Here is a 144,179-nt window from a genome sequence, read left to right on the forward strand (position 1 = left end):
TCTTGCCCAGAGCATCTAGATAAGCTAATATTCTTTGGATCATACTTTGGAAAATACAGCTTCAGTGCCATTCCCATCCAATTTATAAATGATACAATTATGTTTCTTATGAACATTGTCCCAAAGTTTCTGGTCAATGCATAAAGAAAATTAAAAGTAATGAAATGATCGCAATGACGTCATTGTATGTATTTATTTTAAAAGCCTCTAGTGGATTAGCTATAAAACTTTTAGAATTAATGAGAAAGTTCAGTAAAGCGGTTAAATAAAAATTCAATCTACTTCTATAACAGTAAAAACCAGTTGGAACATATGATCTATGGAAATTTCCTTCAATAATGACAACATAAATATACTGAATGTATAAAAATAAATATATTTAAATAATGGGACATGACTAGAAGTAATAGAAATAATGTCATTTGGGCTCCAGAATGTATTAAAATGTAATATATGAAATGAAATATAATATAGAATATTTTAAGCTTTAGAATTCTATTCTGAGAAGGAACAGATTTTCAATAGTTGAAAAGTTAGAATTTTTACTTATAAATTCCTCTTAGACTGATATTGTACAGTACAATTATGCGCATGTTATATATTCTAGATATAAAGCTATTATTACTCAACACAGGCTATAGCTTCTACATATAAAACATATGCCTATGGCCATTATTAGAAATGTTCTATTGAATAGCTAAGAGATTACAGACAAAAAATATTTTTGCGTGTGGTCTTTCAACAACTTTGTAAAGCACATATATATTTAATACATACACAAGTAAGATATTGCAAAACACAGGAAAATAATTCTAATGAAAACTCGAGAATTAATTACAAAATAAAAACATGAGTATGAGAAAAGTTAAGCAAACACTTAAATGATTATATGACAGGTAAAGCATTTTACCCATCTACCATACAATCATTTAAACATTACATAATCTAAGGAATATATTTTTATTTATAGCATAAAAATTTGTATGTTTAAAAGTTAAAAAATGTAAAAGAAAAAAATGTTGCAATATGTATATTTAAAAATATACTGGTCTACATTTGTATTATGAAAATAATATGAAAAAGTTTAGAATTTCCATTCAAAGAAGAAAGAATATAAATGACTAATTAATAGTAGGAATAAATTCTCAATCTCACTGGAAGACAGAAATGCAAAGACCACAAGAAATACAATGAGATCCATTTTTTCATATCCAATTGACTTCAGTTCAAAATAATCATGATCATCAAGGCTGGCTGGGCCAGAGGAATAGCCACTGGTGGGAGTGTAAATTACTACATGGAACTGGAGGGCAAGTTAGCAATGTGAATCAAGTGCATACAGCAGAGTGTATGCACTTTGATAAAGATATTCCCCTTTTAGGAATTTTTGATGAAGCAATATGGGCAAATGTATCTAAGCAGTGATATTTTTCCTTTTGTGCCAATACTTTGGCAAAGCATTGGAAATATTTCAATATATGTTTAAAAAGAAAAAAATATTAAACAATGACTGAAATATGCAGTACATCCATTTCAGCGATAGTATTTTAACCTCTTAAAATATTATAAAATAATATATATACATAAATAGAAAATGAAAAAATATCTAATAGCAGAGTTCCAAGATATATGTGTGTGTGTGTGTGAGTGTGTGTGTATGGAAGCCCTGGTACCATCATAATTAAACATTGGACTGATAATTTCAAGGCCAGCCATTTGAAACCACGGGCTTCTTCACAGAGAACGACCAAGCTTTTCGCTTCCATAAAGAGTTCGTCTTGGAAACCCATGGGGGCAGTTCTACACTGCTCTATAGGGTTACACCAAGTCTAAATCTGAGAATACACACACAGACACACACACATTTTCACATACATATATATATGTAGCCAGAATGCCTCAGGCATTCCAACATTTTCATCAGAAGGACTGGTCCCTAGAAAAGGACATCGTGATAGAGGGTCAGTGAAAGGATTAAGACCCTCAGAAAATTGGGTTGACACAGTGGCTTCGACGGTGGGCTCAATCTTCGGAAACCGTCTGAGGACAGAACACAGCCAGGCAGTTGGCTCCTGCTGGACCGAGGGTCCGCCTGAGTCGGAATTGAAGCGGATCACCTCTACCGACAAAAATGTGGCTGTAAACCACATAGATGTAGCTCCTCACAGTGTTACAAGCAAGAGGTCCTGATGCATGTTCTTAAGTCTTTGAAGAAAGATCTTTTGTCTCCCAGCTACTGTTGGCCTCGAGAGTTACTTTAGCTGTTAGTCATCTCCTCCCAGCCATCTTTCCTCTAGTTGGTCCTCCTGCTTCTCTACATTTTTATAGACACTCCTCAGAGTCGATTAGGATCTACACTGCTCCGCTATATCCTTACTTTAGATCACGTGAACAATTCCAAAAGGCCCTTTTCCAACTGAGGAGAATCATCAAGTAATTTTTCGTCAAATGTTTTTTGACATAGGAAGATGAAAGAAATCTGTGAGAAGGTACAACAAACAGATCGGGGCACAGAGAAAAGGAAAACAGGCCACACAGCCAGATTTAAAGCTATTTTAATGCTGTTTATATTTTCTATAATTTTCAAGTTTTATAGACCGAGTGCGTAATCATTTGATAATCAGGAAAATAAATATTCTTTTTAAATATAGAAGCGCGTTTGTGTGTAATCATGCCTAAAGGATTTAGAAACCCAACAATTTAGAAAACAATTCCTTCGACGCTACATTGTCCTTTCCATCATTAGCACATCCTAACAATAGAAGGACAGACTGGTTTAAACATTTTTTTAAAGACCAAAATATTTATATCTATTCAAAAAAAAACCCCACAAACAGAAAATAGACTACTGGCAAACAATGCAAAATCTAAACGACGAACAAAAGGAGAATCTCATTGCATATGAGTTTGCCTGGAAAAAGCAGACATGCAATCAGCTTTTATATAAAATCTTTAACTGCCTTAATGATTCAGACACCCCTCAGAAATCTAGTGTTGAATTTGGGAATTATTGTACAAATGGAAGCTTTGAGTTTTGTCAATCTGAATGTAAAATGTCGTCTTCATTAGCATCACCTACAGACATGTCGTTTACCCCTGCCAAGGCTGGTAATGAGATGCTAAATACTGATTGAGAAATGTGATTGATGTCTTTTTTGCTGTTTTAATCCAAAACTGGTTCAAGCCAGCCAAATCAATATGTAAGCCTCTTTTCATATTTTAGCAACTTCTCTCTTATATGTCTTACAAGTGTAAGATGTTTTCACAATAGAGCATTAGGTTTCACAGAAACAAAAGAGCCAAGAACTTGGCAAATTCCATAAGGCTCACTGTCTTGTTGCTTAAACATGCTCTTGATTTATTTGCATTGCAGTAACTAAGCTCTTCTTTACCCATAACCTTAATTACCACAATCATTCATTCTACAACGGTTCTTATTTCTTTGACTACTCCCCTTCCAGACTCCAATTTGTAATGTTGTCAGCATGGGCATTCATTATCTGCCATTCTGCACCCTGACAAAGGGGATTTCTCTCTTCAAGCTCCGCTCTCCACACATTTCTAAGTCTCTAGGCACTCTTTCTGACAATATATTGTGGCACTCCTGTCTTTATGAGATGGTTAGCATCCATATGAAAAAGAAAATCATTTTCTATGAAAAATAGTGAAGTCAAAGATATTCTTTTTATGATGTGATATAGATTTCCTACTAAAATATACAATACTCTTTTATTTCAAAAATTTTATTATGATGGTTCAGAAGAAAGATGCCTTGATGGCTACATATTGAGCGCCTCACCCCTGATGTGAATATTTATTGTACCTATACATTTTATTATTAATTGGCTATCTTTACACTGATGCTTTTAAACCAAGGGTGGTGGCTAGCGCTATGTGTGCACTGGGCTAGGCTTTGGTTCTCCATGGTTTGACAGGTACTGCCTAGTTACACACCCACTTTGTGTTCTGTTGTGAGATTTCTTGGGTGTGGGGCCTGAGACTCTGATACAAATGGATGTCCTAGCAAAAACTTTCTCTCTGATGATCCTGTACATTTTGTCATAGATTGACCTTCAGTTCTTTGAACTTGAGACGTCTTCAGTGTGCTGCCTGACCTGCACATATTTCATTCATCGGCCTTTGCAACTACGTGAGACAGTCATAACCTTGACCCGGTGAGAAGCCTTCCGCTTGCTGCCTGACCCATTGATTTGGGACTTGTGAGTTTCCACATTGCATGCACCATTTCCTTGAACGAAATCTGGCTTTATAAACCTATGGATGTGTGCAAACTTAACTTGTCTTGGATCCTTTATAAAACCCAGACTAGGGCACCCCACCACTCATTTTAAAATCCAAGTCATCTTGACTCATCCCTAACGAAATTATGCACATTTCCTCTGGGACGGACTACCCCAGTTCCACCAGAATCTGTCCTTTTCTGTCCTGATAAAGTGGCTAGCCTTCCCTGAAGCATCTCAATGCCATGAACTCGTTGCCTCCTATCAACTCTCATCTGTGAATCTTCTTTCTTTCCTTCTAAAATATACATCTGATCCTATCAGATCTACATGAAAATTCTCTTACTGGCTCTTCACATTTATTAGGGCAAACCTAACTGCATTGAAAAATTTAAAAAAATGTCAATAGCATAGCAAAATAAAAGTTTGTCACTTGTTTATCATTTTAATATATATCTGGTCAGGAGGGTAAGGGACTCAATTGGGTGTGACCCATAATCCTGCTGTTCACATTCCGTTACAGAACACTAGTTACCGCATGGAGTCCCTGTGTGGTACAAAAAGTCTACACATTTGGCTGCTATCCTAAAGTTGGAAAAGGGAATATACCTAGAGGTGCTTGTTTCTTAGCATCAATCTATATTATGGAAAGCAAAGGAGAAAAGATAGAATCCATTGCTGTGGAAGTGATTCTGAGTCGATATGCCCCCGTGTTTCCAAAGCTGTAATATTTACAGAATCTGACGGCCATCTTTTGAGAAGTAACTGTTGAGGTTGATTCACCATTTCCATTCATAGTGGATCTCTTAACCACTGTGCCATTTGGACTCCATTATGGAAAATTAAAACCAAACTCACTGCCATCTAGCCAATTCTGACCTACACCAACCTTATGGGGCAGGACAGAACTTCCCCTGTGGGTTTCAGAGATGAGAATTCTTTCTGGAAAGAGACAGCCTGATCTTTGGAGTGGCTAGTGGTTTTGAACTGCTGACCTCTTGGTTAGCAGTGCAGCGTGTAACCACTACAATGCCAGGACCCATCCATATTATGGAAGGGGCCCCTAATGTTGGATTTCTCGGGCATGTTTCCATTACAAATTTCTTAATCTGGAATGTGAGGTCAAGATCCAGAATTGCACCCACATTCCCCCCTATTTCCCCATTGCAGAACAATTCTCTGGGGGGTCCTATTAATAGTACAGGTCCAGGATGTCAGCCCTGTCCCTATATGTCTGCAGAAGCTTTTCCCCGAATTCCAAGCCAGAAATAAGACCTCTTCAAACCGACCCTAAATAACATTATTGTATAAGTAAAATAGGTGAAAAAACAATAAATTAGCATCACAGTGAAACACCTTCATGAACAGGTAGTGCAATGGCTTTTTAATGTTTAGGTTATTGAAGAAAGTTTCTTGTTACATACAAACTTTAAAAAAAGAAGAAGAAAGAAATCAAACCGTTACTTTTGGATCTGACTCCTGGCAATCGTATAGGGAGTAGAACTTCCCTATGCGATTTTATTGTCTATAATATTCATGGAGCAGATCTTTGTCTGTCAACGCTGTTGAGTGGTTTTGAACCACCAGCCTTTCAGTGAGCCCTCACTTACGAACGAATAGCACTAGGCAAAAGTCAGTGCATTTGAACACGGAATTTGGAGTTAGCAGCCTGATATTTAACTCACTGTGCCACGCAGCCTCCTTTTGTCCCCATAGAGAAACTTAATATCTAAGATTTAGGAAACTAATCTAGGAAAAGGATAAGGAGCAAAGATGCCATGCTTCAAAGCACTAGAAAGATCTAACAGAGAACATTTCAAACATACGTTTCCTGAATCTCAGCCTTAAAGGACTTAAGGAACAGAGGGAACATAGAGAGCTGTGCTTTAGAAATCATAGCTACTGTGCTGAATAAAACTATGGAAAGTCCCTGGGTGGAATTAAGAGTGTGTCCAGGATTACATAACTGTCTAGGAAGTATCTGGGTGTTAAAATAAAATTCAACATGAAAATCATTTTAAGGTTTTTTCAAATATTTGGAGTGAGCTTATAACAATTTTCAAAAGTATTAGTAATGTGAAAGAATTTGTCCTGAATGTCTTCAGCTAAGGGGCACTTATAGAGTTGAAGGAACGGCTTCATTACATACAATGCATAATGAGCTTCAGTGTTCTACACTGGCAGCATCTGTAAGATAAATTTCCCCTCGTTTAAACAGCTTTCCCTGTAGAAAACATGATGTCTTTGCTTCAATAGTCATCGATGATTGAAGCTTCAAAGGCAAAAATAGACTTTCCTTCAGGACCTTCAACTAATTATCAAACACTGAAGATTACAAAGGGAAATGCTCCTTCCTTTTTCAGACAATCACTGAAATTCATATCCCTGATTTCTAATTAATGTATTCAAGATCTGAATCCAATTCTCACGCATTGTAAGAGTCCCTCATTTTATCTAATGCCCTCTAAGCCCAGGCCCTCTTAAATCCTACAAATGTAATCTCTTTTATTAACCCTATCATGTAGATTCAATTGTTGGTGTCATTTATTGATGCCATTCTGGAAGTGTGTGTTCAGCATGAGAAGTAGATTTCTATTATAATTAACACTTTGAGCTCCACAAAGCCATGGCACATGCAGGATCTAGAAGCAGCACCGTTGTATTGCTATTGATTTCCCTGGAAAGCTGACACCGAGATGGGGCTTAACATGCAGAAAGTTTCTGAGGTGCTCCTCAGTGACACAACTGTGGAAGGGAAAGGAAAGGCACAGGATTAAGTCGAGAGAGAAGGAGTAGCAAGACAGTGCCAATGGATTTCGGAGAGCAACGCGCAGGAAGTTCAACAGGTTTCCACTTAAGAGTGAGACAGTTGGGTCTTTGGGACTTTGAGTAGTGATTGATGCACGCTGACAGAGGAAGGGGCCACGACTTGGTATGAGGCTGGTCTCTGCACTGAGGGAGTACCCTGAGTGGACTGGAAGGGGAGGCTTCAGCAGGCAGCAGATTCAGGCTTGCATTTCTGAAAGTAATATGGGCAGCGGGTCACAGCTTCTACCACAGGGCTCTGAGTACATGTGGGTACAGCAGTGAGGGCAACTTGACAGCCACACAAGGTAAGCTGGTAAGAAGCAGTGGACATTTGTGTTAAAAGCAGTCATTGGTATCAAGTAACCACTGGGAGACTGGAATCTTGGGCACTGCAATTGCATATTTGTCCTTCTGGTTCCTCACTTGGAAAGTTGTAATAATAATGCTTTACTCACATTGTTACCAGAAACATGATTGACACCCTTCCCTTGGTCAAATGAGCTTTTTCTTTTCTTGATTTCAATTATTTAGGGGGAAGGAGAGGACATTCTCCCAATCAATAACAGGGCTCCCAGCAAGGTAGCTCTATCTCAACCTGGTATTGACAATCCATTACTAAGGATTTTTATCGATTTTTTTATGAATTGTTATGAGTAACTCACTGATTTCACACTAATGTCACGCTTTTAGGTTGACACACACTGGTCCTACCAACTTCTGTGCCAACAGAGCGAAGAGGCTCCTCTATAGTGGCAATCAAGCGGGTACTATATCTGCCAGTCGAAAGAGCCAACGTCACCCATTTTAATAGCATTTTTATCTCATTGTTCTTCATCAGGCTGCTCCTCAATTAAGGAAGAAGAACCATACTTGGACATTCTTTCCCTGGTTCAAATGTGGGAAATCAGTATGGTGGTCTGACTAAATGAAGTCCCACTTCATAAAAGTTGTGACTTCACAGCACCCTGTGCTACTTGATATTCAAATCCAAGGACCATGACAATTATATTTTCTTATACAAATAAAATAAAATTAGAGAAATGGATCTGAAACCCATACTTGTATAAATTTGCACGCAAAAAGTCATTTTCCACATAAAGTGACTGTGAAGGGAACCACTGTTGGAATGTAAGCATTGTATCATTAAAAGTGTACTGTGAATGACCTTAAGAATAATAAAAAATCACTTTATACTCTGGATTCCATTAACAATAACTGCTCCGTTACACTGTTGCACTTTTACTAATCCATTAAGCTGATGTTTTAAAATTACGTATAAGGAAATGTTGGTATGGGATATAATAAAATACCATATTGTAGCTATAACGTGTTGGATTTTAATTACTATTCTTATAAAATATGAATTAACATGGTGGCAATTCACTTGAAATCTAATTAACTTGCCTTAGTTATCTTGCTCAATACCTGCAATACGCAAGTAATCTTTACACAGTTAACACATTAATAAGAATATGATCATGCATTTTCACCAATTTAATTTCTATTTAATTACCTTACTAAATGTGGTTTGTCTCCCAACAAAGTATCCCTTTTGCAAAGAGGATCTGTAATAGTTACTTGATCATGCATCTTAAACACAACCCGTGTCTTATTAATTCTGAGTAACTTATTAAACGCATCTGTGCTTAATGTCCGATACCCCAATTTTCTGCTATTCTGCACCAGTTGCTCGAGCTGCTTCCCAGACTGCTTTAATAAGTGAAATAAATAAGGCACAGAGTCCCAACTGATCCATGTCCATGGCATCTGCCCTACTAAATAGGAGGGGCTTCCCAAAGAGCATGGAACATGGTATTCAAATGGTAGTGGACATTTTCCACTAACTTTTTCAAGCCCCACCTCCCATCCACATATGCCAACATGGAGCAAAAGACAGGAACAAGGTACCCAGGTCAGCTAATAGGTAATGCCTAGAAGATTATTTCTTCAAATCGACACGACAGCCTTCTTTTAACACTGATGGAATGCCAGGTTGTAGTGTTTTTATGAAAAGTAGTTTATATTCCCTTACTAATTTAACATCCCACATACTCTCCCCACCCCACCAACCCCGCTGCTATCCAAAGTTGAGACTGTAAATCTTTGTGGGAGAAGCTAACTTAATGTTTCTCCACATGGAGTGCCTGGTTGGTCTGATGAGCTGACCTCGGGGTTAGCACCCCAATGCCTATCAGAGCACTACCATGGCTGCTTCTTCTTAATACTAAGAGAGCGACATCATGTGGCTGTATTTTTGTGTGCATTTGGTGGTTCAAATAGGCACAAATCCTTTTGGCTGCTAACATAGTTTGATTCCACTTAGACGTATCTTGGAAGAAAGGCCTGGCAATACTTCTAAAGAAAAACCAGCCTTTGAAGATCACATGGGACATAGTACTACTCTGATATGCATGGGGTCAACTCAAAAGCAACTGGTTTTTACAGAGAGAATTTTTACAGAGAATTTGCAATATACTGTGCTTCTGTTAGCTTCCCACTGACTCTTAAGGCTGGCACGGGTTTAGGAGCCTGTCATTCTTCGTGTGGATGTCACGTGTCTTAGAAGTTGTCAATATCCCTGTCATAAATTCCACGAACTTTTCAAGCCCTTGAGATCAACTTGCACGTGACAGTGATGGGGAGAGCTCACAGAAAGACAATAGGAGATTTTCTGAAGAATTAATCTGTACATGTGATTTTTAGCTTTTATCTTGGGAGATTTCTAACTCTATTTTCTGTGTCTGAGTTTCTCGAATTGTATGCTCTGAGCATCTACTCAAAGGAAGCCTGCTGGTGCTCCACATTGAACCTGAAATGCTCTCAATATATATACTGTTCTATGGCCTCGTGGACTTAGCTGGAATGTCCCTAGTGTTACAGGTAGGCCCTTTTACTATTAGACGTTCACTGCATTCTCTAGAATGGAAAAAATAAGTAAGAAATGCAGGCGTGACTTTCCATCTATTCAAATCCATTTTGTCTTGGAGATATTTCGTAGAATTTAAAAAAGAAAAAATTAACTAATTTAATATGTTCTTTTTTGTGGATCTCAGACTATTATAAAATTAATACCATATTATAACTCAATAGCACTTCTTTTTCAAGTTGAAAGGGCCCATAATATAGACTCTCCAGAGAGAATAAAACTAGACATCAAGAAGTCATCTAGCACTACCCATAGTAATTAGAAAAATTCATGGATTATAGTACCATGGAAAAAAGTAGGTGACGATGTTGGCATTTTTTAATTCACAGAGTCTTAAGTCTCTGCACAGATTCCTTACCAGCTATAAGTCTTCTGAGATCAACAGTATCCTTCAAAGAGAGAACCCATTGCCTAGGAGATGACTCGCATCATGGGAAACATATGTTACAGAGCAGAATTGCTGCATATGGCTTTTCTTGTTGTAATCTTCACAGAGCAGATCGCCAGGCCTTTTTATCTCCCATGTTGCTGGGTTGGTAAAAACAGTCACTCTTAATGTCCATGGTCAAGTGCCAAGGAGGCCTGGCGGTGTAGTGGTCACGCATTGGGCTGCTAGCCACAGAGTCAGCAGTTCCAAGTGATCAGCCGATCCATGCAAGAAAGACAAGGCTTTCTACTCCCACATGAGTTCCCATCTCAGAAATGCTCAGGGTAGCTCTGCCTTGTTCTGTGAGGTCACTATGAGTTGGAATTGACTCATGGCAGTGAGTCAAGTGCCAAGCACTTGTGCCACCACAGTACTGTTTTAATCAGATGTGCACCAGGATCTCCCTTTACAGACGAGTAAACCAAAACCCAATGAGATGAAATTATTTGCCCACGTTTCCCTGCATGGACCCCTAAGTCAATATACAAACCCAGCGCCAATGAGTGGGTGTCAACCCTTGACAATCCTGTCAGTCAGAGGAGAACTGCTCCGTACTGTTTGGGAGACTGGACAGAATCTTCACGGAAGCATCTTTCTCCCTACTAGTGGCTGGCGGGATTGAACCACCAGTGCTTGGCCATGGCAGCACCAGGATTCCTTCCTTGACCGATCCACCCCAAACTCAGGATTATCACGCAGATTTCACCACACAGGAGCAGGCAAACTCATCTTGACAGACAGCTCACAGATCTGTGCTACTCACGTGTCATGCGGGTGCTTTTGGGAAAACAAATGTCCAAAAGGTTTCTCAGAGTTGGTAATGATTTTTTTTAAATGATGAAAAACGGTTCATTGTAATAAAATTTTGAAACATACAAAACTAAGAGTGTGTTCATAGAATTCCATTAGGGCAAATAATACTCTCTCCCTTCCCTCAAATATTTGTGGTGTTTAAAAATTTTTTTTTCATTAATTTGTATCACAGCATTCTCATTATGAATGTGACCACATTTACTTTTCCTTCGTTTTCAGCTAAAGGCTTTGGGTGATGCTGGACTTGATAACATGCGTTTCGTGGAGCAGGCCACCAAACCCACCAAATGTTCCACCCCATTTCTCAGTCCTTTCCAGGGAGGTGGGGTCCGATGACTACCACTGGCTAATTGGCTCAGAACAGAACACACAATAGCCACTGCGCATGCTCCAGCTCTTGTCTTATCTCCCGCAGGAACCAACAAGGGCATGGGCTCCGGGTGGTGCAGCTTTGAGTCGGCAGCGCCTCCAGTTGAGTCGCCCGTATTAGAAGTGCCTGAGTGAGAACGTTAGTTCTGGAGAGTCACTTAAATCTTGAGGCTACATTGATGTACTCATAGCATCATACTCTACCTACCTGGAAAAATACAATGGTGATTGCTCATGTTAAATTAATGGACTTGTGACTGGGTTTCACAATTTCTTCTTCCATGGTGTGACTCTGTAAAGTATACTCTTGCATAAAGCTTTGTGGGCCAGATATTAATGATCCATAAGTTTCTTAATGGAAACTCATGGGTCTTCCCCAGAAGCACCATGTTCTGTTTTAAGACTTATTTCTGAAAGAAATGATTCTAAGTGACCTCTATGGCGAATTTGAATAATAGTGTCAATTCTCAAGGTGGGAACCACAGGATTCAAAAGGAAAACATCATAAAGCAAATATTGCTAGAGCTTGAGGGATTATTTTTTATTTTTATTAAAATATGTTCGCCTCCAGTGTTGTCGTTTTTAAGCCCAGCTTAATTTCTTTTAAGTCCTGGGCCTCTGGGCCAGTACTTATTTACATGCTAATTACCAGCTAAAGGCATTTTATGCTGATCCAAGGTCTTTAACCAATTAATGGACCGGGAAAAACGATCTTTCCTTAGAGGAGAATTGCTTACTTTCATCATCATTACCACCGAACTGCCTGCATCGTACCCCTTGCCTCACACTTCAGGCTCTTTCCAGGACGTGTAAGTAGAAAATTAAGTGACTATGGGTGGATGCCACTGAAGATCTCATCACTTATATCTATAGTTAGGAAACAGGCCGAGCATTGTAGATATGTAACCGATGCTAAATGGGCACAAGGGAAGCCTGCTTGTCATGCCAACATCTCCTTCGATGGGGTTCTAGTCTCCCCAGGTACTTAGAGCAGAGATCAGGCACTTTCTAACCCCTGATGATGCAATTACTCGTGGAGAATTGAGAGACATGGCAGAAAAAAATGCTTTAGAGATTGTAGTAGAAGCCGGGGGGAAAGAACATTCGAAATGGATGTCTAACAAAGGATGGATGCTTGACACGTAGTCCGTAGCTGCTTAGGCGCTTGTGACTTGCCCATGAGTCCATTTCTACACACGGCGCATGCGTGTGGGCAGAGGAGAACTGCTTCAAAGGCGACCCCTGGACCCCTCTTCTGAGATGCCTGCCGGGGTTTGAGCTGTCAGCCTTTCAGCTAGTAGTTGAGCATTTCACCGGGATTTGCTGTTTCGGCAGTGAATGTGGGTATATGGTTTACGATTGTATGAGTGTTCCACATAATAACGTGAGTTTGTTGAAGCTTGAAGCAGGGGTTAGTAGCTGTTTCAATAAAGAATATAGAAACAACGCACAAATACCCCATGTGGACCATTGCTTAACCTTGACTTTACAATGCTCTCTGATCGCAAGGCGACTCACATCACCTGACTACAGTCAGAGGGATTCACTGGAGACTTAATCTCTGTATGGGTCCTGCAAATGGGTTTTGCGTTTCCACTGTCAATGCAAAGCCTCTGCAAACCAGGTGTTCACAATGTAAGTTCTGGTACCATTCCCTCCTCTAGATTTGGATTATATCATTTACAATTTATGGATCACACAAGCGGGTGAGCTTCTTTCACGTGGGCTGAGTTGCTGTCTCACTCAGAGGGCTGCTTGTTTGAAGATAAACCTTTAGGAGCCCAGAGGCTATTCTGTCTGGGAGCCACTGGTGGCTATAATTGTGAAGTACAGAAGAGAAACATTCTATGAAGTTTGTTCAATTAAATGAGTGACTTTATTTGTGATCACAAGGTAGATAACAATAAGACATTTTCATTTGTCGTTTATCCTGCTACAGTATATCAGGAAGATCTAATAGCATCATCTTATTGCCAAAATTTTTATTTGGCATTTTATTTGAATAAAATAGCTCTTATTACAAAGTTTACTGGGGTAGCTACATTGTGAAAAACTTGGTCCAGAACTTAAATAAATTAGAATGGGTTAAAAATGGCTTAATGTTATCCTTGATCAGTAATGTCTATGATCGTCAAAGTTTTCCAACGTGGGGCAGGTGCTTTTGTAAATTTGTAAGGCAAATGGCAATTAAGGTAGGTAGTATTATCAAACAAAAATTGTACACTCTCCATTTTTCCTTTTGTTTCTCCTGGTACACTTAGTTACTACCCTAGAAAATCTTTTACTGTTGACCGGTAACTGACATTCCTTTAAAATGGATATCGCTTTGAAAATGTCCAGATTTCTTACAGAGGAAACAAATGCTGGTGTCCAGGGGTGGGTTACCTCTAGGACCTCCCTGCTGATTGTTTTCTGTAGTAGGTTTCCATTTGTAATTGCAGTCTCACACATTTCTTTTGTCTGGCTTTAGTTTGTTTTTGTTTTTTTCTTTTTTAGTGAGTGAGTGAGTCAGTGAGAGAGTGAGTCAATGAGGGAGTGAGAGTGAGTGAGTGAGAGAGTGAGTGAGTGAGAGAGTGAGTGAGTGAGTGAGTGAGTGAGAGAGTGAGAGAGAGAGAGTGAGTGAGAGAGTGTGTGAGAGAGTGAGAGAGTGAGTGAGTGAGTGAGAGAGTGAATGAGTGAGTGAGAGTGAATGAGAGAGTGAGTGAGTGAGAGAGTGTGTGAGAGAGTGAGAGAGTGAGTGAGTGAGTCAGTGAGTGAGTTAGTGAGAGAGTGAGTGAGTGAGAGTGAGTGAGTCAATGAGTGAGTCAGTGAGTGAGTGAGTGAGTGAGAGAGTGAGTGAGTGAGAGTGAGTGAGAGAGTGTGTGAGAGAGTGAGTGAGTGAGTGAGTCAGTGAGTCAGTGAGTCAGTGAGTGAGTGAGAGAGTGAGTGAATGAGAGAGTCTGGCTTTAGTTTTTGTACTAAAATTTGAGCTAATTTCTGGGCAAAGGTGTTTATTTCTGGCTTGGAGATATTTTTGCCACTGTAGGCAATATTGTTTAACAGACGCTTATTTGCTATTAACAAACATGGAATTAAAGGATATGCTGCTCTGGATTCTGTGAGTTGAGGACTGGCATGTCATAGATAGCCCTTAAACACACACACACACACACACACACACACACACACACACACAGACCCACTGCCATCTCCTTGATTCCAACTCATACCCAGTACAGTTAAATCCATTCTAAAATATAGAAACCCCATAGAGGCTTGGAGGCTGAACTAGTTACAAGGACAAATTGTCTCGGGTTTCTCCCACAGAGCAGCTGGTGGGTTTGGACCACTCACCTTGCGGTTGCCAGTTCAATGTTACATGACTGTGCCAGCAGGACTTCACCCTCTATTGAATTTCTGAGACTGCAAACACAGAGATGCCTCAGAATAATGGTTGACTTCTGAAAAATCAGCCATTTCAAAACTCTGCGACATACAGTTCTCCTTGGATACAGACTTTCCATGACTGTGAATTGAGTGTGGAGAAAGTGATTATTCTAGCTGTGGGACTTCATATTTTGGAGTATATTTAAACACACACACACCCATACAAATCATCAAGCACTCTTCCTCGGTTGGCAATTTTTAAGAACCCTCTCTGTAAAATCCTTCAACAAACGTTGTTGGTGGCCTCGTGAGTGACATAAACGCTGGGCTTCTCACCACAAACAAGGCCCACAGCTTGGACTTGCCAGTGGGGAAGAGGGAGCTTTCTGCTCCCATAAGATGTACAGCCTTGAGGTTGTTCTAGGTTTTCATGGTTTTTGCTTTCTTTTTGATGGATATTTTCCCCTGACTTAGTTTGTTGTCATTGTTAGGTTTGTGACGGTGGTTGTTTATTTGCATGTTTTGCTGCATTTGAAATCTAGGATAGGTAGATCTATAGAGACAATAACAGGATTAATGGCTTCTTGGGAGGATGGCAGGGAAGGCGGAAGGAAAATGAAGATTGATTGTGGTAATGACTGTAACTCTTCTTGATATGATTGAACTATTGAATTGTATGATATGTGGGTTATGTGCCAATTAAACTACTAAAAAACAAAACAACTTATGGACTACCACATTACTGATGTTGACTGGTCTGACTGACTGAACCAATTGAGAATCACATACACCTGCAAATTGTAGTTGAAAATTTTACAGTACACTTTAAAAGAAGAAAACAGAAAATAACTCAACCCAATTATTTCATATTTTCTAATGAAATACTTAGAAATTAATTGTACCAGTGTCTTCAATTTTCTCTCTTAAAAACCTCAACAGTTTTTTCTCCATTAAAAAATCCAAAAGGCTCAAGATACATGTTCAATTCATCTTATAATCATATAAGTAATTCCTAGATTATCCAACCCCCAATATCCACTTACTTCATTCTAATGTAAACTCTGAGGTGATTAACTTAATAGTGGTTGACTTAAGCAGTGCATTTTGCAGTATACCAGTAAATCCACACAACCAATACTAAGTCACATGGATTGGAATGACCAAGATTTGACCAAGTATCCACCTACTTTTCCCAGATTTCACATGCAGATTTGAAATTTTTACAACTTACTCAAGAATTTACATTATTATAATATGTGAACAATACACAGATCTCTTCCAATATTCTATTAAATAGCCATATCTATCAACATTTAGTTACAAAAGTATTCATCGCCAAAAGGTCACTAAAACTTCAAAGAAGTGTTATAATTAGCCCAAACATTCCTCTAAACACTCCAGACTTGTCCTTTCAGCAAAAAAAGAAAAAGAAAAAGAATTCACTATGAATTCCAAAGAAAGTAAATTCTGGAAGATTCTGGAAATACAGAGGTGTTCCCACTTAAAATATAATAAATAAATAGATAGATAGGTCACAAATACCCATAGTTTATTATAGCATTATAATAGTTTATTATAGCATTCAATTAGACTTTATTGCAAAGAGCTACCCCACCCTGCCACCGAGTGTCTGCTGCAACTGCTAAACTAGCTGAAACCATGGCAGAGCTAGTTCAGGGATATTTCCTTGAGATTTATGTACCTCATGTGGTGTTAGCTAAAACCTACGATCAAGGAATTGATGGAATAACAATTGAAATGTGTCAACTAGCTGATGAAACACTTATTTGACTATGCCAGGAAATTTGAAAGGCATCTAATTAGCCTGCTGACATGAAGAGATCCATATTTATATCCTCTCCAAAGAAAGGTGACAACAGAATGCTCAAATTATAGAACAATGTCACTGATAATACATACATTAATAATAGTTTGGTGATCCTCTCACTGAGCATATTCAAAAATGTATGCTGAACAAATAATAAGATAATCTAGACTGTATGAAAAAGAATGCAGCATCTGGATTGGAGGAAGTCTTATTAACATCCTATGATATGCAGATGACACAACCTTGCTTGCTGAAAGTGAGGAGAACTCAAAGTACTTGCTGATGAAGATCAAGGATTGCAGCCTTCAGTGTGGATGACAACTCAATGTAAAGAGAAGACTAAAATTCTCACAAATGGACCAATAGGTGACATCCTGAGAAATGGAGAAAAGCCTGACGTTGTCTAGAATTTTATTTTGCTTGGATCCACAATCGATGCTCATGGAAGCAGCAGTCAAGAAATCAAAAGACATATTTCATTAGTTAAATCTGCTGCAATAGACCTTTTAGAGTACTGAAAATCAAGGATGTTATTTTGAAAACAATGTATGGCTGACCCAAGCCATGGTATTTTCAATTGTCACATATGCATGTGGATGGTGGATGCTCGATTAGGAAGACAGAAGTAGAATGGAAACATTTGGATTGCGGTGCTGGTGAAGAATATTGAAAGTCCCAAGGACCACAAAAAAGACAGATAAAACTTCTTGAAGTACAGTCAGAATGTTCCTTAGAGGTAAGGATGGAGGAACTTTGTGGACTTTTCAGAAGAGACTAGACCCTGCAGGTGGACATCATGCTTCTTAAAGTGGAGGGGGAGAGAAAAATATGAATTCCAAAAGCAAGATGTATTGACCCACTGGCTGGAACAATGAGTTTAGGAATAGGAAAACTTTTAAGGATGGTGCAGGACCGGGCCTTGTGCAAAGGTTTGCTAAGGGTTAGAACGGACTCAACGGCACCTAAGAACAACAATAAATAGTGATAGATAAACCGACTCACTTAGGGTATTTTGTTATGGCCACACTAGACAGCTAAGACCCTCAGATTTGTACCACGTATTTAGTCCCAGTCACTGAAAATGTGTTAGGTACTTTAATGAAATTGAAACCTCTGCAGTCTCATTCATTACCTAGCTTAAGTCCTTCCCTAAACCATTGAACTTTTTGTGGGAGACGAGCCCAGCTCCTTCTGAATCTGAGAGCCCATATCTAGCAAAGTAGCAGAACCAGTCGTCTAAGAGTGACTAGCTACCTTTCGCGGCAATGGCTAGGCTACCCACTCAGCTACTTCTGAGAGATAATGGCGGTAGGTACACGCTGTTAGTAATCAATTACCTTTAAGAAAACTATCAAAAGGCAGAATGAAAAAAGGGACTATAACCTTTAACCCTTTTTACCCCATCAAGGCCAAAGAGCACAAGCGACTCCATTTGACAACGTCTAAACACCTTGTTAAGATTTTTTTCTTCATTTGTTCCAGAAAACAGTTGCACCCATGAATGTTTGGTGATTGGTTTATTCTAAGAAAAATTCCCTGACTCCCCTCCCTGAACTAATCCTTGCTCAATTACATATCCGTACAGACAAAGTCTAGCTTCTGGCATAGCCCCTTCAGGTTTATTTGCCAATGAAAGGAGGTTTGGCTGTGTCCCAGCTGTCTGTTTTATTTGTTTGATTGTTTTGCCATTATAAACCTTTATCACTAAACACTTTCACAGAGCCGCAATTCTTCCAATAGTCGTTACATAATTTCATGTCGACTTGAAGATATGTCAAAGTGTTGGGGTCGAGTTAAGCTTGTCAATCATGTCACAGACTGATGATGACTCCTTGTGGATGAGGCCTTCTCACAAGGAGGGCCTAGAGAACCAACTCTCTCTGCCTTCACCTTCCTGCTGGCCAAGCCTGCTTGCTGAGAGCCCCGTGACACAGCCACCACCAATGTATCTACATGACTTTGCACCCACCAGCCTGTGATCTTCTTGCATGATACATCATTGCATGTGGCTGTGTGAGTCTGTAGAGGGACTTATGGTCTAGTATCAGACTTTACGGACTAATGTCAGATTCGTGGGTTTGAACTGAACCGGGCTGGGGTGTTTGCTTGATATATACTAACTTCTTGATATAAAGCTCTCTCTTACACACATGATTGCCACTGAATAAGTTTCTCTAGTCAACACCTAGCCTAACACACTTATATTGCCTTATGAGACTTGCTTTTCTACATTGAGTTGCTTTTATTCTGAGATATTACTCTTTAATTTAAAAAATCGGTCTGAGTCTTACTCTTGGTCACTTATTACAAGATGCTGAGCAATCTGCCCTCCAATTTCAGTCACAATAAAGGATCCATATTACTCGTGCAATGGATCACACCATTGACCGCACATATGAATTTTGCAGGAAATTTTGATTTGGCCCTGATCTCAGAGATTGTGATTTAATTTTGCTCAAGTGGAGCCTGAGTCTTGTATTTTTCCCCCACACTCTCTGTTCTTGTTTTGTTAGGGCTTGTTGAGTTGGCGCCGACTCAGCAATCCTTTGTGTGATACAATGAAATCCAGCCGATTCCTGCGCAGTCCTCACAATTGTTCATGTGTGTGAGTCCCCCCACTGTTTCAATCCATTTGTCAAAAGTGGCACTCTGGTTTGCTGCCTGCTACATGAGCAAGCAGAGTGCCCTTCTCCAGAGATGGGGCTCTCCTGGCAACCAGTCCACAGTATCCCAACTCCCTAGCTGTTGGAATAGTAAGCTTTGGAGACAGGATTTGGAGCTACTGTGCAGTGAAAACAGTGCAGGATTTAGGGACTCTTTGTTATTAATTACCTTATCCTAGGGAATTCACATAACTTCTTTGTGTCTCACATTCCTCCTTGTAAAAGTGGGACTAGTATTGCATACTCATAGGGTTATGTTAAAGAACGCATGTTGAATGGAGTACAGTGGACATGTTTTGGAAACTCCAAAACGGCATACAAAGTTTGATTTATATATTCCAACATCTGATAATTAAGAGGTCACTCAGCGCATTTCAAGGTAGAATTACCAAAGAAACAAACAAAAAGCATCATCATAAACACTCCTCTCAAAGTCTGGAAAACATTTCAGCAAAACTTAGATAGAATGTATTCTCTGTGACCCTGGTGAAACCATGTAAGGACAGAGTTATTTTATTCAGCACTCTATTAATAAGTCTTCAGGGACAATAGCTAGGAAAACCAATTTTTTATTTTAAATTTATGTTTACCAGCATTACGCCTATTTTTCTCAGTTGCTCACAATCCTTATAGTTGCATTCAGATTGACATATTCAGTATTCTGGATCCTCAGAGTTGAACTTGCAGGTAGACGACAAGATCTATCTGTTTGTTTTACCCATTCCTTACTGATGGAGCTAAGGAACAGCAGAGGCCCATTCACATTGTTTGCAATGATAAGACATAGAAATATAAAGGGGGGAGAGAAATTACCTGAAGCAGAAGGGGACCACAAAATAAGATTCGTTTGTGGTACAGCTTTGCAACGTAAAGATCCTGAGAAGATTTCTGAAACTAACGCAGTGTTGAGGGTGACAACATGACTGGCCCAACGGGAGGCAGGCAGCACTAGCTAAACGAATAAAGGGTACTTTTGAATGTCACCAGGAAGAGATTATTGGCAATTCCCAGTGTTGAGACCCCACCCTAGGAAATGATACTTCCGTGACATGACAGGTTTCTCTTGCTTTTTCAACAAGTGGACAAAGAACTAAATCCACTCAAATCCTTACTCCGTATCACAGAAGTCAGTTAGGCCTCCGGGCAAAGACCTCATAGAGTACCAAAGGCCGTGTCCAGAGAATTGCTAGTTAGACTTCTGGCTCATGAACAAAATGTAAGACTTCCCTTGATTAAGCCCCAAGTGGTATGCTTAAATCTTCCTATGGTTTGAGAAATATTCTCAACCTGTATCTCCTTTCCAATGAGGTTTTAGCCTTAGAGTTCTGTACCAATTAATTTTGGAGTTAAGTCAGAAATCAAGGACAGAATATCACCCCTTGATGACAACATATTAGAGACTTTACTCATCGCTAGGGTAACTGAACACTGAAACTTTATGTTGCATTCTTTTGAGATGAACTTGACTTTTTTTGAGGTAATGTCAGGCTAATTTTAGGGCCAGTAAAATATATTTATATATGAACAGTTATAGAAGAAACTGAGCACATGATCTTGAACTCTGTATGCAATAAATAGCCCCTTTGAATGAATCACCTCAGGAAATAGAGTGCTATTTCTATTCCAGGCCTTTGCTGAAGCACATTTGCTTGAAGCTACACTTTTAAACATTGCTGACATCTAGAAATGCCAACCACAGGCTGTAACTCTTACATCTGCCTCATCTCACTATTTCTGCCTCAATTCGAAGGCTTGCCAGACCTTTCAATGAAAGTACTTCCCAGGATCTTTTGGTTCTGTTATGGTCAGATGATGGCTGTACTTGGTGTGAGAGAGGACATCTCAGAACCCTCTGTAAATGATGGTTGAAAGGAATGCCAATGTTAAAAGAGGTTGAAGCAAAGACATGACTTCCCATCAAGCTCAGAAGAGTTGAAATCCTTCCTGAAAATATGATGGCTTGCTGGACCTTCTGTCTCTCTTAGAGCTGTTCTCCTATCAGGCAGATGCTCTGAGGAGCCAGTCTGTTCATGTGAAACACAAGAAGCAACACACCAAGACCGTGTTCCAGAAATGGTGTTCTTGGGTGAAATTTTAGAAAATATTCACGATAATCAAATAGGGTGTAATTTATGATGCAGAGTCTAAATTCATAAGATGATTTGGTAAAACCAGTTTGTGGTGTTTGTTACACTCCTAGTGCTCTAGATTAAAAAAAATTTTATTAAAGCAGTTGGTCAAACAGACCTAAAATGCCAGCCATTCACTCATCTGCTGATAAGACTGGATACCGTGTAGCTAATCAAATTCACTTATAAGACCAGACACTCGAAAACCTAACATATAGATGATATATGCACTCAGAAGCTTCATTTGCTGCCAAAGCATTCAGTTATGTTTCAGTTTTAATTAATTTAAGTTTTTTTTTTATTTGCCAGATCTGTGATTTTTCAAAATGTGTAGTCTGGCAGGATCATTATAATCTGGGGGCTTTTATAAATGCAGTTTCTTAGGCTGCACCGAACACATTGAATCAGAAATTCTGGGGTTGAGGACCAGTAGTTTGAATTTTACCAAGCCCTAAAGTGATTATGTTACACACAGAGCTATTCTGTTAGGAGTTCGCTATCTTCCATCCCTATGACAGCATTCATCCAGTAACGCTCTCTGAATAACCCACTACAGAGACACAGCATGTCAGCAGTACAGTATAGAACCGGGATTACCTGGAATAGAACGAAGGCTCAGTCTCCATGCTGGGTCATAGCATGATGATATGACTCGAGTGCCCTATCCATTTTCTTCTAATTTGTATCATGATAATAAGGACGTTCACATTGTGGGAAAACTGCAGATGAAAGCCTTTATAAATTTATAATGAACTTATAAAGTGGACTTATTATTATTATAGTGACGTGATACTCTATCGAAGAAACCCTGGTGGCATAGTGGGTCACATGGAGCTGCTGAAGTTGACGCTGTTGGTTTGAAAGGCACTCCAGGTGAGAACAATGAGATTTCTACTCTTGTGAAGATTTCCAATCTCGGAAACCCAGAGGGAGAGTTCTACCGTGTCTCGTAGAGTTTCTGTGGGCCAGAAACAACATGATGGCAATGACAATGATACTTATTGATGAAATGGATTAACCCAAGACCGAAAAAATTGTAAGCACCCAGTAAATGTGAGCTCAAGACATTTGTGTGTTTGGGTCGAGTCATTCATTGTTTTATCTAGAACTTTAAGAAAGAACAGTGTGGGATTTGGAAAATCTTTGGTCATGAGAGTGAAATAAAGATTACCGCTAAGATTTTCTGTCTTTATCTCCAGGAATCTGTGGACATGTTATAGCATCGGGCAAAAGGAGCCTTACAGATGCAATGAAGACAGGCCTTGAAATGAGGAGAGTATTTTGGATTATCTGGCTGGGCCAAGGATTCTCAAAAGCAGAGCACTTCTTTGAGCTATGACTGGACGTAGATGAGATGATGGAAGAAATGCCTCGTTGCTGTCTTTGGAGTTAGTAGGAGAAGAGGAGATGATGACTCAAGGAATATATGGCCTGAGGCAACTGGAAACTGACGAGGACATTGATTTTTCCTTAGGTCCTTAAAACAGTGGTTCCTAACCTTCCTAATGCTGCCATCCTTTAACACAGCTCCTCATGTGGTGGTGGCCCGCATCCATAAAATTATTTTCGCTGCTACTTCATCACTGTCATTTTGCTACGGTTATGAATCGGGCAACCCCTGTGAAAGGGTCGTTCGACCCCCAAAGGGGTTGTGACCCACAGATTGAGAACTGCTGCTTTAGAAGAATGCACAATTCCAGTGATAGAAGTATGAATTGAAACCCTGAGTTTTTCTCTGTGTGACATTGATTTTTATGCTTGGTAAGATTGAAGTCTATTTCTCCACGTACAGAATTATAAGATAATGTATTTGTGTTAAGTCACTACCTTTCTGGTAATTTGTCACAACAATAATAGGAAGTCAAACTACTAGGTCACTACAAAGGTATGTGGACTGGTTTCCCTTCATGTACAGCACACAGATCACTGCCTAAAATGATTAGATGCAGGCCTGGCAGAGGGGACATCATTTTAAGCTTCCTGTTGGCCCAACGTTTCAAGGTCCTTATGTACAAAGTACCTCAAAGGCCACCTTGAACTCAATTTCTTCATTCTTTTCCCACCCACTCAACAAAGGAGCAACTAACGAACCCTGAATTAATGAGAGCGGAAGCGAAGGACTTGGATAATCCATAAAATGGACAAGCAGCCGCTAATTACCATACAACCGAGGCTAGAGCTTCTTATCTACAGTCAAGATCTAATGGATTCCAGGATACTGAAAGCTACAGAGCAGTAAGTTCTTTGAAATTAATCTTGGAAGCTTTTATGACAGATGGATACCATACATACTTGAGTATAAGCCATTTTTAGTGCATTTTTATGCAGTTTTTGTGGTGTCTCAGCAGATATTCAAGTCAGCTTATACTTGAGTATATAGGCACATTACATTATGACTTTTAGTTATGTTGTTAAATATAAAAAAATTCTACTATTAATGATAATGATGAGGATAGTTATAGCCAAAGAGATTTTGAATGGTTCTGATAAGCAGAAACTAAAGACAAAAATCAGTGGTCAATTTTAAAAATGTATTTTTTTTCATTTGATCTACAGGAGAAATATAATGAGAAATATTGGGCTTGCATCAATGCTCTATTATTCTGGTGTTTATTAGTTTTCTCTAATGCTGTTAAGTCAACAAGAAAAGGAAAGGAAAAATCTTTGGGGGCTATATTAGTTTGTAGATACCAGAGTATATTATTCTACAAGAAAATAATGACTCACCTCAAAACAAAGAATTAATACATAGAAAAAAAATTTTAAATGGTGAACATATTCTCTAATATTAGAGATTTGTGTACTGAGTTTAGGCTCAAGCTGTGAAATTCAAGACGTATTAAATTTAATTTTTTATTCGATCCCACAATTTATTTTATTAGAAAGCTTTAATAATTTAATGCCAAACTTAGACAAGCACACATTATGAAAATGATGTCCATAATCTCTTCTATTCATCCAGATGTTAATGATTTTTCTTATTTATATAATTGAGATTATCTCTGTAGTTGTTTATGCTTTTTAGACCCTTATTTTATAAGATTTCTCTCTCTACGTCAATATGGGGTCTAAATCAAAGACACCAAAGATGCAGCTGATGTCGCCTCTCATCTGCTAGTGGAATTCACATATTTCAATGAAATAGTAGATAATTTTATAAGGTGACCAAAATACATATTAACGTTGGAACATTGTTGTTTTGGGGATGGTACAATAATCACTCTAATTCATGGTGCTTGTAGTCTGGACCCGTAAAGCTCCCAGTTCTACACTTATGTTTCTGGGTTATGTTAACTTCAAATTCACACAAAATGTGAAGCAGAAAATAGTCATGATTCAAATACTGATGCTAAAATACTCATTTTCCCAACTTAAAATAATTTTATTGGGGGCTCATACAACTCTTATCACAATCCATACATCCATCCACTGTGTCAAGCACATTTGTACATTCATTGCTCTCATCATTTTCAAAACATTTGCTCTCCACTTAAGCCGTTGGGATCAGCTGCTCAGTTTTCCCCTCCCTCCCAGCTCCCCTCTCCCTCATGAACCCTTAATAATTTATAAATTATTATTTTGTCATGTCTTACACTGTCCAGTCTCCCTCCCTTCACCCACTTTTCTGTTGTCCATCCAAAAGGGAGGAGGTTATATGTAGGTCTTAGAGGCCGTAAACAAGCGGCCATTTAGCTTAGAAGCAACAAAGCCCACATGAAACAAGCACACCAGCCTGTGGATCACACAGTGTCGAAGGGATCAGGTATCAGGCATCAAAGAACAAAAAATTATATCATTGTGAATGAGGGGGAGTGCAGATTGGGGACCCAAAGCCCATCTGTAGGTAACAGGACATCCTCTTGTCGCGGGAAGCAGACGAGTCAGTCAGAGTGCAGTGTAGCAACAGTGAAACTTACAACTTTCCTCTAGTTCCTAAGTGCTTCCTCCCCTCACTATCATGATCCCAATTCTACCTTACAAATCCGGCTAGAAAAGAGCATGTACACTGGTACAGATAGGAACTGGAAACACAGGGAATCCAGGACAGATGACCCCTTCAGGACCAGTGGTGAGAGTAGCAATACTGGAGGGTGGATGGAAGGTTGGGTAGAAAGGGAGAACCAAATATAAGGATCTACAAATTTTTTTTTAAGAGCAAGATTTTGAAAACATTTTACTTGCATTATTCTGCTTGTTACGGCTTGTGTATAAATCTGATTTTCTGTATGCAGCATTCCATTGTGGTGGGGGGATGGAAACTTGTGGGCTAGCACCTAATTAATTTAAGGATATTTATATTTGGAGCATGCTTTAAATGTGACATATTTAGTAACAAATGAAAAGCGTCTTGAAGTTTTCATCAAAACTTTGTCCTTATAGTCTTCTGGCAGATGAGCCGCATGCAGTGGGTGCTTGTTGACCTTTAAACTAAGGCTGTCGAACATACGGAGCAATGTGCTGGCAGCCGTTTTGTGATGTACAGGAAGGAGTGCTCATGCTTTCAACAAAGACAGGGAGAGCCAAAGCAACCAGCTTAAAGTAGAACCCCAAAGAAGATTCCGCATATTAATTTCAGGCTTGCATATTACGACTACTTCTCTAAAATAGATCAAAGACTCATAAGATAGCCAATAGTGTCCCCTACACATGTACATATGGGTACAGCTGTTTCAATTCAGTAATCGGACAGACTTAAACCTCATACCTTGCTGAAAAGCTTTGGCTTCAAATATAGGTGAATTATTGCCAGTCAATTACCTAACTAACCAAATAGTACCAGTGCTGATAAGCCACAAACCTGGAAGGTTCTAAGAAGAGAAGAATTATTTTGGTGCAAGCATGGCTTCTTCTTCTTTGCTACTGTTTGATTTAACCTGTTTATTAATCTTGCAGTCTATAGAATACCTTAACAATGTAATAAATTGATTCTTGTTTTATGTTATTCAGTGCACGTTGCCTGAATGAAAACCACACAAACTTCCATCCACTCATCAATAATGTCAAAAATGGGTCTTATTTTCTACTGTTTATTGAGCAGTCTGCATAGGTAGGGTCCTGATGAAAGGTCAACTACTCACCACCAAGAAAATAATGAATTAATTAGGAGGGGACCTGAAGTACACACATCCTGGATTGCACCCAGAAAATAATGTTCTCTTGACATTAATTAGCAGCCCAGATACACCAAGCACCTCACTGAAGTGTAAAACTCATGACTTGGAACTCATTCATTGCTTAATGAGTGTCTATTCAATATCAACTCTGGCACCAATGTATTCTATTAGATATTGAGATGCAAAATTTTTAAAAAATGAACATATTCTCTGCGATCTGGAAACAAGTGTTGATTTGCAATGGGGTTATTAGTTGGTTCTGACTCGTAGGAACCCTGTGCACAGAATGAAACACTGTCTAGTCCTGTGCCATGCTCACGAAGTTCTTAAGTTTGACACCGTCCAGACAGTCACTATGCCAATCCATCTTGTTGAGAGCCTTCCTCTTTTTCACTGCCCTGAAATTTTTCCAAGCATGATGCCTTTCTCCAGGGACTGGTCTCTCCTGACAACACATCCAAAATATATAAAGTATCGCCATCCTTGCCTCTAAGAAGCACTCTGGCTGTCTTCCAAGACAGATTTGCCTATCCTTTTGGAAGTCCATGGCACTTTCAATGTTCTTCGCCAGCACAATAACAAATGCGCAATAACACAAATGCACCAATTTCTCGTCAGTGTGCCTTATTCAATTTCCAACTTTCACCGGCATATGCAGCAATGGAAAATGCCATGGCTTGGGTCAAGTGCACCTTATTCCTCAAAGTAATATCTTTGCTTTCAATGCTCTAGAGAGGTTCTGTGCAGCTTGTTCACCTACTGCATTGAGTCTTTTGATCTCTTGACTGCTTCCATGAGTCTTGACTGATGATCCAGGCAAGAGAATCCATGTCAAATTCAACCTTTCTACCTTTACTATGATGCTACCTATTAGTCCAGTGTGAAGAATTTTATCTCCTTCACATTGAGTTGTAATTCATACTGAAGATGCCAGTTCTTAACACCTTCATCAGCAAGGGCTTCAAGTCCTCCTGGTTTTCAGCAAGTAAGGTTGTGTCCCCTGAATTTTGCTGGTTGTTAATAAGCCTTCCTACAATAGTGGTGCTGCATTCTTCTACAATCCAGGTTCTCTGATGAGTTGCGCAGATTACCTGAGTAAGATGAGAAGCTACCACCCTGATGCACACATTTCCTAATTTTAAACCATGCGACGTTCCCTTGTTCTGTTCCAACTGCCACATGATCCTTGTATGCATTCTGCATGAGTACAGGAAGTGTGCCGGAATTCCCATTCTCTTCAAGACTGTCCTTAGTTGGTTAGGATCTACAGAGTTGGATGCCTTGCCACAGCCAATCTTTTGTTTGCCATACACATCTTTCTGGTGTTTTCTGATTTAAGCCATGATCCATCGGACATAATGAATGGTGCCCTTTTTCCCACATTCTCTTCCGAATCAGATCTGAAAGTCTGGAAGGTCCCTGTCAATGGACTGCTGCAACTATTGTATGATCTTCAGCAATATGCTACTTGCATGTGATACTGTTCTATAGTTTGAGCATCCTGTTAGGTAACCTTTCTTTGAATGGCCACAAATACGGACTCTTCCAGTCAGTTGGACACGTAGCCGTCTTCCAAATTTCCAAGCATAGATGAGTACGTGCTCTCAGAGCTTCATCAGCTGGTTGAAACATTTCAGTTGGTATCTCATCAATTCCTGGAGCTCGGTTCCTGGCTAATGCTTGCATTTCAACTTGAACTTCTTCCTTCAATGACATTGGTTCTTACTCACAAACCCTCCTGGAAGGGTAGCACGTAGAATAGTACAGGCCAGATTCAAAAGTGGATTTTCAATCAGGGATATCATTGGTGATATTAGATGCATTTGGGCTGAAAATAGATATTACAAAACAGATATTTACTTGTATTTGATCTACTGTGTTAAAATGTTATAATATAACATTATACCAACTATGGATAGTTGTTATATCCATAGTTGACTATAACTATTATGGCTAGCCTTGCATGTTCTGCCCATGCAGAAACTATATCCATCAAAAGGCAGTTGTGCAAAATAAACAGGGACATACTACATGGCTTAAAATCATGAAAAGTATGTGGCAGCGTTGCATCCTCTCATAATACTTTTCCAAATTGTATGCTGAGCACATCATCAGAGAAGCTGTGTTATATGAAGAAAAATGTGACATCAGGCCTGGATCAAAGTTTATTAACAACCTGTGATATTCAGGCGACACAAACATTGCTTGCTGAAAGTAAGGAGAACTTGAAGTGCTTGCTGAAAAAAGATTGCAGGCTTCAGCATGACTATAATTCATTGTAAAGAAGACCACATCCTCCCAACTAGACTCGTAGGTAATTAACATTATAATAAATGCAGAAAAGATTGATATGGCCAAGGATGTCATTTTGCTTGCATCCACAATCAATGCTCAAGGAAGGAGGCAAGAGATCAAATGAGGCCCTGCAATGGCGATTCTGCCTCACAAGCCTTCTTTAAAGTGTTAAAAAGCAAGGATCTATGATCCACTTTGAGGTTTCAGCTACATCTGACCCAAGCTTGGTTTTTTCAATTGCCTCTTATGCATGTGATAGTTGGACGCTGAATAAGGAAGTGAAGAATCATTTATTCATTTTAATTTTGGTATTGTTGAAAACATGGAAATGACAATAAAATGTCAAAAGAACAGAGAAATCTGTATTGGACGAAGTGCACCTAGAATGCTCCTTTAAGGTAAGGATGGCAGACGCTGTGTCACCTTTGGGTACATGGTCAGGAGAGGCCAGTCCTTGGAGAAGGCCGTGGTGCGTGGCTAAGTGAAGGGACGCTGAAAAAGAGGAAGGTCCTTGATGAGATGTACTGACACAGTGGCTGCCGCATTGACGCCGCCATAGGAACGATGGGGAGGATGCACAGAACCGGGCAGTGTTTGCTTCTATTGTGTGCAGGTTCCCTGGGAGTCAGAAGAGACTCCATGGCATCTAGCAACAACAATAACAACAAAGGAGGATGAACAGCTAGTCTAAGGTACTCAAACTTTTAAAGAACATGTATGAGGACAAAGTGAAGAATTCATTGTGGCTCTGGGTAGTAACAACGAAGTGGGAGAAGCGCCTGGATTTTGTGCCTATCAGCACACAAGTCAAGAGATGATGATAATAAAGAACACATTATGCATTAAAAAAGACCAAAGGAAGAAGAGCAAGTTCAAGATTGTGTTCTTTTTAGCCATTTGGTCTATTTTCCAGTTGCCTGGCCAAATTTATGGTATCTCGACTTTTTGGAAATCATCAACCCATCATTTCACATCCCTGGAGATATTAATTAAAATTAGGTGAAATCTGTTTTTTTAAAAATACATGAATTTCTGGTGGGGGCTTCACTATCATCTTATTAAAAATGATAAAATTGAGGTGAGAAAAATCAAAATTATGTCGTAATTATGCCAGAAATGTGTTACTGATATTGACAACCCAAATGATAACCCAGTACAAAATGGAAAGATATATATATGTATGAATTGACCAATAATCCATAATTATTTATTTTTATTACAGCCCCTGTCTATTTTCACATATCTTTTAGGAACACTCAAATAATTTGAAAGCATATCCTCTTCTTTTTGCTATATGTGACTTATTATTTTATGATTCATACAGAACTATTGCAAAATGTTGCAGTTTATTCTTGATTTTCCACATGATCCACAGCCAATTTTTGAAATGATGAAAAGATGAACCTAGCTTGAATGTGCATTCTGTAAATTACTATTTCCTTGTACAAAAAAATCACCATTATCAATTTTCAAAATTTTCCATTCATAAATGAATAGAAACTTAGTATTTCTTAACCATTAATTCCATTTCATCTTCCTACTTGCTCCTTGCAACTACTAATAAACTTTGGTTGGTGTACATCTACCTCTTGTAGATATTTCATATAATTGAGATAACAGAATAAACTATTAAATTTGTACAAGGTCTTAAATGTATGAAGTTGGTAGACATACCAAAACAATATTGTAGCTGTTACCAGTACATAAAATTACATTTGCCATTTACGCTCTAATACCGTATTGTCCCATTCTGAGTGCCAATGGCCAGAAGCTATCAAACAATAGAAATCTTGCTAGTTTGGATTCAGATGAATTGCAAGTGCAAAAGATACATTTTATTTCAAATACTTAATAAAAAGTTAGAACATCTCATTAGTATAGTTTATGTTGATTATATATCAAAATAATATGTTGCATATGCTATGCTACCTAAAATATATTATTGAAATTCATTAAACATGGTTCTTTAATGTCACATCACTATTGTTTCTACAGCAGCCCCGGTGGCATAGTAGTTACTCATTGGGTTGTTATCCACAAGGTCAGCAGTTTGAAACTTCCAGAGGCTCTATGGGGAAAAGAGGGATTTCTACTCCTGAAAGAGACTTGGAGACCAACGCCATAAAGTCTTGGAAATACATGCATTTCTACCCTCTCTTATAGGGTCACCCTGGGTCAGAACCAACTGGATGGCAGTAATTTGGTTTTGGTGGTGTTGGTGTGCACGTTCAAGTCACCCCTGACTCATTGCACCACCATGGTGACAAGTTGTCGACGCTATCATTTGCACAGAAGCAGATCCACAGTTGTTCCTTACAGAGTCACTAGGTGGTTTGGACATTCGAACCCTCCAGTTAGGAACAGAGTGCACAATCCTTGCACATCCAGGGTCCTAATATACCTGCTATGACATTTAAAAGTCGACGTGTGGTTTCCATTTGTGGCTCAAGTTATATAGCCACAGAGTCTGTTCCAAGTTATAAATCAAGAAGGACACAATTTCTAATATTCCCATTCCTCTCCACTCTTCCCCATCCCCACCTCCACCGCTCAAATACTGGGATGACTGCAGAGAGAGGACAACCCGTTCCTCCTGAAAGGAAGTGAACCGCTCATAGAAATTGGTACTGAATTATCATTTCTTAAAGAGTCAGGAACCACTTTCATTTTCCCCCACAAAACAGGCTTTCCTTAGTTGCTAGAATTTTTAAAATCTTTAAAATGATCAAGACTGGCAATATGTAGCAGTAGGATCAGTTGTATATGTGTGTTGACTATGCTAGAGTACATATAACCCAATATGTACCCTTAACCGCTTCCCAAGTACAATTCAGTGACATTGAGGACATTTATCCAGGCTGTGCTGAAAACACCACTGTCCATTTTCAAAGACTTCCCATTCACCTTTAACAGAAATGCAGTATTTCTTAAGCATTAATTCTCCAAACTCCCACCTGGTCCTAAAAGGGGCTTAGTGGCACAGTGATAAAGTGCTCAGCTGCTTACCCTGGGGCCACAGGAAGACCAGCTCCTGCCCCAAGGAAGAAAGAAGTGGCACTCTGCTTTTGCACAGATCACAGCTTGGCAGCGTTCTCGTGCAGGCCCACTCTGCCGCACAAAGCTGCCATGTGCAGGACGTGGCTAGATGGGACAAAACCATCACAAAAGGATTATTCAAACTCATACAAAATGAGTTCATGGCCATTGAGTCAACTGCAACTCATAGTGACCTTATAGAACAGAGTCGAGCTGCCCCTGGGAGTTTCCAAGACTGCAAATCCTCCTGGGAGTAGAAAGCCTCATTTTTTTCCTGCGAAACAACTGCTGATTTCGAAGTGCCGACTGTGTGATTGATTAGCAGCGCAGTGTGATTGATTAGCAGTGCAGTGTGTGCCACCAGGCCACCAGAGCTGCTGCAGAACGGCTAGGATGGCTTTCATCAAGTGGAAGTTGGAGTTCTTCACTCATCCTTTGTTGGAATAGGTAGTGGCCAGGCCACAGGTGTTTTTAATTTGTTTATTTTGGTGGTTATTTGATTGAAGCATACTGCTTCTTCCTGTCTGGCTAAGCTGTCTTTGTGGCTGACCCTCTGAATAAAGAGAGCAGACTTTTTAAAAAAATTTCTTTGGGTTTTAATGTTATCAGAATTCCCTGGCATGTCTTGATTGTCTACCTCTTCAGTTCCAACATTCAATATAGGTGGCACAAAGAAAATCCAGAAAGCTCTCTGCCCTGGGTTTTCATGGGTCTTGAAATTCCTAGTCAGTCTGCTTTCTTCTTTGCACCATGTAGAGTCTTCTTAGGTTTGTTTTAGATGTGAGATCTATGAGCTTTAGTTGTCTTTGATGGTAGAATGAGGAAGAGGACATCTATTCCATTCTTCAAGAAGTCAAAGTCCTCACTATTGATTATATATCTATATCTGTATACATTCAGATGATAATACATGGTGGGTTGGTACACCTTAAAGGTGATAGATCTTGTCCAAAGTTTTGCTTCTTAGTAAGCATGGAAACCCCCCTGTGCCATCAAAAGCAGGTGTGGAAATTGAGACACCCCAAGTTTCTTGCTATTGTCCCTCTACTTGAACCAACATGCCATTTGGAACTACATATTGACTCCCCACAAAAGTTGCTATATATGTATTTGACAGGAGAGACCCAAGAAGAAATATAAGTGCATAACATGTCTTTCTTCCTAACAACTGTCACTGGGAGGACAGTTACTTAGCTCACTCCTCCTGAGGTACATGTCATTGCCATGAGAAACTACAAATGACTCCAAATTACTTGAGATATAGGGTCATCCACCTCTACTGTGGGAAATGTGATTTTATTATGTCTAACTAGTCTTGATAGATAGATGGCAAGACAGCCTCAAAATTCTTTTTACAAAAGAGCCAGTGTAATATTCTTAGAAGATTATTCATTTATTCTGACTGAGTCGTTGCTGGGCTTGATTTTTAGTGAAGTTGGAAAGGAGGTCAGAAGTGAGAGGGGTGGCCTAGAGTCTACCAATTAAAGAGAATTTTGAAGAAAAAATGATACCTTGACTTTTACATTGGAATAAACTGCCAGTAGAAATATGTAACAGTGGGGAAGAGATGAATAGAACATATTGGGGTCATGTATCTTTGCATCTTCCTACATAATGTGGATCATAATGCTTGTCCTGCTTTAGCTATAAGAATTTTGGGGAGGTTAACATGAGGTACAAAGTTGGAAATAACTGACTCTTCCAATAATAAAGCCTCAGAATGGTCAATCCTACCTTTTCAATACTTTTTCCCCTTGTGCCCCTTTTCATCCTCATCTTCTTCTCCCTCACACATCCATTCAAAGTCAAAGACAAAAGTAGGGAGAAAAAGATGAATGAGTGTAAAGGAATAGCACTTTGATGTATTTTTTAACTTGTTTGTTCTTTTTTCTTCATGAGCTGTGCAGATAGCAAAGGAGAAGAGGATGGGAAGAAAATGGAATGGAAGTTCTTACGGGAAGTTTCTTCTACTCCTAAAATATTTGGTGATCACTGATTAGGTGTTGGACTGCTAGAAACTGGTTTAAAAATTACATATGACCAAATCTTCAATAGAATTCCTCTAGGAGGAGACAATGCCGTATTTTCGAAGATATGTGTGCAAATAGCGAAGGGAACTTAGTTTTTCGACTTCTGTCTAGCTTTTGGTGGGGGGGGGCAGATTACACGGAGAGTGGTTGTATTGAGACTATGCCTATAAAGGAGAAACACAGAGTAAGAAAATACATTCCGAGAGCACTGAGTGAAGGAAAAATGAGGAGGAATTTCATAGTGTGAAAGATGTAAAATGAGAGCAGAGAAAGGATAATTTATTTATAGCAAGGAAACCATTTTTTTAAAGATAGTGGGGCAGAGCACCTGCAACCAACATAGTTGAAAGAACGGTTTTATGCGCTCAAGTTATCAGATGGAAATCTGATCTCAAATGTCTCGTTTTAAGTTGGCAACATTTTATTATGTTTTTTCCCTTTTTCTTGAAACACCAGAGGTTTATGCATGAGAGGAGAATGAAATTTATATTTATCTCCTGCTTCCTTCATGTTAACAGACCATGCAAGACCCTGGACCCTGGAGGTCATGTTGACTCACGGATTTCCTTATTGAGTCTAACCAAACAGAGGACAACGAAGCAAAGCACACAAAATTAAAATAGGAAAAGGTGAAGACGTTGTTTCTGACCGTGGGGGCTTCAAAGAAGTGCCATTTATCCGTGCACTTGTGGTTAAGTGCTGTCAAGTCAGTCCCGAGTCCCAGAGACCCCATGCAGAGCAGAAGGAAACATCAGCCAGGCCCCGGCCTTCTTCCCAACCGCTGTTACGTTTGAACCCGTTGCTGCAGCCACTGTGTCAGTCTCTTCGTTTGCACACGTTTAAATCCACGTCTCCAGAATTTCTCATTTCTAATTGTGAAGCATCACAATACTTGAGATCCTCTTCGGTGTCTAAAGGAAGCCTGGTGGCACTGAGGGCTAAGTGTTGCGCTGCTAACTCCAAGGTCAGTGGTTAGGACCCACCAGCTTCCTCAAGGGTGAGAATGAGGCTGTCTGTTCCCATGGAGATTTACAGTCAGAGAAAGCCTGACTAGCATTTCTACTCTTCCGAGGGGGCTCTGAATCAACTGACACTGGTGGCGGGCGGTTTGAGTCAGTTTTGTTTGTGTGTAGGCTACAAAGGCAGGGTTTCTGTTGCTGTTTTCCGTGGAGCATTTTAAAAATCTGAAAAAACGTACACATTTATGTCATCCAGCTTTATTGTTTCTCAATGAAAAATCAGATCTGCCTTTTTCTAACTCTATATTTCTGTGTAACGCAGAGCAAACAGTGAGGAGCAACCCAAACAAAATACTGAAACAAAACCAAACTCACTGCCATCAACTCAATCCCCACTCGCAGTGACCTGGTGGGACAGGGTAGTCCTGGTCCCTGTGGTTTGCTGAGACACTAACTCTTAACAGGAATAGAAAATCCCATCTTTCTCCCACAGAGCTGCCTGTGGTTTCTAATGGCTGACCTTTCAATGAGTAGGCCAGTGTGTAACCAGGGCTCTGTGGGATAACACGAGGTGCTGTTACGTAATCAGCCTCTTCAAGTGGGTCTGCTAGTTCAGGCCCCTCGAAGAGACCGAAAGTAAGAAAGATGTGAGCACACAGGGAGTTTATTGGCTGCTGGAACAGGATAGATAGCCTTTATGCAAATAAAGTGATTTCACATCATTGGAAACCCTGCACTGGAATGAAAGAGAGGGAAAAGAAAGGCTGGGTGCAACTGTCCTGGACTGTAGAGCAGTCTAAGACTGGCTTGTCAAGGACAGTGTGGAGTCCTGAGCCAAGTCTATTGTCAGAGGAGACTCAAGAATCCCAGAATGGATCTACCTCTGTATTCCCAATGAATTAGCATCACTTGGTAGTACTTGAAAGACCAGGCCTCATCGCAAATGTGTGGAGTTCAAACCACAGCTCCTGAGTATTGGTTAAGGACAGCCCAATAGTTGGACATCTTCAAAGTATCAGTCATAAAAATATGCCATAGACAACAACCATCAGTGATATAATGCACCTGACTCGTCAGCTTGTGAAGCCTTTTCCAAATCCTTGTTCAGTGGCTCTGCTCTGGCAGTTTAAACTCGGCACGGCGAGAATATATTTTCAACAAGTGACAGATTTTGTGTATCGTGACTTTCCCATTTTCTTTTTAGGAGCATTTCTAAACATTTCCCAGCACCCACATTAATACTTGTCTCTAGTCTAAATATGTCATAACGTAGATAGCCTCATCTGAGTATTTTGTTAATTTTGACTTCCCCAGGATTCCATTTCATCAGAAAAAATCCATAGTTCTCGTTCTGCAATAATAACTACCATTCAGCTATTTTTACCATCAAAGAAGCTACCTTTCTTTTATCTGTCACATTAACTTTTTCATAAAAAAGCAAAGCATATTTTTATATCAATATTCCATTGTCTCTCTAGTCTGATAGCTAAAGAAATAATTGGCTTTGGGAAGCAAAACTACATTTTCCTATTGTAATAATCATACCCGACACTAAAATAATAACACCCTGCTGGGCTAACATCCCCTTTCTAGATAAGTGGATAAGAGTTCAAGTTTAACTGTTAATGAATGAACTCGGATCCAATCCACTTCATAGAAGAGTCAGGGCAGCTCATGTACCTGAAGTCTATAATCATGTGTGCATTCACCCTTGAATTACAGGGCAACAAAAAGGCCCCTGTTTCTATCGTCTAATTCAACAAATGAGTAGGTAGGATTGTCCCTACACACAACAGAGAAATAATACAATAACCCCATTAAAGCAATCTGGGCTTTTTTTTTATTTTTAGGAGAAAGGTGTTTTATAAATAGCAAGCATTATTATTCATATTCAGGATTTTGTCAACTTCCACAGCTTTCCATACTATTAACTGCCATTTTTCAGTAAGTGGTACTTGATGCTATCATGTAATCATAACAGAGGAATATTAAACTAGGGGGAAAAAAGAAAGCTGAAACATAGAAATCTCTATAGATTGTATTCTATCAGATCATGTAATTTGAAATTCAGAAAAATCTACAAGATTGGTATAATTTGGGCCTATTGCAAGATACTCTATTATTTGGGGGTAGAGAAAATATTATTTATCATAAAAATTAGATACATTATGAGGCCGTGGCATTTAAAATAAGTGCCCTATTCATAAGAGATAATAAAGTTAATATTTAGGTGTCCCGCTGCCAGAGATGTAGGTACCAAAGCTGAATGCACCTCCAATATTGAGAACGCCGGGAATTGAGTGGTGTTTAAGAGGGATCAGCAAGGATGGTGGAAGGAAACGGATTTTGTCTACTATAAAGAAGTGAGTGTTGGAAGCACTCTTAGTCACTGCTCCCAGACTGCTTTGTATCATGGACGCGATGGCTAACAGTGGCTGCATTTCATAGACTCAGCTGTCTTCTTTCCTAGAGAAATGCTTTCATTTATCATCAAAACTGTCCCCAAAGCACCATGCTAGTCATGAACTGCTTCAAAATATAGAGGTAATAAAAATAAAATGGTGTGTAGGGGGAAATGGGTCTCAGTGACAAAGGGGGATGTTTCTTTGACTCTGACCTTTGCACTGTTCCAGTGACTTAGCTTAAAAAACAAACGAGCACATAAGCAAGAATTATATATGTGCACAGATCTGTGTTTATTGTCCTAACTAAGGGGTTTTTGAGGAAGATTTTAAAAACTCTCAATCTTCATAATGTCTTTCTATCATTTCTTCTGGAGCTTTGTTCTACTTGCTCTTTCAGATCTTTTTATTTTGAATCTTGTTAATTTTCTTTTTATTTAATATATTCCAGAATTAAAATGGATACTTAATAATTTTTAATGTTCATAATGAGAACATGAATTCCCAATTTAGAATGGTAGATCAGATTAAAATTGGTAGTGCATTTAGAGAAAGAATAGGGTCACACAGATGATATAGTTTGGGGTGAGGATATCAGTAATAAGGGTATGGAAAGTTTGGGAAAAGAATAAGAAAATAGGTGAGGGAGCCTATTGCAGCACTTCTACATCTACCATGGTTCCTAGTTCCCCAGTATTATGATATTCAAGCTAACTTTCTGCTCCTTGGCTTAAATCAGATTTCTTTGTAAGCCCTGGTGGCATAGTGGTTACGCATTGAGTTGTGATCTGAAAGGTGTGCAGTTCAAAACCATCAGTGGCATGCAGAAGGAAGACAGGACTTTCTACTCCTGGAAACAGTTACAGCCTCAAAACTCACAGGGGTGATTTATCCTGTCCTTTAGTGTTGCTATAAGTCAGTATCAACTCCATGGCAGTGAGTTTATTTATTAATTTATTGTTTTATCTCCATAGCTATCTATGGTCTATTAGTCAATTTACTACCACACTCACAGACTGATGAATTTTTATCTGTGTGATATGGGCATCTTTTTTTAAAAGAAAATATGCTATATACAGAACTTAATTTGTTTACCACACTTTAATTCAAATTAATTCCATTTTCTAGATGGAAGATTCATAACTTAGAGACATTTAGTTCATTGTTCTACATAAAAAACCAAGTACAGACTTGTCACTGTGTTAGACAGGATTCCCTGGAGAAACAAACCAGGACACTTACAAATATATGTATATATGTTCAGAATATATACATGAATATATATATATATATATATATATATATATATATATTGATACACACAGCACGAAGGAATACAATATCTAATTAGTCCACATAGCAATAGAGAGGGCTCAGTTCTACTCACTTTTGTGTAACAGATAGTACACTGGAAGTCCTTCAACTCATGAAGACTGATGGATCCAAGGTCAAGGAAGCAGACAGCTGAGTCTTCCCTCAGGTAATGCAGGCAGAGTCTGACCACAGGCAGGAAACATCAGGGGTCACCAACAGTCAGCAGCTCAGGAGCTTAGAGAAACAAACACAGATGGGATATCAAAATCAAGGATATCAAGACAAGAGAATCCAAGAGCCTCATGCGCAAGCAATGTATACACCAGCAACATGGTGAAGTGGGTCTCCAGGGAATATCAAGCTCTAGTGTCATGATCCACGGGGTTGGCTGTCCCACAGGTAGTGTAGCTCACAAGTTGAGCCAGAGAACTTGCTAAAAGCAGCTACTTGCAGGTATGATCACCAGAGAGCAAGAGGGAGAGGGACAGGCCTTGCCGAGCCATTTCGCTCTTTGCCCTCCTATCAAGCTTCAACCATATTAATTGCTCCCATTGGTCATGTTGACACAATAAACCTACCTACTACAGTCACATACCACATTTTTTCCCCTTAACTATTGTGATACACTATCTTCCTCATAGCAACTTCTTTGGTAAGATTGTTCATGAAGAGGTTTGGGAAATGGTGCACATTATATCTTTCATCCTTTTGAGAAATCAGAAATAAATTTAAAATCCCATTATTTATCAAAAATAAAATGTGTTTATCTTTGTATAAGCCATTCTTTTCTTTAAAAAAATGATTTTATTGGAGACTCAGCTCTCATAACATTCCTTACGTCAATTGTATCCAGAGTATTTGTACATATGTTGCCATCATCATTTTCTAAACATTTAACTTTCTATTTGAGTCCTTGGTATCAACCCCCCTTTTTTTCTCTCCCTGTCCCCCTACATGACCGTTTCATAAATTAAATATTTTTTAAATAATTTACAACGATTGCTGTCTCCCTTCACCCACATTTCTGTTGTTCATCCCCCTGAGGGAGGGGAGATTATGCACCAATCATTACTATTGGTTCCCCCTTCCTCTAGTCTCCTGGTAGGTATTGCTATTGCTATTTCTGTTTTTGACAGGTTTACCTGTCATGGATTCCTTATGTTGTGAGCTCTTACCTGTACCAGAGTGCATGTTCCAATCTAGCCAGAACTGAAAGGCAGGATGGGGTCATGATAGTGGGGGGTGGGGGGGGTGATGAAGCCTCAAAGAACCAGTGGAATGTTGTGTGTTTCATCAGTGCTATACTGTGGTCTGGTTGACTCATCCCTTCCTTGTGACCCTTTTGTAAGGGATGTCCTATTTTCTACAAATGGGTTTTGGGTCTCTGCTCTGAACCTCCTCATTCTCAAATATATATATATATATATATATATATATATATATATATATATATATATATATATATATATATATATATGTTTTTGTTGTCTTTGACTCTTCTGGTGCTTGTTACCTGATTCTGTTGACACTTCATGATTGCGCATGTTGGTGTGCTTTTTCCATATGGGCTTGTTGCTTCTCTGCTAGATGGCCACTTGTTTAGCTTCAAGCCTTTAAGACCCAAGACATTATATCTTTTGATAACCAGGCACCATCTGCTTTGTGCACCACATTTGTTTTTGCACACATTTGTCTTCAGAGATTGTGTGAGGAGTGTGAGCATCACAGAATGCCAGGTTGTTAGAACTAAAGTGTTCTTGCATTGAGAGAAGGCTTGAGCAGAGGCCCAAAGTCCTTCTACTTCCTAAGTGTACTGCCATATAAATATATGTACATAGGCCAATACTTATGAAGCAATATATTTAAATAAGTGCACATGCATGTTCATACCTCTATCCATAGCTTTGCTTCCTAGATCTTTCTTCTGTTTCCTTTTACCTTCCTTCTGCCTCTTAGTAATTCCTCTCAGCTAAATTGCTGCTGTCCCAATACCACCAGAATCTCTACACCTCCTCCTCATTATTTTTAATACCCTAGTTGTCCCCCTGTCTATGGTGTTGCTTGTTCACTGCTCCTTTACCCAGTCTCCTCCTCCTCCCCTCAGGTTCCCCTGGGACCATCAGTCTGGTTGCTTTCTCCTCGAGCTTGCTTTCCATGCCTGTCTCTTAACTTCTGAGCTAACAGCAGGAGCTCCCGGTGGGTGCTTTTACCTGGACACCATCTTGACTCCCACCCTTAAACCACTATTTTCTAACCTAATATGACCCTGAAATAAGTATTATCAAATGTTTATCATCTTTTGATTGAATTAGTATTCAGAACAAACATAGATACGATGGTATTTATGATGTAAGGGTTTTATGGTTTTCTTAAAAACTCCCTTCGTTTCATTATCAAAGCTTTTAGATTTAGTGTGGAATCTGAAATAGAATGTAGAGAGGTGGGTGATGGCTTAAAATTAGGTCTGTGGAGGTTGTTTTTTGGTGTGGCTGAGTCAGATCCTGCTTCGACAACAAGGAAAAGCCTTGCCTGGCCCTGTGCTGTCATCAACTTTGTTCTTAGGGCTGAGCCCATGGAGGCCACCATTGTGGTGATCTGTCTTGTTGAGACCCTCACTCTTGTCATTGCCCCTCTCTTTGCCGAGCATCATGTCCTTCTCCAGGGACTGGTCTCTCTTGACAACGTGTCCAAATTATGTAAGAAGTCTTGCCATCCTTGCCTCTAAAGAGCATGCTGGCTTTATTTGTTCCAACACAGGTATGTTTGTTCTTTTGGCAGTACACGGTAATTTAGACATTTTTGCCAGGACCATAATTCAAGTACGTTGATTCTTCTTTTGTCTTCCTTGGTCAATACTATCTTTGATATGCATATAAGGCTACTGAATATACCATGGCTTAGATCCGATGCATCTTAGTCCTCATGTCAACAGTCTTACTTTTCAATGTCCTAAAGAGGTCTGGTGATATACTTGTTAGGCATTGTTATAAGACCAACAGTTCGAAGCCACCAGTTGCTCAGGAGGTGAGAGGCAGGGCTTTCTACTCCCATAAAGAGTTATAGGTTCAGAAACTCGCAGGACGGTTCTACCCTGTCCTATAGGATAGCTGTGAATTGGGGTTGACTTGATAGCAGTGAGGGAGAGAAAAGTCTTGCAAGCAGATTTACCTAAAGCATTGTGTTATTTGACCTCTTGGCTGCTGCTTTCATGAGTATTGATTGTATACGAGCAGGGTGAAATCCTTGACAACTTCAATTTTTTCTCCATTTATCATATGGTACACATTGGTCCAGCGGTGTAGATTTCCACCCCTTCTCCCCCCGCCCACTGAGTTGTAATCCACACTGAAGGCTACAATCCTTGATTTTCTTCAGCAAGTGCTTCAAGTCCTCCTCACTCTGAGTAAGCGAGGCTGTGTCACGTGCACCATGCAGCTTGTTAATAAGCCTTCCTTCTCTCCTGATGCTGGTTCATGTTGACAACTGCCAATTCGTTTATCCCTTGCAAATTCTCTTCTTTGGAGAAATAAATTTGGAATTTAACTTACCAAGTACATTGAATAGGGTAAGTTTAGGTTGTTGTTGTTGACTTTCACCTCTTTATAACTCTGACTATATTTCATACCTTCATTTGGGCTGAGACAAGGTTTCTGTTCATTCCCTAGAGCCAGTGCAATTTCTGACCCATAACTACTGAATACATACTTGTTGAATATTCTTGCATCAAACTGTACCTTTATTGAATAAAGCAAAATGATTTGATTAATATGTATGTTGTGAAAATGTATCTCTGCCATTTGAAGCTGGGATAGTGGTTGCCCATATTGGGGGCCAAGACAGCGAATATTTGGAATGTAGCAGATGGGGTCTCCTAGGAGTCTCATAGTGTTGGGGAATTTGGCTTATATGAGTGTACTCAGAGGGGGGAAATTCATCACTAGAAGCATTTCAGTATGCTCATTATATTTATTACACATAAACTTATATATTATGAGGGAAATAGAGGAAATGTAAAAGTTATCTATATTTTCATCTATTTTCTTTGTCCACTCTAAATTTGTCAGTGCTGGTACAGATATGGTGACCAAGTATTCACCTACAACTGGATGAAGAATACCAACTAGATAGAGAAAGGACATGGTTTAAATCTCATTCATATAAGTCATTACTCAATGGACACTGAGATGCACAAGATTTCTATGCCCTTTCACTCCATTTTACCTTGGTTTCCTTATTGTGGAAATTGAGCAGCCATCCCTCTACTGGGCATATGCCCAGTGGAAAAAAGCAAATAAAACACGACCAGTCATATGCGCTCCAATGTTTATTGTGACACAATTCACAATCGCAAAGACTTGGAAACAACCTAAGTTTCCATCGATAGATGAATGGATTAGTAAACTTGGGCACATACACATAATGGAGCACTGTGCAGCACCAAAAATCACAGACAATCACTTGAAACACGTTTCATGGGAAGAGCTGGAAATAATTATGTTAAGCGAGGTAAGCCAAACTCAAAAGGACAGGTATAACATAAGTCCGCTGAGGTTAGTACAATCAACATGCCAGGAACAGAAGCATAAACATCTATTTCGCAATAAACAGGTGGAAGCATAGATAGTTGGAGGGAGGGCAGGCCACACCTAGGGAGGTACATGAGAGCCCAGCATAAAGAAGGGAAAGAGGGGCAGGGGGAGGGAGAAGCAGGATGGGGAAAAACCGAGTGGATGGCATTAGGGGAACAGGGCACAAACCCACCCAGGGGTGAGTATTGGTTGTGTCCCCACAGAACTGGAACATGCATTGCATACAGATCCCACCATGACACACCAAACCAGGAAGGCAAGGTAAAATGCGGAGGACTCCACAAAGAGATTGCACCATACGTCGGCCCCAACCAGAATTAGCCCGACCCCCACCATCGAAGGGAGTACCACAGAAAATGAAATTAGATTATCTGGTGTGGGAAAGGAACTGACCTACCACACCACACCCAAAAGGAAGCTAAAGCAAAGGAAGAAGGAAGAACGGAGCGGAGCACACCTGGGCCCACCAAGCTCAGAGGACGATAGCCTGGCTCGAAGGGCCCAACGTACAGAGAGGACCATATAGCCGGCTCCACGGCGAGATGCGACATCCTGCACTGACCCATGGCCCTACACGGGACAGCACCTGAGACACAGTGGGGGATGTGCAACTGAGCTGACCCCACCACACTGAGGCAAAACACTGGGGTCATGCAATGGAGCGGCGGGGGAAGCAGAGCAAGGAGGTCCCGAAGGAGTATAAAGGATGGACTTTGGGCCCAGGATGTGGCACCCCATTAGACTAATCGGGAAAACACTCCTAAAGCTTAACAAATAGACCTCGAACTACTAACAGGATTTTTGTTTTTCTTTTCCTTTTTTTGTTGTCTTTTTGTCTTGTTTTTTCTTTTTTTTCTCTTTTAAATTTTGTATGTCAGTGGCTTTTTTGTTTGTTAGCGTGTCGGTGTTGCTGCTTTCGATGCCATGTTCTCATGTGCCACTTGGGTGCTGTCAAAGCCATCTGCATTTGTATGCACATATTACTATATATGCAGGTTCACCTAGATAAGATAGGCTGGACAAACAATGTGAGAAAATAATGGGACCAATGGTCCTGGAGGGACATGAGAGTGTGGGAGGTAGGGGAAGGGAGGAGGTGTTGGTCAACCCAGGGACAAGGGAACAATGAGTGCTTCAAAACCAGTTGGAGGGAGGGGATGAGAGGACTGGTAGGGAGTGACCAAGGGCAAGGTAAATGAGAGGAATTATGAAACCAGAATGAATGGTGAACATAGTAGTGGGACAGGAGGAAAGCTTAAGGAAATAGAGGAAAGGAGTAGGAGGCAAAGGGCATACATAGAAGCCTAAATACAGACATGTGCATATGTAATTATATTTATGATTGTGGGGGAAATAGACCTATGTGCATATATTTATCGGTTCAGTAGTAGGGTAGCAGGTGTACATTGGGCCTCCTCACACGCACTCCCTCAATACAATAGCACCTTGCTCAGCTAAACGGTCATTCCATGATACCCACCTTCCAGACATGATTGCTGAAGACAGATGTGTGCATAAGGAAACATGATGAAGAAAGCTGATGGTGCCCAGCTATCAAAAAGATATAGCCTCTGGGGTCGTAAAGGCTCGAAGGCAAACAATCGGCCATCTAGCTCAGAATCAACAAAGCCCACAAAGAAGAAGCACACAAGCCTAAGTATGTTGAAGGGACCAGGTAGCAGACACCAAAGAACAAAAAACATCCTTGTATGATCACCTTCCCCACATAAACGCTGAAGACGAATGTGTGCAAAAATAAATGTGGTGAAGAAGGCTGATGGTGCCCAGCTTTTGAGAGATATAGTGTCTGGGGACTTAAAAGCTTGAAAGTAAATAAGCGGCCATCTAGCCCAGAAGAAACAAAGTCCACATGGAAGCAGCAAACCAACATGTGTGATCACGAAGGGCTGAGGTGACCAGGTTTCAAGCAACAAAGGCAGAGAAAAAAATCATATCATCGTGAATGAGGGGAGTACACTAGTGGGGAGGAGATGAGTCACTCAGGGTTCAGTGTAGCAATAATGAAACTCACAACCTTCCTCTAGTTCTTAAATGTTTCCTCCCCCACAACTATCATGATCCAAATTCTATCTTATAAACCTGGTTAGATCAGAGGATGCACAGCAGTACAGCTGGGATCTGGAAACACAGGGAATCTAGGACAGATGAACCCCTCAGGACCAATGGTGAAAATGGCGATACCAGGAGGGAAGTGGGGGTAGAAAGGGGGAAGCGATTTCAGGGATCTACATAAAACCTCCTCTCTGGGGGATGGGCAACAGGAAAGTGGGTGAAGGGAGACGCTGGGCAGTGTAAGATAAGATAAAATAATAAATTATTAAGGGTTTACAAGGGAGGGGGGAAGGGAGAGGGAGAGGGAGGGAAAAAAGGAAAATGAACTAATTCCAGGAACCCAAGTGGAAGGCAATCTCTGAGAATGATGAGGGCAACGAATGTATAAGGGTGCTTTACTCAATTGATGTATGTGTGGATTGTGATAAGGGTTGTATGATCCCCAATAAAATGATTAAAAACAAATAAAACATTCTAAAAAATGTCACGATGCTCTCAATAATTCATTACTCTTTGTTTAACAATCACATTAATGTGCATTAGGTTAAAATGGATGATACTTGACATTTGTCAGCAAGTACCTTCTATTGTTTGAATGATACAATGCATTTGAAAAAAAGAGGAGACTAAATAAAACAGCTTTCTCCACGTTTGGGTCATCTGGAAAGTAGAGCAACAATAATACAATATACGTTTCCATTGCAGTTTTTATATTCATTTTATAAAGCATTCTGATGAAATGTCGTGAAAGCAAGATGTTTTACCTGTAAAACTCTAAAAGTGACTAATTCAGATTGAGTCGTGTTCATTGTGGGCACACAAGGAAACCTTGTGCAAGTTTCTTCTATTCTGTTGATAATGTTGTCATGTAGATGCTATGTAAAAATCATAAAAAATGGGGAGAAATCCATCAACTCCCAAGGGTTCATTGAATTTCTGACACTATTCCTCAGACTTGCAATGAGCTATGCAGAAACAGCCTTGATTAGCATGCATCATTAATCATTTAGGGGAATGGAAGGGGCCTTTCATTCTCAATGAGCGAAACACAGTGGCAAATGAGGGCAAAGTCAGTGGATGACAAGTAGTTTACTTATCTCCTGAAATGAGGCCTGATTTTGGGGGGAAAATTTTGTTCCCAGCAGCATTCATTTATGATAATTGAAATAATTTATTCTTTGTGGCAACAAATCCATCACTTTCATTTTTTTAATTTTCCAAGGAGAGCCTGATGCTTTTCTGATCTACAAGCATAATCAATAGACATTAAGGGTATTTTTTGTCTCTCTTAAGGACCCTTCAAGGAGCCTCAGTGACATGGTGGTTAAGAGTTGGGCTGGGATCATCAAGAAACCACCAGCTACTCCAGGGGAGAAAGACAAGTCTCATTTACAAGACAAAGAGTTACAGGATCAGAAACCCACAGGGCAAGTTCTAGTCCATCTCAATGACAATGAGCTTTGCTTTGGGAAGGACACTTAGAGGTAATTTAGCTCTTGTACCAGTAGAGGCCAGAGAAAGTGATCACAGGCATCATATGGTACACCTGCTTACTTTATCAGGAAACAAAAACAAACACTATTCAAATAAATCCGAGTTTTAGACTTTGCTTGACTGAAAGAACACAGAAGTGAAAATAGGTCATGTGATTTTTGAAAACTTATGATTCACTGGTGACATTGAAAAAAGAAACCCTGGTCAGGTATGCATTTGACTATTATCTACTACAATGGTTCTCAACCTGTGGGTCATGACCCCTTTGGGGGTCAAACAACCCTTTCACAGGGGTGGCCCGATTCATAAGAGTAAGCAAAATTACAGTTCTGAAGTAGCAACACAAATAATTTTATGGTTGGGGGGGGGGTCACCACAACATGAGGAACTGTTTTAAAGGGTCGTGGCATTACGAAGTTTGAGAACCACTGATCTACTAGGTCAGTAGTTCAAACCCACCAGTTACTCCACAGGAAAAAATGAGGCTATCTGCTTCTATGTAGATATACAACTCCAGAAATCATAGAGAGCAGCAGTTCTCAACCTGTGTTTTGTCACCCCTTGGGGGTCGAATGACACTTTCACAAGGGCCACCGAAGACCATCAGAAAGCACATATTTTTGATGGGTTGAGGAACTGAGACCACCATCCTCTAACAGTCTTCAGGTGGGTCTGCCCACATGCAGATACCACATGTGAATACCCACTGTGATGACATCATCACTCCAACCCCATCACACACACACACCACACACAAATACAGGTGTATGTGACAGAGTTGGTCCCATAATGTGCTTATGCAAACCAGTCACACATGTGTAGAGAGTAGCTAATGTGTAGAGAGCAGACACTGTGTAGAAAGCAGCTGCTGTGTTGAAAGCAGCAGTATTGGAGGTAAAAGACACTTCATGAATGATAATTACCAGGTAAATGTAAAATCATGTACTGAAAAATCATCTACTGCAAATACACACACAAACCCACCATAGGAACATAATATGGATGTTGATTGGACTTTTTATATTCAGTTGTGGTTGGTGTGAATACTGCCCCCTTGTGATAGTAACAGGTAAGTAAAAAAACCAGAATGATAAATCATAGGAAAATTTAATGAACCATATTGACTGAATTATGCCATGTATCACCTTTTGTATTATTAAAGCTATTGCTATATGTTATTTTCATTAGCAAACCGTCCCATGACAATGGAATCATGTAGAGAAGAATGTGAAGAAAAGAAAATATAATCAGGATTTTTTTATAATATAATTTTACCCCAATAACTACAGCAGGAATTGAGAACCTGCAATGTGTTATTTGTTGTGAAGTTCTATCAGCCGAATCTATGGAGCCAAACAAACTAACATGCCATTTTGATAGCATGCATCCGAGTTTTGCTAGCAAGGATACCAACTATTTTAGAAGCAAAGTTGATGGACTCAAGAAAGCCAGACTTGGCACTGGTGGCAAGTACCACAAACAAAACATAGCAGCCGCTGAAGCTTCATATTTGGTGGCACTCGGAATCTCCAGAGCTATGAAACCTCACACCACTGCTTTACTGTTGCCAGCAGCCAAAGCCACTGTTCGAGCTATGATCGGAGATGAATTTGCTACAAAATTAAGTGCAATTTCCTTATCTCATTACACTGTGTGCAGAAGAATAGATGACATGCCTGCTGATATTCTTGATCAGGTAATCCAGGAAATGAAATATGCTCCACTTCTAGTATTCAGCATCCAGCTTGATGAATCTACAGACGTTGCAAACTGTTCACAATTACTGGTTCATGTGAGGTATATCAATGCTGGCGACATTAAAGAAGAGTTTCTGTTTTGTAAACTTCTTGAAACGACAACTACTGCACATGATGTATTTAACACAGTTGGTTCATTTCTGCAAGAGCATAAGGTCTCTTGGGACAAGGTTTGTGGTGTTTGCACAGATGGTGCTCCAGCTATGCTAGGATGTCGATCTGGATTTCAACGTTTAGTACTGAATGAGTCACCAAAAGTCATCAGTGAATGATTCTGAGTAGCTCTCCCAAAGTTGTTTCTACTTCCCCTACCACCACTCTTTCCACTGGACAACCATTTTTCTGCATTAAAAAATGTTACTTGTTTTATTAATTTTCTGTATGTATATATATCTGAAAATGTATTGTTTAGTTGAACAGTTTACAAAAGTTTTATAACTTAATATTATCAGAGTCAAATCATGGAGCAGTGTTATATTATGAACAGAATTTTCACTTAAATATTTTTGTTAGTTAAATAACTATAACCTCATTGCCATAAGTATCTTTTCCATAATCACCCAGAGTTAACAGTTGAGGGAACTTACTGTTACAGCTAGATTGTTTTTGTTTGTTTTTCCTGTTGAAAAGAGTAATCTACAAACATCTAGTGGGTCATTAATTTTGGGTGGACCATAGAAGTCCATTTTGACCCAACACTGGGGAAGTAATTCCTGTTGTTTTAATTGCCTGCCAACACTCTCTCAGAATAAAAAAATTCTGCTAAAATTATGGTTTGAAATGATCACTTATTGTGGATTTATTCTGCATTGCCCTCATTACAAATGAGGTTGCTCACCTTTTCAAATGTGTAATAGCAATTTAAATTTCTTCCTCAGAGAACTTATTTTTAAGTCTCTAGCATACATAAACACCATGAATTTCTATGTTTTTCTCTTTTGATTTTTAGAAATTAATTTTAAATTCTGGAGACAGGTTTTTTTTTTCAATTACATGCCTTCTCTCATTCGACTTCCTTCTACCTTTTATTCAAGCTACACTTTAACAAGCAGGCAAATGTTCATAGCTTTATTGCAATAAATTTTCTTGGTCTTGCCCCCATTTTGTTCTTTAGGATTACCTAGAATTGACTAAAACTTCATTGTATACATTTTTTCAAAACCTTAAAAAATCTTTCTTTGACATATGAGTCTTTGATAAAGTTTAATTGCTTTTTAAAGATGGTATTGAGGTATATTTTAATTTTTCTTCCACCTAAATAGCAAATTGTTATAAGGTAATTTATTGAATATTTTAACATGTTGTCATTCATCTGAACCACCAGTCATATCATAAAACATGTTTCTAGGTTTGAACTTTTTCTGGACTTATTTTTTCTGTTTGATCTACTTTATGCCAATTCCAATTTATTTTAGTTAAAGTAAAAAAGATGATCTGTCCATACTGCTTCAACAGGGACTTGGCATTTATTAACTCTTTAATGTTCCATACTTTTTATAGAATCAGCCAATCAAATATTTTGAGAACATACCAATGGGAGTGATTCTTTACATTTAATAAAATCTATGCATTGATTTGAGGAAAATTAACAATTCTACTCTACTGGGTTTACCTACAAAATTATACACGGCAGCTTCATATTTAATATATACAGGTCTTTCATATATTTTGTTATATTCATTACTAAAACTTTTAAATTTCATTTTATTTTATAGGCAGTATTGTAAAATTTCAATTCTAGATTATTTACCTAATAACAACATGGAAATATGGTTTATTTTTAAATTGATTTTCTAACACATTTGCTCAACCCTCACCTTCATTCAGATATGTATCTATAGTGTCATTTAGACATTCCATATTGACAAACATTATTTTCAAATAATGCCAGTTAGTATCTTCATTTCTAAGCACTATAGTTTGATTTTCTTTTTATTGTCTTACTTCACAGTCAAGTTCCTCCAATAAAGTATTGAATAAAGATAATGATAATGCCCCTTTTATCTAGTTTTTTATTTTTAGGGAACAGTTTCAAACACTTTCATATGTATTATCTTAATTTAATCAATACTTTAAAAATATATGGTTTGAATAAAATTTATCGAGCAAATTCATTTCACATTTAATAATTTATATGCATTTAATTTCATAGTATTGATTATAATCCCCCCTTCCCCTCTTAGCTTTCCCTTCTTATTCCTACCTTTTCCTATCTCTTTCTAACTTCAGAATTGCTATTTCAAGCAAATGTCCCTCTCCCCTCCCCTGCCATCTTGGTTTTTGTACAGTGGAATGAATTTGTCCCTGATATCATGATTCACTTTATAAACCTGGCAATGATATGATTGATCTAAATTCCAGGGAGTGGATTCAGTTCCAGGCTTGTCGAGTATCTTCTAGATTCCACTGGTCTCTATTAGATGTGTAATTCTGATTTTTGGTGTTTCTGTTGTTGTTCTAGATCATTTCTTTCCCTCTATGTTCAGTACTTTCACCTGCGACCCTGATTGGCAGGTAGTAGTAGCCATCTAATCATCGTAGTTGGGAATCCTCTAATTCTGAACAATAGAGGCTGTGATTTATGTGGCATATTGGTCATTTGGATTCATTGTGTCCCTAAATGTTTGATTTTACTTATGCCTTTTCATTCTAGACAAGAAGAAACCAATAACTGCATGTTAGCTGCCCACAAGCTTTTCATATTCCAACCCAAATCTATTTCATGCTTATTGACCTAATTATCATCCTACATCTTCAAGCCCAGTGAGTCATTCTCTCGCAGGGGTTGCTCATGGCTAAGGCGTTTTTAGAATGTTGTCCCGTGTAGCGTCTCAGTATCCTTGGAGATATTCAAAGCACATGCAAATAACGAGGAGAAATTTCCCCCGCAAGTCAATACAGATGTGTGAGTGTACACCTATCTGCCTTCCCACATTTGCATGTCGAGGTTGCTTATACTTCTACTATCGTAAGATGGTGCATATAATGATACCGTGGATACTTGTGTATAAGAGGAGTTTTTCATCACATTTTTTATGCTGACAAAGTTCCCCTCGGCTTATCCTAGAGTGAGAGTCCCCACTTGCTTGTTCTCTGGTGCAGCTATAAGGTTTTTGTACTTTTAAAGTCATTGTTGATACCATATTTATGGCATAGTGTATGATTGAGTTAAATGACCGATATTAGTCTAATGCCTAGGATATTAATCAGTTTCATTTTTATCATTAAGATCAACTTTACTTGTTATTTTTTTTAATTAACTCTGCTGTGAGGGAGCAGCTCTTCTATACTTGTATTTTGATTGCCTTCCGGTTTAAGAGTTTTATCTTCCAGCACTGTCATAGATAATATTTCCCACAGTTATAAGGGTTTCAGTGGTTAGTCTTTCAGATGTCAGACTCATATTTCTGCTAGGTCTAGAAGGAATAACATTCTATAACAATGTATAACAATGTATGACCTGCCCACCATGTATAACACGGCTGATATTTGAAATACAGGTGGCATCATGAATTCTGCAGCATGCCACCACAGTAAAACAAACTGATAGACAACTGGTATTGTCTATTTGTTTTGTTTGAGGCTAGGAAGTACTGATGTAATTTTTTGGAAATCTTTAGTTTAATGATAAATCAATTTGTCTTTGGATTTAGTCAAATTTGAGCATCACCTCCTCCATGTTGACCATCAAAATATTGTGTGTCCTATAAAATTGTGCTAAAGAGAAATCATATATTTTAATATCATATTTTTCATCTCTGATCCATGGTTCTTCGTCTGTCATCCCAGTTCTTTTCACCAAACACCTTTTGAGGTCCTTTTTCTTTTCTTTTCTTTTTTTTTTTTTGCTGTGTCACTCATGATTTAAAAAGGCCGCCCGCAGAAGCTTGGTGGCCCCAGTTATGCACCAGCACTTGTTCTGGCGCTGCAGCTTAACCTCCAGCGGCACGCGCAGGCGCGGAGGGTTCAAGGTAGTGCGATTAAGGTCCTTTTTTTATACTAAATACTTTGTCGTTTGTTGCAGAAAAAAGTGTATGTACTAATTTAATTTTAACAACCAGTTTCAACGGTAGAAATATGAACCCACAAATTGCAAGAGAGATAACTTGGTATACTCTGACAGTGTGGTCACAGAAATATTTGTCACCATATTAGGATATAATCAAATTAGGATATCATCATATTATTCTCTGTGGCTCTGTATGTATCAATTCAGATGCAAGTTTTTATTTATGTTGGTATATTATAGATTTGAGTAAAAATCCCTTGCTACCTTTCTAACTCATGAATTCATTTGCAATACAAGATGAGAAAAAAAAAATCTATGCTCAACCCTGTCTAGTTTGGAAGTTTTTCTTCTGGATATGAGAACTGCCTGATTTAGGGTCCTGGTGGCAAGTGGTCATGCACTTGGCTGTTGGTCAAAAGGTTGATACTTTGACCCCACCAGACATTCCACAGGAGAAACATGGGACAGTATGTTTCTTTTAAGATTATACCCTGGAAACCCTGTGGGACAGCTCCTCTTTTTCTGATAGGCTCATTTTCAGTTGGAATCCTTTCCCCAGAACAAGTTTAGCTTTGGTTTTAACACTAATATCAAGCCCTGGTGGTACAATGATTAAGTAATTAACCTGGGGGAATTGAAAAATCCGTGGTTCGACCCCACTGGCCTTTCCACGGGAGAACAATGTGGCATTCGGCTTCTGAAAAGTACAGCCGTGGCATCTCTGGGGCAGTTGTACTGTGTCCTAAAGAGTCCCTCTGAGTTGGAATCGACTTGTGGCAATGGTTACATTTCGGATTTGTTTTTAAAACTATTTCAGTCTAATCCCATTGGAACAATGTTATCAGAATCATTTTGATAAATTATTCAGTATTCTCCTGGTTTCTTCCAGCTCCATTTATTCTCCTACAATAATAGAAGGCCTCATATCAAACAATACCCATCAATTCTTTTTTTTTTTTTTAACAATTTATTGGGGCTGATACAATTCTTTTCACAGTTCATACATATACATACATCAATTCTTAACTGTTTACTGATCTTGAGCACTTCTTTACTTAACAGTTGCTTATAGGCAACTCTCTTCATCAAAACAGAATTCTACATCAAGCACATCGAGTGTTGTGTTTTGGAGTACTAGGTCTTACACAATAGTTTATACAGATATTGTCAGCCATAGATTCCAATATGTTATAGAGACACAAACCAAATTGTACACAAGGTTCACAGTGGAGCCACTGGCACACGTTGCAGAATAGACTTGATTTGTGACAGATGTTAGACGTTGCTGAATTCGGCGAAGAACAAAAGGGTGTGCTCAGCACCTTGGAGCACATTCAATGTAATACTTAGAAATTTTGTGATGTATAAAATAACATTCCAACAGAATAAAAGACATAGAATTATAGAATTAAAAGAATTTTACACATCCTTATAGTGTAGGTGTATTGGGCATACATGTGGATTTTATTTTAATCCCCAAATGGAAGGAAGACCCACATGAATTTGACGAGTTGGCATAAGCCAAGCCATTTAATTCGTTTTTGTTTTATTGTTTTGTCTTTTAACTTCTCATCATGTCCTGGTGGTGGCATTATTTCCAAAGAAGAGATGCTAATGGTCTGCATATGCTGATCATTAATTTGAATGTCACCTTGGGGAATGATATCAAGATTATGTTCTAATTGATGTTGTTACTACCTTGGAGTCGGTTCTGACTCGCACTTCACCCTATGTACAACAGAACAGAACCCTGCTCCGTCCTGCACCACCGTCACAACGGTCCTTATGTTGGAGTCCCCAGTGCAGAGATGGTGTGAATCCACCTTGTAGAGGTCTTTCCTTTCTCACTGCCTCTTATGCTACCACGCACAATAAGTTCCCTTTTCCAGGTGCTCGTGTCTCCTAACAACCTGTTCAATGATTGCAGGACAAATCTTGCCATTTTTTTCTCTGAGGATCATTCTGACTTTACACTTCCTAGGCGGATTTGTTTGTGCTTTTGGCATTCCACGCTGTTTTCAATATTCTATGCCAGGCCCATAATTCAAATATATTGATATTTTCTTTGGTCTTCCTTGTTCAATGTACAACTTTTGCGAGCATATGAGGTGATTGAAAATGTTATGGCTTGGGTCAGGCACACTTTATTTCTCAGTAATATCCTTGCTTCCCAATACTTTTAAAAAGGTATCTTACAGCAGATTTAGCCAATGAGCTCTTGACTGCTGCTTCCATGAGCATTTCATGTGGATCCAAGAAAGATGAGATCCTCGAATTCAGATAAACTTCTCTATTTACCCTCATGGTCCAGTTGAGAGGATTGAGTTTGCTTCACATTAACTCGTAATCCAGATTGATGGCTAGAATCCTTGATCTTCATCAGCAAATGCCTCGATTCCTCCTCAGTCTCACAAGCAAGGCTGTGTCCCCTGTCTACTGAAGGCTGCTAATAAGCCTTCCTCCAAAATTGGTGCCATATGCTTCTTCATATAGTTCAGATTCTCTGATGATTTGCTCAGTACACAGATTGAATAAGTATGGTGAGAGGATACATCCCCGACACCCACCTTTCCTGACTCTCAAGCCTATAGCATTCCCTTGTAATGTTGTCACAATGGCCTCTTGAGTCATGCACACGCCTTTGCATGAGTACAGTTAAGCTTCTAAAATTCCAGTTCTTCTCAAGACTATCAAATTGTGTTATGATCCACATGGTAAAATGCCTTTGCATCATCAATCAAGCACAAGTAGACATCTCTCCAGTATTCTCTGATTTCAGTCAAGATCTACCAGACATCAGCAAGGATATATATCCATTGTCACATATCCTTTTCTGAATTTGGACTGCATTTCTGTCAGCTCCGTGTTCTGATACTGTTGCAAACATTGTTTAATCATCTTCAGAAAAAGTTTACTTGCTTGTAATATCAATATTGTTTTACAATTTGTACATTCTCATGGGTCACATTTCTTTGGAAGGTGTACAAATATTATGTTAGACAGGGTTCTCTAGAGAAACAAAACCAGAATGCTTAAAATTTTATTGATATTTATACAGATAGAAGATAGATAACATAAGAAATAAACAGTTGATTAAATTATAGAGTAGTACAAATGACTCAGTGCAACTCACTCCTGCGAGGCAGTTGTGAGACACTGGCAGTCCTTCAAGTCTTGAGAGTCACCAGGTAGTCCTCTGTAGAGAAATTCAGGCTATTTGGGCACAGGCAACAAACAGCAAGGCAGGTCACCAACAGTCAGCTAGATGACAGGGTCCGACAGTCCCCCGCTCAAGAGATGTAAATGCCAATAGTGTGGCGAAGCAGGTCTTGAAGAAACCTCAAATTACAGTGACAAAGTCCCTGGGTTAGGTGTCCCACAGGTAGTGCAGCTTGCAAACTGAGGCAGAGAACAAGCTAAGGCAGCCGCACATTGGTCCGATGATTCATGAGCAAGAGACAAGAAAGGTGAGGCTCTGAGCCATTTATCTCACTGCCCTTCAATTAATCCCACATGTGTTTATCAGGCAGGTTGGCACAATAAGCTAACTACCTCAATTATGTATCTCTTCCAGTCAGTTGGTCAAGTAGCTGTCTTCCAAGTTTCTTGACATAGGCAAACGAGGGCCCCTAGTACCTCATCAGCTAGCTGAAAGATTTCACTCTATGTTTCATCAATTCTTGGAGCCTTATGTTTTGGCTAATGCTTTCACTGTAGTTTGGACTTCTTCCTTCACTACCGTTGGTACTTGATTATATGCTACATCTTTAGATGGCTGAATGTGGACTCGTTCTCTTTGGTATAGTGACTTTGTATATTGATTCCACCTTTTTTTTAAGCTTCCTGCATCATTCAATACTTTGCTCATAAAATCTTTCAATATTGAAATTTCAGACTTGTTTTTTTCTTCAGTTCTTTTAGCTTAAAATATGCTGAGCTTGTTCATTTTAGGTTTTATAGCTAGGTATTTGTACATTTCTTTCTAATACTTTACATTCAGCTCTTTGACTTATTTCTTCCATTTTCCAGAGTGACTATGATTAAGAGCAAATTTCCCAGTCTTTTCTAACCTCCTTTGTTTCCTGTCTTTTTAATGACCTTTGACATTCTTCATGCATGATATTCTTGATGATATTCCACAGTTCATCAGGTCTCTGTCATAAATATTCAATATGTCAAATCAATCTTCAAATGTTTTCAAAATGCAAGTAGGATAGACATAAAACCCAGGTCGTGACCTGACTCCTGTGGACATGTTTTATTTTTCTTCATCTTTCATAGGAACTTATATATGAAGGAATACCCCAACAAAAATGGACTTTTTTTTCAAAGCTATGTATTTAAATTCTTTTCACAAGACAATCATATCACTGTTAAAGTACTCTCCATTACATTTTATACATTTGGCAAATCTGTGATTCCATTCTTGGAAACATTTTTCAAACTCAAGTTTGGATGGCTGACAGCACCTCCCTCGTTTCTTTTTCTTCACTTCTTGTATGTCGTCAAATTGCTGTCTTTTCATGTTCCTCTTCATTCGCAGAAACAAAAAGAAGCCACACAGAGTGAGGTCAGGTGAGTCAGGTGCATAGGGGAAAGAGAGACATGCTTTTTTTTGCCCAAAACTGGCACACTGAGATGGCTGCATGAGCAGGTGCATTGTCGAGGTGGAAAAATCAATCCACTGTGTTACACAAATTAGGCCTTTTTTTGTTTCAGTTATACAATAGTTTCAGAACCTCTAGATAGCAAGCTTGCTGAATAGTCTGACCTGCTGGAATGAGCTCCAAATGCACCACGAGTCATCAGTTTTTTCTGTAAGGGAAGTTTACATATGTCCAGGACAAAGTTTGTTCATCAATTGACATTTCTCCTTTTTGGAAATGAAAAAGCATTCACACACTTTAGTTGTTCCCTTAGCGCTGTCCTTGTAAGTTGTGTTCAATATCACAACCGTTTCTGCTGCATTTTTCTGAGCTGGAAATATAACTTCACAGCCTCACACTGTTCTCTTAAATCGACCATCATAAATAACGAGGTTTGAGCAAAATTGCTCTTATGAAGAAGTTCACTGTGACAAGGGAACGCCACTGGGTGCACTAACTCGGCGGGGGAGAGGGCTGCTTGATGCTCACCTAGCATACAACAAACGCTCTGCCCCACACAACTCCCATTTTTTCTTTTTCTTTCTTTTTTTGGGAGGGTTTGGTGGGGTGGGGTGGAGGATTACCCCCTTGTATGAGCAATCTTTCTCACAGTCCACCCCTGGTCTAGCTTCAGCTGTCAATACTGATTTTATCCATTGTTTCCTCTCACTGATGTAGTCTACCTGAAGTCTCCATATATTTTAATGTATGTCTCCAATAAGTCTCCAATACAAGTCACCATTTGTATTGTTGAAAAAGGTATTGGTGATGAATAAGTTGTTTTTTGGTCTTGAAAAATTATATCATGCTATCCCTTGCTTTGTGTCATCATATTTTCCAACTACTGTTCCATCTTATTTTTCCAACTTTTCATTCCAGTTGTCAGTAATTATCAATGCATTTTGATTGAGTTTAATTACCAGTAATTTCAGGCCGAAGATGTTGGTAGAATTCTTCAATTTCTCAGCACTAGCTGAGATGGTGCATGAACTTAAATAATAATTGTATTTACATGGCTAGATATGGTCAGATCACAGACAGCCTTTTGCCTCAAGATAGATCTTGAAATGTCCTTTGTGACATGATGACTGTGACATCATTCATCTTAAAATTTTCATTCCTTGCCTAGTAAAATCTAAATACTATATGATTACAAAAATATACTTTTAAAATGTAGTCTTATCTGTTTCAAAATACCAATCTATCTCAGATCATGACTTCCAAGGGTATGATCTTTGCATTTTATTTCATTTTTGATGACTTCAAATTGACCTGGATTCATATTGCATACCTCCAAAGTTACAATTATTAGTCAATGTTTTCAGGTGTTTGTTCTTAGTTTGAGTTGTTCTCCGTGAGCAAATGAAGACCCTGAAGGCTCTACTTCTTCCCCATCATTATGGCGGACTTGACTTTGAGAAGGTAACTCTTCCTCTGCCGTGTTTTGAGTGCCTTTCAACCTGAAGAATTCATCTTCTGACACTGTTCAGCTCTATTTGTTAAGCTTTTTGTATTTGATAATGTTTACATGCTATCCATGAATATGTTCAATGGTGAATTCCTCAGACATGGACAGCCTATTCTATCTTCATAGATGGTTCTAAATCTGGAAACACTTCTTAAATCTAGTCATTTTGGGTGACTGTGATAGTATTTGAAATCCCAGTGGCATAACTTCCAGCATCACAGCAACACACAAGCCACCAGAGTAAAACAAAATACCTGAGAGTCGCTGATGAGGTAAAGGTATGCAGAATGTAAACCAGGATTCATCAGACTCCTGCCCTGGTAGGTCAGTGGTTACACATTGAGCTTCTAAGGGAAAGGCAAGCAGTTTGTAACTACCGGCTGCTCTAAAGGAGAGAGAGAGGATTTTCTACTTCAGTGGAGACTAACAATCTCCGAGGCCCCCAAGTGCACTCTGATCTATCCTATAAGATCACTATAATCAGGCATTAACTCTACCGCAGTGAGTTTGAGTTTGGGTTTGGAAGGACTTGCAGTGATTCCCCATATTTTGAACTATGAAGCGAGTTAATTCCCATGGAATATATAATGTGGACTTAGAACATTGTGATTGATTTAAAATGGTAACTTTGATTAGAACATTGTGATTGCTTAAAAATGTCAACCACGATGGCTTTTGCTTTTGGTTTGTAATAAAATTAAATCAGCATTCTCTTAGAGAAGAGGGAAAAAATGCCAGGGGATCATAAAGATCACTACCACTAGATGATTAGCCCATGCAGTGATTTTACAACCCTGCAGGACTTAAAGTAGTATTTCTCAAAACCTGAACACACACACACACACACACGCCAAAACAATTGCCATTAATTTGATTCCAACTCATGATGAGCAATATAAATTATCTGTGGGATTTTTAAAATATATATATTCTGACTCAGTGGGTCAAGCGAAGGCCTCAAGATGCTATAGTTCAACCGACTTTCAGTGAGTCTGATTCTAAGACCACCCTTTGAGTGACTCAGTCTTTAAATACCTGCATCAGAATCCTCATGTAACATTCTATTTTTCAGATGCAACTATTGGGCCATAGCTATATAAAGCCCTGGCATAAACAGAAGCCCTGGTAGCACAGTGGACTACGCATTGGCTAATAACCAAAGGCTTGAACCCACCAATCTTTCATTGTGAGAAAGCAGAGGCCTTGACACCACTCTAGGCAGTTCTGCTCTGCCTGGTGAGTGGCTATGCATTGGCAATGGTCTCCACGGCAGGGGAATGAATCGAGTACATTGTTAAACCCTTGGCAGCCAATGGAAAGGTTGTCAAGTCAAATACAGCAATTGCTCCATGAATTAGAAATCTGCTCTAGTAAAAGTTACAGCTGAGAAAATCCTAGCGGGCAGTTGTACATGTAACATGGAGATGCTTTGAGCTAGAAACAGACTCAACAACACTTACACTTACTAAGTTGCAGTACGTAAAACCCTTTGAAATCAGCATCTTTAATACAAGCATTGTTTATATTTTTGCACCTAAGAATTTAGGACCTATTTGTATGTTAAAAGTCTCAATTGTTTCTTTCATCCTATGCCATCATGAGAGAACAAACATGTTAATTGTTACACATATCTGCTTTCAAATTTTGCATTTTATATTTGTTAGAGGAATTTTCCAGGTTTATTTTGTGATTCTTTTACAATAGAATTTTGAGAAATACAGAATAAGTATTGGTAGCTCATGTGGGATACTACTGTACTATCGTTTGATTTACACTGGGCTTTCTCAGTGGTAAGAGCAAGGCTCCTGAACTTTTTCCTGCTCCTTTTATTTTATTATCTTCCTATAAAGAGATGGGTCGGAATGAAAGGAGTTCTTCCAGCTTTGTCCATGAGGTCAGGATCTAAGCATTTATGATGCGTGTGTGCATGGGTGTGCATATAGCGTCTCAAGATCAGGTTAATAAAGCAGCTACTGATCGTGGGAATGAACACATAAAGGTCCCAGGGCAACAACGATACCCAAATCGAGAAACCCTCAAACGCATACCTACTGGAAACAATTGTTGCATCAGAAGAAGTTGGTCCGGTTTGTAAAAAATCACGTCCCAGAGGAGGTGATTTAAGCAGCATGTGGTGTAACGACAGGCGCCCTGCCAGCAGAGAGGTTTCACAGGTCAGATGGTGGAACCCAAGGACACTCCAAGACAGGAAGAAAGACAACGCTTTCTACTCCCATAAAGATGGAGTCTTGGGAACCGCTAGGGGCAGTTCGTCCAGCCCTGTTGGGGTACTGTGGGTTGGAATGGCCTTTTTTCCGGACTATGGGTTGGTAGTGAGTTTGGTTTTGATTTTGGTTTGGTGTAATTTAACTCCGCTGACCTCTTGTGTATGTGATGTGCTGGAAAACAGAGGAAGAAAGAAAAAAAATGGCATAAAACGGTTGTCTTCGGTGACACCTACAATCTAGCAAGAAAAAAAAAATCAATGTTTGATTTAAATTACGACTTAAAAATATCAATCTCTGGTGAGAAGAAAGTATGTAAGTAAAGTTCTTTTCTTTCTATTAAAAATTAAAAATAACTTAAAAACAAAATTTTTCCAGGCTACTTTTACAATAATCCTTGAGAAATGCCTATGCTGGCAAATTTTGTTAATGCTATGCAGTCAATGGAACAAGTGTCGCATTCACCAGCAGGAAAAGGAATAAACAAAATCCATTACCCAGGTACTGAGCTGCTACTCAACAACAAGAGAATGAACGAACGCTACTCCGCGATTTTAAAAATGGCTGCGTTTAAAATCAATAGGTGGAGACTAGGATACCTAATGCAGCGCAATGTAGGGCATGTTATGTTTTTGATTTACATTCAATCTGACCATATGAGAAACTGTGGTATCAGAAAATTTGCTTATTTTCAAGTGTTACTATGGGCGTGGGGATTGGCTGGATGGGACAAGTTAGAACTTTCAGGAATGATGGACACTTTCAAGAAGGATGGACACTTTCAGGAATGATGGATACTTCCAGGAATGATGGATATCAACAGTGGATTCCCTTTTGTTTTTCAAGGAGTAAGATTTTAGTAGAAAGGAAAACGAAGTCAATAGAAAATATGTTTTGATATAGGTGTTTAAAAGCTCTGAAAGTTTGTTTTTCCTGAAGCAGGAAGAATTAAAGTTCAGGCAGCAGGAGACCTGCTGGAACAGACTTGTTGGATTGGGTGTTAGACATAAACTGACTGGTTTGTAATAAACACACTCTTCACATTTCTAACCAGGAAACACCTGATCATCTAATGGCTGTAAAATGTTTTAAATCTTAGTATAGTAAGTACTCTTAGCAGTATGACGTATGCTGGGATTCCTCTTACTGAGATCTCAATGGAAATAGCATAGTAGGATTTAAAGTTGAACGTTCCTGGAGATAAATTCAAACTTCAATTATTGCTTAGCCTCTCTTCACCTCAATGTCCTCGTGAATAAAATAGAGTCATAATAACATCCACATAAAGATTGTTTTGAAGGGAAAAATGGGATGGTGTGTTTGACTTTCAGGCTAGGGAATCTCCTCTACAATATCTTCTCAAATGATGGCAGTTACAGAACCAAATTTTATTACGGCTATGGATATTCTTTTAATTTCAATATCTCCATTATTCCTGGTATGTAAGCAATCATTTTTCATACTTTTCTCCTCCAATTGAAAGTATCTTATTATTTCCTCCTTCCAATTCTGTCTCAGCACCATGGAGGTTCTTGTGAGTTTTTTTTAATAGTACCAAATTAAACGACACTGGGTGAGCATCATTTTGCAGACAAAATGCAATCAGTGATGATGCAGTAAGTCCTTTGTTTCCAATGGAAGAACTGCGTATACAACGTGTGTTCTTCATACAGTGCCTGGGAATTTGTTCTGTTACTAAATCTTGTGATATTGCAAGTCTTATTTTATACATCCCTTTCTCTGACAAAGAAAATCAAGTCAAGTAAAAGGTAAAATATCCTTCAACAGATAAACAAAAACAAAAACCCCTGGTCTTTCATTGTTTTTAGCTTGAAAACAAAATCCTCTTTCAATAGTAGTCCTCAAAATTATACCTGAGTCGAATATCTGAGTCTGTTAATCTCTTCATCACTTCTAAAGATTGCCTCCCCTTCTGATAAAATAATAAATGGGTAAATAGTCATATGTAAGAAGCTTGCATTTTTAATATGCCAGCAACCTTCTGTCTCAGAGACATACTGTGCCAGATGGAATGTTTCATAAACACTGTAACAGACAAATTGCATTAGATACCCCGGCTAGCATCGTGACGCACAGCACCTCGATGTAACTCAATTTTGTCTTTGCCCACTTATCAACCATTGCATTTTAATTTAGCAGTGGGATAGTATGAACGGTCGCATCTACAGAGAATGATAAATCAAATTGGTTCGCTCTGTAAAGCATCCAGCCTCAATTCATTATCTTCATAACAATATTTATGTGAATATTCAAACCCAAGAATGGCAAAGCAAGGATGCTTTCTTATACACAAACATTCTTATGAGAGAATGTCTCCTTCTGGATTTTCCCAGGACTAGGACCGAAGTAACAAAGGTAACGAGAGATTTTTATTTATTTATTCTTTTATGTACTTGTAATTGAGCCAATGATTAAAAGTAATAGTGCAATAAATTAACATTTGATTAAAAGACAGCACCTAACACAAACCATTAAAGAATTTTTGGCTCAATGAAGGATTTTGCTAAGTTTCAAGTTATAAATAGGAAAATCAGAGATTATTTGAGACAATATCAGCTTGATGGATGGTGGCTTTGTGGAGTCATCCGATGATTGCTCGCTAGCTAGTCGGATGAATGCCTCGCTCCTCACTCCAAAATAACATTTATTTCCACAGCATAAATAATGAAACACCTTCTTGAATGGTCTAAGTGCTTAATTTAAACATACATTTCTAGATGGAAAGCTTCGCTGCAGATGTTTTCTTAAAAAGAATTAACACTAGCACTTGCCAGCATGAAAATACATCACAGAGTCCAATAAAAATTGGGAAAAATTATATCCAGATATTTTAACAAAGAAGACATTCTGATGGCCAACAGACATATGAGAAGATTTTCACAATAATTAGCCTTTGGGGTACATGCAAACCAGAACAACAGGGAGGTATCATCTCACCACAACATTAATACCACAGTTCAAATAGCAGTAAAAAATACAAATACAGACTATAGTGCAGAGAGGCTGTGGGGCTCTAAAGTGGTACAATCACTGTGGAAAGTCGAGGATAGAAAGAAAAGCCACATATGATTCAGCAACCCCTCTACTCGATAGAGGGTGAAGGAGCGGTGACACCTTAAATGAATGTACAGTCACGTTTCCAAAGATGGAAAGCCTCTAAGTGTCCATCCGTGGAAGAATGGATAGACACACTTTGGTGCGTAAACATATTTTACACACTTTCGTGCACACTCGATCATATTGAAGAATAACGGCAAGTATGTGAAACACCTAAGAACACGGATGAATCTGGAGGACATTACACTGAATGTAACTCATCCATTGAAAAAGGACAATGTATGTGGCCCAGACAAAGCGTTCATACTTAAAGAACCCCCCTTTGATGGGGATTAGAGGAGAGAAGGGGAGCAGAAGGTAAACTTGTTAATGTGCATAAAGAAGGCGCTGTCTGCAGTGAGAGGGAGGTGAGGGAAACACGCCCGAGGCAGAGGAAGACTGCGAGACTTGCAAGGGCTAAAGGCAACAGAGACCAATATTATACACAGAGTTGGGCAATAGCGGTCTTCTAAGAGTAAACGTTTGGCTAGACATGCATGGTAAACAGCAGGGAAGGAGGAGGCAGGGAGGGAAGGAGAGAAAGGGGGAGTGTGTGTGTGTGTGTGTGTGTGTGTGTGTGCGTGGGGGCAGTGCTAATGTCTGTATGCGTGAGCCCTGGTGACATTGGAAGAAGATTGAAATGAATGAGCTGAAATAAAATGTGTCTAATTCTCGAATGTAAAATGCATGATCTACTCTGTCAACCTCACCTCTATCACAACGAAAAGTTTAAACATAAACAAATAAGAACAGATTAAACAAAATGCTCCCTTAAAAAGTATTTATTAAGGAGACAGTGTTCCACTGTTGCCCACCTTATGACATCCTGGGCAGTTTTCTGGTACCCTGAATGGAACACCAAGTGCTCAAGGCATGCCCTCCCCACCTCTCCCTACTGGGTTTCTTTTTAAAGAGCCTCCCCTCGCCCCACCCAACAAAGGCAATTATTTTCTCTAGGCTGTGCCTGCCTTTACAATCTAGTTCATTATGCATTTTAGTAGAAACCCAGGAAAGCTTAGGAACTGCCTCATGAATTCATAGATTAAAATAATTGCTTAATTTTACTCTCCTTAATCTAATGAAGGAGACAATGAGATTCATAGTGGCATGCCTAAGTAAAGACTATGACAACTGGCTTTTATGAAAAAATAAATACAGGAAAATGAGTTAACTAAAAGTCACAGCTCTAGAAATCTATATAAATAGGAAATTACATACACAAAATAAAACTTTCTAATACATGACATTTCATTAAAAATGATTTCCCAATAATTATATAATTGGAAATATTAGATCATAGAAAATATATTCTGAAAACAAATCTGATTTAGCAAAGTATCTACTATTAAGTCCCAGTAAATAATGACTGGTCTTTGTTCTGAATGAATTAGCTATGTGAGAAAGAAAAGAAACCAATCATATATGATTAATTTAATTTTAGTGATCAGTGTTAAATAAAATAATGATTTACAACAAAGAAGCTGATCTGATTTGAATGATAGTGATCTCAGTTTATTTTTTTCTTATTAAAAATTAACATGACTAGTTTTTTGAGACACCAAAACAGTAAAAAAAAGACTCATAATTTCTATTATACAAAGCTGTCCAGAGCAGTTGTACATCTTAAATCTCTTTTGCTGGTTATTCTTTTTTTTTTTTAAATCACAGAATCAGCTGGTTTATGCAACATTATTTTCTTCTGTACAATAAATATTTTAAGCTTATTAGTCTTCATAATCTTCAAACTTAATAATCAAAAGACCTATCCTATGGCTGTAAATCATTCCTTTATTACTTGTCATGGGCATTTTCTTACCTGTAGGGTTTTTGGGGGAGGGTTTTTTGTAATTAGAATTTCTGAAGTGGTTATAGCAAATGGAATTACTAGTCCAAAATGCATATGCTTAGACTTTTTCTTTTATATTGTTCTTATTTTTTGAAAGACCTGAACAAGATCTTGCTAGTATACATTTTTTAAATGAATAAACAAATGCCCAGAGTTACTGTTAGGCTGTTTCTTGTATTATAAGGCCTCTTCTAAAAGACTCTGAAAAGTACAGGCCAAGGCACTAAATGGTGATCTACAAATAGCTTTTCATTATTTTTCTCCCATGGCAAACGGCTGACATTTTCCTGAGCTTATTTTATTTGCTAGGAGACCTGGTAGCATCTGACCATGCGCTGGGCTGCTACCCAAAGGGGCAGCGATTCCGACCATCAGCTGCTTCTCAGGAGAAAGGGCAGCCTTCCTCTGCCTGAAAATAGTTACAGTCTCAGAACTCCACAGAGGCAGTTCTTCCCCAACTTATATGGTCGCTTTGAGTCGGAACCGATTGGATGGTAATGAAGTTAGTGTTTTACTTTTTTACTTTTCCAAATATGCAAAAAATAAAGTATCAGCATCAACTTTTGAAGACTCTTTTGGAGTATTAGATGAGAAAATACACAGATCACCTGGAAAATTTTCAGTTAATCATGTTGTCATTTCTTTAAATAAATTGATGGTCAGAATGATAATTTATATATAGATATATAGTCCATTACTCAAAATAACTCCTCAATTTCACTTTAAAATATCTTTTAAAACACGTGATTATGAAATGAATACAACATAAGCTAATATATGTTGACTTATAGGTCTCTCTGATGGACTGAGGTTTCTACCCTACAGAATGAACCTGTAGTTTGGGCATCATATAAAGCCTGTGGGACAGATCTCTGCATGATTTATTGGATTGGCCAGATAGTCAATGTGAATTGGCTCTTAAGACAGTACTTATCCAATAGATGTGTCTCTGAGTGACGTCTCTGCCTGTCGGCATTCACATCTCACACTCCAACATTGACATGAGGATGTAATGTGCACTCAGGCTAGGGGTCTCCGTCTCTGAAAGCTTGCCTGGGACAGCTGTCTGAGGGGGCACGCTGGAAGACAGGAATTGTACAGTTGCAAAGACAGGGCTCTGCTGTATCATTTCCATCATCACCATTTAATATTTACCAGGGCGTCCATAATCTGCAGCTGCTTCACAGGCTGCAGGCTGCTCCATGGTACCCAACAGAAGAGGCCATGAAAACCAGCCCAGGGCAATGATCAAACAGCATCTCGGCTACATTAAATGAACATGCAATATTTAGAAAAGTGTTTCCCCTTTATTTCTGAGGTTGAGGATTGCACCTGCCTGTGGGAAACTTGTCTGTCTTCCATAGTGTACCTTCAAAAGGAGAAGTGAAGGCGAGATTTGGGGATCTTTTAAAACAATGGATGTGATATCAGAACAAAGTTGATTGCTCATTTAGGATGCCCTGTTATCTTCCTAGATATGAGTAAGTGGATGAGACATCTGTTTTTATCAAATGATAAGTTTAAGACATCAAGTCATCCTGAGAGGTTAATATAGTATAATGACAAAACATTCCGAATTGAAGCAGTGATAGATATTTTGAATGGAGTTTGTGCTATCAATAATTTTTAAATTGAATATACATTTTTGCTCTCATGATTTAATGTTGCTCATGGCAAAATAAACAGGTATTCTTTGGAGAGATTCCTGAGAAATATTTTTTAAATAAATAAACAAAAAACACCTCCTTCCTTAGTTCCGCTATATGGGAGCCCTGGTGATGCAATGGATAATCATTGGGCTGCTAACTGTAAGGTCGACAGCTCAAATCCACCAATTGCCTTTTGGGGAAAAGCTGAGGCCTTCTGCTCCTGTAAAGGATCACACGACTAGAATGCCCAGGGGCAGTTCTAAGTTGTCCTGTAGGGTCACTATGAGATGGAATTGACTCAATGGGAGTGAGTCAAGTTGAGCTGAGTTGTTAATTCCACTGTGCTTCACTCTAATGCATTTTTTCCTTTATAGGAAAGACTTTCATCTAAAAATGTTATAAAAATTTACATTATTAAAATGTAGAAATGTTCTCATAAAACAGTCTAACAAATTAATTCTATCACTCTATTAATGGTTAATTAATGAAGAATTCTTGATAAAAGCAGTTAGAAAACATATTATTGGTAAAGCAAATTTTGATCAGAAGTTTTGTTGGCAGTAGATAAATGTTTAAAAGACACACTAATATCAATTTATCTCCCCCAGCAGTATACAAGGTGCCTATTTCTTCATATCCTTGCCAAAACTGGAAACTAAAATGTTTACTAGTTTTATACTTTAAAAAACATGTTTTTTATGGTTTTGTAATTTGTAAATACCTGATAAAACTAGTTAGTGGTATAAAGGTTAAAGTGCTTGGTAAAGGTCATGGTTCAAATCCACTCTGATAGATGTGGCCATCAGTTCCTGAATCTCTAGTGCATGCACCCAATGGAATGCCGTGCATCCCTTAAAACCAGCACTGAAACCATGAAACACCTCATGATGCACAGGGGCTGGAAACCACTGTGGGGAATGAAGTGGTGGTGGTGGCTGCCTGTCGATACCATTGAGTTGGTTCTGACTCAAAGCAGCTCTCTACTCAACAGAAGGAAACCCGACTGACCACTCCTGCTCCCAATCCAGTGTTCTGGCCCTTGAACCCATTGGTGAAGCCACTGTAGCAATCCATCCCCTTGAGGGAATTCCTCTTTTTCACTGCTTCTGTACTTCAACAAACACAATGTCCTTCTTCAGAGAATGGTTTCTGCTGACAACATGTCCAAAGTATATAAGATGAAGTCTCACTATTCTTGCCTCTAAGGCAGAGGGTTGGTCTAAAGCCCATGAACATATATCACTCCTACATATGTACATCTTAAAAACAAACAAAAAACATTTCCACAGAAGAGAATTCAACTCAATCGAGGTTACTTTTTCAAGATGGGGGGAGGAAGAGAAGACGATTCACTTGCTCATCCCAAATCAACAGACACTCCAAGAGGGATAAGTGAACCTTATTGGAAATTCAAGTCGAGATTAGGGAAGAGGGACGTGTATGTCTCAGGGAAGGTGATTATATTTCTGTTAGTAGGTAAACCAGGAGGAACAATTTCCAATCAGGAAAAAATGCTTAACACAACTTATACAGTATCCAAGGGGAGAAGATACTGGATCCAATGTTCCTTATAGGACATTTTGACCTTGTTTTTGTCCAGCCCTTGGTGACTGAGGCTACATACTATTGACTACTGTGATCTTAGACTCTGTTCTTTTGATGAGCATACTATCCTTCATAGGCCATACTGGAAGGACTACATGGGGCATTCACCTGTAGCACACTTAAGGAACTGACAAGGCTGAAATGTCCTAGTGTGAGAAGGAGCATATGACTGCTATCCCAACGTTATGGAATTGCCAATTGTTGGACTTTGTTTCGGAACTCTTCCTTTGAGAGTGTCCAATGAATAGTGGCATATGACTGTCATATATTGTTTTATCACTCTTCTCATTTTCTTATAATACTTGTCATAAGTATGACAATATATGGCTGTCATATATTGTTTTATTACTCTCCTTACTTTCTTATGACAAGCATTAATCTGGTAGGCATGATTCTGCCTTTGTGAATGAATGTCATTGACAATTTTGGCCTAGCATCAACCCCCTTGTTTGTGTAAATAGAATTCAGTCACTAAGCAGTTCATCTTAACTAGTTAACTAATTCATGTATTGCAGTTCAGAGATAGTGTATGCGTGTATAATTTAATTTCTTAAGAGTGTTTACATTTTATACCTTTGGCTAAATTAATGACACTATCACAATAATTACCTTGTGCCCCAGAAGGATGATTTATAATGTTCTTTATTATAAAATGACAGTGATGTCTCTAAAATGCAACAGAGTCCTATATAAACCACATATATATGAAAGGATTGGGACTCACACTTAGTTCTAGCCCTAAGCTAAGAACGGTTCATTCTTATGCCATGGCCCTGCTTGATGCTCACTCACTTATAGAGATCACTAAAGATATGGAAAAGAGTGGTTAAGAAGCTAGATGGTATCTGGCTTTCAGAAAGACTAGTGTTTGGGGGCTTAAAAGATTTTTCTATAAAACAAGCCGCAATCTAAGCGAGGCATCAATGAAGTGCACTTGGAAGAAGGACACCATCCTCTATTATCCAAGGATTACAAATATTAAAATTTGAATCCAAGGGAGGGAAGTGAACAGAGCTTCAATTGTGAACACTTGGTTTACAGAAGCCTATGGATGACAGAGGAAGCCCAGTATCCATTTGCAAGATCCAGACATCGCATAGGGTAAGTCTCTAGTGAATCCCCTCTGACCATAATCCAGAGATTTGCATAGTCTTGCTGTTCAACAGAGAATAATTAAAATTTATTTAGGGCATATGTAGTTAGGGTTAACATGCGCTATTTTTTTATCTCCCTTTGGACCCATTTTAAAGTTGTTTTCATTTTTAATATTTTCTGCTTTCCTTTTGGTTGAATTTTTTTATATCTTTTGCATAGTCGTTGTTTGCTGTTTGTGTTTCGTATGATTTTCTGTAGATGGAATCCAGGATAAGGAGAGCTATACACACAGTATCTAGCTTGATAACTGCCTGGGAGCATGGCCAGGGAGGATGGGGAAGAGGGGAGCTAACAACCATTGCACAAGAAGAAATATTCTGAATTTGATGGTGGTGATGGCTGTGCGAATCTTCTTTAAAATGATTGAATCACCAAGTTGGATAATATGTGAAGTCTATGACAATAAAACTGTTTTAAAACAAAAATCAACAACAACAACAACAACAAATTTACAGCCTGGTAAACCACAGTTCTAGTTCTGTCCATTAGGACCACTCTAACTCAGAATGGAGTGAGTAGCTAGGGGTGTTTAAGAATATTTTCCCACTATCTGTCAGTCACTTTGGATTCGACTTGATGGGCCTTCACAGTTGATTTCAGCGCTTTAAAATTCAGCTGTCTTTTTGTTGCTGTGTAATCATTGGTTATTTAATCATTTAGCTTATTTCCTGGATATTAACCCCCTAAGATTTATATTAAAATAGGTTTTTAATGTTTTTTATTACATTTGAACTTTATTTAACATAACTTTTTCCTTCAAAAGGGCTCTGCTTTTGATCAAATAATTATTGTTTTTTGTATGTTGTGTTGGCTTGAGAAGGCCCTTCCATCTGTAAGTTTAAAACTTGATTCGTTTCCACATATTTATTTTAAAATCTCTTGATTTTTAATTTATCTTATTTTATAGGACTAATATTTTTCTTCAAGATGTGTAGTCAAGCAGCCCAATACAATGTATTGGATAATTCATCTCTTCCTCTGTTACTATCTATCTTACAGCAACATATTACTGTGAGTTTTTTCACTCCATCACATTGTGTGTGTGTGTGTGTGTGTGTATTTGGAGGTTGATAGGGCTAATTGGTAGTGAACCATGAGCAAAGTTGTTGAATATAAATAGAAGAGATGTGTGGGGCCAGGCCCTCTCCAGCCGGGTTTTAGAGTTGCTATTGAGCTGACTCATACTCATCAGTCCCCTAACACAGGCAAGTCCTGCGCCAGAACAGATCTATGTTCCATAGGATTTTTGATCATTCAGTTTTTAAAAAGAAGCTCATTAGGACTTCCTTCCAGCACACGTGTGACTTGTCTGTGACTCCAGACTCCCTGTGAACTGAAAGCACGGTCGTCGTTTTCAGCGCCTGATGACTCAGTAGGGCATTATTGGTGATACCTGTGCCTGGTAAAACTCACTATGTTGGGTAGACAAACCTTGAGTCTCTCCACCTCTGGAAAAGATTTGAAACAAATTAAGCCTGCACTCTGTCTGAGGCACCCTATCCCTTTCGTCTATTCAGATCAAACTGTCCCGTCTGCGATCGGCCGACAACCCCTCCCGGACGGGCAGCTGGAACAGCACAGCCTGGGGAAAGGGCAGGGGATCTCTCTTCTGGTCACTTGGCCTATTGCTGTTGAGCAGAGGTCTTGGCTGTTGAAATTCCAGCATTTCCATAGCTGCTGCATCTCTCTAGATCTCCTGGTTCCCAAGTTCCCATTTCCTTCTCCGCGGCATTCGCTTTTAAGTTTCCAGTTGTTCACATTTCTTGACAAAATACAGGGATACCTTCGTTGCCTACTCAATTCCTTCCAAATTTGTGTTCACGCATGAAAAGTTCAAGAACTAGATCCTGTTTTTCCGAAAAGAAATCACGGAAAACTAACTATTTTGTTCTGAGGCTCAAATATTACATGTATTAATTCATTTTTCTAGGGCTTTAAATCACTATGGAAACTTTTAGCCTTCTGCTGTATCACTGTCATGGATAAACTCTCACTAGCAGGTTGTTTCTGGTTTTCCCAATTTAACAACTTTTCCAACGTCTCCGACGGTCTGGGTTCTTTGTTTTCTGGTGAACGATTTCACATCTTTAGCTACATTAGCTGCTTTCCCCACATTGTTGTTTTTGTTTGTTTGTTTGTTTTTCTCCTTCAAAAATGTTAATACTATCCACTTAGCCACGTTGTATTCAGCCTCTAAATCAGACAGTGGCCTGATTTAAATTTTGAATTTGTTTTTTAATTGCATTGTGGTTCTCAGTTTCCTTCTTAGCATTACTGCGTTACTGCTGATATCATTCACTTTTTTTGGAGAATAGTTACAAAATTTCATGAAATAAAAAAAAGCACAACAATGACATTTAACAGGGCACTTCCTGCTGTCTGAGCTGGAGCAGGGCTTAGGCTGCCGCGTCACCCCTCAGTCTACACAGTGGGATTCAGTGCACGGCTCATTTTCAGTATGTTCAGGTTTTCGCAAGTTGCATTTTTTGTTAGACTATAGAACAAAGTTATGAACATCAAGAAGACTTTTTTCAATCTTTGCTGCTTGAATAGTGGAAAGTGTGAGCTGGGAGCGGTTGGAAAACAGAGCTAGTACTAGAAGTGTTTCTCAGGGGAAAGGGGGGTCAGCTTCTTTAGACACCTGATAAACTTAGGAGTCATGGAATTTATTTGGGTGCCAGATGATCCCACCACACTAGGATGTCTCTGGGGGAGGAGAGTTTACCAGGGGTCATAAGCAAATGCTGTAAGTGTTTTGCTAAAGTCTCAGTATCTGGGTGATGTCAAAGATCTCTGTTCCATAGTCTTACCATGTTTCAAATGACTCTTACTATCCGTATAATGTTAATTATTTGAAGATCATTGAAATAGGGGCTCACATGTGAATATCTAGAAAGCTCTCTCTAATCTCATGATTCAGAGCATTTTTAAGGGAAAAATGGTGATAAAATCACAGACAAATGCTAACCAATTGAAGAAGATATTGATAATAATACCTTAGACTTTAAAATTCATACACATGATCAGGTACACTAGAAAGGTGACCAGATTTTAACACTGGGAAAGTGGGACACCGGCGGGACACCATTGATAGAACTCACATCCTGGAGAAATAACCACATGGCAGCCGAAAACCATCTACCGTAGCTTGTTGTGCATTCTTTCCAAAAATCGGGACTTTTATAAAATGCTGCGGGACATGGGAAAAATTGTTAAAAATCGGGACTGTCCCGCCAAAAGGGGGACGTCTGGTCACCTCTTGTAACATCTTTATAGGACAGCCTCCGTGGCGAATGTCTCCCCGTTCCAGCTGAAGTCTACACTGATAAGGGAGACATGACTTTCTCAGTGATGTGTACAGGAACAAGAGACGGATCTCAAATCTATTTTTCCTAACTGTCCTTTTTGCTCTTTGACCTACCTCTTCTGCCCTCCTTCTATTTAACTAGGAAAGAAATCCTATCATCACCACATTCTTTACATTTTCTGAAGGGCTAACATTAGGAAAATGAAGGGCTAACATTAGGAAAATGAACAATGTAGCCACTATGATAGAAGCTGGAAAAGTTCCTTCTTAGTCACCCACGGCAGAAAGATTGTGCTAACAGAACCTTGAACTAATGAATCACCTTTCATTGTGAATTATACTGTAGCACTTGTAACATTTAGCTATAACAATATTTTAATTTAGTGGAGCTTTCTACGATAATGTTGGCACACTTAAGTGAAAATCAAGCAGAAAGAAATATTGAAAGGATCTTAACGGAAACCATTACACAGATGACCTGCACGCGCAGAATATTTTATAAGTGGAAGAAAAAATATTCTATTTCCTCATTCAAGACATGAAATAAAATAAGGTATCTTTTGTCCAAAGTAAAATTGAAAGTGATTGATCGCGCAGTTGGGAATATTTTCTGAATATCCGTGTCCATGTTTCTCTTCTTCTTCTGATGCCTCTTTTCCACCTCAACCAGAGTTATGACGAGAGACTCCATATCAATACAGGAGATTTTTTCTGAAAACATACATTTTGGGGAGATCTTTATAACATTTTGAAGATACTACAACATATCTCATTGGGAATATCAGCTGCAAAGAAGTTATGAAAGATTAAGGGAGCATTAATGTATTTGGATTCTGATGTTGGCAAAGAATTATTTTATATTCTGTGGATAACTATAGAATGAACAAATCCATTTGGAAGGAAGTACCCGAACCGCCAGAATGCTCCTTAGAAAGAGATGGGCATAATTTCATCTTGCTTACTTTGACCAAAGGCCAATCAGGAAGTGCCAATCTCTAGAAAAAAGACACCAAATTAGAAAAAGTGGAGGGTGAACAAAAATGAGGAAATTTTCTCAGAAGATGGATTGGTACGCTGGTTGCCACAAATGGGTTCAAAGGGACCAAAGATTGTAAGAATATCTTGAGGCCTGTACCCGATTTGATGACAGCTCACGACAATAATCCTTTGTTAGGATTTGGGGAAGGCAAAGGAAATTCTTTAAAGCTGAGCTACATTTCCCAGGCAACAAGTGCCGTTCCCACAGCACTACCTTTCCATTAATGTATGTGGGCGTGACAATCCCTTCTGATTACGGAAACTGTTCAGTACTGCTAAAGAGAAGTTATGATTTCAACATGGTCCCTTTGTTATAGTAAGATGTTAAACTTTATGTTCTGAAGTCATGGTAGCTTTCTTCCACCAAAAAAACAAAAACCCTTCTAAAACATGGAGCATTTCAATTCCTTCTAGCAATTTAGAGAGACTAGCACTTGGCATGTAGTTAATAATGCAGAGAGAGACCAAATACTTGTTTGCAAGAGAGAATATTCTGAGTTGAATAGATAATTTTTAACATGTGAAATCATTCTGGCAAACTGAGCTGGGTAAATTGGTCATTTAAGGTCAGCTTGGCTGCCCATGTTCTACATGGCTGTATCCCATGTAGAACAATGTCGTAATAACACTGCATATTATTTCCACAAATCCCATGCACAATAAATTGGGTCTCCTAAGAAAAAAACAAGATGAATGGCAGTGAAGAAGATGGGAAAAAATAAAGCCGCAAATAACTTTAGTAATTCCTTGTAGATTGATAATATTTCCTTTACCGTGGAAGCTTTACAGCATACAGTTATTTTTTCAAATAATCCTACAAAATGGAAGAATACATGTTAATTTATTTCAATTGAAAAGAAGAGAGAAAATGGAATTTGGCTGTGATAAGAATCTATCACCTTGTAGCCAGGAGGTTTCATTTCTCATTTGCAGCATGACAGATTCCCTGTGATTCTTTGTTTTGTGGTTTGATCTGGGCTTTTGAAGCTCTTTATTGAGAATTCATTACAAGATCAAGATTCAAGATGAGCTATACTACTGCCTTTAATTAAGACCAGGAATCGGCTATCATTATTTTTTTAAAATAAATTGCTATCAATTTTCAACATGAAGAGAATCAGGAATCTGAGGGACAAAGAGAAGCAGAATGGAAAAGTACAAGGAAAATGAAAATGCATTGTATGGTGCCATTGATTGTTAGTAAAAATTAATTTGTTCTTAGTTGTGAACCTTTTCATCAGGAGAATCTCCATCAAGCACAACATGAGGTTTCCGATGAATGTCCTCAAGGTACCAGGAGGAAACATTTATTCTGCGTCTCAGAAAATGCTAACCCTGAAATTGAACAGGAACGATCAATTCAAGCTCAAACAATAACATTGAAACGAGTAATAAGAACAACCCCTAGATCAAGGAATGACATAATTAAAAGGAAGCCTCTTGGGAACTGAAAGGGCTGTGGACTAAAATGTGAAACAGAAAAAAAGAAAAAAAAACCCAAAACAAACACGTTTCAATAAAAGGAAACCTATTGAAAAATATAATCATCTTTCAAAAGAATTCACCTTTAGAGGTAAATATAAGAACATTTTTTCATATTCAGAATGCAATATTGAACCTGAGCACACAGAAGATAGAAAGTGTTGCTCTACAGGGTTTTTCATTACAATTGTTTTGATTGTTTGTGTTCAAAATCACTTGTAAGATCTCAGAGAACAAAGAATTGCTTTCTTTCTGTTTTATTTCCTTCAGAGAAGGGTAAATGACAGCGCTGTAAAGGCATTTTGATTTTGTGAAACTTTGCTAAGTGTCTAACAAAATATTTTGAAAGAAATTACACAACAAGAACACCCACAATTTTAATGAGTTCCTGATTTAATTGCATCATTTAATTTTGTGTGATCATCATACTACTTGAATTTAGCTTTCAGATTGGGGTTGAAATATTTTTGATGAATGTATGGAATTCCTTGGGCAAGTGCATTTGGAAAGTATCGATGTATCTATCTAATTAGACATATAGACACACATAATTGAGCATACACACATATATATACATAAATATAAACATCTGTTTAAAAACATTTTAGTTTCAGACTTCAAAAAAGTTATACATTATCAAAAATAATTTTTATTACCTTTGCCCAGATTTTCTAAACCTTAACATCTTACATAAATATAGTAATTAACACTAGGAAATAAAACTTGATACACGAGCTCTAGGCCAGTTTTGTCCCTTGACTGACAAGTGTGGTTACACTGATCTGGGATCCAACGCAGGATCAGAGGGTGCATTTAGGTGCCATCGCTTCTTATTTCCCTTTTGTGGAAGAATCGCACCACTGAACTTTGTGTTTAAAAACACTGATTATTTTGAAGTGGGGTGGACATTTAACTTGTGGGATAGTTCATAGATTGGTGTCGTCTGATATTTCCTACTGATTATACATTTTTGAGAATTAAAAACAAAGTTCTTACAACTGGACTAGTAGGTAACATCGTTAGAAACTGGAGACAAGATTGAAATCGTCAAGGATTTTTTCTTACTTGTCTTATCCACAAGCAATGGTCCTGCAAGAGGCAGTCAAGAGAGCGAATGATACATGGCACTGGGTAGATCTGCTGAGCAAGACCGCTTTAAAGTGGTAGAAGGATGTTGCTTTGAAGACTGAGGCGCTTGCCGTTGTGTTTTCAATCACCTCATATGTAGAGGTGACGCACTGCTCAAGTGGCTAAGCGTTGCACTGCTAACTACAAGGTAAACCACCAATTGCTCCGCAGGTGGAAACAGATCTTTCTAGTCTTGTAAAGATTTACAGTCCTGACAGCTCTCAGAGACCGTTCTACCCTGCTCTTTCTGGTCCCTGTGAGTCAGCAGTGACTCCGTGGCAGCGAGAGAGAGTACAGTCATGGGAAAGTTGGACAGGGAACAAGGAAGATCAAAGACGCATGGATGGGTTTAAACTGTACATTGAATTTTGCAATGACTATTGAAAGTACCATGTTCTACCAAATGGACAAACAGCTCTGACTGGGAAGATGTACAACCAGGTTGTGCCTTTGCAGTGAAGATGCTTAGCAGTGATGTAAGCCTTTGTTTCTCTTACTCTGGGCATGTTGTCTGGAGAGACCAGTCCCTGGCGAGAAGACCACCGTGCTTGGTCAAGAGAAGGACCACAAGAGGAAGACACTCGACGGGACGGATTGCCACGGGAGCTGCAGCGATGGGCTCACACGTAAGAAAACACGTGAGGGCGCCGCAGGGCGGGCAGTGCTGCGTTCTCTTGTACACAGGGTCTGTAAGAGTGGGAACCTAGTCGATGGCACCTAACAATTACCTGGATTTTAGAAAGAATTCCTCAGAGTGATGCTGTGCCTCAACTCGTCTCAACCTCCTGATGTCTCTACAGTGTGCTACTGATGAAATGAACCTGCTGTCTACCGTTTTTCTCCACCGTTGTTAGATGTTGTGAAAATAGGTCTCTGACCCATGACCATCTTAGGGATCACATTCACTTTTCATTCACTGATTCAGGGAAGTCGATCAGCAGGCCTTTCTTTGTAGTCTGCTGAAAGTTCCACTGAAACATAGCCAGCGTCACCATACGACGCCAGCTGCCATGGAAAGAAATGTGGCGAGTCTACTTGTGATTCACCAGCTGATCACTGAACCCGTCTCCCACAGAAAACCGTTCTGTTTCTGAACCACCACCAGAAAGTGACAATTCCCCCCTTTGTGCTTAATAAATTCATCGTCAGTTTCCATACCGTAGGGGCCTGCTTAGAACTGTCACGCTAAAAGCTACATCACTGGTGTTTCCAGGATCAGCAGAGTCACGCATTGTAGACAAATTTCAGTGAAGCTGGACAAAAGGACGAGAAAATCAACTTCTGAAAAAAAGTGGCCAGTGAAATCTAAGGAGCAGCCGAGAACACTGGCGGATGTAGTACTGGAAGAGAAGTCTCTCAAGTTGGAAGGCGCTGAAAACAGGAAAAGAATTGCCTTCCCAAAGGGGAGGCAACCCTAATTAGGTAAATGGGGTAAAGCTTTGGACCTTCCTCTGTTGATGCTGCGCCACTCAGAATGAGAAGATACAACTCCCAGCATCCATTAGCAACTGGAATGTGGAATATACCTGGTAAAGATGTACAAGTGTTGGATATTGTCCAAAAAATTAAATGGAATGCTTTAGGATCAATATACTTGGTTTGGTGATCTGAAAATGGACTTGTCTTGTCCATTTCATATCAAATAGTAATAAGACCAACTAAGCTGAGTATAAGAAGTTTAAGAGGAATAGCATCTCATTCGTTGTCAATCAAGGACAAGTCAAGGTCTAACCTAAAGTACAATGCCATTCATGATGGAATAATATCCATATTCTTTCCAGGAAGACCAGGTAATACAACTATTATTCAAATTTATTATCTCACGACAAATGAAAAGTTTGGAGATTTTTTTTTACCAATCACTGCAATCTGAACTTGATAAAACATGCATTTCAGATGTGTTAATAATTCTTCGTGACCAGCATGGGAAGGATGATAATAAAGGAGTCATACGTGGATAAAATAACTTTGGTGATAGAAATAATGCCATCATCTACGTCAGCAACTTTAATGATCTATGCAATGAAAATATCCTTTACTTCAACAACATGCATTGTGATTGTATGCATATGCACCTCACAAGATGGAATACACATTAATTAAATCCATTTCATCTGTGGGATAATAGAAAAAATTCATAACTTCAATCAGACCTAGTAAATCTTGTAAGGGAATGTTCAAACACCTAGAGTTAGAAAGCAAAAAGAGAAAACATCTTTGGTATTTCTCCAGATGAAAGATGTGTCGAAAGTAAGGCAGGCTCAAATGGCATCCTGAGGCGTATATGCAAAATATGGAATGTTGCAGGAAGCATTACAAGAAGATGGGAGGAAAGCTCGGACCCACAAGCTGGAAGAGATCCCCGTTTGTGCCCATGCCAAAGAAAGGTGATCCAAAAATGTGCAAACTCACAAAGGACAGCATTACTATTACATGCATGTGACATCTTGCTCAAGGCCATTCAAGAGCCATTGCTGCAGTTTACCCAGAGAGCTGCCAGAAATTCGAGGTGGATTCAGGAGGCGGCATGTGGTGGATGGTGTCATTGTTCATGTCAGATCGGTCTTGACTACAAGCAGACAGCACCAAAGAGATAGTTACCTGGGTTGTCTGACTATGCACAGGCATTTGATCATCAATAAATCATAAGACATTATGGATAAAATTGTCAGGAAAGGGAATTCTAGAACACTGAGCAGTGCTCACGAAGGAGAACCTGTACATAGTCAGAGAGAGTCATTCAAACAGAGCAATGGAATCCTGCATTGCTGTAAAGCACAGACGTGTGTATCCCTTTGTCCTACGTTTACAATCTACATACTGAACAAATACTTCCGAAACATAGGCTGCATGAACAGGAATGGATATCAGGATTAGCGGAAGATTCATTAGTGTCCTGTGTCATGCAAATCGCACAACTCCGCTTGTCAAAATGAAGAGGATTTGAAACACATGCAGAGGAAGACGAGTGGCCCCAGTCCTCAATACGGATTATACCGCCACACAAAGCACACGGACGCCATCGTGAGATAGATAGATATTGATTTTCCTCAAGATTTCATCTTACTTACATCTACCATCAATGTCCCTGGAAGCAGCAATCAAGAGATGGAAGGATATATTACTGTGGGCACTTCTGTTCAAAAACTGCTTTAAAATGTAAAAAAAAAAAAAAAAAGATGTCACATTGATATATCTGATGCAAGCCTACTTTTCTCCTCAGTTTTTTATTATGCATTCCAGAGCTGGACAATGAATAAAGAGGCCCATGAAGAATTATGGCGTTGTTAAAGAATGTTAAATATACTATAAACCTCTGGAAGAATGGATTGATTTTTTTCTTAGAAGAAGCTTAGTGAATGCTCCTTAGAAGTGAGGATGGCAAGATTTTATTTTACGTACTTTGGACATGTTATCAAGAAAGATCAATTTTTTGGAGCAGGACATCCTACTTGGTAACGTAGAGAAAAACTATCAATGACACAGATTAACGTAGTGACTAAAACACTGTTGCTCACACAAGGAATGATTATGAGGATGTAGTAGAACTGGGAAGTGTTTTATTCAGTGTTATATAGGATTATTATGAGTCCTAACAGACATCCAACCATGACAACAGCTACTAATAACTCTTATATAGCGAGGTATTTTGAAATAATTTGAATATGCATATTTTTATCATCACAATTTGCCTACCATCTCTTGATGACTCTTGCTTTTACTATTTTAATTCATTATTTCTTCCCATTGTTTTATCTGAAATTTTAGTATGAAGAAGAGATATTCTTTTTCTCTAATTTGTTTACTTTGATTATCTAATCAGGATAGAATTATGGGTTCTTCCTTAAAAGTAATAACCTATTACTATCATAGTTTTTTTTCTCAAGTTGTGTTCTGGGACAATTTTGGAAAACAAGCTATTGGAAGGGGCAGAGTCAAATTGGTTTGTGCATGTAGGGTCACTCTGGAGTTACAACGCTCTATTATTCATGTCTCTGTACATAGAAATGTGCCTGATGTGCATTTTGCTACCACTCCCTTCTCTGCTTGAGTTATGTATGTTCATGAACCCACAGGCAGAGTTTGAAAAATTGTTTTCTGTGTCTTATGATTTACCCTTCCGGACTTGGTATTTTGTTCAACTCCATGTTGAGATTCAGGCTCTTTGCCCACCTTCCTTCATATATGTCTTCCTCTTATGCTCTGAAAGTTTTACACACACATACACACACACACACACACACACACAATATTTTAGCCTCGAATTTATCCTTAATTTTTCCAGGCCTAAAATAATAATAAGGAACTAATGATAATCACCCATCGTTTTTGTTGCCTTCTCTGGTATAATCTCAAAACTCACTTCCATCAAGTCAAAGTCGACTCAGAGCAACCTTCTAGGGCAGGGTAGAAGTGAGTTTCTGAGACTGTAACTCTTTATTGGAGTAAAGCGGCTGGTGGTTTCAAACTGCTGACCCTGTAGATGGCATCCAATATGTGCCCACTACGCTACCAGGGCTCCTCTTCCGTAGTAGACAGCTGTGTACTCTTAATGGGGATCTCCAGAGTGTCGAACTTCGGAAGATCAATTAAGTGCAAGTTGTTTATTTGGGATTTCACGTAACATAGCTAGAGGCATAATGAAAGAATAAGAAGGACGCCATAAAAAGTGAGCTATTAATGCAGCATCCATGGTGGAAAAGGTGAGCTACTTGGAAATGTTAGAAATCGATGCAAAGCTAACACATCAGAATTTTCCAGCCTGTAGGGTAAGACAACTGAAGTATTTGTATATCGATTCTGGAGAACCAGTGGTTGAAGATTGCTCGTGGAGGTATGAATTTGTCAGTAATCCCCCTTGTACACACAAGCACGCATGCACACAAATGAACAAGCACACCAGAAAGGGAGTCATTCGATGTTTCAGAAAGAAGAGCCCTCCACAGTGTGAGTCCAAGTAGTAGGTGATGACTGGATCACACAGAAAGATGCTAGTTTGTGTCAGGTGACAAGATTAGCACCCTAGCTCTGTCACACATTTTATTAATTGTTTGATAGAATCATGCTGAGTAGTAGATAGACAAGGTGACATTTGCAGTTTATAAAATAAAACATTTTATCTTGAAGAAACAAAGTGCTAAACTGAAGGTCACATATTATAAGGTATGCACATAAAAGACAAAGTAAAGAATTATGGAATTCACAGAAATTTTATTTCTGATTTTTTATAGTGAAAATGAAACTGCACAACTGAAAAATGAGAACAAAATTATTGAGTCAAAGTGTCTGGTTAGAGCACCTATCACTTCTTCCTTTATTCATTCGAGAGTCAGTTGTAATTTAATTATTTACAGAAACCCAATAATTTGGCTGAGTTTAAGATAATCACCATGATTACAAAAACAATATCACAGCTCTTGCCTTTATAAGATTCACAATCTTAAGCTGTGGAAAGAGCACTGAGAAATACGCTGTGTTCTATACCAGAACACAAGGCAAGAATAGCTGTCAGAAGATGTAGTTGGAGAGACTGGGACTAGATTGTGAAGGGCCTTCAATGTTAAAAAAGGGCCTTACAATTATTCCAGGGGATAAGGAATCACTAGATTTGATTTCAAAGTAGCACAAAGTCTCAAGTGAGGAAGTAGGGAATTATTTTCCTAAAAGAAAACAAAGAAAGCGGTTTCTTGAGTGTAATTCCCTACTTGGTAGAACTGGAACATACTGAAAACGACTGCTCCTATAAAAATATAGCTATTTGTTTATAATGTTTCAGCAATTTTGCCTTGTTTATACTTAGAGTATCCGTGGATCACTCACGATTGGGCCCATTTGTAGAGCCATTCAACAAATCAACAGAAAACAATATGGCCTATGGATGATTCCACAGCTCATATTGATTTGGCTTTCTTAGGAAAATATCTGGGAAAATTCTCTTAAGCTCTTGGATTAGTGCTGAAACGAATAAGAGCAATGGGAATGGCATAGAGGATTAAGTCTAATGGCATATGATCATTAAGGTAATGTCAATTCCTATGTTATGCATAAGGGTTGTGATTGAAACATGGATAAGCTAACTCTCATCTTAAAAAAATAATTGGATAGATGATGGAATAGGGCTGCATCATGAAAAGAGCACTATTGCATTTGGAATGAGATGTTGATGTCAAATTAACCTTGGGATTGTGATAAGGGTTGTATGAGCCCCTAATAAAATGTAAAAAATGAAAAGAGGAGAAAAAAAAGAAAATGATTTGGGCAAAGAATGTACAGATGTGCTTTATACAATTGATGTATGTATATGTATGGATTGTGATAAGAGTTGTATGAGCCCCTAATAAAATGTTTAAAAAAAATTAACCTTGGGAAAGGTGTCACCCTGTCTTTGGTTTCATCTGCATTTATAAAATGGAGTTTATATCTTCATTTTTTTAACTTCCAATCCCAATCAATCATTATTTCCTCTGCTTTATTTCAATATTTCTCTCGTGTTGAAGACATATGACATTTCCATGTTAATGGATATTTTGTCTCCCTCGTTAAAATAGATTTTCCATTGAATTATATATATATATATACATAGAGAGAGAGAGAGAGAGAGAGAGAGAGAGAGAGAGAGAGAGAGAGAGAGAGAGAGAGAAATGTTTATATATTTGGTTACTGAGGTAGGCAGGATAATGGTTCCCAAGAATGTTCACATCCTAATTCCTGGAATCTGTGAATATGTTATATTCCAATGCAAAGGAGAATAAAATGTATTATAAAATAGGAAAATTATCCTGAATTATCCAGGTAAAACCAACACAAACATAAGTATCCTTATAAATTGTCAGGCTGACTAACCTACCCAAGGGGAGGGTATTGTTTATATCTCCACAGGAAATGGAGAGAGGGACCAGACATCAACCTGGTACACATACAACTTTCCTCTAGTTCTTTAATGCTTCCTCCTCCACAGTACCATGACCCCAATTTTTCCTTACAAATCCGGCTCAACCAGAGCATGTACACTGGTACAAATAAGAGCTCTCAACATGGGAATCCAGGACATAATTGGGAGTGGCAATTCCATTAGGGTAGGGGAATGGTGGGGGGAGAAAGGGGAACCGATCACAATGATCAATGTATAACTGCCCCCCCAAGGGGAATGAACAACAGAAATGTGGGTGAAAGGTCAGTGGAAGATATGAAAATAATAATACTTTATAAATTATCAAGGGTTCATATGGGTGGGGGTAGGGGGATGAGGAGCTGATACCAAGGGCTTAAGTAGAAAGAAAATCTTTTGAAAAGGATGATGGCAACATATGTACAAATGACCTTGACACAATGGATGTATGGACTGTTATAAGAGCTGGAAGAGCCTCCAGTAAAATGATAAAAGATAATTATAAAAATAAATAGACAGGTTGGTCAGAAGAATAGGCGTGGAGACAGAAGCAAGGCTTAGAGTTAGAACTTTAACGATCAACATTGCTGGTGTTAATGATAAAAGCAGACATGAGAAGAGGAATATATGTGGCCTCTAGAGGCTAAAAAGGTCCCAGAAACAATCCCTCCATTCACCCCTGCCCCCACCCTGGAAACTCCAGAAGCAATGTGGTCCTGTGACAATTGACTATCGCCAGCTGAAGCTTTATGGTTTCTTTTTAAATTTTGAACCTTGAGAACTGTAAAGAAATGTATTTATATTGTTTAAGAGTACTCAGTTTATGTAAATTTATGATAGTTGTAATATAATGACAATACTAATTCCCTATTCCCAGTATTTATACTTTTTGTCTATCCTTTAGAGGAGTGGTTCTCAACCTTCCTAATGCCATGACCCTTTAATAGAGTTCTTCATATTGTGGAGATCACTCAACCATAAAATTATTTTTGTTGTAACTTCATAACTGTAATTTTGCTACTTTTATGAATCAGACAACCCCTGTGGAAGGGTTGTTCAACCCCCAAAGGGGTCATGGCCCACAGGTTGAGAACCACTGCTTTAGAGACGTTCATATTCATTTGTCCAAGAGGATATTTGGATATCATTTTATATTGGAATATTGGTAACAATCTGCTGTTCATCAGTATAAATATTGTCACCCAGTAATCTAATCAAAAACCAAACAATGAATTAGGACTATGAAAAACTGTGTAGTAAACATATATAACATCTAGTCATTATTTTTAACTATTGGATGTATAACATGTAGGTACAATAGAATACCATGTATGTGAATTCATTATTTTTGTTGTTAGGTTTTGTTAAGTCAGCTTTAACTCATAACTATCCTGTGGACAACAGAATGGACCACTACCAAGTCCCACGCTGTCCTCAGTTGTTCTTATTTGAACTCAGTATTGCAGCTACAGTGTCAATCCACCTTGTGGAATTTCTTTGTATTTATTAGTGATCTTTCCCCAAACATTTAACATTAAAAGTAGTACTTTCTCTTGTGGTTGAGAGGTGCCACTGGGTCGACTCTGAGCGACAGCAACCCTAAGCAGAACAGAAGGAAACACGGCACAGTGCGGTGCCATCCTCACAATTGTTCTTGTGCCTGAGCCCATGGATGCAAGCACTGTGTCAGTGTATCTTGTGGAGGACCTTCCTCTTTTTGCTGCCCCTCTACTTTACAAAGCATGACATTCTTCTGCGGGTCCTGGTCTCCCCTGACACTACGCCCGATGTATCTAAGACGAAGTTTCGCCATTCTTCCTCTGAGGAGCACTCCGACCTTACTTCATCCAATTCAGATCTGTTTTCCCTTTTAGCAATCCATGGTTCTTCCAACATTCATCACCAGCACCACGATTCAAATGCATCAATTCTTCTAAGGTCTTCCTTGTTCGTTGTTTAACTTTCCCATGCATATGGTACAATTGAGAATGCCGGGTTTTGGTGAGGCTTACCTTACTCTTCACAGTAACATCCTCCCTCCTCAGTACTCTAAGAGGTCTGTGCAGTGCATTTACCTGTTGCAATGTGTCTTTGGATCTCTTCACTGCTGCTTCCGTGAGCACCAGTTGTGGATCCAAGTGAGACAAAGATCCTTGACAATTTTATCCTCTTCTCCATTGAACACGATGTGTTCTATCCCAGTTGTGAGGATTTGAGTCTTCCTCATACTGAGTTGTAATTCATCCTGAAGCCTCTGGTTCTTGTTCTTTATCAGGAAGGGTTTCAAGCCCTCCTCACTTTCAGCAGGCAAGGTTGTGCCAGATGCATGCAGCAAGGTGGTAAGATTTCCTCCAACCTGATGCCGCACTCTTGTTTATGTAATTCAGCTTCTGATTATTTGCTTAGACTATAGATTGAACAAGTATGGTGAGATCTTGCCACCCTGACACACCCTTTTCCTGATTTTAAACAATTAGTATTCACTTGTTCTGTTCATACAACTGTCTGCTGATTCGTGTACAAGTTCTGAAAGGGCACAAGGAAGTGTTCTGGAATTCTCATTCTTCCTAAGGTTTTCCATGGTTTATTTTGGCCTACAGAGTTGAATACCTTTGTGTAGTCAAGGAAACATAAATAAACCTCTTCCTGGCCTTCTCTGTTTTCACTCACGAGCCATCTGCCTTCAGTGATGACATATTCCTGGCACCACTTCCTACTCTGAATTTCTGGCAGTTCGTTGTCAATGTCCGGCTGCCACCTCTGTTGAATGATCTTAAGCAAAATTTTAATTGTGTGTGATATCAATCTATAGTTTAAGCATTCGGTTTAGTCACCTTTATTTGGAATGGGCATATTTATGGATCTCTTCCAGTCAGTTGGCCAAGCAGCTTCTAAATGTCCTGGCATAGATGAGTGAGTGCGTCTAGTGTTTATTGAAACATTTCAGTGGGCATTCCATCAACATCTGGAGTCTTGCTTTTGGTTAATACATTCAGTGCAGTTTAAACTTCTTCCCTCAGCACCACTGGTTCTTTCTTACATGCTACCTCCTGAAATGGTAGACTGTCAACTAGTTCTGTTTGGTACAGTGACTGACTATTCGTTCCATCTTTTCTCGATGTTTGCTGCATCAGTCACTATTTTGTCTTGACTTTTTTTCTTGAGTTCTTTCATTTGCAGATATGCTGAGTGTATACTCTTGGTTTTCTAATTCGAGGTGCTTGCACATTTCATTATAATATTTGGCTTCGTCTTCACGAGCTGCCCTTTGGAATTGTTGATTTGGGACCCTTACTTCATCTCTCTTCCATTTTCTTTAGCTATTCCACTATGAAGCACAAGTTTCAGAGTTTCTTCTGTATCCACTTTTTTTTCAGGGTATTTTAAAAATTGAATAAAATATCCAGTTTTATTGGCACATAATCCACATATCATACAATCAATAGTTCAGTCATATCAAGAAAAGTTGTACAATTATCACCACAATCACTCTTAGAGTAATTTCTTCTTTCTTTTACTTCTCAGCTCCCCATTTCCCCCTAACCCTCCCCTGCCACACCCTGAAAAGAACCCAAACCAAACTTGCTGCCATCGAATGGATGCTCAGTCATGGTCACTCTATTGGGCAGGGTAGAACTGCTCCTGTGAGTTTCCCAGACTTGTAATTACTACAGGAGTAGAAACCCTGTTATTTCCCCCTCAGAGTGGGTTGTTTGTTTTGACCCACTGAACTTGCAGTTAGCAGCCCAATACATAACCACTATGGCACCAGAGTTCCTGCCATATCCCTAAGACACCCTTAATCCAGTTACTGTATCTACAGATGTCTCTATCCTGGATTTCATATACCAAACACAGCAACAACAACAACAACCAAAAAGAGTAAACCAAACTAAACAAAAAATCTAAAAATACTAACAAAGTAACATAGAGAGCAACCGCAATCAAAAAGAAAGTAGAAAATATTAAAAACTGGAAAAAATTCAAAATGGGTCAGTAGGGAGATCAAATGAAAAAATGTTAAAATTTAACTTAACTACATGACAATAAACTTTTGTATCCCATATTAGTTTGTTTCATCAGACATTGCTAATACTTCAACTTTCTTGCAGAAATGATTGAAATTGCTGTTAGTGGGACTTTTTAGTGGGACTGGTTAAGATTTTAAGTTCTTAATTTTGTTTGCTTGTTGAGAATCCTTCAAAAAAGTTGATAATTTTAAGATCTTTTAAGATTTCAGATACACTTTAAATCTAATGAATCAAATGGAAATGACCTGAGAATGTTCGACTCTTTCTGTACATGTGTTGTTATGGGTGATAATATGCTTTGTTGAGTGGTATCGATTCTCGTTTGGAACACCTCGTAGGGATGAGACTGTCGAAGTAATGTGCAGAGACTCTCCGTAGTCTACATGTCACCACGATGGTCAGATCAATGTCTGCTATTTCTTTCTCCTAACATTACTTCACTCTGCTTTGCTCTCTTTCTCAGAGAGAACAGTTGTTTTCCCTTCCGACTGTTTGTTTAGGAGACAAGTATTTTGGCAACTAGCTATGGGAGACAATACAATAAAATGCCCTGAGATAAGAATTTATATTTAAAACCAAACAAAAAATTTCAACCCCCCCAAAAAGGCTTTTAACTTTGAATATAAATGTATAAGTTGGATGGTATGTGTGTGTGTGTGTGTGTGTGTGTGTAGTATCTTTCTATCGCAGGACTCCAATTGAGGTATATACCTAGAACACCATATCAACTAGAAGCAATTACAATACATACTGTGCTCAAGTAGGCAGTACTTTTACTTCAAATTAACTATTTAATTTGGGCTGTAATCAGAATTTAATAGTCCTTTGCACAAATCAATTAAAAACAAAAATGGTGCTCTGAATTATGAGTAGTCGATTCCGACTGAGGCCCATTGCCCTAGACATGTACTCTCTCTGATTTGAATTCTGACTTAATTCTCCTTGCTCCTTGTTCTAGTAACATACAGCATCTTTCAATATACTCTCATCCCATGAATGCTGCCTTTCTTCCCCCACCAGCCAGGCATTGATAATAGAGTGCTACTCAAGTTCAATACACACCCATAGTCCTCACGAAAGGTTCATGCTGTTGATTGTTTGCTCAAATGAAACCATAAAATGTCCAGCCTAGTTGGCATAAAATCTTTTAGTCAAAACTATATGAAGCAAAACCTCAAGAACTTCCTTGCCATTGATTTGATTCCGACTCACTGACCCTCATAGAACAGGGAGAACAGCTCCTGACCCTCATAGAACAGGGAGAACAGCTTCATGGGAGGAGGAAGCCTTGTCTTGGTGGCTCCTGGTTTCAAACTGCTGACCTTGTGGTTAGCAGCCCAATACATAACCACTATACCACCATGAGTCCCACAGTAAGAAATTTAGCATGAAATTTAATTCTACACTCAAACTATAAAGCATACACCTTCCAACCAATATTTTCCAATTCCACCAATTAAATAGATTTAGCTTTAGTTAGTCTTTATAGTTGCATACACCATTTTTTCCTACTTCATGGTAGACATTTAACCAACATCAAATTTTCTGTTAAGTGTAAATCAGCATTCAGGATCAACATTAAAGAATACATTTACATGGAAATATAAAAGCCAACATTGTTGATTTAATTTTAAAATAATAATCCAAATACTTAATTAGGACTATGCTATCTCTATAACTGTCTCTGTTCTGATAATGACAGTTTCACTCTCTACACAAAGTAGACTAATACAGAAACTCTCTTCTATATTCCAAATTTGGGAAGAAGTAGAGGAACTAGGATTTTCCATCTATATTTACAGTTCCCTGGATGTGTCTACAGTTCTCTGGATGCACAGTAAATTTTGTTGTCTTTTCCTATGAATTAACTTCAGTTAATGTCTTGGCTATGTTTTTATTATATTGTTTACCACAGGGGACAGGAAAAAAATCCTTGCATAGTGTCTGAAGTTCCCTGATCTGGCCATGTCTAAATATTATTTTCTTATGCCAAGCAATGTCATTAACTTTCATCTCATGTTTATAAGGAAGGTAAGCAGCCTTTCACGACATTAAATAATTAAAAGAATGAGAATATTTTCCTATGCTCCTTCTCAAAAGACAGACAGAATCTTCCTGCTCTACCAGACTCCTCGCTGCTGTACATCCCAAAGAAACTACCATAAATTTGCCTATAAACCAATGTAACCTTGCTCTACATCAAGTCTCAGGATTCAAGACAGTTCAGCCAAATTCAAAGCTCCATATTTGACAGAAGCTGGAGGAGATTCTGCAAGAACTCAAATAGTGTTTGTCATTATAAGTTATGATGATCGGAGGAAGGGAGACCAAGTGAGAACCAAAGGACCAGACAAGACTTGTTCAGAAAGAAAAGGCAGCGCCACTCTATTTCTTAGTTACATAGTTTTGTTTTAAAGGTGACATACATTTCTCACTAGTGGGCAAACATATATAGGTCATGTACTGTGGGAAAGACGATGCGTTGGGGATTATGGAATATTGCTGGGATGCATGAGAAAAGGGGGCTTCTATGTATGGGTCTTTAGTTGATTATTTCTTTTATGGAAAGCTGAGGCCTGTTAGCCCCTAAATCCTTCTGGTGTCACAAGCAAAGTTGTATATTTCAATTGTTTTGAAATCGCCTTGATAAACAGATTGTTGGCTACTTAGAAACTGTCCGCTCTACACATCCTGCAAAATGGCACCAACACTAGTGTCCCTGCTGTTAGGTTTGATCGATTAGTGACAGAGTATAACTACCTTATAATATGTTTTTAGGGTGTGATCTTTATGGGTTCAGATCACCTTATCTTTCTCCAATACAGCTACTGGGGTCACCAACCTTTCAGTTATCAGCTCAGTTAGCAGTCCGAGATAAGAGAAGACAAGATAAAATCCTAAACCTTAAGGACTCTAAGGTTCTGTTGCCTTTGGAGTCTCAACTCCAGGGATTTGCCATCTTCCCTCACTCTGACCTCAGGGGCAGTGCACGGAAACCACACCAAGCTCCCCCTTCTTACTCCGTGGGGGCTCTGACACTCTTCTTTCCTGATGACTTCCTGTAAACTTGCCTCTGGAAGACACTCTGCTTTGGAGGACTGTCCCTGTCTGAGTCTATACAAGTGTCATCTCTAATGAAAAGGGAATGGTGTGACAATTGCTCATCATCCTATTGCCATGTCTTATATGTTTTTTTCTCCTTTTTTAATTTTTGATAAGCTCCTAACTCCTTAAAACTCAATAGCGATAGGCAAGAGTCTATGATGGCCTTGCCATTTCTGCCCCTGGAGTACACACTTTCCATAATTCTTATCCCTAATTGTGAACAGAATGTGAAACTATGATTGTATATCACCCCAGGCTTTTTCAGGTGTACAAATGCTGCACCAGCAATCATCTGCTTGCTTACTATATTGTGGTAGTTTGCACACTGCTGTGACGCTGTAACTTATAACACTGGTGCCTTAATGCAAGCAGGTCATGATTGTTAACTGTTGTCAAGTTGATCTGACTCATAGCTATCCTGTGTACAATGAACACAAGGTTATTCTGTGCTGTGCCATCCCCATCATTATTGCTATGTTTAATCCCATTGTTATGACCATTTGGTCAATCCATCTTGAGGGTCATTGTGTCAGTCTGGGTACTTTAGAGAAACAAATCCACAGAAACTCATGTATAAGAGAGAGTTGTATATAAAGGGTAAGTTCACATCAAGATAAGATGCCAACCCAGTGCTGCCCAAGCCCACAAGTCCAACATTAACCCACTAACCCCTATGTCCGACACCAATCTACAAAGTCCTCCTCCATCTCACAAAACCCACGCAAAGACACCGACTGCAGGAGGAATGCTGAATCAGTGAATGTGTAAGCATCTCAGCACTGGCAGAGGTCTCCACATGGCTGCTCTAGCTCCCAGGGCAGCATCGGGGTAGGTCCATGTGGCTTCTCCTTGGGGATGTCTCACAAGAAGTAAGCTTTGCCAGCTGAAGCAGGGAACTGACTAAGGCAGCTGCACCCTGGTCTGACCATCACAAAGCAAGATACCGGAGAACTAGAAAGGAGAGGCTCATCGAGCCATTTATCTCTCCGCCCTTCAATTAAAACCGCATGTGTTTATAGGCCAGGTTGGCACAATAAACTTTAACTATAAAGAGATTCAAAACAAAACAAAAATGAGATATGAGTGTACTCCAACATCCACAACAAAGTTGCAAAGCAAACAAGCTAGAAAACAACAAATGCTGCGAGGTTGAAAAGAGACTCGCGTGCTCCCTCTACATTGCGACAGGACTGGGAAAAAACCATGGTGACACCACCGTGGAAAATAGTATGGAACTTCCTTTAAAAATCTTAAAATACATAATCATATGAAGCAGCAATACCAAAACTGGGTACACTAACTAGAGAAATAGGAACCATATCCTGAATTGATAGCTGGACACCATGTTTATTTCAGCACTATTCACAATAGCAAAATATCTCAATAGCCTAAATGCCCATCAGTGGATGAATGGGTTAAAATTATGCAACATACCTACAATGAAATATTATACAATGTTAAAACATAACAATGAAACTGGAAGCACTTCATAACATGGTGTGGTAGTTACATAATTTCATGTCAACTTGATAAATAAGTATAGGGGTGGAGTCTAGCCTGTCAATTAGGTCACAGCTTAATGATGCCTCTTTATGGGCGTGGCCTTTTCATGAGGATTCTGGAACCCCCTCTCGATTCTGCCATCAGAAGAGGTGGGCCACTCTTTCTCTTTCTCTCTTCCTTTACCCTCCTGTTGATAAGTCATGGCAGCGACGTGCAGATACAGCCCTGTGATTCTTCCACTGCCATTGGATACACAAGACCTTTCACCCACTGGCCTGTGATCTTCCTGTCCTGCATCATTGGGTGTGGCCATGTGAGTCTGAAGAGGAATTTATGGACTAGTATCAGACATCTGGGCTAATATCAGACTTATGTTCTTGATCTGGATTGGACTGGGGTGTTTTCTCAATGTACAAGTGCTCTTTTATATAAAGCTCTCTCTTACACATACTTGAGTGTCTCTGGATTTGCTTCTCTAGTCAGCCGGTATACACATGGGTTCACTTAAAGGACATTTTGCTGAATGGAACACATCAATTACCAAAGGAGAAATATTATATGAAATCAATATTATAAATAAAATATTTTTACACTAAAAACCATTTTTAATGATTACCACAAATGGGAGGGGAAGCAAGGTTAAATAACCTGAGTGAAGTGGGAAGTCATAAATCTTTTATTTTTTTAATGGTTAATGTTCGAAAACAAATACAATAAATTGAACAAAGCAGAGATTCAATTTAACAAACTTCTCTTTTTTCTCTAATGGAGATAGAGGATCATTTGTGTCAGGACACAACCTTTAGTCCTTTCGGTAACATGAACATGCATACAGTATTGATACACATCAGTAATTACATTGAAAAGGCCCCAAATAAATGAAGATTGGCTCATCACTCTCCTTCATCTTGGAGATAGTGGATGAAGAGAGGGCCGGTTGTCTGTGTGCAGGCGAACTCCAGTTTATTTGAGATCCTACCTGGTTAACACAATTTCCACAGATATCTGACTTGATCCCAGTCTATGAGATACCCCTCCCTCTCCCCTGCTTTCCATTCTCTCTTATCGCAGAAGTACATTTTCTCCGGCCACAAGTAACCTAGCCTCCTACACATACTAGTGTAATCATTTCAGACATCACAGACTTTCACAAAAGTCAGGAAGAAAGTTTGTCTTATGGCAATTTTACCCCTGTATTGCTTCTTTGCGTCATGGTACAGAAATTATTCTACTATGTTTCCAGAAGAAGAAGAGAATCATGTACAGAGAGCACATCATCACAATTAATATCATTATAAACGATCAGGGATGAGTCCTGGAATCACCATGGGCTAAGTATTGGGCTTCCAACTGAAGGTTGGTGCTTCAAACTCACCACTTGCTAAAGGATAAAGATGGGGCTACATGTTTCAGTAAAGATTTACAGCCTTGGAAATCCTATGGGGATCCTATACTCTATCTTATCAGCGAATCATGAGTTGGAATTCATATCATAGTAGCGGGTTTAGAAATAATACTTTACATTTTTTGGATCAGGCAAATAACTGCTTATATTGTCTATAACTGTGCAGACTCCATGAAACAGAATTTCAAGAATTATTATAGAAAAAGCTAATTTCAGAGGGGAAAAAAGACTGAGTAGAATGAACCCAATAAAAAGTTTTAGTTCACCCTGTACATGATGATGAATTAACCTATTTCATCAAACCAACAGTTATTTTGAAAATGTCACGAGCCATCTGAAAAATAAGAGAACTATGAACAGAAATGAAAAGAAATAGTGGGAGGAAATGTCTGTATTGTCATAGAAACGGTACAAGATACCGCAAGCAGAAGAAGCTTAGAGAGGTAAAGGTCAGATCAGGGAGTAGAAAGCAAACTGGTCTTCTCTGGGCACCCCAAGAGACGTTGAGAACATCATCCACAGATTCAGTTTGGGAATTTTCTGAGAAACATTCTAGAGAGAAGACAAATGTACGTACAGTTTAACATGGATGAGAGGACGCACACGACCTCTTTGTATCCAAATTCCCATGCCATTCTAATTCCTCACAGCCAACAATTTTACTGCTTATTACTTCTCAGCAGCGGGCCCAACATACCACACTCGATTTGACTTCTGTACCTTTGCAAAAGCTGTTTAAGCTCATTTTCCATAAGTCCCAATCCACTTGACTTGGCCTTCTGGTCTATATTCACACAAAGCATCACTAAGGCACAGTGACTCTCTCGGCAGAGCTTTGGTAGTTCCGTGATGATCCATTATGTTATGTGTCTATTACGTCCTCTCTGAGTTTCTGTAACAGGTCTTTGATCTCTGGATTTTCACCTTAAATATATCATCTGATACATATTAAGTGGCTAAGGCTTGCTTTTAAGAATGATTTGGTATGCATAGCCCTGGAAACCATAAACACCTTTTCTAAGTATGAAACTTGACACCATCCTCTATTCTAGACCCAAAAGCTCATAGCGATTTTAACGAAGACCTTTAAAGAAGCAGGGTGTTCAATCCAACAGCGGTTTTCAGAGTAAGGGAGGCAGAACCACAGAGGAGTGCCATAATTGTAAGGAGGGTAAACTTAATATAATTTAAGCAGATATAAGAACCAGAATAAAGGCAATTTCCGTAAAAGCTAGAACCAAGCATAATTGCCCAAAGTGCCGCAGAATATCCCCTTGTTCCCACATTTGCAGCTTCTGCGTCACATGAAGTGTCAAAGCGTGAAGCACTATGAAGGGAACATGGCAACATCAGCAGATCTTTCCATTTAAATGTAACCTCCGTTTTGAAATATGACAGTCCCTTCTGATCTCTGTTCCCTTGTTCTTCATTGCGGAGCACATTTGCAGGATAATAGGAAGTCGCTCTTTCAGCAACCCATCTGTTTCTGCACCATTGTCTTCCCTTGGATTCATAATTTCCTCTTTGGGAATGTACAATTGGTGGCAAGCGGAGATGAGGATGATGTGATAAACAGGAATGATGACTTCAGGTGGGTAATAATAGTTAAGAAACCAAGACGTTTGCTTCCAAGCAGGTCCCCCTGCTGATTGAAATGAGGGAAAAGCAACATCGACTTGTGTGCAGTGCTTGAGCAGGAGGGCGTCCAAATCACACGGCTTCTTTAGTCAAATCATCTCTGATTGAGGTCTCTACGCTTTATGTTCTGAGCCCCAGCTGCTGTGGATAAATACATTTATTCTTGTCACGTTTACAGAGATATTGCGCATTTTTTCAGTTTTCATCATACATCATAGGTTATTGTTTTCAATCACTCCAGTGTATTGTGACAAAATAAAAAGCATGGAAATTCAGGAAGAGATTTGCATTGAATCACGGCTGAAATGCTCAGTTTTGTGATGTCAGGCATATTACTTACTGGGTTTGAACCCTCATATTCTATTCCATAAAGCTGGATGTAAAAACACCTGTTTTGTTTTCCCATTCTGGAACGCATAAATACTTACCTTGATAAAATGACTACCGAGGCTTCTGGCTTATGAAAATACCTCAAGATGACCCATGCATTGCTCTGAGGTGGTTAAGATTGTCCATAAAAAAACGTCAGCTGATATTTCATATCATAAACCCGTGTCTCCAAGTTTCCAGCATTTTGCTTGTCAGTATCAGTTACATCCCTTCAGTTCTAAGTCTACATTTTACCTCTCAGCTAGAATAATTTGGCCACTGCTTTCCTGTGTACTTAAACCTTGCTGCCCAAAGGTGCCTTCATCTGAACTGAATTTCCTCAAAAGCATTTTAGAAGTTTGAGTAAGTCAAAGATCTTTCAGAAAAAAAAATATTCTCATGGAACACAGAGCCCTAATCCTGATTTAAATTGTGTTCTTTATTTTGTTACATAGCTACATAGATATAGATCTCACACACACACGTGCGCACGCGTGAACAGGTACAAATTATTTCTGCTTGAAGCTCTTAGAAGAGTCCCTGGTATTCCTGTCATTTCGGCCTTGCTCTGCTAACTTCCAAGCTGGCTGTTCAAATCCACTAGCTACTCCTCAAGAGAAAGATGGCAGTTCAAACCCACTAGTTCAAAACTAGGAGAACGATGAGTCTTTCTACTCCCATAATTTTTCTTACAGTCTTGGAAACCCTATAAGGGTTGCTATAAATCAGAATTAAATCATGTCCTTTCAGAACGAACTTAATTCCAAGCTACTGCAAGTTGCCAGCAGAAATTCCTCCGCTGAAGCAGCTATAAGCTTATTTGGACGGATGAAGTTGTCTTGTTCACTCCCTACTGGCCTACCATGTACATGAGACTGATATATGTGGACTCTCCGTGTAACAGAATGCTATCTAAAGGGGCCTGCTGGGTGCCAGAATTCCCTGTGTCATTCCCCGGGACTTCCACTGAGATGACACTGCAGCTCAACTACTCCTTCAGTCCAACACTGCTTTCTTCCCCAAGCAGTCCCTAATAAACCTCCTGCACACCCATGGCTCTTACCATCGCCATCCTGTATCATCCGAATTGTGGTAGCCACGCTCCAGTAACTTGGGGTGTTGTTAGTGTGAGGTGCCATTGAGTCAGTTCCAACTCACAGCAACCTTCTGTACAACAGACTGAAACGATGCCTGCACCTGAACCAGCCTCATGGCTGTTCTTATGCTTTCACCCATGGCTGCATCCACGGTCAATCCGCATCACCGAGGCCCTCCCTCTTTTTGCGCTGATGCTGTTTATCAGACATATTCCCTTAAGATAATATGTCCAGAGCCTGTGAGACAAAGTCTGGCCATCCGGTATTCCGGTTGTCCTTCTTCCAAAACAAATTTGGTTGTTCTTCTGGCAGTCCATAGTATTTTCAATATTTTCCACCATTACCATAATTCAAGTGGATCAATCTACTCTCTCTTCTTCTTCTTCTCTCTTCCTTAATCCTTATCCAAATTTCACAAGAATAGGAAGCCAGTGAAAATACAACGGCTTGCTTTGACATGCCTCAATCTTTGAAGTTATGTCCCAGTTCTTCAATACTTTACAAAGTTCTATTGCAGCAGATTGGCTCATGCAATATTCATTGGATTCCTTGACTGATGATTCCATGTGTGTTGATTGTGGATGCAAACAAAATGGCATCCTTGGCAACTTCAATCTTTTCTCCATGTGCCACGATGTTATCTGCTGGTTCAGTGGTGATGGCTGGTTTCTTTAAATTGTGTTGCGATCCATACTGAAGGCTGCAGTCTTCGATTTTCATTAACCTGGCATAGTGAATGAATAGTTTTGATTCATTTAGCTTCCAAGCAAAGAAATATTTCCATAGCATCTGATGACTGAGATTAATCACCCTACAAAAAATAAGCAATCATTATCTTACAAAAAGATATAAAGTGTTAAGTACAAAACTGGACAGAAATTCATTCCAGGGATTGATAGAGGACTCAAGTAAGGACCAACAATCTTATTTTTCTTTTAATGGAGATTGCGAAGAATCCAGGAAGGGGGTGAGAGTAAATATTTTGTAGCTATTATTGGTGGATCTAAATTCACTTATTTTTCACTTTAATGAACCTCCCCTCTTAAAGGTTATAGTGATACTATTAAAAGTGCTTGGATGCTTGGAAAATGGTTGGCAAGTCAACCTTTCTAGCCCTTCTCTGGGAGAAAAAAAGAAGCAGCAGTCTGCTTGCAGGACAGACTTCAGCTTTAGAAACACCAGGGACCCCTTTATTCTGTCCTCTGTTACTATGATGACATGAATTGACTCAGTGCCCTTGGTTTTGTTTGGAGGACACACCACATCTGAAATCAGCTAAGAGTCACTCTTGATAATTGTGTTAGTCTGGGTAGACCAGCGAAACGAATCCATGAACACACATATGTGTACATGAAAGAGATTTATATACAAGAGCAAATGAACATTGAGAAAACATCCCAGCCCAGTGGAGATCAAGTCCTTAAGTCCGATATTAGCCCATATGTCTGATATCAATCTATAAAGTCCTCTTCAGACTCACGAAACACATGCAATGACACCAAATGCAGGACAATCACAAGCCAGTGGTAGAAAGTCTTTGGGTCCAGTAGCGTTGTAAGCATCTCAGCGCTGGCTGGGGTCTCTCTGTGGCTTCTCTGGCTTCTGAGGTCTGGTTGCATCCATGTGGCTTGTCTTCTGCAATGTCTCCCAGGGAGTAACAGAGAGAGAGAGAGAGAGAGAGAGAGAGAGAGAGAGAGAGAGAGAGAGAGAGAGAGAGAGAGATGTCTTCTGCCTCCAAGGAGGAAATCCCAGATTTCCCAGAATTCTCAGGAGAAGGCCAGGCCCACACAGAAGTCTCATTGGCTATCTGCAGATTGACAGCCTAGACTCCACCCCTACTCTCTTAATCCTCAAATTGACCCTAGATTAGGTGACACCACAATAATACTCTATATTTAAACTGGGAATTTAATTATGGAGTATACACATAGAGAGACCTATGTAAAAACCTACAAACAAATAGAGCTTTTCGCGTTTCTATCTCAGAATGTTTACAGCAGATGCTAATTTGTGTCTCCCTCTGGAAATAAGGTATTTGTTGGTAATCAGCCTTTGTCCTCATCTATACAATCTTCCGAAACTAAAGGCACTGCCAACATATCAAGTGTGGATTGTTCTTAATATCAAATAGACAGAATCTGATTGTTTTTAGTCACAAAATATTGCTCTATTTGGAAAAATCAATAATGTGCTAAATGTAGCAAATGTGAGTATGCAGAGATTGAAAAATACATGTAAAGTGTTCAGAAAAGGGGAACAGAATGAATGACCCAATACAAATCCACTGCCATCAATATCACTTAACTTTCTCCATTTAACATACCTCTACTCAAAAATATTGCTAAAAATCAGAGTTTTGTTGAATATATATATATATATATATATATATATTCAAAAATTTTATTGTGAGTTATTACAGATATCCTGCCCTTCCATACACTTCTAAAGGCAATGTTTCCAATTCTATAACCCTTCCCCCAAAGAATTCTGCATTCTTCATTTTACAGACCAGAACAAAGCAGCATTTGGGGGAGACCCCAATGCTATTGGGATCCCAAGGCTATTGAGTTCCTTTCAAATATCCCTTGGATTGGGGAGCGAGAAAGAAAACAGCGAGGTGCACTGTTATGGTGGAAGCATATTCCTTGGTTCAGATGTCATGGTCTTTTTATCACCGACGAACTTGTTACCTTTCTGAAACAATTTTCTTCTCCAATTCACAACAGAATATTTTAAAGGGCAGGTGTGTGTGTGTGTGTTCATAATTAGTCCTGCAATGTTCTTGTGTTCTTTTATTTAAAAAACGGTGTAATTAGCACTTTGAGATTCTCCAACTAATCACAATGACCTTGGGATCACCCAAAATAGTTGCCATAAACTTCTGACCTGACCTCTCTGTCTGAAGTGAGAGATCTCCAGAGGAGCAACTGTTTCGATTGGACTGTTTTGAAGAGAAGCAAACAAGACTGAGCGGAGTGCATGGCCAAGAGCTCACGTCTGCAGCCAGGCACTGAGCCCGGGGAAATGTTTAGGAGAAACCTGTGCATGTATGAACTGGAACACTGGTAGCAATAATTACTTTACTTGCACTCGTAGACATGTATAAGTCCATGCACATACACATATACAAAAATCTCCTTACCGTGCTAAACCCTTTTAGATCTCAATTTAAAGGCAGAGATCTGTGCATACTGACTGAATACATTGATTTAGAAACAGAAATGATAATGTGTTATTTTGTAGTTGTACTTACAGGATTAAAAATAAAGATCATCATCATTGTTATTAAAAGTGTAGCCTTAGACAATGAGGACCTATGATTGCATGTGAGAATAGCACTCTGTATGTTTTATTAAGTTCCTGGTAATATTTTCTAATCCAGAAGAGAATAAAAAATTTACCTCAAAAGAAGAAAAGGAATTGAGGAATCAGAATACTTGCTCCTATGAAAATTTTGGTAAATTTCCCATTTTACATAAATCTTTAACTTTATCATTTTAAAATGAAAGTTACCAAGACTAAATTGATCCTCTCTTAAATTATGCAGTTTAGATCATTATTAACATACAATTATGTGGAAAGCTTACAGTGTTGCAGTCTCAACTGAAATTGACAAAATCAGCAACATGTCAAAAAGGAGGTTGAAAAAAAGTCTTCCAAATTTATACAAAATAACTTTGTGTAATCCGTGAGGACTCCTCCAGGAGGGCATTGTTTGATGAACGATTCCTGCTGTGGTGACATCAGACACGACATGTGTTCATCATCCAAACATCCACATGACCTCACCATGTTATTATTTTATCATTCTTTTCTATTTGAGCCAAGTCTATGTCATCAAGTCTCTCAAATCTATTAAATATAGGAGTTCGGCATCTGCCTTCATTGTTTCCGTCAGTGGTGACTGATATTTCATTAATTACCAAAGCCAAAGCCATTTATTTTTGAAAAATGTTCTTGACAGTGTAAAACACTAGAAAAAATACTTTTAGATAAAAATTGTTATTAACCACCAGTACACCATGCTGTAATGGTAAATGCAAAGACTAGGTAAGAGATAAAGAAGTTCAGTTCTGTACCCCCACACACACATTCTTAGTCTTCCAAAACAAAGAAACATCTCCTTTTCAGCATGCTTAATAGAGTGATGTATACACAGCACCAATGATGTGTTATCATTTTGTAGATGGTCTTATGATGAACAAATGGAAATCACGGTACCTTATCATCATTGTAATTAAAAGTCTAGTAGTAGACCATGAGAAGCTCTGATGAAATATGACAGTTCAATTCCATACTTTTGAAATTGCAATTGGATACTCTTACTAGTGGGGAAAAAAAACACCCCTGTATATTAAAAACTATGTGTGGGGTTGGTCTCTGTCCCCGAGCATAATGTTTTTGTTGATCTACTCTGTAGTTAAAAACTATTTTTAATTGGAATGTGACATCGCACAAAGTGATGATGTAGAATGATTTAGAAACTGATAACATGATTAAAACAACAACTTCCCTGAAAAGGATTGAAGTAAACTGTTGGCTCTTTAGAACCGAAGTGGGCACTTCTATCAACTCGGGAGAGTGTGGTGAAGAGTTGCTACGAGTCAGCATTGACTGACTGATGGTCGTGAGATACCTCAGGCAGAACTGGAAATAATTAGCTAGATTGAAAAAGGTAGAGAATACTAAAATTACTGAAAGGGAACAAAAATTAAAATGTGGACATCGCTTCCTTTTTTATAGGAAAGAATACTATACGTGTTTCTTGTGCAGCAACAAACAGGGCAACTCAGATGAAATAGAGAAAACACTTGAAGTACACAAAGTACTGAAAACCCAAATACACTCTAACAAACAAAAAGATTGACTCAGTATTAGAAAACCTACCAAAATGAAATGTGTAGGTCAGAGGACTTCAGTGGTCAAGTCCTGTGGTCAAAGATGAATTAGCACCAATCTTTCCCTAACCCCTCCAAAAATTACAAGGGGAGGGAACACTTCCTAATTTATCCAAAAATAATTCATAATGAGTAAAATATGTATAAGAGCTAAAACTATAAATATATTAGAAGAAAATAAAGAAGAAAAGGTTCATTATTTTGGATGTGGTTATGGATTTTTAGATATAAAACTACACGAACAGATAATAATAGAAAATGTAAGCATATTGGACATTATAAAAATTAAAAATATTTGTTCCTCAAGAAATATTATCAAAAGAGTGAGCAGATAGCCCACAGAAAAGGATAAATTATTTTTAAATCATGTATTTGATAACAATTTAAAATTCAGAATCTATAAACAACTATTATAACTTTACAACGGCAACAGCAGCAACAACAAACCCAAAACAAATGAAAAGTAGGCAAAAGATTTGAAAGGACATTTCTCCAAAGAAATTATAAAAATGACCAAAAAGCATATGAAAAGATGTTCATCATCATAAGCTAGTAGAAAATACTACTCAATCCAAAAAGAAATACAATTTCACACGCACTGATAATTAGAATTAAAACCGTAAGTTTTTATGAGAATGGAAATAAACTAGAACCCCTGTGTATTGCTAGCTGGGATGTAAAATTTTGAAGCATAATGCACCAAATCCTCCAACGATCGGAGTTACTATATGATTCAACACTTCCAACCCCAGATATATGCCCCAAAGAAATGAAAACAGTCCACCTGTAAATGTGTGAACAAATATTCATAGCAATATTATTCCTGACAGCAAAGTTATGGAAGCAACTCAAGTCATTTATATAAAAAGATAAAGTATTAATAGACAAAAGTCATATATGCAACAATTGCAAGTAAGGGAGTATTGAACCTTGAAAACATACGATTTCAAGCACACGAAAGGTCAGAAGAGGGATCTCTATATCGAGAGTGAAGTACTGTCCGTGGAGAGCTCTGGCTCGGGTAGGGTAGTCGTAGCTAACAGTGTCTCCATGAGAGGACGGAAAGGTTCTAATGTTTACAATGGTGACGGCTGCACACATCGGTGGGTAAACTAAATATTGTACTATAAGTAGAGAAATGTGTGCTATTTGAAGACACTACGTTTGTCATTGTGTTTCTGTTTGTTTTGTATTTGGCTCAGTCTCCATCAGTAATGATCTTTCTGGAGCAAGGCTTCTTCCATAAATGTGTTGTCTCTTTTCCATTCCAAGTGACCTTTCACTCAAGAGCTTGTGAACATGGTGCATGGTAACAGTTCAGGTTTGGGGACTCAAACTTGAGTTTCCATTGCGTGGAAGTTCCACAAAATTGTTGAATGAAGCTTACACCTGGAATATAAGATTTTCATCCAGCACCATAACAGAGAACCTTCACATAAACTGCTTCACCACAGGTGAGAAAACCCATTGATTAGCATAGTCAAAACCTATTAAAGAAATAAAGACCTAAAAGGCCCATAAATGTATTTTTAAATTCTTCTTTAATATGAAAATATTAAAGTTGCCAGTGTCCTTTGTAGCTGCTATTTGGACTGGCATTTCTGTGAGAGGGAGAGATTATCTTTTGCTTAAATTTGTCACTTTTAACGGACTATAGATCACAGCACTTCAGAAGCTTAACCCCTTTAAGTAAGGCTTTCTCCCAGCTTTTGGAGAAATCCTTTCAGCAGGCTCATAAAAATAACAACAGTGAAGCAATTAGATGGAATCCCACCCATCTGCAGTCCAAGCCAGACCCAATAGAAATTTTCTTCTATTTTAGTTACTCACAGATTCAAAATTCTCTTTTAAGGTCCTGACAAAGTCAAAAGAATGGATGGACTTCAAACAGTCTACCTTCAACTTCCGTTCTAAATATCCCAGCCAATTTACATGGACGGTAGTTGGCATCTACAGCTGTGAAAAGCAGTGTGATTCAGCTATTTTGTGTCCAGATTCAGGGACATAAAATTACGGAACATTGGATTTCAGTTAAAGTCAGGAAAGTTTTATCAAGTACCTGCTAGACCTAGGTGTTTTCAAAGTTGGACTTAAAGATATATATGGCACACTGTCTACTCTTAGTTAGCACATCATCTAGGATTGGTTTCCAATCTCTTTACTTAGGTTCCATGTATATATATACAGACATATGTGTATATATACTGCTTTGTTTATATTTTTAATATAATAGACCTTATCACTTGAAGAAACTAATGGCAAGATAACTTTTCACTGATATTTAATGGTAAGGCAATCAGTTGATTTTTGGAAATACTTTTGGGCTGTTTACCATGAAGTTAGCAGTTCAAAACCAACAGCCCTACTTGGAAGATAGACTGGGCTTTCTTTGCCCATAAATAGTTACAGTCTGGGAAACCAACAGAGATAGTTCCAACCCATCCTTTATAGGGTCATTCTGAAGCAGAAATGGCTCAATGTCATGGAGTTTGGTTTTGGTATGTATTAAATAAATAGCAGGTAGAAAGTTAACTTTCAAAACAATAAATAGTTATTCCCTTCACATGAATCAGCCACTATCATCTAAATAATAATTGCAACAACTAGTAGACAGTTTAGGCTTTGTTGCATAAATAATATATTGAAATTTTATAAATATTCCTTGTCTCTCTTTATGAATAAATAAAACAATATTTAGGGGCTGGATAACATTCTTCAAGTAGTTTTTCTTAAGCAAGAAAGAAAATTCGGTTGTACTAATTATATTTTGCACCTGATTTCTAGGTTATTGAATTTTGGAGGAATCTTTCTTTAACTAGTGCAGAAGACAATCATGTACACACCATGTCTCTGCTGCCTCTCCCAGTAAAGAAAATTATACAAAGCCCTTTTGTATTTCATAAGTACCAATCACGAATCTAAATTTTGGTTGGAAAATGTGACTGTTTGAAACCTCTGGCAAACAGGTGCCAAAACTAAAGTAGAAGTACTAAAGCTTTTTCAGAGGTACTGACTTAAGAAAACTAGACAATGGGGAAGAAGGAGAGCAGGAAAATGTCTGCTGCCACTGAGCTCACATTTCTGAAAGGATAAAGGAAGGAAGGAAGGAAGGAAGGAAGGAAGGAAGGAAGGAAGGAAGGAAGGAAGGAAGGAAGGAGACATTGGAAAACTCTTAGATTTCAAAGCAACTCGACAATATCGCTGAGGAGCTTCAATGCAAATAGTAAATTGCTCAGAACTGGTGAACCCTTGCTTCCCTCTGTGGCTCCGTCAAGGGCAAAGCCTGTCCAGAAAGAGCAGAGCCTTGACTGTAAAGCTGAGTTAGACATTGACGATGCCAGCACTTCAGCTCACTGTACTTCTTGAAGCTGATCTTGAAGGACGTCTGAGTGACCCCTATCATGACTGTGATGGAAGATTGGTGATCTTTAAATATCTAATTTCCTGCATCAAAAAATATTTCACGAATCAGGCAGTTGTCTAACACAATTTTGTCTCCATAGGGTGTTAGTGCCGTTAAGAATTAGAACCATTGTTTGCTAGGACCACCTTCCATCACAGAGTGCCACGGCAAGATCTCTCGGTCATTATTAAGCTGCAGCTGTTCTGTTCTTTCAGAAATATATGTGTTGTCGTTGGTCAGTGCCATTGAATCAGTTTCCACTCACAGAGACCCTATGGACAACAGAATGACACACTGTGTCAGCCTCACGGTGTGTAAGCCATGACGCAGCCACTGTGCCAATGCATTTTGTTAAGGGCCTCCCTCCTTGTCAATGGACCAAGAGTAATGACCTTTTCCAGGGACTGTCCTCTCCTGATAACATGTCCACAGTCCATGAGACTGAGTGTCCCCGTCCTTGCTTCTAAGGAGGGTTCTGGCTGTGCTTCTCCAAGGCAGATTAGGGTACTTTCCATATTCCTGGCCAGCACCATAAGTCAAACACATTGATCCTTCATTAGTCTTTACTAGTCGTGTCCAGTTTTCACATGTACAGGAAGCGATGGAAGATACCATGGCTTGGGGCAGGCATGGCTTAGTTCTCAAATAACATCTATGATTTTCAATACTTGAAATAGGTCTTGTGCTGCAGAATTACATGGCACAGTGTGGCATTTGAGCTCCTGACTGCGGCTTCCATTTAGAAATCACAAACCACACATATAATCCATAGAACTCAGTTATGCAACTCATGGCCTAATGTGGAACCAGAGGGCTTGCATTAACAACCCGAAAGAGGGAAACCATCACATGGTTAGGTAAATTGTCTTCTAGCTTTACTTTGAATATTTTATGATGAAACGCTAAGCTTGCTGTCAAAATTACACTCACACACTCACTGTCATTATTCAATTTCAACCCATGGTGAACCTATAGGACAGGGTGGAGTTGTCCCTGTGAGTTTCTGAAACTGTAACTCTTTACAGGAATGGAAAACCCTTTCTCTTTCTTTCTCCCTCGGATTGGCTTGTGGCTTCAAAGTATTTTCCTTGCAGTTAGCTGCCCCAAGCACAAGCACTATGCCAACAGGGCTCCTAAAATAACACTGGTAATAATAATAAAATGAGTCAGTGAAGAAGAAATAGGCAGTAAGGCTTCCAAAGATTTATTCTCAGAATTAGTGGTCATCAACGACATGAGCAGTAATCTATTCGTTCAATAATTCTAAATCCATTCCATATTAGTGTTTACAATATTTATTTCCTTTGAGGTGTATAAAATAATCAACTGTTACCTTTAAAAATAAAATCAGTAGTTTCAGTGATTTATTGTTAATACAATTGTTTTCTCAGTGCTATAATTTAAATTTTTGAAAGGAAAAAAATTACCCACTCTTCTTGCTGGCATATAGATATTATCCTATCACTAACAGATTTGTATTTTAAGAAATATTTAAAAATTTCTTTTTAACAACAAATGTGACACAATTCCTCTTCCATTTTTCATCTTAACATGGCATACTCGATGATTGTTCATTTCAATATGGCTGGTATCTGTCTGTTTCTGCTCGATAATGCCTAAGATATTGATCTCAAGTATTGTGATTTATTTTTGACAAATTCCAATGTTTCTTGATTTGCACTATGCACAAACAAACTGACAACCAGGACTGTGTAAGGAATAATGTGGCATCAGAATAAAAGGAGACCTAATTGACTACCTGCACTATGGAGATAAAAAAACTTTCTTTGGTGAAGGCAAAATGGACTTGCCCCCCTTCCTGATGTGTCACTACATTCTTCAGTCTCTTTTGAGATTGACATGTGCCAAGGACAGAAGCCAGAACATTCTCGATCATCTTCAATGCACGTGAAACTTGGATATTGAAAAGGAAGACTGAAGAGGAATTATTCTGTCAGGGAAGAATATTGACAGTGCCATGGACTGCACAAAGAAACAAACCTGTCTTAGAAGAGGTACAGCCAGAATGATCTCGGGAGAAAGGATGGCAAGAGTTTGTGTCACGTATTTGCATGTATTACCAGGAGAGGCCAGGGTTTGGGAAAAGCCATTGTGCTTGGTAAACTAGAGAGGCAGCAAAAGGAGGAAGGCCCTGAACAAGATAGCCTGACACAGTGGGTGCAACACCGGGCTAAAACATGACAATTGTGAGGGGGTCATTGGACCAAGCAATTTTTTTCCTGTTATTTTTATGGTTTCTATGATTTGGAGCTAATTTGATGGCGTCTGATAACAAAAGTAACAAAGATAAACAGAGGAAAATATCAGTGTGGGACGTGTGAGTTAGTAATGCTGTAGTGCCAAGGAATTTGGAAGAGCAAATTCAGCTGATTGTAGCTAACAGCCCCCATAGACTGGAAGGGAAGTGTAGAGAAAGTAATTGATGGGAACATGGTGGAATACTAAGTTTACTCATGTTGTGAAGAAAGACCCAAACCAAAGATGTATTATTCACTTAAGGAAGCATAAAGAGGGTAGAGCCCAATTAACAAACTCCTTTCTTAAACAAATATTGAAAATGGGGCAGAGATTTGTGGGAAACTAAGAAAGTGGATGAAAATGTAAGCAGACAGATTCTCTACATTCAGAATCACAGATTTGGAAAGCTGACTGGTGCAGCAAGTCTCCCACAGTTGTGAGATGAGAGGACTCCAATGCACATTCTGCCAACTGATATTGTCTCCAAAATAGCACCGCCACCCCACCCACCAATGTGCTACTTTAGATGTCTCCTACTTATGTCTGGCTGTTCACTGTGCATCAGGAGGCTATCTATCTCAAAGAATGGGCAGGTTCTGTTGTCTGTCCCACCCAAAGTACAGCCTGATCCTCTTGCTAAGGAGCACAGGTTGTTGCCCTGGAGAGAGCTCAGGGACATCCAAGGGTGAGGCAGCTAGGGACATTCAAAGTTAAGTCCTGACTGACACGAATATCCACCACCCTCTTACTCTATGAGCCTGCTGGGGGCTTGGAAGCCTCCTGATTAGATAAACCCATTGGAAAATACATTTTCTCTCTCCCTTGATCCCGACATCAGGAATGGTCAGCCTATGTCTTGATGTTTTGTGTCTTTGTTTGGCACAATTTCACAAGCCGCTCCTCAGGACCCATTCAGTTGTGGGGCTTGTTCCCACGAGATTGAAAAGGGTGTGTACAATATTAAGAAAATTATGAATTATGACAATTGTTAGACCTATTATGTATAAAGTATTTGCTAAACACTGGAGAAATTTCAGCAAAACATGTACATGGTTTTGCCTTCTAGGAATCCATTAGTTCAGGTGACTAACACAAGTTATTAGACTAAACAAAATTTCAGATTTCAGCGATTTGAAACAGGCAAATGTCAATTAAGAAGTGTTCTTCCATCTTGTGGTTCTATGAGGGGTTAGCATCTCACCAAAAAAAAAAAAAACCAACAACAAAAAAAAACCAAACAAACAAAGGAAAATAGCTCCACTGGGCAGAGCTTTTGTAGTACACATTTTCCCCACTAAGCAAGCATTAAGCAACTTGCTCTGAGTTAGTGCACCCAGTGGTGTCACCTGGGAAGGTTCTCTCTGGTCACAGTGAATTTTTTTTTGTAAAAGCAGTTTCACTGGACCCTCATTTTTTGTGAAGGCTGATTTAAGAGATCAGCATGCAGAGGTGAAATTTTGTTTCCTGCTCTGGAAAAATGCCACAGAAACTGATGTGATGTTGAACACAGCTTACAAGGACAGTGCTATGGGAAACAACTCAACTTTACTATTGCTTTTCTTCTTTCAAAAAGGTGAAATGTCAATTAATGACAAGCCTCATTCTGGGTATATCAAGTTCCCAAATAGACAAAAATGTCAACTCATAGTGCATTTGGTGTTTGTTCCACCAAGTAACACACTTGGTGCTGACAATGGCAATGATATCCCTTGTTCAACAACCTCTTCTAAATCTGACCTGAATCTGCAACTCTCTGTCAATGTTCTGCAACACTGTTGGTTGAAAGTCAGCAAAATTTTACTTGCGTGTGATATCATTGTTCTGCTTTTTAAAGTTTTCACCTTAAAATTGAAGCTGAAAACATTGAAATCCACCCAAAGAATAAAAACTAGAATCATTCTGTTGTCAAGTTCCTGTGCTGTGACCCTTGTGAGGGCGGTCATCTTTTCTCATCCATCCATTTGGGTCACTCAGGCCACCAGGTCTGGGAGCCAGAATTATGGGCACAAGGGGCCCTGCAGATGATTTTCTGTACAGCTTTCCTTCCCTGGAAAGCTGACGTGGAGAGTGCTGGAGTTAGGGACACACAGCTTATTTCAGAGGGGTCGGGCTCGAACCCCAAATCTCTTTGGATATCATGTTTTCTCTTTTCTTTGCTTTTTAATGACCTTTTGTTTTTAAAAAACAGTATATGATCTTCTTGCTGTCATTTACTCTTATAGCTCACATTCAGATTGTTGAAATGATGCTTTCATTGAATAAGAGAGGGGCCTTGCAAACTTTTATAATGTAACCTTTTGCAAAATTATATCATGTGATATCACTGAGGTTATATTTTCCATTAGCAATGCTTCATTTTTTGCTACCAACTTTTACATTTCAATCTCCAGAAATAATCAGTGCATCTTAATTGTGTGTCTGATGAATTTCAGACTGAAGAACTTAGCACAACTCTTCAATTTGCTCATCATTGGTTTTAGTGGTTGGTTGATAAAATTGAGACATAGTTGTTTTAACTGGCATTCCTTGTAACTGTATGGATATTATCCCATCGCACACAGTGCTGTATTTCAAGACAGGTCTTTGACAATGAACATGATGCCATAAATTCCATGGCCACTGAGCTCCTACTCACTCACAGTGACACCCTAGACAGCGGTTCTCACCCTTGTTCATGCCACGGCCCTTTCATACAGTTCCTCATGTGGCGGTGACTCCCCAACCATAACATGATTTTCATTGCTACTTCATCACTGTCATATTGCTACTGTTAAGAATTGGGTGACCCTGTGAAAGGGTCGTTCAACCGTCAAAAGGGAGAACCACTGCGATAGAGGGTTACTGAGGTTTTAAATCTTTGGGGGAGAAGATAGTCTTATTGCTTTCCTTCAGTGTGGCTGGTGGATTTGAACTGTTGACACTACAGTTCTGTGTTTACCTGTCAGAGCTGTCAGGTTTATGTGATGCCAAATTCTCTTCAGTTTATAGTCCTGGGGTAATAAGCCCTAATCGTCTAATTCAAAATGGTAAATACCACACCTCAACTCACTAGTGTTTAGGCTATCAAACTTTAGGAATTACATTCCATTATTTCACCTATTGGCAATGAATGGAAGGAATACACAGAGTCTCTGTATCAAAAATAACTGGTCAACATTTACCCATGCCAAGGGATAGGGATAACCAAGAATCAATAGTACAGAGGAAGCAGTGCAAGCTGTACTGAGAGTACTGGTGATAATGAAGGAACCAGAAATGGATGGAATACTAGTGAAAATGCTTCAATAAAGTAATGGATAACTTGAGGTGTTCCCTCATCTTTGCCAAGAAATTTGGGGACAATAACATGGGCAAACAACCTAGAGTTCTATTTTGTGATTACTTCCAGAAAAGACCCAAGGGAATGCAAAAATGATTCAGCTATGCCATTCATGTCCAATGCACATATAATATTACTGAAGATAGTTTTTAAATGGTGGCAAGAGTACATCAACCAGGAGCTATCAAGTCAGATTGGAAAGAGGGCATGCATATAATTATATTGATGAAGTTAGACTGGTCTGGGCTGAAAGCAGAAAATATCAGACTTGCTTGCTTATGTTTTATTGACTACGCAAAGGCATCTGGCTATATGGAGCCTAATAAACTATAGATAATATTCTGAGAATAGGAATTCAAGAGCACTTAATTATGTGTATGTGGAACCAAGAGGCAGTTATTAAAATAGATCAAGAGGAGACTGCGGATCTTAAAATCGAGGAAGTGTTTTATTCTTTACATACTTACTTAATCTCTGTATTGAGCAAAAAATTCCATACACTAGACAATACAATGAAGAAAGTGGCAACAATATGGAAAGATGGTTCACCGCCAACCTGTGCTGAGAGGAGGTCTTGGCGTAGTTCTGATGGAAACAAGACTACAGCCTTCAGTATGAACTTCATCTCAATGAAAAGAAAACTGCTGGAAATCGGATGCATATTATCACAATCAATGGAGAAAAGATTGACCTCTCGGAGGTGTTATTTTACTTGGCTCTCCAATCATCCCTTGTGGAAGAAACCATCAAAAAGATTAAAACATGTATTGCACTGAGCAAATCTTTTGGAAAAGATTAGAGAGACAACATGTCACATTGTTGACTAAAGTGCCACTGACCCGAGCCATGGTCTTGTCAATCGTCTCGTTGGCACGCAAACAGTGTACAAAGAGGAAGGAAGATCTGAGAAGGAAGGGATTCATTTGAACTATGGTGTTACTTAAGAATTTTGAAAATATCCCTTGCCTGCCAGAAGAATAAAAGATCTATTTTAGGAAAAGAATTACTCCTTGGAAGCCAGCATGGTGAGAACCTCTCTCACGTATTTTTGAGCATGTGATCGAGAATGGCCAGTCCCTGGAAAAGAACATACTGTGCGGTTATGTGGAGTGGCAGTGAAAAAGAGGAAGGTCCTCGGTTAGGCGGATTGATCCATTGTCTACAAAATAACCATTGTGAGGGTGGTGTGGTACTCAGTACTGTTGTGTTATGTCGTACACAAGGTCATCATGATCAGAACCGCCTTAACAGCATCTAGAAGCAACAGTAAGAACAACAGCTAAAGAACACTAGCATTTTTTCAGGTGGTTGCCCACTTGAATATCTTTTGTAGTATTGTGTCCTTATGCCCATTTATTAATTGCATTATTTTCTTTTGTTGTGGAGGGGTTGACATTTTCTATTAAATGTAAAAATTAATCCCATCAGATATATCACTGCCTGAAAGGTTTCCTTACTGTAGGTTCTGATTTTACTTTTGAGACTCTTTTGGTGTGAACGTTTCAGCAATGCTTCCAGCATAAACACAGACTATGATGAAGGATAAGGCTGTCCATTTTGGAGAAATTCACCATTGAACACCTGATGGGCAGCAGCAGGACACTGTGAGAGATCGTGCCAGAAGATGGGTCCTTTGGATGGAAAGGTGCTCAAAATAGAGCTGAGAAAAAACTGACTTCTCAAGGAAAGTGGACCACAATGATGGGGTAAAATAACATCTTCAGGAGTACAGCCTTCAGGACTTTCACTTGCTGATGGACCATGATTCAAAATGAGAAGCGCCTGCAGCATTATATTAATAATTGAACTTTGTGCCATTGGAGTATGACTCTAGTAAAATCAGAAGTCATCACAAGTGAAATGCATCAAAAACGCATCCATCATGTCAAGCACATTGGTACATATGTTGCCATCATCATTCTCAAAATAGTTTCTTTCTACTTGAGCCTTTGGTATTTGCTCCTAGTTTGTTTTTCCCTCCCTCCCTCATGAACCCTTGATAAATTATAAATATTTTTTGAGCAAATATCTTTTTCCAACAACAATAACGGCAGCTTTACATGTGAATTTCTCCAGATGGAATACACAGAAATCACACTGGAGAAACTCAATATCAACAGCTAAAACCAGGCCAAGGGTTGACTGTGAAACAGATCATCAATCGCTCATGTGTAAGTTGAAGCTGAAGAAAATCAAAACAAGTCTACAAGAATCAAAATACAACCTTGACTATATGCCAGCTGAATTTTGAGCACCTCTCAAGAACAGATTGTCACCTTGAACCCTAAATGCAGAAGACCTAATGAGCTGTGGAAGGATATCAGGAACACCATATAGGAATAAAGAAAAGGGTCATTTAAAAGACAGGAATGAAAGGAAAGGTTCTGAAATTTGTTCCTAAAAATATTAGTTTCATTGGCATATGCTGCACCCGTCATAGAAGGTAATTACTTGGCCATATTAAGAAGAGTTGTACCATCATCACTAATATTTTCTCCTTGAACCGCTAAACTTTATTTATTTTTTCCACGTCACTCTTTATTCTCCTTTATCAAATGTCCCCGATACTTGCTTTCCAACATCCGTGCCAAACTAGGGCCCCTCAGACTGCCCCAAAGGAAGCCTCACCGAATTAGGTGAGCCCATCCCCACACCACTGTGAGAGGGGCCACCTGAAAGCCGGGCCACGGGAGGACCAGCCCTGCCCATGCTGCCCTCCCTGCCTGACAGCCCAGCCCAAGGAGGGCTGGACAGGAGGCGTCAGGTCTTTCTTCTCCGGCTGAGGAAGCAGCCGAGCTGGCTTAAGGAAATACTGCTTAGATATGTTTCCTGCGGCTTCCTTTGCCATCACTATACTTCTTACACACATTACGGAATGCTGGTGGTGCAGGGGTTATGTGTTGGGATGCTAACCGCAAAGTAAGAAGTTCAAACCCACCTGTGACTCCATAAGAGAAAGATGGAGTTTTCTACTCCCTGAAAGGACTGCAGTCTCAGAAACTCCCAGGGCTCTTCAACCCTGTCTGATAGGTCACTACAAGTCAGAATTGATTTGGGGAGAGTGGCTTTTTTTTTCTGTAATATACATCTTATATTAACAGCCTTCTCATCAATATTCTTATGTGTATGATTCTCCTGTAGGATGCATCTTTTTCATTTTTGTAAAATAAAAGTATATTTCTATTATTTCCCTCTTTTCCATTTGCTGAATACTGTCCACAGAATTAAATTGATTGGAAATGTTGGTGATAGGCAATGTTCCTACCAACTCCCGAGAAATGAATATAAGTTTTTAATCATATAACAAGTGATAAAATGGAGACAGAAGTTTCTCGACTGTTTAATTCGTTAAACAAAAACATTGATTTAGCCTGTAGGTGTTTTTAGCGTATCATGCTTGGCAAGAATGAGCGCAAGAGAAGGGAGCCACAGGTGTTCAGAATCAACACCATACACAATTAAAAACAAAAGAATTTTCCCCTAATAAGATTGCTATGAGTCAGAAACCAATCGATGGCCATGAAGGTGTGTGTGTGTGTGTGTGTGTGTGTGTGTGTGTGTGTTGATTTTGTATTAGGGAAAATTTCCATTAATCACTTAGAAAATTCCTTTAAAAACAGCAACAACTATTTACCCACATTGAGTCCCAGGCCTAGGCTGTAGTTACAAAGACACTTCGGGTAGGGGGATTTAAAATAGCTAATTTTGGATAATTCATGGTAGGCTTTCAAAACAATGAAGAGGGCTTGTGTAGTGTGGCTAGTGGGTGGATGAAAATAAAGTTATATACTACCTGTAAGATAACTCAAAACCTGATTTTAGGACTATTTTTCTATTTACAACCAAGTCATTTATCATGTATTGCAGTTTCTATAGTATTTTAAGATTTCTTACCTAATGCTCTCTTCACCCTTTCTTCATATTCAGCTTTTACCATGTAACACAATCACTATTTTCTTGAATACCCCACAGCAGTAGCATTCATTCCTTCCTCATGAATTTTATAGGTCTACACTTCATTTATGTAGGCATTATTCCCTTTTGGTCCCAATAGTAAATGGTTTAAATTCCATTTTAATTCACATCTACCTGCTTGTGTTCAGCTCATAAGAGCTGTGCAGGGAGTAAAGTGTGCATTGCACAATTTCCACTATGCAAAGGTATGTACTGAAGGAATGAAGTTAAATATAAGTGCCTCTGATAGGTAGACCTACCATTTTCAAACAATAACGAAGGCAAAAAAAATAACGACAACTTTCTCTGGCTGTAGAAAAACATATGCTAGGTTGTTCATTGATAGGGATCAGGTGCGGGCCAAGTGGGTGGCTGGGTCTACTGGGCAGATGCTTAGAAAATGTCTTAGAATATTTTGACAATTATATATTTTGGGAAAGAATTTTCTGGGAAACACACACACGTATGTCTATATGTCCTTGAATAAATGCACTAACCCACTGCTGTTGAGGCCATTCCCACTAAGAGATCCCATAGAGCAGTGTGGGATTGCGTCACAGGGGTTCTGAGACAGCAAGTCTTCACAGAAGCAGTAACTGCTCGCCATGTAGTTAGCTGCTTACGTCCTCGCCCGCCGCCACCAGGAGTACTTGAGCTTGTGTAATTAACCGATATTAAAGTGTCAAAGATTGATAGAAAAGGGTTTAGACAATGGAATGCAACAGGAGAAGAGGCCAGAATCCCAGTTAACAGTCCCATCATGGAGACTTCAAGCAGCAACGTGAAATGTTTAAACTTAGTTGTCTATTTGAACATCACCAAGATTGCCACTAATGCTAGACTCCATGTAGAAACTGCTCCATAAAAGAAGATCAGGGTCTTCAAGTGTTCTCTTGCAGCACGCTGTGCATCTGATGAGGAAGACTAGGTGGCTGAAAATCAAAACTACAGCACACAGACCGAAAGATCAGCTAGGATTTTAAAAATGTACAGGTAATTTTGTTCAAATCTGAATTAGACAAATGACAATTGGAAAAGAATTATGGGCAACACTGGGGCCGACTAACACAAGAACCATACATTTATAAAACTGTATTTGTTATGCTTTCTTTCATGGCGTTCTCAGAAGCCCTATGCAGATATTGTTGTTTTTGTGTTCATCAATAGGTGTCAGGGAGCTGGTGTTTGGTGACAGGATATTGGACAATGCAATCAAAGGCTTTTAAAGGCAGTGGTTTTGTAGGAAAAAAAAGGTTTGTTCTGATTTCAGTAGGAGTCACATTCACTACCACAAAGAGGGTAAAGACCAACATGTCTTTGTTAAATCCCACGTGAATTCCTGTATAAATACAGATGTAGCTTCAAAGGACGTATTTCTTTACATTTGCTAAGTAGCTACCTGCAGTCCTGAATACATTGCTCACAGCTATTTCATCGCAGAAGGTAAAACACTAAAAACAGTGTTATTTACAGGACTTTGATTCTTGGGGAAAATTGCCTCTCCTTTGAACATAAGATGGAAGGGCTCTGGAGGGAAGCACTCTCCAGAGTTTTGGGGGGAAGCCTTCACAGTGAACAAACACACACACACATCATAATACAAGAAAAATAGCATGCATTTTAATTCATATACGGGTTTCTCTGCAAACCTTTTCATAAAAACTTCGGGGCCAATTTGCCAATGCGGATGCCTGAGATATAGTCTGTTAGATACAATCAAGCCACCCTGTCAGTTCACATTATAACCAGATGACCCTGGGTGCGCGCTTTAGCCTCGGTCTACCCAGTGAGCAGCTGGACCAATACAGACAGCGGCTGGGATGTGGATGAAGGCGTTTGAATCCACATACCCTTCGTACATCTTCCAGACGCTATCATTTGTAAACTTGCGTCATTAAGATTTTTTTTAATTGCATAGGTATAAAAATAGATGGACCAAGAAGGTACTTGAAGTTAGAATTTCTTCAAAATGAAGCAGATTCATTAATAAATGTAACATAATGGAAATTTGGGCATTGGGGCCACCTGGCACAGAATTTGGGCTGATAATTAGATAATTGAATACTTATGACAGGCAGTTAATTGTCATAATCAGTGGCTAATTTACTGGAGACAGAACCGTATTCACGCCTTTCTTATGTACTAATGGACATGTTGCATGAAGCATAATTTCATGCATATAAGGTGCTTAATAATAACCAACCATTTGATGCTTTGAAAGGAAGATTTTCAAGCCTCATGACATAAGAGAAAGGGAAACAGTATTCAAATCCGGAAAAAAACAAAGGTACACTCACATCAGTAAACATTCTCATCAGAAAAATTTCAATATCTGCATAGACATTGCAACTTCCTGGGCAGCTTTCCCGAGAATTTCTGTATCTGAAGGCAAGAAAGTGTGCCTTCAACTCCTCGAACATGGTTCTGCTTCCGGGAAGATAGCTCTTCACGGGAATCACTTTGACTTCCAGAGTATGTGTGCATTATAAAGAAGTTCTTGCTCAGATGTGGCTTTTTTAATTTGGGGACGTTTGTTACTGCAGCATAACATGTCTAACCTAACTTGTACACATCCTTATGTTTTGTGTGTGCTTTCAGAAACTCCGTGTCTCTGGACGTGCTCCCTAGGTTGTACCGCTCCGGAAAAGACTGCACCGCTCTAGTTCTCTTTTGTGGAAACCTTGGTAAATAACGATTAGCTAAATAAAAAATAAGAAATAACCAATTTTGTCAATGGCTAATAATGAATATGTGCTCAATCATGCCTGGGAAATGATTTTTAGTGGAATAATTGTATACCCATCAAAAGTGTGCTTCTGTTTATTAAGAAAGAGGGGATCATGGTGGTAAAATACTATTACCATTTTTTTTCACAGCTCCAAATCATACTAACAGGATAAAGAGTAGATTCAAGGAGGCAGATTCATTTGTCAGCGTTCTGGAATCAGATATGAAATCCCTCTCTCGTAATGACTGTGGTTAGCAGCGGAGTCCTGAAAGACCTGCACACTGTTTCTCTTGGGAGAGCTGGTGTGAGGCAGCACCAGAGCAGTAAGTCATCCTCGTTTACATCTATTTTGAGCATGTGATTGGCTATTGACAATGCAACATAATTAAAATTGATACATGTTATTTTCAGCCAAAGGAGTTAAAGTCTTCTCTCCTTGCTCCTTGTTGAAGGTCAATGCTGGGGAGAACTACTTAACTACTTAAGTGTGCTGGGTGCCAGAAGGACGCTACCCCTACCCCTACCCCTACCCCTACCCCTACCCCTACCCCTACCCCTACCCCTACCCCTAACCCTTTTGGGTTCAACAAGTGAACTTAGAATTGTCTATTTATAAACTAACAGAACAAATTAATCAATAAACAGAACTTAATGGCTTTGGGTAAAGCTTTGGATTACAAACAGAAAGGTCAGTGGTTTGAATCTGCCGGACGCTCTTCATGAGGAAGATGGGACAGTCTGCTTCCATAAAGATTTATAACCTTGCAAACATATTATACACTATGTATATATTATCATTGTATTTATTGTTGAATTATAATGCTTCAGAAAAATTGCAGAAATATATTAGTAAACATAAATCTATGTCTTCATTTTGACACTTAAAATGTGGTTACTAGAAAATTGAATCATATAGCAGTCTCCACTTATGTACCTATTAGACAATGTCATGCTAAGAAATGTTTGGTATGCTTCATTTATTCCTTTACGTTCAGGATTGGGGTAGAGATGTGAATGCAAACATGTATCCAGACAAGCAACGTTGTCAAGAGAGCACAAAAGGAAATAAAAGGTGGAGTTGATGCAAGAGAATTTGAAGCATGTTATTGGAACAAATGAATGGACAAAGGACGGCAGAGTGCCTCCTCCCACCAACCCTTCAATGATCTCTGAAGAAAAACAAACAAACACAAATTGTCCTCCCGGAGCTCCTTTAACCACCCTTCTGTGAGACTTACATTTGAAGTCATTCGACTACAAGTCTTTACTATTTGAAATAGGAAAGATTACATCGCTTGCTTTTTGTCATAATTATGATGATCAAAGGCAGGTGAAACATGTATTACAGCATTTTAGGAAAGCATATAATTGCTCTACTGTTGAAAGAGGCAATACCTGCAAATTAGGGGATTTAATACCTGAACAGAGAAAACATTATAGCTCTTTCTAAATAATGTTTGAGCCTCCAGGGGAGTGCCTTTGAATGGCTTAATGGACACTAAGACATTTCTTTTTATTATAAACAATGTTGAAGATTCAATTATACTTTCATATCTTATAATAATAATGTAATCACTGTTTCTAGCATAGAACAACATTTAAAATGTGATAACATACACTTTTTGGCTCCAAATCTTTTCTCTGTCCCATGACACTATGTAACAAAGTAGAGTGACATATAGCCAGTCTTAGAAAAAAGACCATTTACAATTGATGTTAATGTGGTATTCTAAAACATAAAATAATATAGGGACAAATTCCAAAATAGAACATATCTGTGTATATTACCTATCCATCTGCCCACCCATATTCTATCTATGTATCTATCTACCTAATCTCCCAAACCATCACAAACACACACGTACATAAACGTGAATACATGTACATATATACAAGGTTAGATCAAAACATATTGCTATAGAATTATAGAAACCTTTATTAAACAAAAAATAAAAGTGTGACAGTATTGTGTCTATATTTATCCTCCATCTAGGGCTATACCCTTCCGAAGGCAGTGTCTCCACCTCTCCCACACTTCCCCTTCAGGAGTCGGTACTCTTGCATTTGCACTCCACTAAAAAACTAGTGTTGACATCCTTGTAGGACACAAATAGAGTTCTTTTCAGTGGTCTTTAGTTTGGGGAGGAAGAATGAGTCTGAAGGTGCAGCACAGGTTTGCATGGCAATGTGGTGTTTTCACCATACACATCTCGTAGGATGGTCTGCGCTACACTCACAGAAAGCGCAACTCTGTCGGGTGCTGGAAACCATCCTGACATTTTCTCATCAATGCAGTTCGCAGTTGTCTTCAAACTTTTCCTCTAATGTGCCCCGTGCCCATTCCGTGTCACTGAGAACATCTATCAAAATAACTCCTTTGGAATCCCCAGGTAAACAGCTACTAACCTTCTGAGATGAACTCTCTGACTCAAATTTACTGGGTCAGCGGCTCTGTTCTGACACTCTTCTGACTGGGTCTTTCATTGATAAGGACCTTAACGGGACTGCCACGTGCTATTACTGAGAGAGCTTATATGCAGCCATGCACACTAACAGCACAGACATGTTTAAGCATGTTTTGTTTGGAACAAACCTAGGATCGTATGAACTAGAACTTTCACACTTATAAAGAATGCATTTCACATATATACATTTCACTTTCACATATGTAGAATGTATTTTAATGTACTCATTAAAAGCTTTGCTTAGGTCATGGAGATTAAATCCCACAAAAAGTCTTTGGGAAGAAAAAACAATGTCTTTTATCTGCATATCATTGACTCACTTCACATTCTGTTTAATTATATCATTGGTCATGTTAACTTTATATAATTTAAGTTAATGTGTTAGGCTGGGTTGACTAGAAAAATAAATTCATGGACACTCATTGACACATATGTATAAGAAAGCTTTATGTCAGAGTAACTGTGTATTAAGAAAACAACGTATTCCAGTCTAGATTGAGTCTGTTAGTCCAATATTAGCCTGGAAATCTGATACTAGTCCATAAATTCCCCTTCAGTCTCACATAACACATGCAATGATGCAAAATGCAGGAAGATCACAGACCAGTGGGGGCAAAGTCTGTGGCTCCCGTGGCAGTGGAAACTTCTCCAGAGTTCTAGCAGGTGTCAGCGTGTCTCCACAGGGTTTGTCAACAGGAAGGTGAAGTAGAGAGAGAGAGAGAGAGAGAGAGAGAGAGAGAGAGAGAGAGAGAGAGAGAGAGAGAGAGAGAGCGTTCCCAGCATCCTCAGGAGAAGGCCACGCTCACCAGGAGGCATCATCAGGCAGTGAGCCCACTGACAGGCTAGGCTCCGCCCCTTACACTTCTTTATCAAGGTGGCATGAAATTCTCACTCCAATCTTTTAAAAGGTTTAATGAAGACTGCTGTCCAAGTTTAGATGTGTAAGTTTCCCTTATATTCTCTCCCAAAATGCAAATATAGTTTTAAAACATTAACCTTGAAAACTTGTACTGGTTAAAGTGGCATTTTCCTGAAATCATGAGGTTTTTTTGTTTGTTTGTTTGTTTTGTTTTTCACTTTAAGAGCATCTCAACTTATAAGTCCCTAAAACAAATTGTGTGCTGGGTATTTGGAATTAGACAACTATAGGAAGCAACCACAGATAAACCTACACTTACCTTTGCTACTCAGGCCACCCAATCTTAGTTTTCCGGCCTCTCTAAAGTGACATTATCCTAGCAACCTCAGACATTTGGTCCTATTAAAGTCACACATGAGCCCTTGTGGTGCTTTCTGCTAATCTTCAGCCTTCAAACCAAAAGCTTGCTGGCTCAAATCCAGGATAGTGAGGATAGATGAAGAGTCGATTTTGAGACATGAGGCGACCCATGTTCCGGTGGAGTGTTAAGGTTAAGGGTGAACTGTGATGGTCCGGCATGATGACACACAGTGTAATAATAAAACATAACAAAGCGGAAACCTCGAACCCACTCTTATTGATTCTGACTTATGACAACGCCTTATGTCAAACAGAGGAGAGCTACTCTGTAGGGTTCTTCTTGGCTCTAGTCTTTGCAGAGAAAATTACCAGGACTTTCTTCTGTGGCATGAATGGATGGGTTCAAACCAATGATCTTTATTTTAGTATCCAAAACTAAATGAGAGCATTGTACATATTTTGCAACTGGATCCAGATTTAAGAAACTACCCATATGAAGAGAGAAGGCAAAGCCATGGAAGGATCAAAGAAAACATAGGAAAGTGGGATGGAGTGAGAGGAACAGGTGGGCTTGGGGCAGAGGTACGGGACAGCATTGAACCACGGATAGAGAAAGAATCCCATAGAGAGACTGTTGTTAGAAATTCAAGAAAGCAAGGTAATTTCCCCTCAAAATACAATTCCTTCGTTAGTTAAATCATTCTACATCGTTGATGATAAGCTTACCACATACAAAACACTTGCTGGAACTAGGGCAGAATCCATATGCCAGGCAATACATCTCTTGATCAGTTACAATGCAAAGGACAGCATTAAAAACTACTGCCATCGAGTTTATTGCAACTCCTGGGGACCCTATTTTCAGCTTTGAAGATGTAACTTTTGCCAGATGCAGAGAGCCTCAACATTCTGCCAGCCCAGGGGTTACTCAGTTTGAACCGTTCATCTTGCAGTTAGCTGTCCACCGGCAACCAGACATCACCACTGGTGCGCATACAGAAAAGAACTATGTGTCTGACAGGGGGTGGGGGGTGGGGGGTGCGGGGGTGGGACAAGTCCATGTGTGTTTGGATCACCATCAATTGAGGGAGACATAAAAGGTCAATCAAAAAGGATTAGAAAGTAGAGGCTTCCTAAGAGACATGCAAAATAGGAGGAAAGAATGAAGAAGGATTTACAAACATGAGAAGGAAAAGCAAGATGCATAGGTCTGCCAAACACCGAAGGCTAAAAGTCTTTCATGACTTCTGGGGGTATTGCAAACAGACAGTGCTTACTGGTAACTTTAGTAGGAGCCACTAAGCAAAGGAGGAGGAGATCCAGAGCACTGGCATTATAGTGAGTGAACCTGGGAAAAGGGGAACATGGTGATTAGATTCATGATGTTTTCTACAACTTCTTTAAATGATATTAAACAGGTTTTTAGGAAGACAGAAACCCACTGTGTTGGAGCGGATGTAAGATGGTAGAGGACCACTTCTGGGAAGGCTGGAAAGTATATACACAAGTGTTAATGATCAAATCAATTTGGTCATATTAGATGTGAATGAAAGCAAAGCTGACCTGTCTCCTAACTTTGCTGACCAGTTTACAGGAAATGTAGAACTATGTGGGCATATTGAATGTTAACATGTGTATGCACTCACCAAAGAAAAATGAGAGAAACTATGAAAAATTATCCAGAACTTTTTGAGAAAAAAATGACAATAAATAAAAGGAATTTAGAAGAAACTGCTACAAATTAAAAGGGAATTAACAGAATGCATGATGTTTGCTTCCTTCCAGATTTGAAGAAATAAATTATAAAGCACCTCCTATAAAGGCAAGTAGAACTTTTGAAGACTAATTAGATATTTTATGATTTGGTTTAGTTTTTATAAATTTGAAATTGATGCTGTGCGTCAATTCTAAAAAAAATCATTTAAAGTAATATGCTAAAGTGTGAATTAAGTTCTGTCTTTGATTTTATTTAAAATGATCGCTTGGTGGGTTAGACGTGGAGGTTATCAGTTTGTGAGCTTATAGATGAAATGATATTGACTGTATGATGGTTTATTAAAAACAGATTAGTTAGAAAGAGGTTTCACTGTTCTTTCTGCTCTTATGTCTGAAAAGTTCATAATTACTTGAAATATACTGATTCTCAATAAGTGAAAGATGATTCTGGATTAAATGGGTTGTATTTCATTTGTTCTTCAAAAGGGCTACTCTGAATGCACTGGGGAAGCGTATCAAGGGAAGAAATATACAGCAAAGTAAACCCACAAGACCCATTTCCATATCATTGATTCCCACTCAGAGAGCCTGTATCAAAGCGTGCCACTGGTCCACAGGGACCCCAAGGGCATACATCTGTGCAGACCGCCTCAGTGACCTCCTTGTAGCCAACTCACACTAACAGCCTCCAGTCAGCAGCCCAGCACTTTACTGTAGTGTTATCTCCAATTCTAACTTTTTCTAAATTAAAAAAAGTGCATTGAATATTCAAGCACTAACTAAAAGACAATATATAATTTATGCGTTCTTTCACTGCACAGTTGGCACACAAATTTCCTGGCAAACAAAAAGTGCTTCTAGACCTTCATCAATTTGTGGAGACCTTTCCATTGGTATTCCATCAATTGCCGGGACTTTGATTTTGGCTACTGTTTCAGTTCAGTTGAACATTGTCCTTCAGCACCTTTGGTTCTTGATCATATGTGACCTCTTGACTTGATGGCATGGTGAATAGTTCTTTTCCCCATTCAATGACTCGGTGTATATTTCCCGTCTTCTTTGGATGCCTCCTGCACCATTCAACGCTTTACCCAAAGGATTGTTCAATATTACAACTCCTGGCTGGACTATTTACTTGAGTTATTTCAGTTTAAAATATGCTGAGTGAATTCTTCCTTTTTGTTGCTCTAACTTTGTTTTTCACATTTTATTTTAAAATTTACTTTGTTTTATCAAGCTACCTTAGAAATCTTATGTTTAGCTCTTTGACTATCATTTCTTCCATTTGTCTTAGATACTCTGATTTAGAGCACGTTTTAGAGTCCCTACTGACGTCAATTATTATCTTTTTAGAAAGTGACCTTTTGCTTTCATGTATTATATTTTGATGTCATTCTATATATAGGTCTGTCAATTGTGTTCAGTGTGTCATATCTTAGGATAATCTTCAAATTCAGGTGGGATATACTTATGGTCAGATTTTGACTTTTGTGAAATTAAAAATAATTTCTTCAACTTCAACTTGAACTTACATATGATCAATCGATAGTCTGTTTCTAGCCTAGTTTTAGCTGATATTGAACTTTCTAGCTTATCTTTTCTCACAGATGGAGTCAATTTGATTTCTGTGTAGTCCCTCTGGAGATATCCACATGTATTTTTGCATTGTTGAAAAAAAACAATTTGCAATGAAAAATTTATTGATTTGAAAATTTCTATCATGTTATTTCCAGCTTTGTTTCTACACCCAAGACCATATTTTCCAACAACGCATTTATTCTCTTTGTTTCCAATGTTTGCCTTCTAATAATTAATCATTATCGATGCATCTTGATTACAATATCTGCATCTCCAACTGTAGTGGCTGGTGTGTGAATTGGAATAATGATTGTATTGACTGAATTTCCTAGCATGTGGAGAGACACCACCTTATAATAGTCAGCACTGCACCTCAAGACAGCTCTTGAAATGTATTTTTTAACAACTCCATTCCTCTTGAATCTGTCGTTCCCCGGATGGTAAGCCATATGATTGTATGATTCAAAATGACCAATACTCCATTTTTGCTCACTAATGCCGAGAAAATCTAACTTTATGCACATTTTATTTCACTTTTGACAACTTCCAATTTTCCCAGATCCACACCTCATAATTTCAATTTCTAGTTAGTAATTGATGCTTGCAGCTGTTTCTTCTAATTTTCAGTCATAGATCATCAGTAAATGACGGTTTCAATGACCTGACTCATGTGGGCTTTACTTTATTCGCATCATTATGGCTACCTCTATTTTGAGAGAGAAGCTCTTGCTCAGTCGTATATTGAGTGCACTCAGACCTGGGGACCCACCTCTGGCACTGCCTCTGCTGAGGTTCTGTGTCTACTCGTGCAGTGCTCAATATCTAACAGTGCTACGATGCTCTCCAGAGGGTTTGTAGCGACTCATTCATCTGACAGGGGCAGCCTATTCCTTCTTCATAGTCTGTTCTTAGTCAAGATCAGGTGTGCTCAACCTGTGGGTCGCGACCCCTTTGGGGCGTGGGGGGGGGTGTCAAATGACCCTTTCACAGGGGTCGCCTAAGACCATAGGAAAACACATATTTCGGATGGTCTTAGGAACCAAGACACTGCTCCTCTATCCATCTCCAGGTGGGTCCCCCCACATGTAGATAAACCTACCTGTGAGTACCTGGCTTGAGGATTGTTACCCATGCTGTACCATGCTTCAACACAAAATTTCATTTATTTGTAATTAGAAATAATATTTCACAATATATAATTATATATTGTTTTCTGATTAATCACTATACTTACCTATGTTCAATTTGTAATAATGAAAGTACATCCTGCATATCAGATATGTACATGATGATTCGTCACAGTTGCAAAATGATAGTTATGAAGTATCAATGAAAATAATATTATGGTTGGGGCCAGCACACCATGAGGAACTGTGTGAAAGGGTCACGGCCTGAGGAAGGTTGAGAACCGCTGCTCTAGATGCACTGCGGAAACCTGTTCACTTTGGGAGACCCTGCTGGCATTTGAAATACCAGGCACTTGACTTCCAACATCACAGAAAGACATCATCCACTGTGTCAAGCTGACAGACAGCTGGTGGCCTTTTACTATATAGCACAGTAAAAAGATGGAACTCAGTACCATTCTCTACCTGACTTCTGACAAGCACGCAGCTTCTTCCAATGATGGGTAAGGCACCATTCATTTGTATTTGCAATAATATATAATTAAAATGATGGGGTTTATTTCAAAATAAGGCATTAAGAATTTCACCGGAGATATTTCAGATTAAAAAGTGGAGAATTTTAAAGGAGAATTACCCAGTACAAAGAATGAAAACACAACAGGGTTTGTTGGATAAAATAATGTTTTAGGAAGGCCATTAATAGCCTGAAACTCCACGGAACGTTTTCAGGAACAAAAGCAGCACCCTGAGCCCAACTGCTCTCTCTTCCCTTCCTGCTTTCCGCCATTTCTTTCCTGTCAGGGTGTTCTCGCCTTACAATTGAGTCACGATGCACAGCGTCTTTTTATTTCTTAAAGCCAAACAGCCAGGGCTCCAGAAATGTCAGAACTGTAGTAATTTGTAAAAGCACATATATCAGGAGGCCTCATGTTGTCATACTAACATTTTTAAGGTATATGAAATTGGGGCCAAACCACCTAGTGCTGGCCTCATTTCTGCTTCATTGGCTTTCTTGATCAGAACTCCTTCCCACCAGTCTCTGTCTCTTTTCTCCCTCACCTTGCACCTGTTTGCTGAACGCTGATGAGGCCTCACTCTCGGGTAATCTGTTTGTCTACCAAATTTTGGCTGAAATTGCCAAAAACCTGGCAGGCTGAAAATAACGTTACTGAGAAGGAGCACAGGGTGTTTCCTAGAGGTACACAGTGTTTCTGCGAACCCTCTTCGTTAGGAAGAGTATCGCCAAGCGTCAAGAAGACTTGAAGGCAATCTGAGAATGACCAAAACTTGAGTTTTATGTCAGAGATTATCCCTCTCACTAATAGACTAAGCCAATTTTAGAGAATCCCATGGACATCTCTGAAAAGGCTTCTGCCAACAAGCAACCGAACCCAGGCCTGAGTGCTGCAGTGACTCCTGCCAAGCCAGCTCCATGTGATTCCACTTTAGAACCACAAATTATTTCATTTGGAAGAGAAACACATCTCTGGACATACGCAACCAAAAATATTACTCATTGTTATTCAAGCAATTTCAAATGCTGAAAGACAACTGTCCAGTAAGGATATTTTCTCACATTTGCATCCCTGTTTTTTCACAGGCTGCTGCTTTCTTTTGATATCAGAGAATAATTCCATCATCGACCTCAGTCCCATTAAGCCATTGTAGGGTATCAGACAGAGCACTGGAGTAATAATCTACAGGTCCTAGATGCTTGGCTTGGTTTCTCCTCATAGCAAACATATAAATATGAAAGGCAATCAATTATGGATCCCAAAGTTAGGAATACATATTATGCCAATGAAGTATTTTCAGCTCCATTTTGTTGAAGAGAATCCTACGTCCCACAGATTTTATACTGGAAGGGCACACAAGGAAGATGCAATTAAAAAATAGTCTGGAAAAATGATCTCTTTTAACATCTATGAAACAGAAATAACATTCGCTTCCCCTAACTCACAAACTATCTTGGGGAAAGTATGATAATGTTTGGGAAGCCTAACACAATATGTCAAGGTAAAGGATGATGAAAGGCAGAGACCGGAATGGCTTTGACAGGGTAATGTCTGCACAGAAGCGACATTTCAATACAGCTGTGCAGACCTCTCTAATCTACCATGGACTGAGCTGGCTACCTCCTGACGGCACTCACTGTGTGGGGAAAATCTGAATGGAATGGAAGCAGAATGGAAACTTCTGTCTTTATCTGTGCGATCGGCGAGGATTATATATTTAATCTCATCAAGGCCCTCGCCATCCTTCCAATCCTGATTTCTTCATTTCTGCTCCATGACTGGTGATTTCAAGAGAATTTTCCAACACATCTCACATGAACTTTCAACTCAAAGTCCACTGTCCGGAAAATTCCACTTTTGATTTAGAGAATTTTCCAAGACACCACACACTACCTTTCAACTCAAAGTCCACTGTCTGGAAAATTCCACTTTTGATTTAGAAAATTTTCCAACACACCACACACTACCTTTCAACTCAAAGTCCACTGTCCGCAAAATTCCACTTTTGACACATAGTAAATGTGACGCCTCCACGTGCCCCACCCGCCCCAAGACGAAGCTTGTTTTTTATAAAGAGAGCGCAAATGGAAGTGACGTCATGGTGTTTCAATGACTGCTTCCGTTTCCTCTGTCAGAACTGTTTCCTATGAGAGAGAGATTCACCTGAGGAACAATCTCAAAATATCATAAAAGGTGCCATGCTAGTACATAATTGATCACCAAGAGGTGCCATAACCAAGTGTCTGTACGGCTTTAAAGAACGCACATTTATTTCCTCACCGCTATGAAGGATAAAACTCCACACCAGCGGTTCATCATGTTGACTCTCTCTGAGAGTTGCTGCCTTTTTTGGCTAGTCACGGTCTCAGAAATCTCAACTGAGCCCGCTTTGCTAATAAGATGAAAGAGGGTCTCAGTGGCCCCTCTCCTTATAATTACTCTTCTAGTAAGAAAGAAAGTAAAGCCAGAAGAGTTCATCAAACTATTCTAACCTAGGCTCTTTTCAAATAAATAGCAAAAATGGAACATAGCTGAAATCGATCTATTACATGTTTATTGTGTATTTCCACAAACGATCACAAATGCACAAGTGTGAAAAGTACTCTCTCACGACAGCCTAGGAATGACATTAGACGTATGCAAGAAGACAAAGTTGGAAAGCTAGGAGGCCTCGAGAAAGATAGAGCCTGATCTAGTCAAAGAGGAGAAAGTTGATATTGTAAAGGATTGATTGATTCCCCCCAAAAGGGAAACACCTGCCACTCCCATGACCGTGACTCGACTCCGGTGGTTTTGTAAACATCGTGGCAGCAGAAGAATCGCAGATCTGGGGAACACATGCAAAAATAAAGAAGTCACAGTGTCTTGTTAAAGCAGAGTTGGAAGGACTTAGGAAAAAATGAATGGCATCTCTGGTTCAGTTTGAGGAGTTCACGGTGAGCGTGGGGTAGAAGGAGCTGGCTTTCAGGCATCCGCTGATTGCCTGGTTTCACAGACCCTCAGTGAGCTGTGCAGCCCAATCCCAATCTTGTTGACCTATGATAATGAATTGTTCTGCCTATGATGTTATAGCCATGCCCCACTGACAGGCCGTCGTACTGCTACTTTGTTAATCTGATTGCAAACATCGAGTCAGGCTCTGCCAGGTGTGGACGGCTGCTTCCTGAGCACCGGTCCCTGATTAATCATCCCCTGGGCTGTCAGGTCTGCATCTTGAAGAGAGTGGAGACAAGAATCTCTTACCATTAGCCACACACTCAAATGCCATGCCTGTTGCAATACGGTGACAAGCCAGGTTCTGGATCTAGAGGCATCGCGTGTGAAGCTCTTGGCTGCTGACCGAAGAGTGATTTGGTTTAACCAGCAGCTCCACGGTTTGCTCCACTCCTGGGAAGCCCAATGGGTCAATTTGACCCCATCTTACAGTCTTCCGAAATCAGCATCAACTTAGCAGCAAGGGGTGTGCCTGTCTTTTAGAATACAGTTTCAGAGGTCAGTGTTTCAGAGACATCTAGAAATTTGAATTTTCTGTAGTTGGTGGGTGACATCTACCTTATAATTTACTAACTTATTACCACATCATTTACCTAGTACTTTATTATTGGCAATGTCACTAGACTCTTGAAAGGTAAGACAAACACCATGCATTGCATTAAATAATGAGGAAAAATATAATTTACAGGGGAGTGAAGTGACTTGTTTCTAATCATAACAGAAGAGATACTCTGCTGCTCGGAGCTTTAGATGAAAGGCCGCGTTAGGAGTTCATAGGTGATGCAATCCCTTAAGCACTCAGCTGGCAACTGACATTTGGAATCCACAAACAGATGCATACAGAGTTCCCTCTATCTTCAACGGACTGTCTCCTATAATTCTCTCCTTCCTCTGGTGGCTGCTTTTGCTGTCTTGCTCATGGCCCAAGTTTACCTTGTCACTCATGTCAAGTGGCTAGCTTCTGTATATCGCTTGGTTCTAAGCGTAACTGTTTGTTTTCACCCTAAGGTTTGTTCTCAAAAGCTTGTCTCCATTCGCGGGTTTATCTTCTGATTCTGTTTATTATGGTCCAAAGCCCAGCCAAAGCGGTCCTCAACCACAATAACCCAATGCTGCACCTCACTCCTCTTGTTCTTCAATATTTAACCGTCATTTTCTATTGAATTAAAAATAACAAAACTTCAACTGGATTCGGAAACCAACTATTGGAGAATTAATCTTGGAAAAATATAGTCATTTCTGAACAGGTTCATGCTTCATGTTTGTTTTCCATCTAGTTTTGTCAAGCACTCTGTCCTCATAGCGGATCACTCCCTGTTGTAGCTGCTCTAGCATCTCTGAGATGGTCACCTGTGAGTGTTGGTGGTAGGGAAGGAAAAATTAAATGCGTACAGTGGACCGCACTCTAGGAAAGACAATTATAGATATCGAAACATGAGTGCTGAGCAATAGGAAGTGCTGATACATGGAAATAATTTATAATAATTCATGATAATTTGTCAGTCACTGATGCCATATCATTAATTGAAAAGTAGCAGTTGGGAACGTAGATCAATTACATAGTGGTATCCATTGACACCATTGACATGTAGAGACTGATGTTTCCCCTAAGTCATGATAATAATAAAAATAAATAAGATTATCCTGAGATCTCACCATGCATCCGGCCCTTTTCTAAAAATTCTGAGAATGATGCCAATAACATTTACTACAGATCTTCGAGGTAGGTTTTTAAATTTCTGTCTTATAGCTGATGAAATTGTATCCTGGGAAGATCACACAATTGGAACCCAAAGGACCCAAGATTTAAGCCAGGTCATCTACAAGAGTCACAGTAGTACAGAGCCTTCTGAAGAATAATGCCTCTATTTGAGGCCATTGGCTTCAAGAGAAACTGGAAAAAATATATCCTAGGGTTTTTGACAGTTAAAGTACTGGGTCAAGTTGGTTTAACTAGTATTCTCACTGGTTTCAAGGTCAAGATCAAAACCATAGTCTTTTGCCATAATGAGAGCTAATAGAATGCAATCATTTCCATGATGAAATCTGCTATGAGCTGCCAATCAACTGAAAGAGTTTCCTCAGGGGTGTGGCCAACTTCCAATATATGATGATGTTCTGACACAGCGTGCTTGTTGTTTGTTGGTCAGGATCCTGCATCAGACTTGTCATGTGATTTCCGGTTTGGTAGCCAAGAGCAACCGGCCTGACATCCATCAGCAGCCTGTCACCTCATCTGCTGATCTTTAAGTCTTTTACCTAGAAGCCTGCTGTCTGATCTTCTAGATTTAAGTTAATCAGTCCCTCTACTATGGGCATCAAGAGAAATCTCAAGCCTGACATCGGATCCCTGGATTTAAAACTTACCAGGTTAAACAACTGTGTGAGCCATTCCCTGGGGACAAAGAGCTTTCTGTACATACATATCTCAGCTTTACTAGCTTTACTTCACTAGAAAATCCAACTAAAAGAGTGTTCCCACATAAAAGCCACAGAAATGGGCATAAATATGAAACAACCACAGGGATTTCAGGCAAACTAGTGTTTACATTGAAGGGTAGAAATTAAGGACTACCGTTCTACTACGCCTTGATCTCCAAGCCAATCTATGTCTGCAATAAGAACAATACACCATTGCTATGATCGCCCCTCCATGTTTTAGTTCTTCTCTTTTATTTGATGGGAGATAGTGGCTCCCTTCCTTTATCTCTCCTGTTTCGATGAACTACAAGTTTCTCTTGGCTGCACAAAAGATGAACGTGTCCACATCCCATCCAGAGCATTGGGTGAATCCCAAGAACAGGAGGAGTCAAGACAGCCTCAGGTCCAGATGGACATCTGCTTTCCACAGGAAGACAGCCACCGTAAGGAGCTATCAGTGGAGACCTTGCTGACTTCACTTCAGTCACTCCTATTTACCTGTTTCTCTGAGAAAATCTCAGTTGTCCTCTTACTGTGACCGAAAAGTGATCTACTTAACCTCTCAAATTTAGGACTCAGGGGACAGAGAAGAACCATGTCTGGAGGGGCAAGCCCTGAGGAAGGACCCCATCCTTGGTGAAGTGTCATTGAGACTGAGGAAGACTCTCAAACAGATGGACATTGCTTCAACAGGGGCTCAAATGTGTCCCTGACTGTGAGGATGACACAGAACATGGAACGTTCCACTCTGTTATGTTCAATCGTTATGATTCGAACTGACAACAACACAGCACCTAACCACATGTTTCAGAAAGATGATCTCCCCCCTGCTTTGTATACTGGAAATGCAACAGTAAGCCTTTAATAAAATTGCAGTTATATTCTTGGAAGACATCATTGAGTTTGCTGTCTTAAATCATGACAATCTATACACCAAGTCAGAAACCAAACATATCACACACATAGCCACTAGTGCTAAATAGCAACAAAAATAGATTGAACCCCTCAGAGACCAGTCCTTAAAAAAATATCAGTTTCAAGCCACAGGCGGGTCAGCAGTTTTTAAGGCGAACTCCGTGCTATACTGGTGGGTACAGAAACAACACGTGACTTATTTGCGCATTCTTCTCAGTCAGAGAATTACTGCTTCTTTCACTTTGTGGGTCAGCCGAATCTTCAGGCAGAGCAGCTGAAATATATCAGTAGCAGTCGGATTTGAAAGAAATGCTTCTAAGGATGCTGATGTGTCCTCTCACCAGGAGAGAGAGGGCAGGGATGAGATATCATCACCGTTTGTCAATATACAAATGAGGCATTATGATATCGACCTCTTCCTCAGGTGACAATGACAGGTTCAAGGTAGGAAATGAAATAGCTCCCCATTAGTTGTAACTTCTGTTAGGGAGAAGATCTTCCCCAGTAGCTGCCCAAATGACTCGCATAATGGGCAAGTGCCACGTGAACTCCAAAGCCCAATATGGTAAGAATATGTATATACAAATAAGGAAAGAGTCCCGTCTCGAAGTGCTTCTTATTCATCCATTCAACATTTTAACACATAATTCTGTGTAAGTCAATGTGCAATCAACACTGAGGTGCATACTTGTATTCAAATATGAGTAGCAACAACAAGTAACCATAGAAGCTCATATTGACTGGATGCTCATGATTTATCTGATATCTGCCAGGAATACAAAATCTTCAGAAAGGAAAAACACAACTTTTTAGGTGTATACAAAAACATCACCTCATTTCACAAGCAAAGCTATGGAAACTTAGAATGGGTCAGTACAGTCCCTATATTACAAACAAGTTCAATTTCTAAATCTGTCTTTAAGTGCAATCGGTGTGTAAACCAGAAAGGTTAGGTGTGGTTGGACTCTAGTATCATTTAGTCAAAAGTTTGTATTCATTTACATTAATCCAAAAAATAGAGGTATTGGCATATATATATATATGCTTGGCAATACACTGTGGTAGTAGACAGACTTCGGCCCCCTGTTCATACCCCCCTCAATACAAGAACACCTTGTTCTAACAAATCGGCATTCTGAGACAAAACAAATAGGCATTGCTGAAGACAAAATGGGTGCATAAAGTAAATGTGGTGAAGAACGCAGATGGTGACTGGCTATTAAAAGATATAGTGTCTGGGGTCTTAAAGAATTGAAGTTAAACAAGGAACCATTCGGTAGAAAAGCAATAAGGCCACATGGAAGAAGCATACTGTTGGTGCATAAATGACGAGTCATAGTAATAGGTATTAGGCATCAGAAGACACATAACAAACAAACAAAAACATATTGTTGAGAATGAGGGGGTCATAGCAGAAACCCAAAGCCCAATTGTAAACAATGGAGCAATTCCCCTGGTATAGAAGAGATGGGGGCTCATGACACATGAAGTCCAGGAACAGGAGTGGGAATAGTGAAACCATAAGGGTAGAGATAAAGTGGGTGGAGAGGAAGGGAAAAGGGAAAATTGATCACAATGATCACCATATAACCATACGCTCCTCTCCAGGGGGAAGAACAACAGAAAACATGAGGGAAGGGAAACAGCATTAGGTGTAAGATATGAAAATAATTTATAATCTACCAAGAGGGCATGAGGAGGGAAAAGAAGAGGGGGGAAAAGAGGAGCTGATACCAACCGCTCAATAGAAGGTAAATGAATGAAGGCAACATATGTACAAACATGCCTGATGTAATCAAGTATGGATTGTAACAAATGATGTGAGAGTCCCCAGTAAAGTGATAAAACAAAAGCAAACAAAAACAAACACCAAAGAAACATTTCAAGAAATACCGAAATAACTTAATACAACAACAATATTGTTCTGATGCATGTTGAAAAGTAATATCACTGTTTTTACAAACTATTACATTGACATCTAATTTGAATATAATAGGCTTTCAAGAAGTTGGCTCTTAACTACAAGCTAAGTGAGACATTACAATTTTAGAGAGTACTTATATCACTCCAAAGTCCCAATGCATTCTAGAAAATATGGACCTTATCGTTTTATTATCCCATCTGGAGATTTTCAAGAACTTTTTCACATTAGGGAAGGTTCTAAATGCTATCTATTGCTAAGAAAGAACTCTTGATTAGAGTATTATCTTCATCACAACAACTCTGCTAAATCTAATCACATAATAATTCATTTTATCTTTACTTCTTGAAATTTAAGGGCATCTCCATAACTTGCTTATTTGGAATATTTATTGGGAGACCTGGTTATAAAAAAAATGCAATGATAGATTCAAAAAAACTTAGATTTCAGTGCCTTTTAGACATATTTATCCCACTGATAGTCAAGTACTATTTTAGTAAAATACATATGTTTGTTTCTGTAACTCACAGGTATATATTTATTATAAATGCTAATTAGCTTGTAATGAAAGTGAAAAATAGGAGGAAGAAATAAGAAGCCTTGGCCTACTGTTTCTAGGACCCACTACCTTCATTGACCACAGATGCTAAAGTTTATAGAAATAAAAACAAAATCCACAACTAAACAATACTATTTTAAGAATTATTTCTGTATTTTTTCATTATTTTTGCCTTCCCTTTTCCCAAATTAGTATTTGTATGCCCTTGAGTGAGTCGTTTCCTCTCCCTGTCTCTCCCACCTGATAATTAGCAAACATGTTTCTTTTGGTGTGAAAATTTTTCTTGATTTTTTTACACTATTGGTGTCAGACAACATTTGTCTTCTTGTGATTGACTTGCTTCACTCAGAAGAATGTCTCTGGTTCATCCATGTTGTAAGGTGTTCTGCAGGCTCATCTTGATCCTTTAACATGGCAGCATAGTCCATTGAGTAGATGTACCAGAGTTTGCTTTTCCCATTGATGGATGTTTACTTTCTTCATCAGTTTGCTATTGTGAAGAGTCCTGTGAAAACATGGCTGTAGACATTTGTATGTGTGTGTGTTATATTTATATGTGTATAACTATATATAAAAACTATATAACTATATATATATATATATAACTATATATATTTACCAGTCTTATTTGTCTAGCATATATACCAAGCATGAAGTATGCTGGATTGCATGTTATTTCTAAGCCCTACTGTTAATGAGTGTGCAGTACCATTTTCCACCGTGGTTGCACCATCGTACAGTCTCATCAGTGGTATGTGAGTGAGGTTTCCAGTGTCTTAAAATCTCCCCAGAATTTGTAGGTTTCTAGCTATTTCCCAATTTTGCTTCTAATGCAAGCTAAGATGATATCTTATTGTTGTGATAGGTTGATTTGCATCTCACTAATGGCTAAAGCAACCATGTTTGCTCTACATGAGGGAGACTTAAAGCACTCACTGATGAAAATCGAGGATTTTCGCCTTGATTACAACTCACTGTAAAGAAAACTAGTCTTCACACCACCTGATTCCTTCGTCATACTTTGCTACAACCCCCAAATCCTCATGAGGGTCAGAATAGAGTAGAGCCGTATCATAAGAACTCGTTACTCTCAGACTAGGGCTTACAATCAAATGGGAGTTCAACAATTATTCCTATAACTAGGTCTATATATGGCCACGGCCCACTTTTGAAACATCATTTCCATTTTACTAAGGAATAGCATACTATTGGCCAACATACATTTTAGTGCCTCAAATGCTATCATTAAAAATTAAAAGAAAGATATACAAAGGGGTAATCCCACCCCCCCCCAAAAAAAAATGGAAACAAGCTCCACTGGGAGGAGCTAATTCATCGGAATGAACTTGATGGGCCTGGGCTTGATTTTTGTTTGGTCTTATATATTCCACTTTTCTTTCTCTTAGAAAAGAAGATGGACTGTCTGTGATCTTCACGTCAGTCCATCCACCGTGTTTCAAAATCTACTCATCATTCTGACTCCAGAAACTCTTTCCGCCTCTCCGTTCCTGCCGCATATGCCGTGCGTGCATAAAGCAAGAGAAACAGAACGACCTTGCTGCCATTGGTGATGCGAACTCATAATGAGCCTAGAGGGCAGGGTAGAACTACCGATTTACTTGTCCAAAGCTGACTCTTTCTGGAAGTGGAGCAGCTGGTGGCTTCAGACGGCTGACCTTGGTGTTGCAGCCCATTGTATACCCACCAAGCCTCCTGCACTCATCATATGAAGCATACGGAAACTCTAAGTGGGGACTTTAAATTATATTTAGATTTTATTCTCCCCATATTTTGAGTATTGTGATGAAATAGAAACGTCAACACTTTCCTTCTGTAGGGACCCTTAAATGAACAAGTCCAACATTACAATCGTGTTATCATTCCTTACTTATTCTTAAGTACTTTACATATTAATCCTTATATATTAATAAAATTCAATTGCAAGCCTTCCTCTTTCCTAATGCTTCCCCTGCCCACCTTTATAGTCCACAAATCAAACAAATGGTATTATACCCAGCAGATATCGACTCCACCGATCCTCTTTCACTGCCGGTATTCCCACCATTCCCATTTTCCCTTGCACTTTACTGCATGATCTTAATATGATCCCTAAATCTTATGAAATTCCTCATGGACTGCATTTGAATATGATGCACTAACCCCTATAACTATACGATTTATCTAATATCATTTAGCTGCTGTCTCACTGTATTTTATAAGGAAATCTCAAAAAGCTTTTTTTGTGTCTCTATTTTCCTCTTTTCAGTCACTCTTCATTCAATTTTCTATTGAATGTTCTCCAATGAAGTTTTTGTTGTGCTTAATCAATAAAACTATGTATCTAAGTCCTGAGATTGGAGAATCTGGAATATGGTCTAAATTCTTTCACTTCAGAGCCAACACACTGTAGTCTCCCTGTTACCATGGGAGTGATGGTATTAATATGATCAGATCACATGGCTCCTCCTCTTCAAACCTTCAGTCCTATGTGTATCTCTCATGTTTACATTTGGAATAAAATGTCAAGGTCATACTGTGGCCTATAAGCCTCTTCAACTTTTTCTGCAACATCATCTTCTGTGAATATACCCCTCAGCCACAGTGCTCTATCCCCACAGGCCCACTAGATACTCCGGGAATACATCGAGCATGTGCATAACTCCTCAAGCCCTTTCCATTCCGCAAAACTCCAGCACCGCCGCTTCATTTTATAGACTTCTTAAATACCACATCTTCACAAAGGCTTTTCTTGACAAAAATCTATATAAAAATAGTAAACTCCGAATCTATGCTTATTCTGTCTCCAAATCTTGTTTAATTCTTCATAGTATTTATTGCTATTAATCTTATATTTACTCACCTATTTTCTCTCTCCAATTCAAATGCAATTACCAACAGGAGAGGAATTTTGGTCCATATTATATTCTCAATGCCTAGATCAAAACCTGATAGGTCATAGTTGTTTACTAAATATTTGTTAAATAAGTGGACGAAATAAAGCCTACTGCCTGTGCCCTCTACTTTTGTAAAAATGGTGCTTTAAAATCAAGACCCCCCCCCTTTTTTTTTAAGGCTAGGCCTTTAAGCTTAGACATCTCACCCAGGAATTACTGGGCCATGTTAACAAGGTGTCTAGAACACAGAGGGCTTTGTTCAACATGGAGATTATCATGATGATTGAAGAAAACGAGTTAATGTGTGAGAAATAAATGGCTTCCCAGGAGCTCGTTCTGTTCAGTGTTTTGGCTGACAGTTTAAAGGCTCTGGTCTTTCCAGGGGAACATCCTTCCCCAAGGTTCCTAGTCCTTTGGCAGGTTGTCATTAGAATTTTGTTTGAACAAAATCCTAGGATTTGGGATGCTGAATTCCATTCCGGGCTCCAGCAATTACTGTGTGACTTCAGCTCCACGATTCCTGGGCGTCAGATGTCTCACCTGACATTGCTTCATAGAACGTGATGGGGAGTAGTTAATGATAATAATCATTAAAGAATTATTGCCCTCTTCTGTATTAATTAAATGCCATTGTACGCAGAACTCTATTAACTCTATATGAAGCAGTGGATTAAGAGCAAAGAATACATTGGAAATCATCTTCTGCCCCCAAAATACCTGTTAGAAAATATCTGAACAAAACAATAGTATTATACTGAAAAAAAAGGGAATTACCCTCAATGTAGGCCCAATCCCCCATTGACTTTTCTTCTCTACGTACTATAACTCTATTTTACACATGAACTGGAAAAGCAGGGACTGTTGTGGTATTCTTTACCAACATTTCAGCTTTGAAGAACCTTAGCTTTTCTCTGTGTCTAGTTCAACACTTTCATTCTCGAGGTAGTGTAAGTGAAAGATATAAGGGAATTTTCCAAGTTCCTGAAAGTGGATGTCTACTCTCCTATTACCCAGTTCATTATGCAGGTTGATGGACTAGACTGGTCTTTATTGTCCCACAGAATAGCAAAGCATGCAGATTCTACGGTAGGCAGCATGCGTGAACGATTCGCTTTGGATGGGAGCCCCAGTAACTTAAGATGCTTAGATTGTTGGTAGTTTGAATCTTAAAAAAAAGAATTGAAGAGGACAACCATTTTTTGGATCAATTGCAGTATCTGGCTAAACATTCCATCAGACTTCTTACATCTACTTGCCTTGTTCATTCTCATAATAAGCATACAAAGTATTATCGTCCCTATTTAATAAACACAAGGCTCGTACTGGAGTCGAGTGTCCTTCGGACATCTTCCTGCTGCACTAGAGGAGCTTGGTAACACAGCTCCCACGTCAGGCCTCTGGCACCCTATAAACGAGAGCTCCCCAGTCCATGTCTGTAGACATGTAAAATCTGACTCAATTCGCACTCGTACTGCCACCAAATCCAGTTGTTTTTTCTTCTCCTGTGGAAGAAGCCAGTTTTGCCTTCCATTTGCAGATTCATTTCAATATTCTGCTGTTTGAATTGTCTTTAAATAGGTTGGATATTGACTTTGTTTCTTTATTTCATTAATATGTAAAATAAAACCCGAGACATGCTAAATTTTTACCTGTATGAGTTTCATAAGCTAAATGTTTTGTGAAAACTATTATTTCACTATAGTATAAGAAATGCATGATTCAAAATCAACTTACTTGCAATGAACAACAAAACATTATAGTGCATTCACTGTGTACTCCCTTTACTACATCCTGGTTTGTAAAACTGTCAAAGAAAACAGAGCTGTTCCTGGGCTCCTGTGGAGACTCAGCGAGGCCCTCAGTGCCTGCCACTCTCCAGGGCTACATATGCCATGGTTTCGCTCTCACTTACTCAACACGCACATTGCTTCCCATCAATCATGTCAGTCCATTTCACAACAGAGAACATCCACACAATTTACTTGTCTTTTACAATTCAAAGTTGCTAGGAAGGAAGGAAGTAGCCCATGTAATAAAATGCTTTCTTTCTAAGGTTTGACAGAGCTGTCCTCCATATTTCGCTTAGCTAGTGCAACAAAGACAAACACATTGATTCCAAAAATGAACACATGCCTTCACAGCCACCGTCAAGTCAACTTTCCTTCCTTCCGCTTCTTCTGAGCCGAGTGCTTCGGACATGGTTCACCAGGGCTGGCAAATGACAGCTAGTTATTAGCCAATCTTAAAATCTCATGGTTGGAAGTAACTTCAAGGGTCACTGCTTCTTGACAACAACTACAATAACAATACTCACATCAACTATAAAAATAAAACCTAACAGCTATTCATCGATCGTGTGTGCAAAGCACCTTTGGCGTGGTCACATGTAGGCTGTCCAGGGCAAAGCACCTTTGGCGTGGTCACATGTAGGCTGTCCAGGGCAAAGCACCTTTGGCGTGGTCACATGTAGGCTGTCCAGGGCAAAGCACCTTTGGCGTGGTCACATGTAGGCTGTCCAGGGCAAAGCACCTTTGGCGTGGTCACATGTAGGCTGTCCAGGGCAGTCTTGGTTTCTAACTCCTCTCCTGGCATAAAGATTCATAATTGCCCCTCAATCGCAGCGGTAACCCGGTTGGATGGTAAATAAGATGGCACCCTATCTTATTAGGTGTTAACAGCAATAACATGAAGGACATATGATGGGGATTGCACAGCTAAGGAATTTTTCTAAGCTCGTGTAATTAGTAAGTAGAGAATTTGTGATATGATTTTAGAGGTGTGGGGTGTCATTAGTGACTATATTATTTGTCTATCTGAATATATATTACATCAAAAACTATACAGATGAATGGCTGTCTAGCCACTGATTTAATATCTATGTCCAGTGAGCTCAGTCTTTTTTAAAATTTATTTATTTATTTTAAACATTTTATTAGGGGCTCATACAACTCTCATCACAATCCATACATATACATACATCAATTGTATAAAGCACATCCATATATTCCCTGCCCCAATCATTCTCAAAGCATATGCTCTCCACTTAACCCCTTTGCATCAGGTCCTCTTTTTTTTTTCCCCTCCCTCCCCGCTCCCCCCTCCCTCATGTGCCCTTGGTAATTTATACATAGTTATTTTGTCATATCTTGCCCCAACCGGATTCTCCCTTCCCCCCCTTCTCTGCTGTCCCTCTCCCAGGGAGGAGGTCACATGTGGATCCCTGTAATCAGTTCCCCCCTTCCGACCTACTCACCCTACACTCTCCCAGCATCGCCCCTCACACCCTTGGTCCTGAAGGTATCATCCACCCTGGATTCCCTGTGCCGCCAGCCCCCACATGCACCAGTGTAGAACCTCTGCCCTATCCAGCCCTGCAAGGTAGAATTCGGATCATGGTAGTTGGGGGGAGGAAGCATCCAGGATCTGGGGGAAAGCTGTGTTCTTCATCGGCACTACCTCGCACCCTGACTGACCCATCTCCTCTCTAAACCCCTCTTTGAGGGGATCTCCAGTGGCCGACACTTGGGCCTTGGGTCTCCACTCTGCACTTCCCCCTTCACTCAATATGGTATATATATATATATACATATATACACATACATATATACATATACACATATACATATATATACACACATACATATATTCTTTTTTTTTTTTTGCATGATGCCTTATACCTGGTCCCTTGGGCACCTCGTGATCGCACTGGCTGGTGTGCTTCTTCCATGTGGGCTTTTTTGCTTCTGGAGCTCAGTCTTTTTGATAGGAGTTAAATCTACCTTTTGATATTGTTCTCGACCAGTCTCCATATATTCTGGTGAAATACGTATTCATGGTGTCCTAATCCTCATCCGGGGGAGGGGGGAGATTTGAATTGTCTTCTCTGTTCAGCTTGTGTTATAATCCTGAAGCCAATGGACAAGTTTGGTGGTGGTGGGAGGGGGAGTGGGGGTGGGATTTGCCATTTTATTTTTGTTTTGAATGCCAGACATGTGTGTTCTAGGAAGTTCATGTGACACCGTGGAGGAAAATTTAGAAGGCTAAAAAATATTGCTTAAATGACTGTATGTTTATGTGAGAATCCTGAAAGGAGAGACCGTGATTGTATGCTGGGAGCAGGAAAGTGAGACAGTTCTAAATGTATCACTCGTATGTAGGATGTTGCGGTCTGAGGGATGAGCTGTGCATTGTACTAGAGGGGAAAGAACAGAGGCTTGTGCTATCTCTGAAGACAATCATTACCATTTTTCCATTATGTCACAGCAATTTATGTTCGAATCTTTGGTTTTACCCTTGCAACCAAGTTCCAAGAAAAACACGTGCTAGCAACCATTCAGTGGCACAGTTGGTGCATTTGCTGGGGCTGTCTTTTCACTACCAGCATTAAGTAGAAAGGTACTGTCTGCTGAACTTGACCAGAGAGCAAAACTTTCATCATTTTGACAAAGAACACATTTATCGAGCTTTTTTTCTCCCCGTCGAAAGGGATTGATGTGGCAGACCTGTCAAAACCACCACGCTATCCACTAAAGGTTCTTTTGTACAGGTTGAGCCAATGATTGAAGGCCAGGAAATTGAGATTCAACCAGCAAACCTTCAAAAGGCAGGGGTATTAAAAAATCGGTGGCCAAAGGATGACATTTTTGGAAAGTATCTAAAATAGCTGTAATTTTTGTATGTGTCGAAGTGAATGAAATTTGTATGGAAGAAGCCAAGTCCACACTTTGCAAAACATTTCCCAAACCCATTGCCCTTGTTGTCCTCATTGGATTTGTGACTTGGTTAACCAGCTCGAAGCAAACCGAAGAGTTCACTCAAGCACATTTATTTTTTTTAAGGGCAATATATTAAACTCACAGTTTCTCATTCAAAGATTGGATCATTTGGATTGCCAACTTTGGAACCCTCTTGAAAATAATAGCTTAGGAGCTCAGTGTACACAGAAGCTTTTAAATGTCTTGTTCTGTTTGCCTGTGGCAACATTTGACCTGTTCTTCTAGCTTGCCATTTGAATTTCCATTTTATTCCCCCTCATAGCTTTGGAAACAAATCAACAATTACTTTTAAATGGGAATCTGTATAGTTTAAATATCACAGTCTTATTTGGTTACAGAAACATTTTGCCTTTAATTAAATCCGTTGCAAAAATCCATGCTTTCAATCAAGGAGAAAATGTGCCGTGAAGTTTTAAAATGATTCATCGTTGAAAAAGGTGGGTTGTTCCGAATATTGTGTAAAGCTTTTCTTTTTTCTAACATTTCTTTCTTCCTTTTAAACTTGCGACACGAACTTGTTCGATTTGAGGGCAGAGAACTGTTTGCTTTCTTATATTTTAAAAATCAGTACAGTTACATTGCCCCATCCAAAGGGGTGCTGTATGCATCGTATTCTTCCAGAAAACAAAACAAAACAATTGAAAGATCTACACCTTCTTGGACAGAACAAATAATATTTGACACTGCCCAGCCTCAAAAGTTTGGTGGCTCGGTGGGGTAAGTATTGAACTGCTAACTAGGTCCTAGGTACAAACTCAGGTTACCTGCCCCTGTCAGGTTTTACAGTCTCAGTGGAATGTCAGACTCGATGTCAGTGGGCTAGCTGGTTTATGATCATAATTACCAAGGTCATCAGAGAAGAACACTAAGTTCTAACATTTTTTTTAATTTTATAGCCATCTTGTTTAAAAACTGTTCCAACAGCTTTATTAACATGTGATTCATATATCATACAATCCAGTAGTACAATCACATCTAGAAGCATTCAACAGTCATCATTGCCATCAGTTTCAGTACCTTTTCTTCAATTTTGAACTCACCCTTATTGGCTCCCCATCCTCCACCAACCTCCCCTGCCATACCCCCAAGGAACCTCTTACTGTGTCAACAGATTTACCCACTCTGGACCTCATATACAGAAAAACATTAAAAAGCAAACTAAGTACACTAACAA

The 144,179-nt window shown here is 39.1% G+C and overlaps 1 non-coding gene across 1 annotated transcript; it reads right to left on the bottom strand.

Moving 5' to 3' along the window:
• Positions 1 to 52,481: 52,481 nt before the first annotated feature.
• LOC142447766 (small nucleolar RNA SNORA76) lies at positions 52,482 to 52,611 on the bottom strand. Its single transcript, XR_012784419.1, has one exon. It is a non-coding gene; the product is annotated as a small nucleolar RNA SNORA76 (small nucleolar RNA).
• Positions 52,612 to 144,179: the final 91,568 nt, after the last annotated feature.

Source organism: Tenrec ecaudatus, chromosome 4, assembly GCF_050624435.1.
Source record: "Tenrec ecaudatus isolate mTenEca1 chromosome 4, mTenEca1.hap1, whole genome shotgun sequence".
NCBI lineage: Eukaryota > Metazoa > Chordata > Mammalia > Afrosoricida > Tenrecidae > Tenrec > Tenrec ecaudatus.